Source organism: Neofelis nebulosa, chromosome 5 (genome assembly GCF_028018385.1).
Source record: "Neofelis nebulosa isolate mNeoNeb1 chromosome 5, mNeoNeb1.pri, whole genome shotgun sequence".
Classification (NCBI taxonomy): Eukaryota; Metazoa; Chordata; class Mammalia; order Carnivora; family Felidae; genus Neofelis; species Neofelis nebulosa.
The window spans coordinates 25,413,207-25,556,283 of NC_080786.1; the positions used below are offsets into that span (position 1 = coordinate 25,413,207).

The 143,077-nt window shown below is 45.3% G+C and overlaps 3 protein-coding genes and 1 long non-coding RNA gene across 12 annotated transcripts; 1 reads left to right on the forward strand and 3 right to left on the reverse strand.

The window, feature by feature from the left end:
* Positions 1–2,946: 2,946 nt before the first annotated feature.
* OXNAD1 (oxidoreductase NAD binding domain containing 1) lies at positions 2,947–44,949 on the reverse strand. 7 transcript variants are annotated; one of them, XM_058729818.1, is made up of 9 exons: positions 44,597–44,949; positions 39,018–39,173; positions 37,099–37,225; positions 36,759–36,822; positions 20,356–20,462; positions 11,732–11,873; positions 5,130–5,372; positions 4,235–4,343; positions 2,947–3,550 (listed from the first exon to the last, which is right to left on the reverse strand). In XM_058729818.1, the coding sequence occupies exons 3-9, from the start codon at positions 37,215–37,217 to the stop codon at positions 3,396–3,398; spliced, it is 939 nt and encodes a 312-aa protein (XP_058585801.1). In that variant the 5' UTR covers positions 37,218–37,225; positions 39,018–39,173; positions 44,597–44,949; the 3' UTR covers positions 2,947–3,395. The 7 variants fall into 7 exon arrangements, with proteins under 7 accessions (XP_058585801.1, XP_058585802.1, XP_058585803.1 ...); XM_058729819.1 differs by lacking the exon at positions 39,018–39,173 and having other exon boundaries at positions 44,597–44,948; XM_058729820.1 differs by lacking the exons at positions 39,018–39,173; positions 44,597–44,949 and adding an exon at positions 35,350–35,552 and having other exon boundaries at positions 37,099–37,114.
* Positions 44,950–45,158: 209 nt separating this feature from the next.
* On the forward strand, positions 45,159–52,551 carry DPH3 (diphthamide biosynthesis 3). Of its 2 annotated transcripts, XM_058729825.1 has the most exons (3): positions 45,159–45,403; positions 45,939–46,013; positions 50,104–52,551. In XM_058729825.1, the coding sequence occupies exons 1-3, from the start codon at positions 45,296–45,298 to the stop codon at positions 50,167–50,169; spliced, it is 249 nt and encodes an 82-aa protein (XP_058585808.1). In that variant the 5' UTR covers positions 45,159–45,295; the 3' UTR covers positions 50,170–52,551. The 2 variants fall into 2 exon arrangements, with proteins under 2 accessions (XP_058585808.1, XP_058585809.1); XM_058729826.1 differs by lacking the exon at positions 45,939–46,013.
* Positions 52,552–53,049: 498 nt separating this feature from the next.
* On the reverse strand, positions 53,050–58,974 carry LOC131511796 (uncharacterized). The gene is made up of 4 exons (XR_009261740.1): positions 58,483–58,974; positions 55,831–56,126; positions 54,179–54,261; positions 53,050–53,330 (listed from the first exon to the last, which is right to left on the reverse strand). It is a non-coding gene; the product is annotated as an uncharacterized LOC131511796 (long non-coding RNA).
* A 29,000-nt stretch (positions 58,975–87,974) lies between these two features.
* Positions 87,975–135,331, reverse strand: GALNT15 (polypeptide N-acetylgalactosaminyltransferase 15). 2 transcript variants are annotated; one of them, XM_058729816.1, is made up of 10 exons: positions 133,994–135,331; positions 115,416–115,582; positions 112,596–112,800; positions 104,679–104,846; positions 102,800–102,917; positions 100,923–101,117; positions 98,291–98,422; positions 97,802–97,906; positions 92,483–92,626; positions 87,975–90,021 (listed from the first exon to the last, which is right to left on the reverse strand). In XM_058729816.1, the coding sequence occupies exons 1-10, from the start codon at positions 134,536–134,538 to the stop codon at positions 89,875–89,877; spliced, it is 1,926 nt and encodes a 641-aa protein (XP_058585799.1). In that variant the 5' UTR covers positions 134,539–135,331; the 3' UTR covers positions 87,975–89,874. The 2 variants fall into 2 exon arrangements, with proteins under 2 accessions (XP_058585799.1, XP_058585800.1); XM_058729817.1 differs by having other exon boundaries at positions 134,008–134,103.
* Between the last annotated feature and the right edge of the window lie 7,746 nt (positions 135,332–143,077).

Below are 143,077 nucleotides of genomic sequence, written 5' to 3' on the forward strand. Positions count from 1 at the left end.
GTTGCTAGGGCACCAACTCCTATTAGACTAACTGATAAATACAGGGCAAGAATCAAGCATCTGTTCTGTCTTTCATAATTTTTACAATACGATTTTCAAAGTGGGGGCTACCGACCAGAACCAGGGCTCCAGGGAACATCTTTATCTCAGAGCTCCATGCCCACCTGCACACACCTACTGGTGAGGGACAGCAGACCATTTGGGAAAGACCAAGTATTTGATCCATTTTCTGGTAACTGCTGGTGCTCAGACCAACACTTCAAATTTGAGAAAGACTCCTACATCAGCTTCACCTCTCTCTGGTATAGACTGTAGAAGGGTCTCATATCACTAAAAGCAACATCTTTTCACAAACTAGGCTCGAATGATCTTTAAGAATCCCTGTAGGGGCGGCCGGGGGCCCAGTCGGTTCCGCATCTGACTCTTGATTTCAGCTCAGGTCATGATCTCACGGTTTGTGGGACTGAGCCCCACATCAGGCTCTGTGCTGACAGCACGGAGCCTGCTTGGGATTCTTTCTCTCTCCTTCTCTCTCTCTCAAAATAAATAAATAAATAAACATTAAAAAAAAAAATTCCTTTAACACAGCTCATCAGCTTGGGCACTCCCTTTCACCCATGGAAGAAATATTTACTAAGCACCTGTTATGTGCCAAGCATAGTGCGGAACGAGACAGGGCCCTACCCGCACGTAGGTTAAAGGTTAGTGGACTAAACCTAAGCCATCCAGCCTCTTGAAATCCTTTTGGAATAAGACAAGGAGTAGCAAATTACTAACACACTCAAGCAGTGCTCTGCCAAGCACTTTATACGTATTATCACATTTAATCCCCGTGACAGTCCTGGGAGGTACGTAGGATTCTACTTTACATGTAGTAGCAAATGTGTGCACACGTGTGTGTAATTACAAACTGAGGCGTGACACACTTGAGTGACTCACTCAAGGTCATCCATCTAGCAAGCAGTGGGACTCCAGGGCTCTCTCCAGTCTACACTCTCAGCCTCCACACTATAAATTCAAGCCCCCCCTGGCTTAGTTCAGTCTGAGTACCAAAGAGATCTTGACTAGCCTGGCAAACGAGGGCAACAGGCCATTCTTGGCCAGCAGACCAGAAATACTGTCCGGCACTCAGCACCAGAAACGACAGAGCTGGGAGGGACTACGGTCCAGGCAGAGGTCATGACCTCGCCTGTCTAGAGAGGTTACGGATGGTGACGTCGACTGGCAGGGTGGTGGGCAGGACAGGTGGCCCTTGCTCTGTCACAACAGCAGGCAGACAGGCTGTGGCGGCGGGTGGACAGAGGTGGTGGGAGGCACCACCCTCCGCGCACATCTCGCGCTGTGAAGAGGCTTGCCCTGCGCCTCCACTCCCAACGCAGAAAAGCCTGGGGCGGCCACTTTCTCTGTACCTTTGTGTCCCCGTCCCTGCCAGCTGCCTTTGCCAGTCGGCACAAGAGCCCACTGCTGCTCCCACATCCCTGAATCTCAGTGCGCCGCGCTCCTGTGCCTCTTGAGTACTCAGCCCTAAAGCCCAGCCCGTGGGCCTGGGCACTTGGGGACCAATTGAGGAGTCAGGGCTCCTTACTGCGGCCAGAGCGTCTCATATTCCCTCCCCTCACCTATGAAATGCGGGGATAATCACTGCCTTGAGCAGACTTTGAAATTCCCATCAAGTCAACAGCCTCCCTTTCTTCCTGCTGAACTTGAATGTGGGATTGAAATAGCTGACAGATGATCTTTGCTTAAAACGTGACAAAATTCAGGGCACTTGGGTGACTCAGTCGGTTAAGCATCTAGCTCTTGATTTCGGCCCAGGTCACGGTCTCGTGGTTCGTGGGTTCGGGCCCCGCATTGGACTCAGCACTGACGGTGTGAGGCCTGCTTGGGATTCTCTCTCTCCTCCTCTCTCCGCCCCTTCCCTGCTCTCACTCTCAGAAAATAAATAAAAACTAAAAAAAATTTAAAAACTTGACAAAATTCAAAACAGAGAAGAGTCCACAATAACGATGCCAGCCATCATCAGGCCCCATAAATCAATGATGTGTTTAAGCCCAAATTCCCCGTGAGGCCTGTAGCCACAGAGATGACAAAGAGCAAGATGTCTTTCCCCATCAGCTGTTCCATCAGCTCAGGAACAGAATTCCAGCTGGAACTCCTGTGTCTCCAGAACTGATCTTCCTTCCTTCCCAGACCCCTTTTACCCTCACACTATTCTCCAAGCTGGTAGCCTTAGGCCCAACACTGTGTGTCACAGGAGGAATGGCCTGGCCTCAACCTATGGACTTCTTTTGGCCTTTTAAAGATCTAAATGAAGATACAAAGAGCAGTCTGCTTTCTAGCAGTTTCATTAGAGCAGCCTTGCGATGAGGCTCCACCATTCTCTCCATCCGTCCTGGGGACTGCCTCCCAACCCAGGCTTAGCAAGGAGCTAAGTGTTAGCTGCTTTCTTTCAGTCATTCAACAAGTATGTATTGTGGAGCTATTATTGGTGCCAAGAACAACCCTGGCAAAGAAATTAAATAAAAGGCAGAAAAGCAGGATTTGGAAATGGCTCTATACTCCCTAATCAATCCTCAGCACGTTTTTACAGCCAGCCAGCCTGGCCGTTGAAGGTAAGATTCAACATGGAATCCAGCAGTCACCGACGCCTTTGTCCCAAACAAGAAGCCGCCTCCTACATGTAGTGTTAAGGCAGGCGGCCAAGACGCAGAGCACAGAAAAGGATTTAATTTGAGGAGAAACTAACAATTAGTCAGGATACATACTTAGGACGTTCATTAACACTAAGCGAACATGCCAGATATTCAATTCCCTAAAGAAGTTTTCCTAATAATTTTCCATTTCCAACCCCAATTTTGATGGTCTGAAGAAACAAGGCTTCAGGCTTGTAGTAAGGTGAACTAAGACCTTAAATATAAAGAATTTTCAAGGTAAGATTAATAAGAATGTGTTTAAATTATAAGTTTATTGGACATAAGATATATAGGTTGCTACCAAATAAGGACAACCTATATCTTACACACAGAACATTTTTATATGATTAAGTTTAAGGACAGTCTCTTTTTTCCCTAAAAGGAAAGAACATCTATATTGACCGATTCAAGATGCATCATGAGATAATCAAACAGTTATTAATAAAAGAAACTCAATATAGCAAAAATAATTTAATCAATGAAGTCTTGGCAAAAAGCTTATCATTGAAGTCTGTCGGCTGGTTTTTCTTTGATGCTCCAGCTGGTCACTTACTTAGTTCAGCCTTGAAAAAAAAAAAAAGAAAAAAGAAAACAAAAAAAAAAACCGCTGAGGAGAGGTCAATTCATGGTGCCACAAATCATGTCTCTGTTATTGTCCTGAGAAGATTTCACAGCTTTCTCTCTTGTACCTTTGCCTGCTCCCTACCACCACTTCTCAAAGCAAATGTGTTCTTTGGGAACATGGGTGTTTTCCAGTTGCTTGGAGAAAAAGTCTGTCATTGGAGGTGGGCCACAAATATAGAACAAAGTCTCTTTTGAAATATGATCTCTTATCTCCTTCTCCGTTATTCTTCCTTCTACCAAAAAAAAAAAAACAAAACAACCAGAATCAACAGCAAATAAGCCAGACATGCTTGTACTGAAATGAGGAAGGACTAACTACCACTCAGCAACTGTGTCTGTTTCCAGGAACTCCAGCTCAGGGAGTCTAGTGCTGAGGCCCTCACACAACGGCTCCTGGCGGTAGCACCAGGCGCCAGACCCAAGCAGAGAGTGCATCTCTAGGTTTCCGGCAGGCAAAGCGGGAAGCTCGTCATAATGCACTCTTCAGACAGGGCCAGTTAGCTTACTAATCTTTGGTAGAGATTCAGAGCTCACTTCGGCAAAGTAAATAAACTGGTGAAAAATCTTTCCAAGCAGGGGAAACCACGAGTAGTTTAAATGACCGTGAATGGCAAATGGCATCGATTCAGTCAAAGCTGGAATATAAATTCTTTGTAGGCATACTACAGCGATGACGCAAAGGTCCCCTTAAAAAATGTGGAAAATACATTTTTAACATGGGCAGTAAGAAACCTGTATATAGTAAGTAAATCTCACTGAATCTGTCCTTACTTTTCCAAGAGGAGTCACCCCCCAGCTCCCCAGGTAGTGACATTCCTAGGCAGCAACTCCCAACGGTAAAGCATCCACACTCGACCGACTGGCATGTCCTCCAAACAACCACGTGGAGATAGTCAAAATATCTTCAGGGGACTCACCCGTGATGTATGGCTGCAGTTCTGCACTGATTTGTGTAGTCTGTTTGGTAACATGCAAACTGCAAGCAATCTTCTCAGGAAATTCATTTACTAAATCGAGGATATTTTGCTGGAATGTCAAACATATTTGGTCACGCTACAATTTTAAAAAATCAAAACAGATGTGCACAACCCCTGCTGCTGAACCTCGACTCCCATTCTGCACACGTCTGCCACTCTTCCTCTCTACTTAGAGAGGTATTGTCTGCAGCCTAGCAGGCCAGAGCATTCAGAGTACAGAGGGCTATTTGGCTTTAATTGAAATCTGAATATGCTAACAAGCATATTACTAACTCTCCGGGAGTTTTTTCTTCTTCCTTTTTCTCAAGCATTGGCAATTAAGCAGCAGTTTCACTGACCACAGTTGTGTCTTTTAACTGTTTCTGTTCTTTTGTTCATCCCACAGCTGCAAAGCAATCCAGAGTGAAAGCCTTCTCCTGTCAAACGTACTTAGTTTCAACAGATGCAACCGACGGGGGTTTCATTTACCCAGCGGGTCCAAACTCTGTGCCTCTCACCTACTCCTGTAACACACGAGCCCACTTGTCGGTCTCCTGACTCGACGGAATCTCAGGGATGTGGCGACTTTTCTGTTCATCCGCCTCCAGATTCAAGCCCACAAACCTGCCCTAGGCCTGTCACTTCAGTGGGCGCGTCCTCAACACTAGCTGTTTCACTGTCCAGCATAAAAAGTGTTGGTTAATTCCCATCTGAACATGATAAAGCCTTGTCAAGCCTTTTGGTGGAACAACGGTTGCAGAGAAGACAGAACTAACGGAAGAAAGTTCCATGGACAACTAATACCATGACACGAGTTTGCTCACGGCAAGCGACGAGACATATGTTTCTTCCTTACCTTAAAGAGGAGTTCACTGGTATTTTTTGCACTGTAGAAGAGCTTTATCGTTCCAACCTCATAGCCGCTTCCTTTGTTCACCCGGTCTCTGTGGAGGTCTGCCGCGTGCCGCAGGATGGACAGCAGAGGGTTAATTCCGACTCCTCCTGCAATCAACACCAGGTTTCTAGAGGCATCTGCAGGCTGAGGGTCAAAGAAGAACTCTCCACCCACTCTCACGGCCACTTCAGAGTCAAGGGTACACTAGGACAGGAAAGAAAAGATCCGTTAGTCCTTTGTGGCACAGGCCTTAAATCTAATGCTCTCCTTTAATAACACAGACTGTGTCTACCTTCTGCATGTTTATCAGTGTTTAGGACTATTTTCACAGCCAGCTCTCAATTGTGCCAGGGCCCTGTGAACTGATTCCACTTGTCCATTATACAGGCCATTTGCTACTCTGCCTCTGTGATCCACACTGCACAGCCACTCCAGTACGGACAAAAGAAGACTCGCGTCAGTAATTGTGCCATTTGTTAACTTCTTAGGTGAAGAGCTGGGTTGTGGAAAAAGGCACTGGGCTCAGGGGACGGCTCTGAAGCACGAGTCCCCTTTTCTCTGCGGCGCTCCTGTTTTCTGATCCAAGTCATGGAGCTGACACAGGCAGGATGGAGCAAGTGTCACTATGCTGCGGCTGCCCTGGGCTCATAAGAGAAGACCCTGGGGACCGGGGGGCTTCCTCCGGGTCACCAGCAGGGCACAGCCAGAGCTGTTGCACAGGCTCGAGGCCAGCCCTGAGATGCTGGTCAGTACTGTCCGCTCTTCCCTGGAGAGGTAAGAATAGACAGCAGAGGATTCACACTAGGAGGGGAGCACCACAGACACCCACCCCACCCGGGTAGAGCGCCTATTTGGTGAGGCCACTTAGACCAGAAATACGATCAGAGCTGAATGTACTGGTTCTCCATGGAGGTGATCCTGCCCCTGACGGGGTGTTATGGAAACACGTGGTGACACTTTCTTATCGTCACCATGGTTTGGAAAACCCAACTGGCAGTCAGAGGGCAGGGCCAAAGGTGCGAGATGTCTTGTGAAGTTAGCAATGTCCTCGAGCCGGCTTCTGTTCAGCTGATGGTTAAATTTTGAGGAATTTCATGGACTAGTTTCTACTGGTTGTTTGAAATCGGCCATTGAGGGAGTATCTGCAGCACAGAAATCAGCAAATGCTGCAAATGAGGGCTTTTGTACTCAGAGAGCCGATCTAGCAGCACATCATTATCTCCAATGCCCAGGACTGCCGTGCGGAAACTTCTGAATGGCCCATGGGACGTACATGTAGGTGAAAACTGGTTCGTAATAATCTGAGACTAGATCCTAACTCATTTTACAAAAAACACAAAGCATTTTTTGCACGTGTCTAGTGGCGTCTGAATTTTCCAGAATGTAACCATCATGTGGATTGTACTCTGCTATACCCAGAACTTTACCAAGTATGTTCACTGTTCTGGAAAACCACATCCCAGTTGGTAACATGCATGTGTGATGCTTCTGTCACCATAAAGAATCTTACAATCTGCATCTGTAGAGGGTGTACTCATGGTGATTCCACACTGAGGAATAACCATCTGCCTACTTTGTTCTTCTAGTTAAGATATGCCCAACCATTCATACACTTAAACACACAGGGGCACCTGGGTGGCTCAGTTGATTAAGCATCTGACTTCAGCTCAGGTCATGATCTTGTGGTTTGTGAGTTCCAGCCCCGCTTGGGCTCTCTGCTCTCAGCACAGAGCCCGCTTCAGATCCTCCGTCCCCTCTCTCTCTGCCCCTACCCCACTTGTGCTTGCTCGTGCTCTCTCTCTCTCACTCTCTCTCAAAATAAAAAAAAATATAAAGAAACATATAGGCTCTGATTGTGAATCACTTTTCTTTTTCTTTAAGTAGGCTTCATACCCAGCATGGAGCCCAATGCAGGGCTTGAACTCATGACCCTGAGATCAAGACCTGAGCTGAGATCGAGAGTCAGATGTTTAACCAACTGAGGCACCCAGGCACCCCCTGAATCACTTTTATTTCTCCTTGGCATTACACTTAGAGAATTATGCCACCCCAAAATTTTTCATGTGTTGATTACACTAACTTTGAATTTCATCTCAGGATAGTTCTACAAAGAGGGCATTGGATCTGACAGGGTTGAGACCTCTAGTTTGGAGAAAATGCACTCATCTAGGAGCCGGAAGACGGAATTTTAATCACAGTCTATGAAGTCCATCAAGTTCCTTAATTTTTCTGAGCCTCTGCTACCGCGTCTGTTAAATGGGTACCAGCACCTCTCCTACTCACTTCACAGGGCTGTGGTGGCCATCATATGACACACTACGGGGAAGAGCTTGCTGGCATCAGGTTCTATTATGAGAGGGTGTTTTAGTCATTGCAGCTGTCACAGAAGAGAAAGCACTGAGGGTGCCTGCTTCCTTCTTCCCTAAAAACGAGAGTCTAGAACTAAAGAAATTTATATCAAAAGCAAAGCTTCGCTCCATTACATGCTCCTGATGCAGATCAACTGAATGAACACCCTCCTAAGAAGCCGTAAGTTATCATGTGCTTTTAAAAGACCAAACCCTCAGCATTCACTCCTTGGCACCTTACATGGCAGGTAGGCAGCTAAGTACTTTTTGACATGAATTGAATTTGGGGCTTTACAACGGAAAGATGTTAAATCTTAAGAGTTAATCTTTGAGAAATCTAAGAAAAAATGAAAATTATTTTAATTCACTAAAGAGGTCCTTTCTGGAAAGTAAAGAATGATTAAATGAAGGGAAATCCCTTCTCAGAAAAAACATGTGAACTGAACAATTTTAAATATATAGGCCATTTTTACATGAAGAACGGTAAGTGGGTTTTCATTTTTGACAAAAGAAATTAGCAGCAAGGGAGCATTCTGTTAGGAATAAGTACAATCTAGGAATCACTACAGTGGCCACCAAAGTGCTTTAAAACGCCCCTTCTTTCCAAGTCTCAAAAAGAGAAGCTGTGATACGAGAGGCTCTGGCTAATGACAGATTTAATCTCTTTGTACCCTCCCTCCCCATCCTGCTTGCCTGTACACGCTTCTCTTTATTTCCAAGAATATAAGAGAGACTAAGAAATGAGACAGAAATCATTTTCTCCAATGGTCATCTTCGGTAGGACTAGTAATGACAGCAAAGCCTTTAGGGTACTGTTTTTAGAAACCAGAGTATTTTCAAAACCCTAAAGTTGGCAACAACAACAAAACAATGTGCATGCCATCTCCTTAGTGACAAAATAATCTTAAATAGATCTATCTTCTAATTTGCTAGCATCTGGAAAGAATGAAAAGCCATCTTTGTCTTTTATTGATCAATAAAAACTGCCAAGGTAGCATGAACACAAGACTCAAAGTGCTACCCGGTATAATATGCAAGCGAGTAAAAGGACATTACCCTCAATTACAGAGCCATGTATCTAATTTGGGTATAGATTTTTCTACTTGCGAAATAAACAACTTTTCCACAGCAACTGGAGCCCAGCACACAATAGCTGTCTAGAACCCTCTACCCTGCCAGGAGCCTGAGCCAAAGCAGATAAAATAAAGGAAGACATTTATGGCACTTTATCCCCTGTCCCCACAGAGCAGCCTGCTGCCACCCAGACACTCACGTGCCTCCATTGTCCACTCTAATAGCTTCGTAAGACAAACCCTCAGGAGGAAAACAGCCACCTGAGAATGGTTCCAAGAAAAATCTGACTTCGTAAAGGCTGTTTGCAACTCCCACCGGGCAGAGTGGAGCAGGCACTACAATTAAAATGTGCATTCAAGCAATGCCACCGGAGATTTTCTACCGCCTTTAAGAATAAGTTCCTTCATTGAAATGTCAATGAGGCATGAAACCAAGCAGGGAGCTGTGGACCAGGACCAGGTCAGGTCACGTGGGAGGCTGATCACTGGAGGGGACTCATGGAACTAGGAGCCAGGATGGCTAAGCTCATTTTAACACTGAGTGTGGGATACATGGAAACCTTGCTGGTTCCACCCCCATGGCATCTTTTAGAGACTCAGGATGCAGCCTACAGACAGCCATGGGTGGAAAATCCAAAGCGAATCTAAAAAGGAATGCAGCAGCTGAGGACACATGGAAGGAGTGACTCAGAAGGTCAGAGGGTAAAAATGTGACAGGATACACTTAGAATGGAAATGCTAAGGCAAGCAGCTGCCTTACTCTGAACAGATACAACTTAACATGCAGACCCTAATTAGAACAGCTATTTTTTATGCCCCTATATCTTTTTCTTTTTAATTACCTTACAGTAATACATTTTTTTTTGGGTGGGGGGAGTACAGTTCTATGAATTTTAACACATACATAGATCTACGTAACTACCACCAAAACTGAGATACAGAACAGCTCCATCACCTTCAAAACCTCCCTGTGCTCTCTATGCTCACACCTTTCCCTACCCCTCACCCCTGTTAACCCCTCATCTGTTTTCCATCATTGTATCTTTGTCTTCCAGAGTGTGACAAAAATGGGATTATGGAGTATGTAACCTTTGAGAACTGGCTCTTTTCACTTTACATGTGGCCTTTGAGCCTCACCCAAGGGGAGAGCATCAATAGTTCATCCACTTTTATTGCTGAATAACAATACATTGTTATGAATGGATCACAGTTCGTTTATTCACTCACCTGCTGAGAAACATTTAGGTTGTTTCCAGATTTTGATAATTATGAATAGAACAACGATAGATGTTCCTATACAGGCTTTTAAATGAACAGAGCTTTCATTTCTCTAGAATAAACACCCAGGAGCAGTATTACTAGGACTTATGATAAGTGCATATTTAATTCCATACAAAACTACCAAATGTTTTCCAGATTGGCTGTATTACCTTGCATTCCTGCTAGCAATCTAAGCAATACAAGGGACTTCCAGTCACTCCACATCCTTACCAGCACTTGGTATTGTCAGAATTTTTAACTTTCGTCATTCTACGAGGTGTGTAGAGACACCGTGCTATATACGGTTTTAATCTGCATTTCCCTAATGATGGTGAACATCTGGTCATTGCTTATTTGCTATCTTACATCCTTTTAGAGAAGTACCTTTCAATCTTCTGCCTATTTTTAAATTATGCTTGTTTTCTTTTTGCTGACTTTTGAGAGTTCTTTATGTATTCTGGATATTACAGATCCTTTCTTGGATATCTAACGTGCAGATAACTTTCTCTGAGTCTGTAGCTTGTTTTTGTTTTTGTTTTTTTTTAATTCTGTTAACAGTATCTTTTGCAGAAAAATGTTTTTAGTTTTGATTAAGTCCTATACATCAACCTCTTCTTTTATGGCTCTTGCTTTTGGTGTCCTGCCTAAGAACACTTTGTCCACCCTCAAGTTCAGAATATTTCCTAAGTTTTCCCCCGAAATTCTTATAGTTTTGTGTTTTCCACTTAGATCTACAACCTATTTTGGGTGAATTTTCAACATAAAGTATGACATTTAGGTCAAAGTTCTTTTTCTTTTTTTTGCATACGGATAAACAACAGTCCCGTCTCTACATGTTGAAAAGGTTACTCTTTTGCCACTGAATTTCTTCAGCACTTTTGTCAAAACTCAAATGGCCATATGTATGTTGGTCTATTTCTGAACTCTTTATTCTGTTCCATCAATTTATGTGTCTATCCCTTCACCAATACCACACTGTTTTCATTACTGTAGCTTTATTTTCACCTTAAATTTGAGCAATGTGATTCTTCCCACTTTATTCTTTTTCAAAACTGTTTTAGCTCTTCTGGTCCCTCTGCCCTTCCAATAACTGCTAAAATCAGTTTATCTACAGCTACAATATTTATACTGGTACATTCCTTTTTGGAAAAGGTGATAAGAAAAGGCCTGGGATGGGATGGAGGTTGTTGGTAAATATAGAAGGCACAGTCCAGAAACAAAAGGGATGGTGGTAAAAAGGAGAGAAGGGTCAAAAACTAAGAAGACAACTAATCTGTGCTGAGCTCATTCTTTGTTACCAGAGTTCTAGAAGGTAATGAACAGGCAGCTTCTGTAGGATTGTGCTGAGTCCCATGGTAAAACAGCAGTTATTAGCAGCAAATGTGGATTCCCTCTCAGAATCACGTGTGAAGAACTCTCCAGAAAGGCAGTAACACCACAGATTCAGCAGCACTCAGCTCTGGGCACGAGCGGGATGCAATCAGAAATTGTTTCCTTTCCAAATGAGAGAGTGATGGTTTAATTCCCTTTGTTTAGGACAGTTAGGAAAAAATAATCTGACTTACAGATGTACCATTTACGAGACATATATACAGAGGCAACTTTCAAAAACTTACATAAGACATAAAATATTTCAGTACTAAAGAGTGTTCAACTCAACACTGGTAACCCAGAAGATATTATCAGTCTTCTTCCTTAATGCATCAAAAGGATTCTGCTTCTTTGACCATTATGGAGTCTGAATTGTGGATATAGGGGCTCTTTGTGAGCATGTACCCTTTTCACTCAAGCCTAGGTTTCTTAAGTGCATGAAGTGAGCTGAACACCAACTTTGTGGGAGGCAGTGATGCCCAGATCTCCAAGTTTAAACAGGTTTGCTCACCTGATTGTGAATCCAGAGAGCAGGGGGGTGGTTCGCATATTTCACTGCCAATTCTATCATCCTCTCTTGTTTTAGCAGTCTGGGGCTGGAGCATATTGAGAACCCACCAACCACAGAGACTCCTGGGATAAAGAAATCAACCCTAAAAAAAAAGAAAAAGGCAATAAACTCTTTCTGTTGAAGCAATTTTAAAAGTGGGCAATAGGTAAGTAAAACTGACAAACTTTTAGCTAATTAAGAAAAAAAAAAGAGAAAAGAGAAAATGAATAAAACCAAGAATGGAAAAAAGGACATCATCACCAACCTTATAAAAATAAAAAAGATTATAAAGGAACTCTATGAACAACTGGATGACAAAAATTTAGATAGCTTAGGTGAAATGGGTATAGTCCTAGAAAGACAGAAACTACCAAACTGGACTCAAGAAGAAACAGGAAATCTGAACAGACCCTTAACAAGAAAATAAATTGAATTAGTAATTTCAAAACTTCCTAGAAAGAAAAGGATAGGTCCAGATGGCACAATGGGTAAATTCTACCAAACATTTAAAGAACACTAATCTTTCACAAACTCTTCCAAAGAACGGAAAAGAACACTTCCAAGTTCATTCTATAAGGCTAATATTACCCTGCTACCCAAATCAGACAAAGCTATATAACAAGAAAAGAAACTACAGATCAATATCCCTTGTGAATATGGACACAAAAATCCCAGGAATACTATGTTGGTTTAACATCTGAAAAACCCAGGTACCATCTTAATAGATGCAGAAAAGGAATTTGACAATATTCAAGAGACTTACATAATAAAAATATTCAACAAACTGGGAATAAATGGGAACTTCCTCAGTCTAATAAAGGACATCTACAAAATATCCAACATTTCACATTGAAAAGCTGAAAGTTTCTCCTCTAAAAACAGAAACAAGACAAGGATGTTTGCTTTTACCACTTCTTTTCAACATTGTACTAGAGGTTCTAGCCAAGGCAATTAAGCAAGAAAATGAAATAAAGAAGCTACAGATGACATGATGTTGCATATAAAAAATCCTAAGGAACCTACTATAAAGATACTATAATAAGTAACTTCAAATAATGTTGCAGGATACAAGACTAGCAAAAATCAATTGTAGGGGTGCCTGGGTGGCTCAGTCTGTTAAGCATCTGAATCTTAATTTTGGCTCAGCTCATGATCTCATAGTTCGTGAGATGGAGCCCTGCATCAGGCTCTGCGCTGACAACCTGGAGACTACTTGGGATTCTCTCTCTCTCTCTCTCTCTCTCTCTCTGTCCCTACCCTGTGCATGCTCTCTCTCTCAAAAATAAGCATTAAAAAAAAAATCAATTGTATTTCCATACACTAGCAGTTAGCAATCTAAATGTGAAATTAAGAAAAATAATTCTGGGGTGCCTGGGGAGCTCATTTGGTTAAGTGTCCGACTTCGGCTCAAGTCATGATTTCATGGTTCGTGAGTTCAAGCCCCACATCGGGCTCTGTGCTGACAGCTCAGAGTCTGGAGCCTATTTCAGATTCTGTGTCTCCCTCTCTCTCTGTCCCTACCCCGCTCACGCTCTCTCTTTTCTCAAAAATAAATAAACATTAAAAAATTTTTTTAAGAAAAATAATTCTATTTATAATAGCATAAAAAAGAATAAAACAACTGGGAATAAATTTAACAAAAAAAGTGTAAGCATTGCACACCATTGCACTACAAAACATTATGGGGAAAATTCAAAGAATATATAAATATAAGAAGACATCTAACATTCATGGATTGGAAGACTCGATAATGTTAGGATGGCAATACTCTCCAAATTGATCTACAGATTCAGTGTGTGCAATACCTATCAAAAACCCCAGCTGGTTTCTTTGCAGAAATTGGCAAGTTAATCATAAAATGAATGTGGAAATTCAAGGAATCCAGAATCATCAAAACAATCTGGAAAGAGAAATACAAATTTGGAGGACTCACACCTTCTGATTTCAAAATTTACTATTAAGTTACAGAAATGAAGATACTGTAGTACCGGCATAAGGACAGGTACATAGATCAATGGTAAAGAATTGAAAGTCTAGAAGTGAACTCTTAAATATACGGTCAACTCACTTTTGACAAGAGATCAACACAATTCAATGGCAAAAGAATCGTCTTTTTAATGACTGGTGCTGGAACAACTGGATATCCACATGTAAAGAGAAGAAGCTGGACCCCTACCTCACACCATATACAAAAATTAACTCAAAATGGGTCACAGGCTTAAAGGTAAGAGCAAAAATTATAAACTCTTAGAAGACTTACATAGGAATAACTCTTTGTGGCAATGGTTACTAAGATACGATACCAAACATTTTAAAGAAAAAATGATGAAACTAGACTGCAACAAAATTAAATACTTTGTGCTACAAATGATACTATCAAGTTAAAGGACAACACACAGAATGGGAGAAAATATTTTTAAATCATATGTCTGATAAGGGACTTTGACAGAGAACACATAAAGAACTCTTAAAAATGGGCAAAGGATTGGTATAACATTTCTCCAAAGAAAATACATAAATGGGAAATAAGCACATAAAAAGATGCTCAGCATCATTAGTTATTAGGAAAATGCAAACCAAAATCACAAGAGCTATCACTTCACACTCACTAGGATCGATGGCTAATCAGAAAGACAATAGTATTAGAGAGGATCCTGAGAAACTGGGACCCTTACACACTACTGGTGGGGACGTAATATGGTGCAGCCACTTTGGAAAACACTTTGGCAGTGACTCAAAATGTCTGAGTTACCATATGACCAACAACTCCACTCTTAAATACCCACAAGAAATGAAAATATATGCCCAATCAAAAACATGCACACGAATATGCATGGCAGCATTACTGGTAATAGCCTAAAAGGGAAAACAATCTGAATTTTCATCAATTGATGAATGTATAAACAAAATGAGGTACATCCACAAGAGAATGAAGCACTGAGACATGCCACAACATAGATGAACATTAAAATCGTGTTAAGAGAAAGAAGCCAGCCACCAAAAAGACCACCTATTGTATAATTCCATTGATATGAAATACCCAGACTGGCAAATCCATAAAGACAGAAAGTAGAGCGGTTAAGCAGGTGAGGATATAAGCAGTATGGGGTTTCTTTGGGGATGATGAGAATGTTGTAAAATTTTGTTGTGTTGATGGCTGCACAGTTCTGTGAATGTAGTACAAACCACCGAATTGTACACTTTAAAGAGTACTTTTTTTAAGTTTATTCATTTATCTTGAGAGAGAGAGAGAGAGAGAGAGAGAGCTAGCATGTGCACATGCAAGCGGCAGGAGAGAAGAGACAGAATCCTAAGCAGGCTCCGCACTGTCAACGCCAAACCCAAAGTGGAGCTCGATCTCACAAACCATGAGATTATGATCTGAGCCAAAATCAAGAGTCGGACATTTAACCAACTGAACCACCCAGGCACCTCTGAATTGTATACTTTAAATGGGTGAATTTTATGATATGTAGAGTATATCCCAATAAGCCAGTTTTTTAAAAGTGTAAAAAAAAAAAAGAGCAACAAAAATTCTTTCACTGGCATTTGACAAATTAAAATGCTGATGTGACCTTCTAAGTTCCAAAAATCTTATGTTGTCTTTTCTTCTAACCATACTGCTATAGTCTAGAACTCTTCCAAGTTTTAAGCCTTAGATACTTCTATGCCATAGAAAACCTTTTTTGGTGGGGCTTCTAGGCAATACAACAAAGCTAGTTACATAACAAGGAAAGAAAAATTTCTTAGAACCTGGAACCACAAAAAAATTCGCATCCCAATGTCTAGAAAACAAACATCTAATCTAGAAGTTTCTCAGCCCTCAAAGAGCAAAAGTATCATTATTCCCCCAGTTATTTCCCTACCAGTAGGCTTACATGAAAGGTACACTATGTTCTCTACTGATATGATCTATGACCTTAAAATATGTTCTCTTCTGATCTCTGGCCTTAAATATCCGGACATTTTTTATAATCTTTAAAAACCAGTTCTGGATTGGAAGTGCTCCAGAAAAAGTCCCTAGGCTATTTTTTTCTCTATTTACTTGATTCTTTCCCATCAATACTTTTATTTCCTCTTCATTTCAGGCAAGATATAAATCTAAAGATTGTAGTTAATATTTATTAATACAGTTGTTGCTTGCTTTCAGAGAAGAGGTTTAATAGTTATCTCCACAACTTCCATGTTCAAAACAATAAATAAATCAATGAGCTAGGTTTGCTGCTTCATCTCCTGAACTACAGCGCCCTCTGCTGCTCGATGTTGATACAGACCGTTCTCTCAGGTGAATGACAGGGAATCCTCTAGTAACTTTGGAAACCAATCTTTTTAAAAAGGGACTCCTTCATTAAATGCTATAGAATTCAAATGACATAAAAACTTTATCTGAATGGATTTAAGAGAATATGCACAATACATTATTTCATAAAACACGCCCTTTCCAAGATTAGCATTCTTGAAGCCAAGAGTTGAGGCACCTACTCTACTCTATATGAGTGAGTATAGAAGAACTGGGAGAAAGAGCCTAATTCTTTATGTAGTGAAGCCACATGTCCATATCCAACTGTGCACACCAGGCAGCCCTGTCCTGCCCACAGATGCAGCCCCAGTGCCCCGCACATACCTGGCATGCAAATTGTGACCAAATGGCAATGCTTCACCATGAGGTCCTAAAACTCTTTAGTCCTCAGCTTGAGTACTTGGAGCCCCTCCCTCATCCCTTGTGCAAACACCACAGACAGCACCTGCTTACCATGTACAGGCACTGTGGCCAGTGTTGGGTGTAAAGATGCAAGTATGTCTTGATTCCTGCCCTCAATAAACTCACCCTAATGGGAGGAAAATCAACAGATAAACATAATTACATGGGCTATGAGAAAATCTGCTTGGGAGAGAGAAAATGCTCGTCATTTAAGGCCTGTCTGGAAGTACCTGCACTTAGCATAGATTTCTTCTTAGCTCCAACATACGTGATCTTGTTTTTATCAGGAAAATACTAATAAAGCCACTATTTTATTTTTTAAAACTCTGTTTGGCGGGAGGTGGGGGTGGGGGCGCGTAATGGAAGAAGCAGTCAATTCTACCAGGGGTGGACGGATTAACAAAGACTTCAGAGGGGTCTTAAAAGACACACAGCACTCACCAGACAAGCGTGGGCAAAGACACAGTCTGAACAATGACACCAAGGAGTGGAGCACTTTCTATGTGTGGTCATGTAAGAGTCAGGGCTGCCGAACACTGCCATTTAGGTTCTATACTGTCTACAAGGCAGCAGCCCTGCTAGAGGGGTGGGGTGTAGTCTTATTTCTCTAACTTCACTCCTCTCATCTGTTTCTTCTTGGTGTCCGTGTCCTTCACTTAGTCACTTTCAAGCATGAAAACTTTTGTTACCTTATATGAAGTCACAGACACGTTTCTCTTTCCTAAAATGCTTTGGCCTTGCTTTCCCTTGGTCCTTGCAAGCCCACGCGTGGAACGAGTACTGACTGTGGCAGGAGGGGCATCATCATAGTGGAGATGCACACATACCTACTCCTACTTGGCCTGCTGCTCTGTCGAACAACAGCAGGGAAACCAGCCAGGGAACAAAGAATTGGAATCTGTCCCCTGGGCCTCACCAACACAGATAGACAATCTAACTGACTGAGTGAAACACTGGCTATAACAAAAAGCAAAAACAAACTAATAAAGTTAAACATTAGGCATTGTATTAAACACCTGACATCCCAAGACATAGGAATATTACTATTCCCTCTTTAAAGACATGGAAACTGAAGCCCAGAGAAAGAAGAAACACCCACATCACAGAGCTAGAAAAGCCAGCATGTGAATCACGTGGTCTCCAGAGCAGTAGGCATGTGACGCTTCGATACAGCCTCCCTCAGAGGACGGACCCGGCCCACAGCAGTGAGTGCCACAAGGAACACTGACTCTGCCAACTTCAGGCACTCACACATGATATGGAGACCGTTGGTGGCACACTCCAGCCCCAAGAGAGAATCCCCATCTTTCTACCATCAGGAAGGAGGACTTTTGAGAAGGTCAAGAATGGGACTCACCTAGCTACTAGGCAGTAGATCTACTAGTGACAGAAGCCTAAAAGGTTTAGTCCTGCTCCGGTGAGCAATGGTTTTGAGGGAGTGCCCTCTTTTGGCCTTTCTCTTTAGATTGGATTACTTGAGTTCTTGGAACTGGTTTCCCAAAAGGAATTAGTCCCCTCTGGAAGGTCCAACAGGAACACAGTGTAACACAGAAGAGCCCCAGAGGCTGATCTCTGGCCTACATTAAAGTGTCTACCTGGAGACCTGTGCCCAAAGCTCCAGAGCATTCATTTATTTATTTAAAGGCAGGTCTAGAGCGTCCCTGTTTGGCAGGTATCAGAGGAGGCCAGTGGTCAAGAATTCAGAGACGTGGGATCGATCGTGACCCAATCTCTGGCCCCAAAGATAAGCCCAGGGGCAATCCTCTACCTTATCTCTAGCAGTACTCCACTCTGATAATCCTAACTACACAGACTGCATGGCAGCCACGCCCACACTCCCTCTCTCCTAGATCCTTGCCCTCTTCCCCAAAATGCCACATGGAGGTTACTACCGAGCTGCTGATCTAAGAGGGCACAGAGCATGTGCCATCCCAGCAATAGCACCGAAGACACAGGCATCACCAACCTAAGCAAATGGCCCTTCTGTAACCAAGAAATAAAATACCCAAAGAAACTTACAACCTCCAGAACCATACAATAAGTCAGTAGTAAGGGAGAAATGTTTTATTTTATTTTTTAATTGTTTTTAATGTTTGTTTATTTTTGAGAGAGAGAGTGCAAGCCGGGGAGGGGCAGAGAGAGAGGGAGACACAGAATCCAAAGCAGGCTCCAGGGTCTGAGCTATCAGCCCAGAGCCTGACACGGGGCTCGAACTCACAAACTAGAAGATCATGACCTGGGCCGAAGTCGGACGCTCAACCGACTGAGCCACCCAGATGCCCCAAGGGAGCAATCTAAGGTTCAGATGATGCGAATGAGTGCTGATGGCCCCGTGACAGGGAAAGATCAATACTAAATAGTCGGAGATGACCACCCCTATGTCTGTCCTCTGAAACAGGAGTCTGTCTGGGCACATTCTAAAACCAATTCTGACATCAGTGAGATTACCAAATCCATTCATTGGACACAGAACCCCAAACTTGAAAGATTTTATCTTGAGGATCACAAGGGAATCCTATTTCTACACATATCACTAGGGAATGATGGTATTTTTCTTATCAGGTGACTACAGTTGCAAGTGCTAATACATGTGCAGGTCCGTCAAGGTCGCAGCATTACAAACCAACGTACAGGCTTCTCTAATCGGGAGTCTTGGTGCAATTCGGTGTTGAAGACACAGAGACAATGCTGTGCGCAGGACCCAAACACTTCCACGGAAAGGGGAATATGGAAAGACAGATCATCACAATTAAAGTCTCCACTTTTCAATGTAATAACTGCTTAACTATTTTTGAAGGGTAAAAATGTTGCCCGCCCCCCTAAACCAGCCCAAATGCATTTAATATGCATCACCGAACATGTGCTAAGATTGCAGTAAATTGCCTCACAAACGCAAATTATGGCAATCAGCATCTTGTTTTCTAGTTCTAAATTCAAAGGCAAACTATGAACACAAGACTGCTAACTCTTGCTATTAGCACACTTGCTATTATCACACATCCTCCTTCTAACAAAACCACATTTCCAGATGGACTGCCAAAATTAGTCAAGTGACTCCTAAGAAAGACTACCAAGATTGACATGCCAGAAATTCACTTGGAAATGAATGCTTTATTTAAATAAAGGAAACATACACCCAAACACACCTTTCCTAAGGAAATACAAGTTGCTTCATTTACAATTCAACTTGAATTGCAACTCAGGGAGGCCATTCACAGGAACGGTGGGACAACTGGGCTGTCCACCTTGTCTGTATTCTGACTGGTCCTTGGTGTCAAATCGGACAGAATCAGGAGTGTGATGCAGGCTGGGCCTGGTTGGGGGATCCTGGTAATAAATTCAGCAAAATACTTAAACTCAACTCAGACAAGTGATACGGGAATTCAGTCAAGAAGGTGGTCAGCTCTGTGACATAACTGGGTATTCTCCTTTTCAGACTGCTATGTATACTCTGTATTTGACACAAAGGCTAATTTTTTAAAATGTATCAATCTCCAGCAACAAATAACTCAAGCAGATTAGATTATTCCAGTGCATTCTATTATAGCGACCATTCCTGAAGAGCATAATTATCAGAGATGTCAGGTCCCTGGCTCAGAACTAACTGCTTTGTTTCAATCTACAAAACTCAAGGCAGCAATTTTCATACATGACTGAGAAGGTCAAGGGCTCAAAACCAAGGTGAGCTCCGAGGCAAGGAAATGAATCAGATTCTCTCTCCGTGCCCAAAGGAGGCTCTCCCTGAATGGGGATGGTCTAGAATTCCTACTCCTCAGGAGAAACAGCCAGCCAATGTAGTCCTTTCCAGAAGAAAAACTAAGCCCTGCTATTTGATGGCAACTCCTTGAACACAAAACACCAAGGAAAGAGAGAAGCCACTTACCACTGGCCAGCTTTAAAAGAAAAATCTTTATCAGCAACAAGCAGGTGGAGCCTTTTCACTGATGGCGACTCAGCAGCAGCCCCACAAACCTTAGCGGCCGACATGACCTAGAGACAAAAGATGAACTGTGGCTGAGGTTAGTGTGTACACATGTGAGGAACAAACTATGGCTTTCTAGTAACTAAGGTTTCTTGAAATCTACAAAGATGTGGTTTTTGTAAACTGCAAAACAAGGGAAAGAGCACTTTGCTTTAAAATGCTGCCTACCACCAGGTCAACAAATTTTAGTTATCTTATTTTTGAGAGACTTGCATTCAAACTATTCAAATTTTATTCTGCATATAAAAATCATCTCTCTTTCTTTTTTTTTAAAGTTTATTATTTTGAGACAGAGAGAGGACACAGTGGGGGAGGAGCAGAGAGAGAGGGGGAGAGAGAGAGAATCCCAAGCAGGTTCCACACTCCAAGCTGAGCCTGACACAGGGCTCGATCTCACAACCCTGAGATCATGACCTGAGCCGAAATCAAGAGGTGGGAGCTTGACCGACTGAGCCACCCAGGGGCCCCACAAATTCAGCAGAATACAGATCTCGTGGTCCGTGGGTTCGAGCCCCGCGTCGGGCTCTGTGCTGACAGCTCAGAGCCTGGAGCCTGTTTCAGATTCTGTGTCTCCCTCTTTCTCTGACCCTCCCTTGTTCATGCTCTCTCTCTCTCTGTCTCAAGAATAAATAAATGTTAAAAAAAATTTTTTTAAATGTTTATTTTTGAGAGAGAGTGGGGGAGAGGCAAAGAGAGAGGGAGACAGATGATCCGAAGCAGGCTCCGTGCTAATAACACAGAGGCCAATGCAGGGCTTGAACCTGCAAACTGCGAGATCATGACCTGAACTGAAGTCAGGTGCTTAACCGACTGAGCCACCCACACATTTCAAAATCATCTCTTAAAGGGGCTGTTTAACAAGTGTTTACTTGTTGAGTGTCTAGTATATTCCATGCACCAGGCTGGATAATCTGGAAAGAGCTTGGGGAACTGGAACCCTGTGAACCATCTGCCTGGTGTCTAAATTCTCGGTCAGACAACATACACAAAGTGAAACCCACTGTCAGCTACGAGCCTATGTTTGTTCTGAGCCTGTAAGAAGTCCACGACAAGCTAATTTCAGAAATTACAAGCACTTAGCAACTTATTTTTAGCAATTTCACAGAGTCTGTTGAATCTAATAATAGACAACAAATTGGGTTTGTATTCCCTATGATTTGTAATTTATTTTTTCTAATTCACTGTTGATATTTGCCAAAATATAAACAGTCCACAGCCTTAGAACAATATCAAAAATAGCTCCTCGCTACAGATAGTTTGAGAAGCACTATCCTAAACAACGTATCTGGTTTCTAGAAAATTCTAAGGTCTGAGCCAGGCACTCCTCAGTGTCATCCACACCTCAGCAGCTCTCGAGTTCAAAATGCCTCTGCTTCCTTCATTCTTTGTTTCTTCCACCTTTGGGTTTTTCTTCCTCCTGAAATCTGAGACATCTTCACATGACATCTTCAGAACATCTTGTCACAAAAAAGACAACATGACTCTTTCCTCAACCTCCTACTGCCATTCAACTCCACTTCTGGAAGCAAATCAAAGCAGTAGCAGGTGACCAAAATACAGTCATTCTCCTTGGATGGTGTTAGTTTCACAGCTCCACTAAAGGGTGCCTTGGAAAGCTGTCAAGGTCAATGAACCTCACACCCTAACACTGCTCCCCCTCAACCCCTTTCTCCCATAGGACTAGGTTTAATCAAATTACCAGTGGGAAGCAATTCTTAAAAACCCACTGCAAAATTCTCCAGATGGATGGTGGTCTCCCTCACCGACTCAAAATATCTCTAAAAATGTCTTATCTTTCTCCTGCTCCCATAAAATCTCTTGCCTCTCTTCCTCTGGATTTTTGCCAGTCCTCCTTCTCCCCTCCTTGAGAGCAAGTAGGTCAGTTTCCACACTGACCATCTCCCCGAGTTTCTGATCCTAGTCTTGCGCATCCTCTCCGAACCTGTGCTCCCCCACTCCCACAAGCCCCTTCCTTCAGGGCCACAGTTCCTCTCTCTAGACCTCCTGTTCATCAGGCAGGACACCCAACGCCATCTGCCTTCCAAAATAAAAGGAAGCAGCATAGTGTGGCTGCTAACAGCACATGTTCTGTAACCACACTGCCGGGTATATAATCCCGGCCCAGCACGCACTTACAAACCGTGTGACCCTGCGCACATTACCCAGCCCCTCTTGGTTATAAAATAAGGTCAGCAACACCTGTACCTCAGAGCTGCTGGTGATTAAATGAGATCATACGTGCAAAGCACTTATAATGCTGCTGGTTCATAATAAGTACTCATTAAGTGTCTGTTACAACGTATCTCACGGCATTCATTATAATTAGCTTACTAGTATTTATTTATTACATTATACATTACATTTTATTCTCTCATTATTGTTAAATATGCCACCATACCAGTGCTTTCCATGTACGACCTTGCAGAACGAGCACTACACACCCCCAGGGGGCCTATTCTCATAGAGGACGAGAAGAACCTGTAAAGTACAGTGGCCTTTGTACCCTGTCCTATCTATTTGCTAGAACAAACTTAAAAAGCCATAGTGGGGGCACTTGGGTAGCTAAGTCAGTTAAGCATCCAACTCTTGATTTCAGAGTGGGTCATGATCTCATGGTTTGTGGGTTCAGGCCCCATAGCTCGCTGTCTCTCTCTCTCTCTCTCTCAAAATAAATAAGCTTTAAAAAAGCCATATTGTCTTCAAGCAACTTTAGAAATTTGGCCTTTAATCTCTGCCTCTGATACTTCCTTATCTGACAGAATCTTCTGAGGCGCTCGGTAAACACAGGTAACTCAGCTTCTGTTCTCTAGCAACAGGTTCTAATGATGTCTGCCTGAACAAATGAACTCAAATGTCCAGGCTCAGTTCTTGCCCTCTCTGAGCTCTATGATTTTGACACTTTTAAAATTTTTTTTTTTTAATGTGCTACTTATTTTTGAGAGAGAGAGGGAGAGAGACAGAGTATGAGTGGGGGAGGGACAGAGAGAGAGAGAGACACAGAGTGTGAGGCAGGCTCCAGCCTCAGAGCTGTCAGCAGAGAGCCCGATGCGGGGCTCGAACTGGTGAACCACGAGATCATGACCTGAGCCACCCAGACACCCCTGATTTTGATACTTTTTACTTCCCTTCCATCCTGAAACATTCTTCTGCCTGGGATAGCTGACATTGAACTCTTCTACAGGGTCCCCTCCTGCCTCTCCAACCCGGTCCTTGCTCCTTTACCTTTCTTCCTTGCCCTTCCCCACTGGGCACTCTGTCTAAACTGCCTCACTCCCACCCCTCTCCTATCTCTCGGCCAAGGCTGTCAGGCATTCCCAAAGCTACTAACCCCCACCCCAACTCCTCATTACTTTGCTGGCAATCAGGCCCACATCTACACTCCCCTGTGAGTAACAGCAGCCAATGTCTGAGGGGCATTTATCTCAGATGTATTCCAGGTACAGGCTTAGATGTCTCATGTACACCAATTCATTCAGTCAATATGAATAATCATATTATATCCCAACAGATGGTGTTCTTACCCTCTATTCCGTACATAAGGAAACAGAAAGGTGTAGCAGCTTGCTCAGGATCAGTCAGGAGTGGCCGAGTCTGGCTTCAAACCTAGCTGTGCTTGGCCCTTCATCACTTGTTAGTCCCATCCCAAGCGTAAACTCACTTATGTGTCCAACTAAATCTACAATATTCATCCCTTCTACAGGCATTTCTTGAGCATGTGCTGCCTGGCACTGAAGAGGCAGATGGAGAAAGAGGCTTCTGCCCTCGGGGCACCCTACAGAATGGCTGCTTTCCATCATCAGGATTTCTAGTCAGGGCTCATCTTGGATGCAAGAGAGTCAAATCCATTTTCAACTGGTACACACATATGCGCGCGCACACACACACACACACACACACACACACAGAATCTTTGACTCTCTTCTAGGCGTTCTGTCCCTACCATGAACAAGTTCCATGAATTCAGCTCATGTCTTTTCCTCCCTGTGCTCACTCACCAGCATCCTCAGCCAAGAATTTCTTCTCACGTGAACTGCTGCCTTAGACTCCTTCCTGTCTCTCTCAAAGCAGCCAACAGATAAATACTGCTAATATTCTGACCTCACCAAGTTATTCTCCACCTCAAAAACCTTCAGGGGCTAATACTCAACTCAAAAAAAAAAAAAAAAAATGCTAAAAGGCCTTTGTAGCTTAAGCCCTCCTCTATCCCTATGCTAGTGTTTACCAGCCAAACTGGATAATTCGCTGGTCCCCAAAGGCACCTGACATTTGCCTGCCTCCCCAAAGCCTGCCTGAGTCATTGGGCAGGCACCTCTCAGTTCTGTCAACCTCCTGCCCACCTTTCCAGGCCCTGCTCAAAGCCTAACCCCTGTCTGAGGTTTTCCTGCTTTTCCCCAGCCTCTCAACTCTACCAATAAAATGTTTCCATCTTCTTATCACACTTTGCACATATTGATGTAACTGTAAGAACTCATGAACACGTCTCTTCCATCACACAAGACCACAAGCCTCCTGAGGTCAGGTGTAGGGTAGAATCTATACCTGATACTCCCTAGATCAAGCACAGGGACCAACACATAGTAAGACTCAGCAACTATTTGCAGAATACATGAAAACTCTAACTTAAAGTCACTTAAAATTGGTTTCCTGAACAAAAACGAGTAGAAGTTCAGGGGCCTTTTGTTGTTTAAAAAGAAAAGGGACGAAGGGGGCAGGGGTAACCACTATAGAAAAATCGAGATTCATGTTTAAAACTGTGAGAGAGGTAAGGGAAGACAGGGATTTCTTCACTAGAACAAGGACTCTTCCTTTGTTTGCCACACAATTTCAAATATCTTACTACAAAAACAACTATTAGGAATCACCACAGGACTCCCCATTACAGTATTATGCTCATTTTTTTTCAGATTTACCAAAAAAATGTTTATTTTATAAACATTATTTTCTTTTAATATTATAATCTGTAAAAACATAGCCAAGAGCTAGATTCCTTCCGTTTAACTGGCATCTATCAGATTCACTGATAAAACTAGACATGTATAAGCTTGAAACACACCCTGAAGAGTCACCTGGTGGCAGGGAAACCAACATTCATAGTCACGGGCGGAGGCAGGGGTGAGTGTACTGAATTTCAGCTGCAAGGTAAGCATGCCTCACAGTCAAATGCTAGAATGTACAAAATGAAATCACCACTAACTTGCTAATGTTCAAATATAAAATTCAGTGAAGAAAGGAAAGAAGTTATACTTTCTACTGAAAGGTCCTGTTTTCATGTAGATAGTCTCTATGACCAAAAATGTTCCCAGATGCTTTATGTCTGTTGCAATTAATACAAACAGTAATACACCTGTTGCTATTAGTCCTAATAATCTGGGCAAAACTGCTGTATCTGGTCACACAGAATACGTTGCACGATTCGTGATTTTTTAAAGATGTGCCTTCCTATTAACACTTTATTTTTTTCAACTAATGCGAATCCACATACTTTATAAAGATTTCTAGTAATGCAGATTAAAAACATTAGCAATATCTTTTTGAAAGCCACATCTTTATTTTACTCTGAAGCTAGTTTCATATAATTAAGGACTATAATCATGGCCTGTGTTATATACAGCTTTCTCTACTTTTATGAGTAAGCAAAACATGATGGGGAAACTATATGTTTTAACATTTGTACTTGTTCTCATGCTTAATGGATCAAAAGGTTTCACAACTAACGGCTCAACTAGCCATGTCCTAAGTTAAAACACATGGCAGGAAATGAAGTTTTCCATAAAATAATATTTAGACTCTTCTACTGTTCAATAAAATAACAATGCATTTGCCAACTTTTACTAGCACACATTTCTAATGGTTTGACGGGGTCAGCATCTAAAAGGAAATTCCATCATACTGATTTTAAAAACTGGTTTTATGTAGGATATTTTAATGTTATTGCTGCTGCAAAAGTCTCTGCGCAGGAAATAGGTCTTTCTGTGGGAAACCTGACTGGCTTCCTCTGTTTTTCTCCCATTCATTCGTTTGCTGGCTTAAAAATTTAGACAAAGCCAGGATTAGAGATAACTTTAAACAAAAATACAGTTAGGGCATAGAGAATTTCAGAGTCAAAGGAAAATTCAGTCATTATTCAAAATAGAACATCATTTTGGAGTGTCTGGGTGGCTCAGTTGGTTAAGCGTCCGACTCTTGATTTCAGCTCAGGTCATGATCTCACAGGTTCATGAGACTGAGCCCCATGTCAGGCCTTGTCCTGACAGCATGCAGCCTGCTTGGGATTCTCTCTTTTTCTTTCTCAAAATAAATAAACATGAAAAAAATAGTACATCACTTCACACATGAGGAGATCAAGGTCCAGAGAAATTACTTAAATTGTGGCAGAAAACCAATCTGATGAATAGGAATCTAACTAGAAGAAAGCGGTTTTACTGAAGTGATTTGCTGAAAAGGAAAGATCACAAATTTCTGTCAAGTGACAACTTCTGTCAACACCAGGTCCTGGCATGACAAATGGACTCTCCCTGCTCCCACCAAAGGCTACCCTGTCCACTTGGGCTGAGTTCCCTCTCTGCCTTCTCCAGCATACATCACCCCCTTTGGCCCTCTCTGTTAGACACACGTGAGCACTCGCATCTTCCACCTCACATCACCTGCAAACACCTGTGTGTAACTTACCATCTGCCAGGCACTTCACATACACTCATTCATTCATTCTTCACAACAACCCTAGTAAGCAGGTATTATTATCATCATTCCCATTTTACATATGAGAAAACTGAGGTCCCAGGGCTCATAAGTGGCAAAACAGAGATTCAAATCCAGACACCTGGCCACTGTGCTTTGCTGCTTCTCAAAATATAAACAAAACAATCCTCTCCCTTAATCATTGATCTGTTCCTATTCACATAAAACATTTTCAAAAATTATATATGGCCCTGGCTCCAATTTCTTATCACCCATTCTCTCTTCAGCACAGTCTAGTCAGGCTTTCACTCTCAGCAATGTATTACCAGTCATTCTGGTCACCAACCATCCATTTTGCTAAATCCAGTGACATCTCTCAGCAGAGTTCAACACAGTTGGCCACTCCGCCTTTGAAACACTTTCTCCTGGGTTCACCAACACCCTGCTGATTTCCCTCAGGCCTCGCTGGCCCTTTCCTCTTCTGCTTCACCTCTAAATGTTGACACACCCCAGGGCTGAGTTCCAGGCCTTCTTCCCCCACTCTCTACGTGGCTTACAACCTATTATTTCCAGCAGTGAACTCCAAACTCACATACCCAACTGCTGATTTCAATTTCCATTTCAAACAACACATCCAACACAAAACTCTTTTATCTCCCCAAGTTTCTTCCTTTGTATTATTATGGAAAACTTAAACATATACAAAACTAATAGAAATAGTACAATGAATCTCCATTATAAACATGACCCACATTCAACAGTTGATAGGTGATAAAACTCAAGGCTAATCTTGTCTTATCTGTAACTCTACCCACATTCCACCCTCCCACCTCAGATTATTCCAAAATCAAGCACTTTATTTCCCTTCCTGCAACTTGTCCTTCTCCATCATTATCTACCTGGATTATTCAAATCCCAAAGCTAGATATCTCTTGGTTTCTTCTCCTCTTACTAACTGCACCCAGCCCCCAACGCAAATCTGTGAATGCCATCAGCCCTACCCCTGTTAGATCCGCCCACTGTTCTCCATCCCTATCACCCTACTCTAAGCCACCATCACCTCTCCTGGGACTGTGTCAATAGCTTCCAACTGGTGTCAAACCACAACAAAAGCCCAGTGTCCTACCAGGCAAATAGATGGCCCATTTAAAATGTAAATCATATGTCATTTCCCTGCTTAAAACCTTCCATTCCCCACCCCCACACCCCCCACCCCCCACCCCGCCCCGGGGCATCTGAGTGGCTCAGTCAGCTGAACATCTGACTCTTCATTTCTGCTCAGGTCATGATCCCAGGGTCCTGGGATCGAGCCCCAAGTTGGGCTCCACACTGAGCGTAGTGCCTACTTAAGATTTTCTCTCTCCCTCTGCCTCTCTCCCCAACTTGTACTCTCTCTCTCCCTCTAAAATAAATAAAATAAAATTTCCATCCCCTTTAGAATAAAATCCCAACTCCCTGCACAAGGCCATAATAGTTTATACAACCTGGGCCCTGCCTACCTCTCATCCTACTACCTTCCTCTGAACATCTCAAGCTAGTCCTGCCTCAAGGCCTGGCTCGTGTCTGTTCCTCTGCCAGAGATGCTGTGCACGTGGCTGGCTCTTTTCCTCTTGTCTTGGTTCCAATGTTACACACCAATTTAAAACAGCACCCCTGTCCCCAGCCATTCTTGCCTCCCATGACACAATTACCCTGTTTTATTACTTTAAGGATATATCACATCCGACATTCTCTGGCTTATCTGCACCAGAATGAAGCTCCACAGACAGCAGGGGCTTTGCCTGCTTCATGCACTGTTTATTTCCTGCCCCTAGAACAGGGCTGGGCACACAGCAGGCACTCAAAACATGTCTGCTGGACCTAAAATAAAATCTATTTCAGCTGATTGGATAATAACAATGGCATAATGGAATAACGGAAATAATGGCGAGTAATGGAAAAGAGCCTTGCCTTTTAGATGACTTAATTTATTGAGCAGAAGGGTGTCAGTGAAGAGCACCGACACTGTACATTTTAGACATTAACCAGCTCTAGGCATAGCTAAAAAGTAGCAATACAGGCAGTGCCTACAGAACACATTGCATCGCCACTTCATCTCTTGAGGTGGAGTGCGTCACTGTCCCGACTTGACAAAGTGACCCATCCAGGGCAGTGCAGGTAATCGACCACAGAGGTGGGATTCACACTTGTTTGCTCTACTCAACAAATGTGTAATGAGTGCCTATTCCATCAGCGCTGTGCTGGATACTGTGGCTCCAACACTGCTAAGCTGGGCCTTCCTCCAAGGAGCCTCTGTCTTTGCAGGTTTCCACTCACAGAGTGCGTCGTGCACCCTGACGAGCCACAGGCCTACTGCCGGGGCCATCAGACTAGAGCTCCCTGGGAGTTTCACCAAAAGACTAGAGCCCAGGTCCCCTATAAGCCACACAGCTACCTCTCAGCTGCGGATGCCTGAGGTTTCACCCCACCATGCTCTGCCATCAGAACTGACAGCGTGGTAGGGCTGGAAAGCCAACTACTGCTCATCCTAGGCTGGATAATCTGTACGAGAGTCTCTATCAGACTCTGACAAGCACAGCAAATTAGGTGCCCAATGGTTAGAAACACTGCATATTAAAGAGATGCGGGGGCGCCTGGGTGGCTCAGTCGGTTAAGCGGCCGACTTCGACTCAGGTCACGATCTCGCGGTCCGTGAGTTCGAGCCCTGCGTCGGGCTCTGGGCTGACTGCTCAGAGCCTGGAGCCTGTTTCAGATTCTGTGTCTCCCTCTCTCTCTGCCCCTCCCCTGTTCATGCTCTGTCTGTCTCTGTCTCAAAAATAAATAAACGTTAAAAAAAAAAATTAAAGAAAAAAAAAAAAAAAAGAGATGCCTACTCCCATGCCCCCAAGTTGAAGAAGGCCATTCCACCAGACGCTCTTCCCAAAACGTAGCTGATGACTAGCAGAGAATTGGAAGGGTTAAACTCAGGACACGGTCCAGATCTTCAGCTAAGCAGCCCATCGCACCCAAACCCAACCCTCAGCAAAATCACAAGTCAAGCAGACTATCAACGCTCAGTAATCAACACAGGGACCATAGGACCCCCAAAGGTCTCTGTGCCAGGAGCCCAGCCATTTGGCTTTATTAACTAACCACTGTGTCAGCCCCAATCTCTCCTTTCTTATATCCAGTAACACTTAAGTCAAGTTTTAATTTGGAACAGAGATGAGGAGATGTGAAATTTATCTTCCATTGTGTGGCTCAGTCAAACTTTGTCTGAACCAAGTGCCACATTTTTTTGCTGTCGTAGAAAGAAAAAACAGTTTGATTATCAAAGGTCTGAGTTCAGAGACTGAGTCCTTCATTTACTTAAGCCAGTCCTTTAAATGTAGGCCTACAATGTCATTCTCATCCAAAACGGGGCAGTTGTGAGAGTGAAACAGCATGCTGGCCCAGGCAAATCAAGAATCAGGGTCATCACATCGAAGTCTCTGAAGTCTTAATTTCCTCACCTGTGCAGGTAATGGGGGCAAGGATCCCTTCACCTCCCTCCCGGGGTGGTTGGTGAGAATCAAGCAGCAACCTGATATAATCGAGTGCTTTGTCAACAAAAGGGTAATGACACACATAAGCATTTTTGGATAAGGCTTACACTTCTAAAAGAAGCAAACTAGTACAATTACAAAAGGATTCGTGGTTTTTCCACAATTAGGTGCATAGAATCAGTCTCTTCTGAGCACAGTCCCACTAAGAATCTGAGGTGAAGGGCTTTATGTGTCGTGCTCAGGGCCACAACCCCAAAACCTAGTCTAGTGTCTTGCATATTACCAAATAAGTGCATAAGAATTCGTGATTTTAAAAATTCTTTCCTTACCAAACTCTCCCATCAAATTGATAGACAGAGTCCCTCTTGCTCAGTGAGCCAGCCTTCTAGAGGCCAAGCAGGGAGTGACCCTCCAGTGAAATCTTAGTCACGCCTCTACAATGCTTACTACATTACAAAATCTTACTCTTATCTCCTTGACATTTCCAAGGTTACCCAGGCTGCTTATTCTTTGATCCTTAAGAAAAGACTGTGCACTTGAACACAAACAGTCAAATGTCATCTAATTCAGACCTCAGCTTCCTGCATCAGCATGACCTCAGGCTGGTTACATTTACGGCCTTAGATAAGAAGCATTAACATCATAATACGGTCATTCAATAAGTTCTCCGCAGGGAACTCAAGGCCCAAGAAGGAAAAAACATTTCTGGGTGGGTGAGTGCTCCATTCTTTGCCCACTCCAGGAGGGGCAGCAGGGTCCTTTGGCCCAGGAGTCAGAGACGGGGCTCAATTCCCCTCTGGTCCAGGGAGCCGCCCCTAGCGTAGCTCCTAGGCTCCACTTCCTCTTTCATCCAATGCAGATGCTATCCTGTTCTGAGACTACTTCACAGACTTGAAGTGAAGAGCAAGTGGCATGCTGCGAGCTCTTTCTATAAAGTGTACTTGCAGTACAAATTAAAGGCAAAAGTGGTATGAGACGGTGGTCCCGTTCCATTTTGACCCAGCCTGAGGTACTGTTCATTCTGGCAAGTCCAACGTCAGGCTCCTGCTTCTACCGCTAGCAGCCATCCTCTGGAGGGATCGGGGTGAGCCCTTGCTGACCTATACCCACTGAAGTTGTACCTCAGCCACCATCTAGCTTTATCCAGCTCCTCCCAGCTCCTCCATTCTGTTCAGGAGAGGAGAGGAAATCAGAAAAAAACGAAAAAAGGGCTGCAACTGGACAGTTCTTCTGTCAAGGTAATACCATGGTTGCAATGACCCCTGTTCATTTTCTGACTTCTGGGCATGAAAATTCTTAACTTTGCAATCATTCTATTAGAGCTTACATTAACTTTCTGTGTGGTTTTCTTAAACTTCACTCAAAATAACCCCTGACAGCCTCAGTAACTTTGTCCTGTAAAATTCTGAAATGCTACTCTACTTCAGGGATTGGCAAACTATGATCCACAGGCCAAATTTGGGTATTTTGGTAAATACTGTTTTATTGGAATACAGCCACTCAGATTTGTTTATATGTCGTATATGGCTATTTCACACAACAAAGGCAGAGTTTTGTAGTGGTAACTAAGACAACATTGCCCATGAAGCCTAACATACTATCTGGCCCTTTACAGATAAAGTATACCAAGCCACGTTCTAATTCTATCTGCCTCAAAATACAACAGAAAAGAGTGCAGTCCAAGCGTGTTAAATAAACTGCTTTTTCTTCAAAACTGGCAAGATCTCACTTTAAAAAAAAAAAAAAATGAATGTTTTATTTATTTTGGGGAGAGCACAAACAGGGGTGGGGCAGAGAGAGAGGGGGACAGAGGAGCCAATGCAGGCTCTGCACTGACAGCAGCAAGCCCGACGTGGGGCTCAAACTCACAAACTGGAAGATCATGACCTGAGCCGAAGTCAGACGCTAACCAACTGAGCCACCCAGGTGCCCCCAAGATTTCGCTTTTTAAACAGAAATCCTAACAAATCACACATTTACAAAATGAGCATTTTTGTGTGTTAAGTGAGCCAAAAAGAAAAAAGTATTTTCATATTTTTATTTATTTATTTATTTTTTTTTAATTTTAATTTTTTTTTTCAACGTTTTTTATTTATTTTTGGGACAGAGAGAGACAGAGCATGAACGGGGGAGGGGCAGAGAGAGAGGGAGACACAGAATCGGAAACAGGCTCCAGGCTCCGAGCCATCGGCCCAGAGCCTGACGCGGGGCTCGAACTCACGGACCGCGAGATCGTGACCTGGCTGAAGTCGGACGCTTAACCGACTGCGCCACCCAGGCGCCCCTAAAAGTATTTTCATATTTATCATCAGTGGGAAAAGTTCATTTTTACAGATCCATAAATCTATCATGCTGAACTAATTTTACACGGACTTTTTTTTTTTTTCAACGTTTTTTTTTTTTTTTATTTATTTTTGGGACAGAGAGAGACAGAGCATGAACGGGGGAGGGGCAGAGAGAGAGGGAGACACAGAATTGGAAACAGGCTCCAGGCTCCGAGCCATCAGCCCAGAGCCCGACGCGGGGCTCGAACTCACGGACCGCGAGATCGTGACCTGGCTGAAGTCGGACGCTTAACCGACTGCGCCACCCAGGCGCCCCTTACACGGACTTTTCAAAAAAACACATCAGCCTAAAGCTGAATCCACAAACATACTACATACACTTGGTCCCAAAGCAATTTTCTTTAGAATTAGCTTGAAAAGCAGGGCCTAAACAATTGTCTTTTAAAGTGTATCCTACTTTTTTATAGGAAATTTTATTGTCCGGAGGGCCTGGGAGGCTCAGTTGGTTAAGCATCCGAGTTCAGCTCAAGTCATGATCTCATGGTTCCTGAGTTCGAGCCCTGCCTCGGCTCTGTGCCGACAGCTTGGAGCCTGGAGCCTGCTTTGGATTCTGTGTCTTCCTCTCCCTCTGCCCCTCCCCTGCTCATGCTCTGTCTCCTTCTCTCTCTCTCTCTCCTCTCTCAAAAATAAATAAAGATTATGGGGCGCCTGGGTGGCGCAGTCGGTTAAGCGTCCGACTTCAGCCAGGTCACGATCTCGCGGTCCGTGGGTTCGAGCCCCGCGTCGGGCTCTGGGCCGATGGCTCAGAGCCTGGAGCCTGTTTCTGATTCTGTGTCTCCCTCTCTCTCTGCCCCTCCCCCGTTCATGCTCTGTCTCTCTCTGTCCCAAAAATAAATAAAAAACGTTGGAAAAAAAAAATTAAAAAATAAATAAATAAATAAATAAATAAAGATTAAAAAAATTTTTTTATTGATCCTCTTTGAGCTATTCAGTTTTATATTTAACTGGACAGCATGACAATATTCAAAACAACTTTGTAAATAACAGATGAATTTATTATTTAAAAATACCTAGTTTTTCCAGATGCATGGGATTTCACAAAGCATAAATATGTAAATATTTCATTGTAAAATACCATACATTGTTTTTTATAAGTGTTTTGGCAGTCTAATAAGTAATTAATAATTGTTCTCTTAGGGTTATAGAACATTTTGGTGTTTGTTAAATGGGTTTTTGGGGAGAGGGATAGACAGAGCACCTTCCTTTTCTTCAGATTGTTACATTCTCATAAATATAAGAAATGATTAGATTTTATACATACAACAAACAAAAATACCCCAGGATGATTTTTATCTTTAGAGAGAAGGAAGACATGAGAAGGAAACTGTCATTTTAAATCACAGATATATTCGTAGAGGATTCTCATATTGCCAAGTAATTGTTACTTTGCTATGCTATATAAATCTACTCTTTGCAAATTTATATGTGTATATGCATATACATACATATTATAAATGTTAATATATGTGTGCACATGTTAAATTAGTTTTAGGAGTGTAAATCTGATAGCACTCTCCTTTTTTTTCTCCTTTTATTAGCTTATTGCTTTGCATTTTATCTTTTTGAAAATTATGGAAATATTCAAGTCTAAACTTAAATATTTCTAGAATCCCGCTTCATGTTATATCTATGGGTATGTTATTATTTTTTTTATTTTTCTAATGTTTATTTATTTTTGAGACAGAGAGAGAGACAGAGCGCCAGCAGGGGAGGGGCAGAGAGAGAGGGAGACACAGAATCCAAAACAGGCTGCAGGCTCTAAGCTGTCAGCACTGAGCCTGATATGGGGCTCAAAAGTCACAAATGGCGAGATCATGACCTGAGCCAAAGTCGGACACTTAACGGACTGAATCACCCAGGCACCCCCTAAGTGTATGTTATTTTTAATATAAAATGAGTAACTCCAAAACAAAAGTATCCTACTATTAATACCAAAAATGTAAATTCTTACAACAATGCAATTTCTGACCATGTTGGGTTTTTTTTAATGTTTTATTTATTTTTAAGACAGAGAGAGACAGACCATGAGTGGGAATGGGGCAGAGAGAGAGGGAGACACAGAATCTGAAGCAGGCTCCAGGCTCTGAGCTATCAGCACAGAGCCCATTGCGGGGCTCGAACTCACAAACCGTGAGATCCTGATCCGAGCGGAAGTCAGACGCTCAACTGACTGAGCCACCCAGGCGCCCCTCTGACAATGTTTAGAGAAGTATATAAGGTTTTTTTTTTACTGCTAGCTTAAATACACTACAACACTAAGATAAATATATCTAAATATGTGAAGATTCACTCAAAAAGCAAAATCAAATATCCAATTTATGTTTTTAAAAGAAAATGGGGTTACTCACTGAGGTAAAGGGTGAGGATCCTTTATTTCCCAGCCCTTGACACCCCTTCAGGTGGTAGATTAGTTTTTTAGAGTCTGAATATGGTGGGGAAAAAATCTGCACATGGCAAGGGTAACAAGAACTCATCCACCTTCCTTTCTCAGATGTTAGTACTGTCTCCTTTCATGAAATAAGTTGTTCTAAAGTGGGGATAAGTACAAGGACTTTGAGGGGCGCCTGGGTGGCGCAGTCGGTTAAGCGTCCGACTTCAGCCAGGTCACGATCTCGCGGTCCGTGAGTTCGAGCCCCGCGTCAGGCTCTGGGCTGATGGCTCGGAGCCTGGAGCCTGTTTCCGATTCTGTGTCTCCCTCTCTCTCTGCCCCTCCCCCGTTCATGCTCTGTCTCTCTCTGTCCCAAAAATAAAAAAAAAAAAAAAAAAAAAAAAAAAAGTACAAGGACTTTGAGACACGGTGCCGAAAGAAACAACAACAACAAAGAACAGGAAGAAGAAAAAAAAAGAAGTAAGCTACTCATAAACTGTAGGCTATTAAAGTTCTATCCCTAAAATATAACCCTAAACATTACACCTGTGAGGGTAGGTCCCTCAATTGCTGCCATACTCCCTTAATCAAAAATTAATCCATTCAGGATAAAGTAGATGCGGTTTATATATACAGTGGGATACAACTTGGCGATGAGAAAGAATGATATCCTGCCATTTGCAGCAACGTGGATGGAACTGGAGAGTGTTATGCTAAGTGACATAAGTCAGTCAGAGAAAGACAGATACCATATGTTTTCACTCATATGTGGATCTTGAGAAACTTAACAGAAGACCATGGGGGAAGGGAAAGGGAAAAAAAATAGTTACAAAGAGGGAGGGAGACAAATCATAGAGACTCTTAAATACAGAGAACAAACTGAGGGTTGATGGGGGGGCAGGGGAGAGGGGAAAATGGGCGATGGGCATTGAGGAGGGCACTCGGGATGAGCACTGGGTGTCGTACGTAAGCGATGAATCACAGGAATCTACCCCCCAAACCAAGAGCATACTGTATTCACTGTATGTTAGCCAATTTGGCAATAAATTGTATTTAAAAAATAAAATAAATCACTGCATTATACACCTTAAACTAATGTAACACTGTATGTTAACTATACTTGAATTAAAATTTGAAAACTTAATAAAAAAAGTGAAATCCAAAAAAAATTAATCCATTCATTCTAAGCTTTAAATGAAAAATTTGAGTATCTGGCTGTCATCTTTTCAAATCAGTTGTCGTATGTCCTATCAGAAAAGGTTCTGAACAAAAAAATAACAAACTCTCCTGGATTGTCCTTCAAAGGGATTGAGGGGTTCCCTGTGAGCCAGTTGTAACCGGGTGCACTGCCAAGCCTCGAAAAACTTGCCGTCACCCAAGGATACAAACCTCCCGTCGAATGACATTTGCAGTTCTCTCCAAGTGATCAGTTTTCCTTTTGGATTTCATTATGCTTTAATAGAAAGTAAAATTAGATTATTAAGTATTATCTTCACAAAAATAATTAAATTAGTTTCCCCTGTAACATCATGACTGTTCAAAACGCACTGTAACATTATGGATCCTAGAAAGTGGTCGGTGAAAAGCTGCACATCTAACTGAAGCTTAACGGTCTACCACAGGCATGCATATATGCGCCAGATGTTCTGATGTGCCTTCAGGAGTCCCACGGCCATCCACAGGTCAGGGCTTTGAATCACCTCAAACGACACCAGGGCCAAAAACTCACCTTGTGAGAGTAAGGTGGCGCAAAGCACCGGACGTCAATCTCAGCGAAGCAGCCTGAGCGCAGATGGTGCCAACAGAGCTTCGCAACAACCCAGGAACCATGACAGCAGCACACGCCATGGTGCTTCCTGGGTAAACATGAAAGTTAAACCATTTTGAGAAAGCAGGGAAATATTAGACTATCTTAGGGGCCAATGAAGAAGAGTTTGGGTTTTTGCTGGTACTTTTATGTGCTGATCTAACAACACAGCACACATGTTAAAGGCCTAACTCTACTCTGACATAGTTTCTGCCACTATTTAGAGCTGATTCAACTGATCTCCACCATACGAACATATGTAATTAGCGGTGCCATCGAATATTCATGCTATCAGTTTCCACAATCACTAACCAACCTCACGGGACTCATCTTATGCTATTATGGGAGACTAGATTTTATAACTGCCTAATAATTGTATTCCTCTCAAAGAGCATCACATAAGTCTTTAACATTTCTTGCTAGATAAAGTACAAGGAGCAAATTTTCTGAGGTTCACAGAGACGAAAATAAACAAACCGCACCTACGTGCAGTAACATAGATGAGTATCATTAATATCACGCTGAACGAAAAGAATGAAAACCAAACTCCGAAAAACATATTCTGTGAGTCCAGTCATATAAAGTACAAAAACAGACTAAATTAATCTATCAAGTCAGAAATCAAGTTAGCAGTTATCCTTGGGGAAGTAATAATCACCATGCTATTTCTTAATCTGAACGCTGGCTGCATGGGTATTTTCATTTTGTAAAAAGTCATCAAACCCCAGAAGATTTCTAGGGTATTAAAGATACTCTGCACGATACCATAGTGGTAGTGATAGACACCATTTGTCTAAATCCACAAAACACACAATACCAAGAGTGAGCTGTAAACTACAGCCTCTGGGGGGATTATGATGTGTCAATGCAGGTTCATCAACTCTAACAAATGTGCTGCTCTGGTGGGGGATACTGATGATGGGGAAAGCTACACATGTGTGAAGGGAGGGAGTACGTGGGAAATCTCTGTACTGACTCCTCAATTTTGCTGCAAACTTAGAACTGCTCTTAAAAAAACAAAAAGCATTGAAAATTAATCAAGCTATCTTCCTAGGATTTAAGTACTTCTGTTTGTATATTTCAATAAAACACAAAAAAACCAGAAAGATTATCCAACATTGCAATTAAAAAACCTATAGGCTTATCAAAAAAACAGCACGGATCAGGAGTCAGATGATCTATTTTTTTGGTTCCTACCATTCTGTTATCCTCTGCAAATTTCTGAATATTTCTTTGCCTCTGATGGTCCCTTTTAACATGTTATATTGCAATATATATTTGTCCTATGTTAGTTAGAGAATATACAAAAATGTATGTAAACACTTTTTTCTGAGCTCTTTGGAAGGTACTATATATAAATTGTAATAAATTTTGGGTTAGAAAAATTCAAGCTGTGTGTGCTTACATTCCTACTCCACATTTGTTAAGTTAGTCCTTCATCTGACAAATACTTATTAAGAGTCCATTATGTGGCAGGCACTGGGGATACAGACATAAACAAAACAAAGACTTTCTTAGAGAACTTACATTTCAGAAAATAGAGACAGAAAAGAAATAACAGTAAATAATCAAGGGATGATATAAGTCAGTTAAAACCAAGTCATATCAAAACGCACTGCTTTCTAACTAGTCTTTAAAAAACCTAAAAGACCAACTTCCTGCCACAGTACCTTGTGGCATCACTGTGGATATAAACATGCTACTCACCATTTTTCTCTCTAGTAAATGAAAGAAGCATAAGGCCTTTCATCTCATGTAAGACTACTAAATGTAGTCTCTCTCCTCTGAATGTGCTAAACCTAAAATGCATTCATTGTTGAAAGAAAGAAGGTGAAACTTACTTTAGAAGTCCATGAGATTTTAGAAGTCATTAAGTATGTGGCTGGCTGACTGACTGACATGTAACACTTTGGTCCTGGTATTATACTGAGACCTTTGGATATACACCAGTTGGAACAAGGATGGTGTTTCCATATACTGAAATTCTCACAAAGTTCCTGCAATGGCAGAGACAACATGTAAGAACCAAGTGCTGGCAAACTGTTAAAAGGCAGTCTTAGCTGCAAAAGGAAAGGCTCATTATAATCAGCAAGCATCATCTCACAGCAAGTCTGCGCTCAACTACCTCCTATCCATCAATTCTTCCTCCTTGGGTTTCCACTTTTCTGATTTTTTTCTCTTATTGCTTCCTTTTTTCAGCTTCCTTGGCCTGTCTTTAACTCTTGCTACTTAGGATATCCACCCCATGAAAGACCAGACCAAAGGCTGGTTACATGTCAGTTCATGTAACATGTAACTTCAGTTACGTGTCAGTGAAGGCCAAGTCCCCTGATAAAATTTAACTGATACATAGTTAATATGGTAACACTGTTCTGTTCTGGCTCAGTGCTTTAGACAACTATTGCTAAAATAAATTGTCCTCAATTAAGATATGCCTTTTGGTGATTATGCTGTTTAAAGGGTCTACTGCTCAACTGAACTTGAAAATAAGAAAATGGGGGCACCTGGATGGCTCAGTCAGTTAAGCATCCATCCAACTCTGGATTTCGGCTCAGGTCATGGTCTCATGGTTTGTGAGATCGAGCCAGGAATCAGGCTCCATGCTGTCAGGGCAGAGCCTGCTTGGGATTCTCTCTCTCTCTGCCCCTCCCCTACTTGCGCTCTCAAAATAAATAAACTTAAAAAAAAGAAAATAAAGGAATGTTAATTTTTAAAAGTTGTTCCCTCTAAAATTCTAAAATCTTATTTTTTAATGCTAGTAACCATGACCAAGGGTGCCATCTACTGACATATAAAGGGTATTTTTTATCAATTGTGTTCAAAAAGCTTCCCAAAGCAGTAAGGTAATAAAAATAAAAACCAAAACCTACCCACTTTTTTTTTTTTTTAATTTTTTTTTCAATGTTTTTTTATTTATTTTTGGGACAGAGAGAGACAGAGCATGAACGGGGGAGGGGCAGAGAGAGAGGGAGACACAGAATCGGAAACAGGCTCCAGGCTCCAAGCCATCAGCCCAGAGCCTGACACGGGGCTCGAACTCACGGACCGCAAGATCGTGACCTGGCTGAAGTCGGACGCTTAACCAACTGCGCCACCCAGGCGCCCCCCTACCCACTTTTTGACATACATCCAATGGTTTCATATACTCAATGTAAATATTTAATTACCTCTTGAAAATTAACATACATTAAGGATTTTCTAAAATGATACAAAGAAATACTTCATCAATGTTTCTATTCTCATAGGCCTTACCTCAACCAAAAAATTCTTAATCAACTCTATTTCTGAAACAGAAAATTCTCATCAATGCCAAATAAAACATAACCACTTACACAGTAAAAAAAAAAATTACTGCAGGCAACAGATTAAGCTTACGATTTAAAATGAACTATACTGGTTCAGTAAGTACACTCTGTTTAAGAATTGCCAGGATGTCAGACACTATTCTACACCGTGGAGACACAATAAAGAACGAGACACAGGGTGCCTGGGTGGCTCAGTCAGTTAAGCGTCAGACTTCAGCTCAGGTCATGATCTTGTGGTTCTTGAGTTTGGGCCCCTCATCGGGCTCTCTGCTGTTAGCAGAGCCCACTTGGGATCCTCTGCCCTCCTTTCTCTCTGCCCCTCCCCCACTCATTCCCCCCTCAAAATAAATAAATAAACTTAAAAAAAAAAAAAAAGAACCAGACACAAAGCCCTTCTCGTCATGAAGTTTTATTAGTGTGTCCAATCAATAATAATAAACAGATAATTAATGAGACAAATATAGACTACAATGAGTATGATAAAGGAAATAAGTGGGGGAGTATCAGGAAAGGTCCCTCTCGAGAGACATGTGAGCTGAGACCCGACTGATGAGGAAGAGACAGCTGAGCAGACAGCAAGGGCAGAGCCATCAAGCAGAGGCCTGATCACAGAAACAAGCCTACTATGTTACAGGAACCACAGCCAGTGTGACTGGAGAGCAGGGAGCTAGGTGACAGTGACAAGAGAGGAAGTCCAGCAGGTAGACACTTGCCAGGTGACATCAGACCATGGAAAGAGTATGACCTTTATTCCAAGGACAACGGGAAGCAACTGAAGGGTCTGAATAAGCCAGGAAAGGTTTACATTAAAGGATCTAATTTACATTGACTGAATGACCTAATTTGCATTTATAGTAAAGGACCATTCAAACTACTATGTAAAGAATGGATCACAGAAGGCCAAGAGTCCCCAGTTTTAAGGCTCCAGTCTAAGATGAGAGCAGGATAAAGCTATGAGATGGCAGAAGTAGAAAAACAGAGAGCCTATTTTGGAAATAGAGCCCTATGACTTGCTAACAGATTGGATGAGGTCTGAGAGTAGTTAAAAAAGAGAGGAAAAAAAAAAAAGAACAACTCTAAGAGCATTCATACACTGAAATAAAGTAAATTCACAGAACTATCATAGCACCCGTTGATTCAGAATCCTAAGTGTCACTAAGGAATCAAAGCGGCTCCCAGCATTTGGCATTTGGTAAGGGAACTCTAGTGGTTCACGAGTTACGAGAGTGCTTGACCTGAAATCGGTGGAACTGCGTTCAGGCCTGACTCCTTCCTACTTTTTCATCTAGGGCCAGTCACATCTTAACATTTTAAAATCAAATGCCAATAGCACTTCACTGGATTGCTGGAAGGAACAAATGTCTATGCAAGTACCTGGCAAGCAAGAGGTACTAAAAATCAACTCAATTCCATTAACCCCTGGCCTCTCCTCCCTGCCGAACAACCTAAAGAGGTTATCGGTTTGATACGGCCAATAAACTCGCCTCAGCCTGATGCACAACACCCAGTTGCTATTCAGAATTATAAACTAGTTCTAAATTCGATCATATGCTGAGAATTTTGGTCAATATTATTTTCCAGGCCAGCAGTGTTAACATTTTATGATTTAAACACCTTTTTTAATTTCTAAGTTTGTGATTGCAAATGATCCTACAGCAACTAGTAAGTCTGCTTTTGTCACACTCTCAAGGTCCAAAAATGTCTCATTACAGAACATTTCCATTCCCTTTCAGGAATAAAAGTTTAGTAGTCATTGTAATGTTTTCTTGAAAAATGCTGGGTGGGGTTAAAAAAAAACAACAACTGCATTACACGTGTGGTTATGGTTTTACCTTCTCCAGCACAGTATGAACTCAAAACTGGGCAGAACCATACAGGGAACTGCTGCTGGCCAGACAAGGCATATGGCCAACAGCTGGCAGGATGAAAACAGTATAGGAAGCCAAGGAGACTCCCAAATCTAGGTCTCAAGGAAACCAGCACCGCTCTGGCAGAAAATCTCTGAGCTCCAGGGCTGTAGGTTTCATCCAGCTCTGCTTCAATGCCGTCCTATCACAGACAACATCAAAGTTCATTAAGAGCCTAGGTTCTGGAGTCTGACAGATGGGAGTTCTCACCACAATTTACCGCCACTTACCAGCTTTGCCTCCTTAGGCAAGCTCTTCAGCCCCTAAACAAGTTTCCCAGTGTTGATAATGGGATTAATATACCTACACCTCACTGGGCTTCTTTAATGACCTCATGCACACAAACCATTTGTTAACAGTGCCTGACAAATAGTGTTCATTATAATTAATAAGTAGTGGGGCGCCTGGGTGGCGCAGTCGGTTAAGCGTCCGACTTCAGCCAGGTCACGATCTCGCGGTCCGTGAGTTCGAGCCCCGCGTCAGGCTCTGGGCTGATGGCTCGGAGCCTGGAGCCTGTTTCCGATTCTGTGTCTTCCTCTCTCTCTGCCCCTCCCCCGTTCATGCTCTGTCTCTCTCTGTCCCAAAAATAAATAAAAAATGTTGAAAAAAAAAAATTAAAAAAAAAAAAAATTAATAAGTAGTTCACTAGTTTTTCTTTTTCCATTTTAGGTAATACAAACTCAAAGTTGGAAAGTTACAAAGAAATTATACATTATATATATATATATATATATATATATATATATATATTACCCAACAACTCCTGTAACTGCTAGGCTCTGAGCTCAGATTTTAAAATTCCCCAGCAAATTGTTTTTGCTAGGTCCAAATTGCTTTCTAAAAGGCCTACCAATTTAGACTTCCAAAAACCAAATATGAACGCACCCATTTCTGCACATTCAAAAATGGCTCATCTTTACTTTGTAGGTACTTATGCTGAGAAGCACTGAAGAACTAAAGATGGTTCCCAACCTCAAAATGATCACTGGGACGAGTGAACAGACCCTGGAAGACTGTCCCTTGTCCTCCTGTCTCCAAGATACTACGTGGGAAGTATATGTGTCTACAGAGATACAAGGAGCAGCCATGGAGCTGGGTGGGCTTTGCTGGGATTTCTCCTTTGCCCAGTCACTCCAGAATCATCCCACTTAATTTAACAAGTGTTTCCTAACTGCTGGGTAGGTCTCCAATTATGCTAATATGAGGCCTTCGAGATAACCTTCTACCAACTTTTATGTAACTTACTGATTTTCTCCCAGGCTCCTCTTTTCAAGACTTAAAAGAGCTAAACCATGTGGAGCTACACCTCAGTGTGCACAAAATTGGTAACTTCATGCAAACCTTGGAGTATGTGTATATAAATAAGCATAGGAATGTGTGTGTGTGCAAGTGTTGCCCTCAACATACCATGTAAATATAAATGAAATATGGTATAAATAATTGCTAACCAAGTAAAACGGGTAACTTCCGTGCAAAAGTGGAATGTGAGATTTGAATGCAGTCTTGTAAATCATCTCTAACCCAACCCCTTTTTAGTCAGAAGGCAAAATAAGGCTCAATGAATGTAAATATCCAGCTCCCAGAGCAAGTTCCCAACAGTCAGATCCTGACCCCACATCTATTTCTCAAAGTGCCATTTTCACTGCATTGCATTCCTAAGTTTGAATAAATGTGGAGTGATGGAGCGATACCTCCCATGCAATCTCCTTGCACTAAAACAGGCACTAGCACTGCCTTCAAGACAAAGCACCTTTTATTTGCATTTCACTTTAATGTATACAGAGGTCTCAGGGTGATAACTCTGTCTGCAAATACCATTCCTTTGACAAAAAAGAAACCTGGTTCAAATAAATTAAGTACTTTGTTCGGAGGCTTTGTGGACTGACAGGGCCTTCATTTCCTAGACAGGTGGTTTTGGTCAAGATATCCAACTCTGTTATCTTAGTCTGAACATCAATAATACGGAGTAACATCTAAACTCCCAGGGTTGATATAAAAATCATACTCAGTGCAATACTTGGTATATAGCACACTCCCAATAATAAAGGTGGTGTTATCGCTATTATTACAAGTCATTGTCATTAATAATGATACATGCTTGGCAAACACAGGACTAGAACTCAGCCTGCCTTCCCGGCCGTGGTCCTCTCAACACAATTTAGGGCATTTGAAGATAATCTGGAATAAGGGAGAGAGGCGGGGATGTACCTGAATGGCCGAGCGCAGCCAGGAACTACAAAGTAGGCGTCGCCCTGAGCTCAAGGTCACTCGGTGAATCAAAATTCCAAGTGGACTTTTCGTCCGTCACCGGGGAGGCAGGAAGGGAGGTCCAGGAGGCAGAGCTGCTCCTGCCGCCGCCTGAGACCTAGCAGAGGAGCGCCCTCCTCTCCCCAAGGGCGTTGAAGGCCGGGGGGATGCCACCGATTCCGCAGACTAAGGTCCAGGCCTCTCTAAACCCGGCGGACTTGAGCTAGGACGGCAGCCGCAGTAAAGGGCCTCCGCGCCTCCGGCGCCGCGGGGACTTCGCTCGAAGACCTGCCGGAGCTCCACCACCCGTGCGAGACAACTTCCGGTGTCCCAGACGACACGTCAGAGCGGCGCAAGCGATCCCCACATTTTATTGGTCGGTGCCTCCGACAGCCGGCGCGGTGAGCACACCACCTAGCAGCTGGCGCCCTCATCCAGGGTCTCCGCCCCCTAGCTCAGCCATCTCCATGGTGACCGCTACCGGGTCACCCATTTGGCCTCGAAAGCCGGCGTTGCGTCTTTGTGTATGCGCCGGAAGCGATAGTTCCTGAGCCGGTGCCCGCTGAAAACGCCCGGCTAGGGCCCGCGCGGGAGAAATTAGACCGTCCCGGGGCAGTGTCCGCTGGCGGGGACGACAGGCATCTGCCGACCCCAGTGACAATGGCCGTGTTTCACGACGAGGTGGAGATCGAGGACTTCCAATATGATGAAGACTCGGAGACGTATTTCTACCCCTGCCCGTGTGGGGATAACTTCTGCATTACCAAGGTAACTTCAGGGCCCCTCCCGGCGACTCGTCGGAGCAGGCGCGTTTTCGCTCTTGCTACGTTCTTTCCGCGGTCCTGTCACCTTGCAGCTCACAATTTTCCACGCCCTTTTTGCCCTGTCTATGAGTCGCCGTAAAGTTGATACCCTGATTTGACCGTGGCACATCGTTCTGGCCTTTAGGCAGGCGGGGGGCTGGAAGGTGCAGGTGGGAAAGGTCGGATGGCGGGCAGCTGCTATCTTGCCATCCTCCTCCATTTAGGATCTCAATTCTTTTGGGAGGAAGGGACGCGTTTTTTTTTTAAGTCTTCCCAGGGGTTTGGAGGCGACTGAATCTTGGCTAACCTTCCCGGGTATTTTCAAGTAGCGCTTCGCGGGAGAAATAGAGTTGATATCTCTCTCGGCAGGCCTTTTTGGCCCTCACATACCTTGTCGGGAGACGAGCCACAAAGGAGCTTGACCGTAAGGGTGGAAAGAGTTTGGGAGGAGGAGATCGCAAAGGGAAGACAATACCGTACGGTGTTTGATTTTGTTATAGGAAGATTTGGAGAATGGGGAAGACGTGGCAACGTGTCCTAGCTGCTCTCTCGTTATAAAAGTAATTTATGACAAGGTAAGTCGTCGAATTTTAAAAGGTGCGGGGGTGGGGGGAAGTGGTTGGAAGGCAAGGACCTAGAGCAGTCTGTGATATGTAAGTGCAGGTAACTCATTTTAGCTTTGGAGAAGGCAATAAAGAAAACTGCGTAGCTAATGAAAATTATTGATTACACATTAAATAGAATAATAATCATAAAGATTGACAACCTGTATTCCTCCTTTATTTACTAAGTAATTAAAATTGTTGAGAGCTCCTAGACTTATTTTGGAGGGAACAGTTGTATAGTGTTTCTTACCTGGCTTATACGTATAAAACTCTGCATTATCATGTCATAGCTGCAATTTTACAGTTTCATTTTGGTCTTTGTCTTACTGTTTTTCACTCAAGGATATTGACAATAGAAAATAAAAGTTCTGGGGCGCCTGGGTAGCTCAGTTGGTTAAGCGTCCATCTTGGGCTCAGGTCATGATCTCATGGTTCGTGAGCTGGAGCCCCGCGTTGGTCTCTGTGCTGACAGCTCAGAGACTGGAGCCTGCTTCAGATTCTGTGTCTCCCTCTCTCTCTCTGCTCCTCCCCTGCTTGCTCTCTGTCTCTCTCGCTCTTTCTCAAAAATAAATAAACATTAAAAAAAATTTAAAAAAAAAAAGAAAAGAAATGTTCTTATTGCCCACCCCTACCCCAACTTTGGTCTGTACTTGGAATGGAGTCTTAAGTAAGAAGTTTGACATTGTTTCATTTTTCCTTTTTTTTTTTTTTTTTGGTGGTGGTGGGAGGGAGATATAATTGACATATAACAGCTTAACATTCTTAAGAATAAACTCTAAAATGAGTATAGGGAAGTTGAGAACAAGGCACTTAGTCTCATGAGAGAAGCAGGCTATAATTTTGAAGCTTACAGATTTATTCCTGTATTAAAATGTGTTCTGGAACAAAAAGAGAACAGAGTCAGGGAGAGAAGGAAGTGCTTGTATGAGAGGAGGTTGCAATTTTAAATAGGGTGGTCAGGGCAGACCTTCCTGAGAGAGGCCTTATTGAGCACAGCTTGAAAGAGGTGAGGGATTGAGCCCTGGGGGATAACAGCAGTCCAGCAAAGGGAGCTTTCAGTGGACAGGCGTAAGGCAGGAACAGGTCTGTTTTTATTGAGGAACAGCAAGTGTGACTAGAGCAGAGTAGATGAGGGTGAGAGAGTAGCCCAAGATGAAATTAGTGGAGTGGGGCGATCGCAAAGGTGTTTATGGGCTACTTTAAGGACTTTTGCTTTTGCTGTGAATGACACAGGGGACCAATGGAGGATTCTCAGACAAAGGAGCGCTGTGATACAGCTTAAGTGAAAATAGAGTGATTCTGGCTGTTGTGTTCAGAGTAGACTGGGAGGCAGCAAGGATAGGCGTTAGGATATAGCAAGGGTAACAGTTAGGAGGCTGGTAGACGAACCTAGAGGAGAAGATGGATGGCTCGGACCAGGCTGTGGCAGAGGAGATCATGAGAGGTGGTTGGATTCTGGATACACTTTAAAGGATAACGATTCTTTTTTTACTGATTGGGTATAGGATATGAGAGGAATCAAAGATGATTTCCACATTTGTGGCCTTCGTAACTAGAAGGTTGGATTTACCGCCAACTGATGGGGAGGTGTCTGGAGGTACTAAGTTTAGGAGGTCTACTTTTGATCCAAGTGGAGAGCAAGTGAAAATGCAATTTGATGTGCAAGTCTGGAGTTCAAAGAGAGAGAGAGAGAGATCAGCTGGTGCTGTAAATTTGGGAGTTACCAGCACACAGATAGCATTTAGAGCCTTGAGACTAGATGAGATGACCAGGGCTGTGAATATAGATAGAGATGGACAAAAGAAAGGACTCAGCTCAGACCCCTCCCAACGTTAAAAGGTCAGGACGGGAAGCAAAGAAACAGCAGAGCTGCCTGAAGAAGGAGGAAGAAAACTACCGGTCTCATATCCTGGAAGCCAGATGAGAAAAGGTGGAGGAAGGGAACACCCTTGTCAGATGCCACTGAGAGCGAACTGACAGTCAACCATTGGCTTTAACAGGGAGGCCATTTGTGACGGTGGTGAGAGCAGTTTTGATGGAGTAATGGAGACAGAGCCCGATTGGTGGAAAACTTCTTGGAGAGAATGAGAAGAATAGGAAGCAGCAAGAGTAGACTTTTCTTTCAACGATTTGCTGCAAAGGGGAGCAGAGACATGGGGCAGTAACTGGTGGTGATAGAGGATCAGGAGAGGGTTTAGGGTGGTAGACATTCAGCTACATGGGTGAATGTAGACACAGGAAGTTAGATTTAACCATGGTTGTGGTTTTGTCAAGTAGGTAGGAGGGAGTGAGGGAACAGGGATTGTGATAATTGTGGACTTTGAAGTAGGTCCAGAAAACAGAGAGGAGCAGCGATGATGCATCGTGTGACTTAAGAGTCAAAGTTGGTGGGTTGTAGAGAGGGAAGGAGAGCAGTGGAAGAAAGAGCAACCAGCCCCTCCTCCAGTTTCTGTGGTACCGGCGCTCTGAGGGAACACAGCACCACCACTTGAGAGGCTATGGGGAGACGGTGCCCTTAGGGGATGGCCTGTTCTCGAACCCAGCATTAGGGTCATTTGGAGCTGAATAACCGTTGTACAGAGCTGTAGGGTGTTTAGTAGCATCCCTGGCCTCTGCTCATTTGATGCCAGGAGCACGTCCCCCGAATGTCTCCCAAATATTGCCAAATGCCCCCTGGAGACAAAATCAGCATGCCCTTCCTACCACCTCTTGAGAACCACTGTATTAGAGCAGGAAGACGTGGTTATGTTTTAAAGAAGGGGTTGAGAATACGGAGCAATGTGCTGGTGACAGACCATAAATTTCAAACAGCAAGCTGGGGTCGGAGAGGAGGTGCTAGGTGCTGGGCAGGAGTGAGAGAGCAATGACACGATACAGGCTGACCCTGCTGGGGATCAGACTACAGGAGATGAGGGGTAACCTGGAAGGCAGAGGTTTCTCGTTGCTGACATAAGCCAGGATAACTAATCAGAGATTGAAATGCATTTACAACATAGCTGACACTGCAGATTATCTGTGTGGGGAAATGCATAAAGAGCGATCTCTTTTAGCTGGAAGAAGTAATTACCTTGGGGTGCCTGGGTGGCTCAGTCGGTTGTGCGTTTGACTTCCACTCAGGTTATGATCTCACGGTTCCTGGGTTTGAGCCCCGCGGCGGGCTATGTGCTGACAGCTCAGAGCCTGGATTCTGCTTCGGATTCTGTGTCTCCCTTTCTCTCTTTGCCCCTCCCCCACTTGTGTGTGTGCTCCCTCCCTATGTCTCTCAAAAATTAATAAATAGACTTAAAAAGTGGCACCTGGGTGGCTCAGTCTGTTAAGTGTCTGACTTCAGCTCGGGTCATGATCTCACCGTCCATGGGTTCGAGCCCCGCGTTGGGCTCTGTGCTGATGGCTGAGAGCCTGGAGCCTGCTTTGGATTCTGTATCTCCCTCTTTCTGCCCATTCCCTGCTCATGCTCTGTCTCTGTCTCTCAAAAATAAATAAACATTGAAAAAAAAATTTTTTTAATAAATAAATAGACTTAAAAAAGAAAAGAAGTAATTACCTTGAAGAGGATAGGCATTTGAATGACCAAATATTGAATTTGGGAAGTTATCGTGTAGTAATTAATACAGAAACTTAAAAGGTGTGACATGTCTTTATAAATGTGATTTCTGACAAGTGGATGCTCTGTGGTGAAGGGGGTGGGCATGCTTGTTTCTAAGATAAGCTGCTTTGAATTAAGTGTGAGTTCAGGACTAAAAACTGAAGCACCTTTAAGATGATAATTTTGGTGCCGACATTGACTCTGAACAAGGATGAAGTGACACAGCAATGAAAAACTAACAGCTGTGGGGTGCCTCGCTGACTCAAGTCAAAAGAGTGTGTAACTCTTGATCTTGAGGTTGTGAGTCCAAGCCCCACGTTAGGTGTGGACATTACTAAAAAATAAATAAATAGACTTTAAAACAAATCAAAATAAAAACGAACAGCTGGATTGATTCTGCAACAAAACGAAAGTCTAATATTGATGCATTTGTGACACACTCGATGATTAATGTAATTACTTGTTCTGTCTTAGGATCAGTTTATGTGTGGAGAAACAGTCCCAGCCCCTTCCACTCACAAAGAATTAGTTAAATGCTGAAGAAGACTTTAGGATTCCAAATGCTGAACATTTGGGAATGAGCCAGGCTGGAAAAATCAAATGCAAAGTTACTGGCTTCTTCCTGAGGACAACCATTCTGTAGTCGGCTCTTCCATTAGAGTGTGGATCCTTGCCTTTGGCTGCCAAGTTCATCTCCAATTAAAGAAGCAAGTGCACAACATGACATGCCTGGATTTTGTGCTTAGAACTTTGAATTGGATGTGTTGTTAATTTTCCATGTGAATTTTGTGTCTCACACCTGTTTTCTTCCTTATCCTATCACAGCATCATCTTCCTCAAAGTCATTAGGATTCCTTAATAAAAGGGGGGATTATATTTTGGGTTTAGTTATTAAGATGATTAAAATTAGCCCTTTCTTTGAAATCGGACATCACCTTTGCTGTTCTAAACTCCAATTAGCTGCTTTGTCCACATGCACTTTCAGTTCCCACTTCTCAGTCTTGCATTCATTAGAACGTTCATGTTCTGTTCAGCATGCCACTTCCATTATACTTCCTACATGGAGTTCTGCTCGTGGAAGTAGAGAGAAAATATACTGAGCTCACCCTTTTTCCAGAGCAAAAAGTTAGAAAGAAAGAAAAGTCAAAAAGTGAAATGGTCAAAGAATCTGGCGTTTCCTTATCAATCTTCCGCATGTTCCTCGAACACTGGGACAAGACAAAAAGAAAAGCAGCCGAAGGAATGAAATTGGTTGCAGAACGAGAGGAGGAAAACTTGCCAACTTATAAATTAAACGCTTGAATGGTTTTGCCAGGTCAGAGCAGGTAATAACTGCGTATCTGGGTCTTGTTTGTCTGTTTTTAGATCAGGCTAATGAAAGTGCTTTCGAGGTAGGGTTCGTGTCAAGGCCTTGCAGCTGGCAACGGTGCTTTCAGCGTTACCTCAAAATCGACTCACTGCCCCTAAAAGGCAAAGCTTCTACAGCAACTCTCGGTTTGCCGAGGATGAACTTGAAGATGAGATGCCGACTCTAAATAAATACGTCCCTGGGGATGCATCTAACAAGTAGTTATAAGCTGTACCTGAACCAGACGTGCATTCTTCGAAGTGTAAAAAGAATTTATAAAGACAGACTATCAGACTTTCTTTGCTACAGTGTAGTAGCAAGAAATCAGAATCGCTTACACGAAAATTCAAGATTTTCTTTTATATACACAATTTTCCTATGTGTTTATAAAATTTAAAAATTCACTGATGTCCGGCAGGTTGTTTTGGATGGGAACGTTTCCCGTAATTGGAAAAAAAAAGCTTGCCAAAACATGACCAGTCTGTCGCTGGTTGATAAGTGTGCCTCACGCACTCGCCAAGGGTTTAAATTAAAACAACTAAGTCGCCTTTTTAAAAAACAAAACAAAAACAAAACCCACAAAAAAAACACCTTGCAAAAGCACGGTTATGTGCAGCTGTTATGTTAAATCACCAAACATTGTATGCCAGAAGTGCATAGTACGTTATATGGTATTATGTAGCATATTCACGGAATGAGAAGTCTCACTGCTGTTCAGGGACACACTGATGCCCCAGAAGAATCGGCCAGTGAATTTGAGCCAATGGCAACTTAGATGAGAGCATGTTATATGCTGACTGCTGGGAATTAACTGCAAAGAGAAATGAACTGTCCCATGCTCGGATTTGATGGTTTTGTAAATCCCAATATTAACTCCTTCAGCTGATGATGAATTTCAGACAGGAACAGTCACCCCTGATGTAGGTCTACTGTGAACATAGAAGGAATAAAAGTCCCCAAGTCCAAACATCCCAGGAGAGAAAAAGTGCACTGGCAGTCGGTGATCAATGATAATCTGCAGTGATGGGAGTGATTCTGTTTCCAGAATTTGTTAACTGCAAAAGAACAAGGTTTAATCCTATGTTAAGCAGAAAGTAACACAAGGGCCTTTGGGGTATGACTAGAGTTCTTTGTGATGCTATGTGCCTTGTGTACTTTACCAGACCTTTCAGACCACTTCTGAGAACTGATTTGTAATCCAGGCTGTCTCTTAGTAGCTTTGTAGTCTTTGCAGTGGATTTGTCACTTCTACAATTAGGAGACCAGATCAGGTGATTTCTAAACTGTCAGTACTAGAACTTCAGCCTTCATAGCCTGCGGGAGCTGAAATGGTCATTGAAACCTTTATAAACTCAGAACTAAATCATGAACTATTAGAGGAGACCCCATGCTTCTTTAGTGACTTAATGTTACCACACTTCAGAGTTTGAAAATAAAGTCGACTATTTAAAGGATTCTGCATATATCTTCGTGTACACCTCCAGAACCACTTTAGGGAAAGCGCCCAATGCTTTTGATTGCTGTGCATATTAATTTATTATCAGGATACTAAATAAAGTCACAATTCAAATCCATTTGTTTTCATGTAGCTTTCTTCCCCTAAACACCAACATTTTGTATTAAAAGGTTTTGATACCATTTTCTGAGGTAGAAAGAAGCCTTCACCTGCTTCGGGAAATTTTAAGTAAGTTTCTCGTATGGACGATAGTTTTTATTTTTTATTATTTTTTTTTAATTTTTTTTAACGTTTATTTATTTTTGAGACAGAGAGAGACAGAGCATGAATGGGGGAGGGTCAGAGAGAGGGAGACACAGAATTGAAACAGGCTCCGGGCTCTGAGCTGTCAGCACAGGGGCCCGATGCGGGGCTCGAACTCACAGACCGCGAGGTCGTGACCTGAGCCGAAGTCGGCGCTCAACCGACTGAGCCACCCAGGCGCCCCTGGACGATAGTTTTTAAATGGGAAAGAAATTGTCACTGTTTTTTTAGTTTGGCCACATGGGTTTTGGTTGTGGATTTTTATTTTTCCTGGGGGAAAAAATAGCTGTGAATCAACTGGCAGTCAGGCAAAGACAGTTGAAGGTTGATATTTTATTTTAAGGCTGATGATCAACTCTTGCAGTTGTTTGAGAGCCCAGCTCTGGTCAAGACACGGTTTGAACCTCAGTTCATCCACTATAATCTTGGACAAATTACTGAATCTTTCTGTATCTCTATGTCCTGGTGTGTGAAATGCAGACCATCATGCTACCTCTTTCCTGTGGTTGATCTGTGGATTCATTCATTCAGAAAGTGTGTGTGGAGCACCTGCCACATGTTAGGCACTCGGTAGGGTCTCTGCCATCATGGAGCCTGCAGGCGAGTGGAAGAGGGGAAGTAAGATTACAGACTGTGGTTACGGCCCAGGAGGAAACAAACTGATGTGACAGCTTCGGTAGTTGTATCGATAAAGGGCAGACACAAGGCATCGCAGGTGGGGCACTTCTGAGACTTGAAGGGTAAGGATGAAACAGTCCTTGTGAAAATAATTAAACGAACTAATGACTAAAACATTTAGTACAATACCTATCATATGTGCAAAACAAAGGTTAACCATTGTGATTCCAAAAGGAATTCAACATTGTTTTGAGCATTGATAGCATTCTTAGAATATGAGAAGTGCAAATTATTGGACACCCTTCCCCCGCACTTACTGAATCTGGGGGCGAGTGTTAACAAGCTCTCCGAGTGATTCTGATGCAGCTAACATTTGAGAACCACTGATCTAGAACCTGTGTTCAAACTTGGCAGCACATTGGAATTATCTGAGGAGCTATAAACCGATGCCTTAGAGAAGCTGATTTAATTGGCCTGGGTGCAGCTTGGACACCAGGATTCTTAAAGCATCTCCCTGGTGATTCTAATGTGCAACCAAAGCTGAGAACCACTGGACTAGAAAAACAGGAAATTCATAATCGCAAAGTACAGAGGGTCCAATTTTTTTAAGTGGTCACACCTGCTTTGTGGAGAAAGGCATGTGGACTCAGTTGACCCCACACCTTGTATTCAGGCATGAAATCAGCCTTAGCAAGTGACCCAAGAGCCCAGGCTGGGCTAATGAACAGAGTTGGAGAGCGCCAAACTGGGCAGTCTGGCCTGCGTCCCCTGTTCAAACACAATCCCATCATTTCTAGCACACACTCTGGCTGCTAATTACATACCTTACAAAAGTGACAGCTTCTGCAGGTGTGAGCAATTAGGATTTCTCTAACTCCATTGGAGGATGCCTGCCACTCCCTGCTTCCTACAAATTGCTCATGATTACATATTTGACTGGGAAACCATTTTACAAATTATTCCTTGTTAAGGGCTTGAAACAAAGGACAAATGAATAGGGAATCACAGTTAAAAATACTATCCCCTAGCTCACAAAATGCTTACATGGGGGAGGTGTATCTAAGGAAGTCAAATGAGGGGCATTTGACAGGGGAAGGGGTTCAGTAAGAGGTGGCTCCCAAATAGAGGTAAATGTCTAGTAAGGGATGAGGCATCCCAATAAGTGGCACAGAGCCACAGGTGCTATTCAGTGGGTCAACACTTGGGACCGAGGCAAGTAGTTCCCATCTGAGACCTGATCATGGTAGCAGGGTCCAGTCACTAAGCAAAGATTTGGGGGCAGATTTCATTCTTAGAGGGGAACTGAGTTCTTGGATAGGGTCAAATGTTGAACCTTTGGACAAAGATGAATGCCAAGATTGAGAGTGGAGAAGGGGGGGGGGGGCGGAAACAAACTGTTAATGGGCACTATCTGTGAAGGCAGCACAGGCCATCCAGGGTCACCCCAGAGGGCACTGGGTCCCAGTCTGCAATCCCAAGTGACAGAATTTGGAATATCACTTCCAATCTTTCTCTGGTGGCCAATGCTAACTTAGGACCACACAGGGGAGGGGATTCTGGAAATGTAGTTGTGTAGTCCCAGTTTAACCAAATTGGCACCACATACAATGTTGGGAAGCCAAGGTGAGAGTGGGGCACTTCATTTGTTCTTAAGCAGGTAGAATGATAGTAGCACGATGTCATTTGGATTACATGTGATGTTGATACCATTATCCCAGTGTTAACTGGAACCAAGTTTTTGTTAATGTGTCGAGTATTGTGCTACAAACCACACAAAACTTAAAACAGTAGTCGTTTGTTCTCTCGTGTCTAGGGATCAGCAGGAGTTGGCTGGTGACTGTAAACAGCAGGCTGCAGCTGGTTCTGGTCCCATGCCACCCTTCTTCCTCAGACCCGGGGACTTGCCAGGACAGCAGTGCAAGAGCCATGTCTGCCAGTTTTCCATTGGCCAAAACAAGTCACGTGGCCAGGCCCAAAGTCAAGGTGCAGGGAAATACAATTCTCCCATGGAGGAGGTGGGTAGGGAAGGGGTGGCTATTTTTGGAAAGTAATCTAAGTGTCAGGCTTGGCATTTCAATCCAATACTTTTGACTCCAAATCTCATGTTCTCTCTTCTGTGGCCGTGTTGGAATAATTGAAAAATTTTCCAAGTGATAAAATGGAAGCAGTTTGAAACATTAAAATAAGTCAGCCACTCTCATGTTGCTGGCCAGACATCAGACAGCAAGCCCATGGGACTAATTTTTTGCTAATTTTTTGTGTTTTGAAATGAGCGAGTCTTTGGCTGTGTTTTCCATATTCAAATTCAGAGCAATGTAACTCTAGTAATAACAGATTAATATTTCCAAAGTCTGCCATAAATATCCACTTGAAGATATTGAATTATTAGCCCTAATTATAGAGAGAAATGGAACATAGGCTCATATGATGTCATTAAAGGTGAGATGTAATACTCATGGGAACCTTCACTACCCACCTTACTGACATGTCTGTTTCCTGCTTGCTGGCACTTTGGGATGTTCATTTTGAATGTTTTTATGACAACTAATTCCCTGATACATTTCAGCAGTACCCAATGGTTTGTTATCCAAACTGTTTCAAATCAGGCGAGCGGCTCTTGCTTCAAGTCTCAGGTGACTGTGGTGCCATATCTGAAACCTTGAACTTTAGACCTTTGACACAGTCCACCAGATACAGCTTATATGTTTCCAGCCAAATGTGGCCTAATCATGACTTGTCCATCTGGCATGGCTAAGCACTCGACACACCATGCTGAGGGGGAAAAAATCAGTGAAGTTAGAATTGAAGCAGGACTTTCTGCTTATAAAAGTGTTAGGATTGTTAGTAGTTAGCCCCCAAATGGATAAGTACTCTTATTCAATCAGTAAATATGCTCCAAGGTATTTTTGTTTATGAGAATTGGGCCTCATCTCTTCAAAGGGCGATTAAAGAAATAGAATTATATTACGGAGACTCTTTAAGAACAGGATGGAAATGTTTTGCTCCTGTAAGTGACCCAAAGGCATGCATTGATAGTTAAGGATTAGAAACTTGGTTCTCTTTGCCAGACTTAACCCTTATTCACCATCACTTTTTTTTTTAACTTTATTTTTTATTTTTTAAAATTTACATCCAAATTAGTTAGCATATAGTGAAGCAATGATTTCAAGAGTAGATTCCTTAATGCCCCTTACCCATTTAGCCCATCCCACCCTCCCACCACCCCTCCCATAACCCTCAGGTTTGTTCTCCATATTTATGAGTCTCTTCTATTTTGTCCCCTCCCTGTTTTTATATTATTTTTGTTTCCCTTCCCTTATGTTCATCTGTTTTGTCTCTTAAAGTCCTCATATGAGTGAAGTCATATGATTTTTGTCTTTCTCTGACTGACTAATTTCACTTAGCATAATACCCTCCAGTTCCATCCACGTAGTTGCAAATGGCAAGATTTCATTCTTTTTGATAGCCGAGTCATACTCGATTATATATATACACCACATTTTCTTTATCCATTCATCCATCGATGGACATTTGGGCTCTTTCCATACTTTGGCTATTGTTGATAGTGCTGCTATAAACATGGGAGTGCAAGTGTCCCTTCGAAACAGCACACCTGTATCCCGTGGATAAATGCCTAGTAGTGCAATTTCTGGGTTGTAGGGTAGTTCTATTTTTAGTTTTCTGAGGAACCTCCATACTGTTTTCCAGAGTGGCTGCACCAGCTTGTATCCCTCCAACAATGCAAAAGAGATCTCTTTCTCCGCATGTTTGCCAACATCTGTTGTTGCCTGAGTTGTTAATGTTAGCCATTCTGACAGGTGTGAGGTGGCATCTCATTGTGATTTTGATTTGTATTTCCCTGATAATGAGTGATGTGGAGCATTTTTTCATGTGTCGGTTGGCCATCTGGATGTCTTCTTTGAAGAAGTGTCTATTCATGTATTTTGCCCATTTCTTCACTGGATTATTTGGTTTTTGGGTGTTGAGTTTGATAAGTTCTTTGTAGATTTTGGATACTAACCCTTTATCTGATATGTCATTTGCAAATATCTTCTCCCATTCTGTCAGTTGCCTTTTAGTTTTGCTAATTGCTTCCTTTGCTGTGCAGAAGCTTTTTATTTTGATGAGGTCCCAGTAGTTCATTTTTGCTTTTGTTTCCCTTGCCTCTGGAGACATGGTGAGTAAGAAGTTGCTGCGGCCAAGATCAAAGAGGTTTTTGCCTGCTTTCTCCTCAAGGATTGTGATGGCTTCCTGTCTTACATTGAGGTCTTTCATCCATTTTGAGTTTATTTTTGTGTATGGTGTAAGAAAGGGGTCCAGGTTCATTCTTCTGCATGTGGCTGTCCAGTTTTCCCAGCACCACTTGCTGAAGAGACTGTCTTTATTCCACTGGATATTCTTTCCTGCTTTGTCAAAGATTAGTTGGCCATACGTTTGTGGGTTCATTTCTGGGTTCTCTATTCTATTCCATTGATCTGAATGTCTGTTCTTGTGCCACACCATCACTTTTAAGGGAATCACTGCATGGACGTAACCAGGAAAGAGGAATGCCTGACCATGGCCAGATGGCTCCTGTTTTCTTGCTTACACACGCGTTCTGCCCCATCTGTGAGCTCAGTGGGTCAGGGCCCTAGGCAAAGAGGCTAAGGACGTTACTGGTCACCTCTCCAGGCCTTGTCTTAACTGTGAAACAGGGTGGGTGTGAAGAAAGAATTCTGAAGGTCTCTCTCAGCTGTGTTCTGATATGACTTTTAAGCAGGTGAACAATTATTTCTATTCTCTGATGAAGTTGTCCTGTCCTGATTTCTATTCTCTGATGAAGTTGTCCTGATTTGCCTGAAGGAGCAACCTGGGGATGAGTGCCGTGCTCTGGGCTGGGAGAGGGGACAGAGGAAGAGAAGGAGAGGGGAGCTGACAGGGGCCAGGCCCTGTTGGGGGAGCCAGAGCCCCACTGGACAGGAATGTTGACAGCCCAAGCCATGTCAGCAGCTGAAACCTCTCTGGGCCCACATGTTCTTCTTCCCAAGGGGCAGCCTACTTAATGTGAATAACATCTGTGGAAGCTTCACTCCAAGGCCTGAGGCAAACACAGCCCACTGGTTACCAGGCAAGGGGACATCTTACCCACCTAGCAGGGCTTTTGCATTCTGGAGCTGTGCTGTCCAACATGGTAGCCACTGACTATGTGTGTTTTTTTTAATTTACATTTCAATTAAGATGAAATAAAATTAAGAAGTCAGTTCTTAATTTCAAGTACCCATGTACACATGTGGCTGTGGCTTGTGGCTACCATATTGGATGGTTCAAGTAAAGAACATTTCCATCATCACAGAGAGTTCTATTGAGTGGCCCTGTTCTAGAATGCAGCACAGTGCTCAACTGAAGAAATATAAAATGCCTCTCCCTACTTCCTCTTCTTATATGACCTTTCTTTCTTTGCTTGCATTAGAATGGCCCAGCAACTTATTCTGGGGGGCTGAAAAAGATGAGCTCTTTGATATCAAAAATCTGAGTTCACATCTCAGCTCCCTTAAGTCAAGTTTACGATAGTCACTTTGTTTCTATGTCAGTAAAATGATGAGTTTTGAAGATCAGATGGGATAATGAACATGAAATTACTGATAAGACCAATGAACTGTACAGATTCATACCAAATGATGCACCAAGAGAAAAAGGAGGGGAGATTGTCAGAGTTCTATCAAAAAAGGGGTGAGTTTTGGAATAATATTGGTGGCTTTTCCAAGGGGACTGTAAAGGTAAAATAAGGATACTGTCTTTGAGGGAGAAAGCACCTATCTCCCATTTCTCCATCCTTAGGGAGTCTTCATGCAAACCAAATGGGCCTAAGAAGAGGCACAAACTTTAGATTTTATAATGCAAGGTTGAGGGGCACGTGGGTGGTTCAGTTGGTTAAGTGTCTGACTCTTGATCTTGGCTCAGGTCATGATCTCACAGTTTGTGAGTTCAAGCCCCTCATCCGGTTCTGCAGTGATGGCAAGGAGCCTGCTTGGGATTTTGTCTCTTCTCTCTGTCCCTCCCCTGCTCGTGCGTATGTGTGTGCGTGCGCGTGCACGCACGCGTGTGCTCTCACTCTCAAAATAAATAAACTTTAAAAAAATAAGATAATGCAAGGTTGAGGTCCTTCTGACCCCTGGAACTACAAACACACACCATGAAAAATGAACTCAGGAGTCTCTGTATAATAGGGAAAGATAGGATAAAATAAGCAGAGAGGGAAAGGTTAGGACCTGAGGTTCCTGGGTGGGGAAAAACACATGTTTTGGAACAATGCTTGGAGCATCTGACTATAGCAAACCCCCTCAGATAGAAGATTCCTCTTAAGAATGTAACAAATACCACCTACTTCCCCTTAGGAATTTGACAAAAGACCTAACTGAAAAAACATGGTAGACCATAAAACATATGACCCACAAGGAACATTATGGCCATAGACCACACCCTCATACTTGGAATCCAGCCAATCAGGAGTGGACAACCCAGCATCTAGAGTTATCAAGCCAATAAGGGTAGAACCTGAGAAGGAACGAGGGGACAGGGAAGGGGACAACCAGAACCTGATAAAACAAGGACCCCTTGCCTATAGAAGGCATTCACCTTCGAATGCCTCCTCTCTGTAAAGAGAGCTTTCCTGCTGTTCTTCCTTTCTGAGCTTATACTCTCATAAACTTCTGTCTGCTGCTCGTTCTGTGTCCACCTCTTCATTCTTTGAAGCGGTGAGCAACGAACTCCGGGTTTTGAGGTAAAAATTCTTACAACATCTGGAGGTACTCAGGAGATCCTCACAAGGCCTACTCCTTAGCCTCTCAAGGAGATGAGAGATGAGAAGTTGTCCTTATTCCTTCTTCCACTTTACTGCAGAAATTCATGTGCAATCATGTCGACTCCAGTCACTTCTGAGTTACCTCACATGTGAGTCTGTTGGTTCTTATGTAACAATAAATTGTGTTTGCTCTCTTCTGTACACACATGAAGAGGTCTTTTTGTTGGCAGGATTGTTTTAGGGCCCCAACAGAACCAGCGAACACTTGGGTTTCTGATGTGGAAAGGAGGTGCCTAAGGGAAGGCCTCCTTCTGAAGGAGATGGGCTCAGAGGAGGGCAGGGCTGGGTTTCAGGCTGACTCGCAGTCCAGGGATGCTGCATTTGAGACCCAGGCCAGTCTACGGCCATACCACCCTGAACGCGCCCGATCTCGTCTGATCTCGGAAGCTAAGCAGGGTTGGGCCTGGTTAGTACTTGGATGGGAGAGACGCAGGCCAGAGGAGAGCAGCAGCTCTGGTGTCCTGAGGCCCAGCAGTGGTGTAGGCCAGGAAGGGAGAGGAGTAGTATAGGCCAGTCCTGAGACTGCCTGGTAGTAGGGCGGCTTTCCACCTCCAGCATGGCAGACTCCCTGATAACTCCAGAAAAGTCCTTGAAGTGAAATTTCTGTTTTAAGTGCTACAGGGCTTTTTTGCCTTACATGAGATTTCAAGTCACTGAGCTTTCAACAACAAAAGTCCTCATAGTTTCCTAGACGCTGGGAAGGAGTCCCAGGTCATACTGTAACTTAGTGGTGGAAGCAGGTGGAAGATTTGGGAGCCTATGTGCCCTTGGCTGAATGGTGGTGAGTGATCACACACTAGTACAGTGCTACACAGGGGCAGGGCGAGGGCAGCCCAATGGCTGTAAGAACTAAGGGACTGAGGGACAAACGAGGGAGGGAACCACCTCGTCCTACCAAACCTGGCGTTGCAGGATTTTCTGTACATCAATACCCAGGCTTCGTTGTCTCGCCGCTTCGACGAATGAAGAGGTGGACACGGAATGAGCAGCAGGCAGAAGTTTATTAGAGTATAAGGTCAGAAAGGAAGAATAGCAGGAAAGCTCTCTTTACAGAGAGGGGGCATTTGAAGGTGAATACCCACAACCATAGGCAGGGGTCTTTGTTTTATAAGAATCTGGTCACCCCTTCCCTGTCCCCTCGTTCCTTGTCAGGTTCTACCCTTACTGGCTGCACAACTCTAGGCGCAGGCGCTGGGTTATTCATTCCTGACTGGCTCGACTCCATTGTGTGAGGAGTCAAACTGGTCAATACTGTCCCTCGGTTAAGATACGTTTTATGGTTTAGTTATTTCAGTCAGGTATTTTGATTGTCAAATTCCTGAGGGAAACCTGAGGGGGAGTAGGTGGTGTCTTACATTCTTAAGAGGGTCCTTATGCCTGAGGGGGTTTGGCGTAGTCAGATGCTCCCAGCATTGTTTCAAAATATGTGTTTTTCTCCACACAGGGACCTCAGGTCCTAACCTTTCCCTCTCTGCCTATTTTATCCTATCTCTCCCTATTATAATCCCCACTCTGAACACATGACTCCTAACTGCTATTATGAACCAGGACGACGACCGATCTAAACTGCTTCCTGCTGAAGGGGGACGATGACAGGGGAACCGCGCAGTCAGGGCAGGTTCAGAAGTCGATCCAGAGATCCGATCTAATGAGAGGGTGTTTGTTACATCTTGGTTTGCAAAATTACCTTGGATGTCTTATTCTTCTGGCGTATACAACAGCGTCTATGAATGACACACAAAAAGAATATCAGACCAACAAGCAATATTCCAAAGGCAACGCCCCCTAGGGAGGAAGCCACAACATAGGAAGGAAAGCTGCATTGTAGCCATCTTAAAAATCCCTGGCATGTCTGGTCATAATTTTTTACCAATTTAACTATAGCTTTTCCTCCCTCTTCCATACTTATTTGGATCTGGTGATATTGTTGATTAGAATAATTAAGCACCTGAACTAGCTCGTGGTCCTCAATCCTCAATTCTTCCTTTGGCCATCCAGTTTCCATAGGAACAATTCCATGAGGCATATTTAATTCTACCTCAAGGAAAGATTGATCTTCAATATCCAGATTACTGTAAGTCTTGTTAATCTTCTGTAAATGTATTCGACCAACGGTTCCAGTGTTGCACCATACTCCAGTATGATTTAGTACATGGTACATATGCTCACAGGTAAAACTCTCTGTGTCAGCTATTTCTCCTTGTTTACTTTCCCAGCAAAATTTCCCTCTACCCATGTACCAAATGCTATTGGTTATCGGGGCAGAGACGAGTGGCCAGACCTGAGCGAAATCAGGGTTCCAGCTTTGTTGAGGGCACAGCCAGATTTTATTTCTCTCTTCGCAGTTAGAAAGAGATATGGGAGCCCAAGCTGATTCATTTGACATTATGGCCCATCGACTCCCCATTGGCAAAATCCTTGTCTGATTTAATATAATCCCTATGCCTGCAAGCTGAACTATTGGATATGAATTAGCATGGTCCATCCGAGGCACATGTGCCCTTAAGATGCAACGCCTCGAGTTACAGCCCCCAGTAATAATCTTCCATAACTTGGGGCTTCCATATATAGGCCATAATTTTTGAGTTTCCAATTCAGCATTCATTAGAGTAGGCCATTGTCCCATGGCCACCTCAGATTCCATCTGCATTAACATGGTGAGCAATCCTTCCTGGGTGAGAATACATGCCCTTTCCCAGGTTTGAGTTTGGAAATGCCTTTGTACGGTTTCTCTGGTCTTACTTATCCACCTTACTAAGACCTCGTTTTCTTTTGAAAGAGTTTCCCATCCTTTGCCTTCTTCTTGAAACAAAGTGCCTTGAATATGGCCTATTTTGGATAAGGAATCCTTTTCCAAATTGTGTCGTTCCTCAGCAGCAGCAAATTCTGCCTGCCCCAATATGCCTAATCCTGTTCCTATCCCTCCTATAAGATCTCTTTTCATTATCTTGTTATTTTGGGGCCAGTAATGTTGTATCCACCATAGGTGTTGTTTCCATTGTAAATCTACGGAGTGGGAGCAATTAGGATAGTAAGTATCAACCCAAAACCTCTTGGTGTCCCAAGTTAGAGTCAACAAAATCGAGGAGACTCCCAGGTAGGCGGTGGTTTGGCTTTGCCACAAAGGTTCCCAAAGCCTTCCGGGTCTAACCGTGATGTTTCCCGTAGGCACTTGGGTCCACCATTGGACCTTTAAGAATAATGCGTGATTAGCCTTCCAGCCGCATTGGCAGGGCAGGAGACTATCTGGACAAGCAATACTATGGCACATCACACATCCAGCCGCAATATCTTGGTCTTCATAACCTGGGACCTTTTTAATTTTTCGATCATCTATATCTATGGCAATACAATGTGTCTTTTTAGTTGAGTTATATAATTCCCTTCCAGTTTCATTGCTGGGCAAAATTTCAGCCCAATATTTATGACTTTGTTCTAATTTTACAAATAAGTAACCTGTAAAAGGTTTGCCCTTAGGTAAGTTAAGGATATGGCTATTATCCCAATGCCAAATTGTAAAATTGCCATATTCCAGGTCATATTTTAAAACACGGTCTCCCTCTATAAAAGTTAGGTTAGCTGCCTCAACCAAAGGGGTCCTATCATTCACCCCTAATAGTGGTGGGGTTGGTGGAATACATACAGGAAGTGTTTCTGAACCCCATAGGCATATTATTATTATATTCCAATATATTGTGTTACTTATCTTCATTCTGTGCTGTCCTTTTCTTGAATACCAATTTAAGGCCTTCTCCTGTTTCACAACTTAACTCAGGCTCCGTGTTGTCCTGTTCTGATGGAAACCACGGCTTAACTCAGGAGCGATGAATCAAGGAGTCAAATTCCAGTATTTTGACAGCAGTAGGATTTGCCAAGATGACCATGTGTGGACCCTTCCACACTGGTCCTAAAGATGGGGACAAAGAAGGAGGGGTTTTCATGAGTACCTGATCTCCTGGGTTATACAGGGGACGCTGGTCATCCCAGAGTTAAGAGACAGATAATTCCTGAAGAGTCTGATGGAATTTAGCCAAAGGAATTACATAGTTTACCAAATCAAATACCTCTTTACCTGCCATCAAGTCATTAACAAGAAAGGGTCTTCCATAAAGAACTTCAGAAGGGCTTAGGCCCTTTTTCATGGGGATAGTTCTAATCTGAAACAAAGCAATTGGAGGTAGGAGTATCCAGTTCTGACTTGTTTTTTAGGCCATCTTTCTAAGATGTCTCTTAATGGTTTCTTTGGTCTTTTCCACTTTCCCTGAGGTTTGTGGCCTCCAGGCACAGTGCAGATGATAATCAATGCCCAGAGCCCTAGATACCCCTTCGGTTACTGAAGACTTAAAGGAGGGACCATTAGAGCTTTGAAGGGATCTAGGGAGTCCGAAACAGAGGAACGATCTTGTTTAATAGTGCTTAACCACCTCTGAGGCTTTTTTAGTCCTGTGAGGAAAGGCTTCAACCCAAAGTGTTGAAGGGTGGAATACCCATACCAAAAGATGTTTATATCCTTGTGTTTTTGACATATGTGTGAAATCTATTTGCCAATCATCCCTGGGATAATTTCCAGTTCTTTGTAACCCTATTGGAGCCTGCGGGTGAGAGAGTGGGTTATTTCTTTGGCAGATACCGCAGGTTTTTAGAATATATTCAATAGTCTCATCTAAATTCCTTCCTGTAGAAAGTTTTTGAGCCATTTGCAGGGTTTTACCCTACATTTACGTAGGTAAAACCCTGCACATGTAGATGGAAGGTGTAATGTAGAGTTTTTAAGCCTTCCACTGGCTAGCGGCCGGTAAATGAAGTCTGCCGTCATCCATCTACAACTACCCTGTAGGCTGGGGTGTGGAACCCCGTTCTGATGCCCATTGTTTTTTCTTCTGTCGAGTAGTGAGGCTTTTCTTGAGTTATACAGCCATCCCAGATAAGGGAGGCAATGGTAGGAGTAACTTAAGATCTGGCTGCCGATTGTTGTGGCTACAGCCAGCTTGTCTCCCTCTGCTATCTCATCCATTCCTTTTTGGTGTCCTTTGCAGTGTTCTATCTCTAAGGGCTGGTGAACAGCCTGTAAAAGCTGTAATTTCCTGGTAATACTTGATAGGAGACCCTGAAGCTGTTAAAAAAAAATGTCTTTTGTATCATGAGCATGTAAGACTAGGAAAGCGTACTTAGAGTCAGTATAAATGTTAACTGTCTTTGCTTAATTCTAGGGCTCTAGTAAGGGCAACTGATGCGGCCAGCTGAGCACTAGTTCCTGATGGTAGGGTGCCACTTTCCAGAGTTTTATGAAGAGTCACCACTGCATACCCAGCTTTTTGGGAGCCCTGCTCAACAAAAGAACTCCCATCTGTGTAGAGGGTCCATTCTGGGGTTTCCAAAGGAGTTTCCCTTAATTCCTCTCGAGCAGCATAAATTTGGGCTAACATTTGTTGTGTTAGCTCCTTACCTTCCTCTGGCAGGAAGGCTGCTGGGTTCAGAGAGGAGCAGGTCTTTACGTACACAGCAGGCCCCTTTGGCAGGAGTGCCTGAGGCTGCAGAAGGCGGCTGTGAACTAATGGCTGCCGTCCACCAGTAGGAGCCCCTGCATATTATGTGGGGCCTAGACTGTAAGGTCTTGCCCAAGGGTTAGTTTTGTAGCTTCAGGAATTAAAAGGGCAACATCTGTGTCGGCCCGAAGACATGCAGGCCATCACAAGCTACCAGATCAAGTTCTTTGCCAAGATACCCCACTGGTTGCTGTATTGGGCCTCATTTCTGAGTCAGAATGCCCAACGCTACCCCCTTTCTCTCTGTAACATATAAGTTAAAAGAACTTCCAATGGGAAGGCTCAAGGCTGGGGCGCCCAACAACGTGAGCTTAAGGTTTCTAAAAGCTTGTTCTGACTCAGTGTCCCATACCAGTAAGTGAGTATTTCTGGCCTGTGTGTCCGTGATCAGAGGGAGCGAGTTACCTCTCCATATCCTGATATCCATAAGCGACAATGGCTGGTAGTGCCTAAAAACTCTCAGTTGTCTAAGAAGTTTCTTCCGGAAGGGGGTACGAGACAATAGGCTGAATTCTGTCTTTTCCTAGTCTTCTTGTGCCTTCCAAAAGGATTAATCCTAATATTTAACAGAAGTCTCAGACAGTTGGGCCGGTTGGAAGACTTTATATCTTCTTTCTGCTAGAAGATTGAAGAGGGCCTTGGTACCAGCCTGTATAGTTGGTTCAGAAGGGGCACACAGCAAGAGGTCATCTACATATTGCAGCAAAGCGCAATTATCGGCTGAAAATTCCAAAAGATCACGTGTGTTAAGATAGATGTGGACTATCTCAAAAGCCCTGAGGCAACACTGTCCAAGTTAATTGTGAAGCTCGAAGCCGGAAGGACGGGATCCTCAAAGGCAAACAAGAATTGAGAATCTGGATGTACTGGAAAACAGAAGAAAGCGTCTTTTAAATCTAAGACTAAACCATTTCATATCTGGTGGAATCTAGGCCAGCAAGGTATAGGGGTTTGGAACCACAGGGTGGATGGGGACAACCACTTCATTAATGATGTGTAGATCCTGCACTAGCCTCCATCCCCCATTAGGGTTCTGTACTCCCAATATCGGAGTATTACAGGGGCTGTTACATTCCTTTAAAAGCCCGTGTTCTTCAGAGTTTCTTTAATTTTTACTAGCTCTGTTTTAACCTCTGGTTTTAGAGAATACTGCTTCTGGCATGGAAGAGAAGTGGGATCCTTAAGATGTATTTGCACAGGTATTGAGGTTAAGGCTCTGCCCAGTTCTCCCTGTATCGCCCATACTGGTGAATCATTATCAGTTTCCATCAGAGGGAGGCAGTTGTTTATTTGGCCTAGAGCCAGGAGCACTGTAGTCCCTAATTCAGTCATAATGTCCCTTCCCAGCAAGGGAGTGGGGCTCTCTGGCATTATCAAAAAAAGAATGTGAGAATGAGAGCCTCACTGGGGTTTCTTCCTGTGTCTGTAAAATAGTGGCCAGTTTAGCGTAATTTGAGGGCTTAACCTTAGTTCTTTTTTTTTTAAGTTCATTTATTTATTTGGAGAGAGAGCAAGCAGGGAGGAGCAGAAAGAGAGAGAAAATCCCAAGCAGGCTCTGCACTGCCAGCACAGAGCCCAGTGTGGGGCTGAAACTCAGAAATCATGAGATCATGACCTGAGCCAAAGTCAGATGCTCAACCGACTGAGCCACCCAGGCGCCCCTCCTTTTATCTGTCTTAAGTCTTACAATGAAAAAGGTGCTTGTGATCTTATCATAGTGCTCCCTCCGTGCGGCCCTCCTCCTGGCACTCCAGCTTCTCTTAGGGAAAACATGCCTGTTTCATTATGGGGAAGGCCTGGCTAAGGTGGGCAGCAGGGAGCAGAAGTGCACGTTTTTAAGTCTGGATCTATGGATGGAGGACCCGAGGAGGAGATGGAGGTGGGAGACTTTGCTTCCTCCTTCTCTAGGTCCTTCTTTGGGCACAGCCAAAGGGCCCTTGATTGTCTCCCCTCCTGATTGCTGGAGCTTGGAAAGGGCTGCCAATAAGCCAGGGTCGACCTTGCGTTGCATACACATGTCCTGATTTTCTCTTAAAGCCCAAAAACATTGAACAGGGGGACTTCTCCCCATTTCCCCTCACATTTACAAAACAAGTCCTATTGTAGGATAGTATTATATTTGATACTTCCCTCTGGTGGCCAGGTTTCCTCCTCCAATTTGTATTGAGGCCAAGCCTTGGTGCAAAAGAAAATGAGTTGCTTTTTCTTCAGGGTTTGTGGATCAAAATCATCCCAGTTTTCCAGAATGTATCCCAAAGGAGTATTGGCCTTGGTTGGGAAATTTCCCATCTATAGGAAAAAGGAGGAAAAGGCGTCCCTTATCTCAATTTCCTATAGCTGGCCAGGAGATGCCTTACCTCTTGATCCCGATTGTTGGCCAGGAGAAGCCTCATCTCCTGGCCCCGAGTTTTGACTGGCCATGCGACTGGCAGCCAAAAGCCCTGCCGGTCTCATGAGGTGTTGGGAGTAGTTCTCTTACTCAGGCTTGACCCTACCTCTGAGAACTGATCTTGTCTTCCCCGATTTCTCCTACCCCTCCATTTCCCCTCCGTGGGATTTTGGGGGTATGGACTGTGACCAAGCAAGACTGCCCTGGTTGTAGAAAGATGCCCTAATTTTATTTTGGCCCAACAGTAATTTATATATCGATCGTTGGCCATTGAGGGGGTTGCTAAAAGGGCCAAAGTCAAGGTCTATTCCCCTGCCTTGTTCAGCAATGCCCACATAAATATCTTCCAGCCATGTGGACGTCCATTTTAGAGTATCTAGTTTGTTCCAAATCAGCATACACTGGGCTAAGTGTAGCAAAATGGCTCCCATGTAAAGGCCCTTCCTATATTATCCATTCTTTACATGGTACAGGCATCTATTCCTAAAGAGAAACAACACAAGTGTGGAACATTTGGAGGCTACTAGCAAGGTCATCGCCATCGTTTTCTCAGCCTTTGGATCAAAGGAGGGGCAATTTTAATGAGGCCTCGAGCAAAACAACTCAAAGTCATGCTGTCCTGATCTTTTGGGTAAAAATCACAGTTCTTTCCATCTTTCTTTCCAAACACCATTAAGTACAAGGAGTACTGTATGTTCTCTCCTGTATATATCTCTCAGACATATAGTAAATCTAGCATCCTGCAGTTGAAGTTAAAACACAAATTAGAGACAGAAAGAGGAGAATTCGCCAGACACCCAAACAGGCAGTCAGCGATCAGGTTCTACCGACAGCCTTCAGGCATCCACCAAAGAGTAGCCTTTGTCAGGACCCTTCACAATTGCTGTTCGGCCTCCCCTGAATCCAGCACATCTGGGGGTTCTTCTCAAAAGGCAGTTGGGGCTCCATCACACCGACAGTGCCCACTATGTTGGGGGATCAGATGGGAGGAGACCCAGCTCTGCTATTTATTCTTAACTGGCTAACGGGTGCCCATTATTTGGATTTGAGAGTTTTATTTAGGATAGAAAGGAAACGCTGGGTGCCGGCTGCTCTTTACTTACAGTTAGAGGACATTGATATCCCGGGATGAGCCCCTAAAGAAAAGTTGCAGGATTTTTTTTTACCTCAATACCCGGCGGGTTCGTTGTCTCGCCGCTTCGAAGAACGAAGAGGTGGACACGGAACGAGCAGCAGGCAGAAGTTTATCAGAGTATAAGCTCAGAAAGGAAGAATGGTAGGAAAGCTCTCTTTACAGAGAGGGGGCATTCGAAGGTGAATACCCGTGACTGTAGGCAAGGAACTTTGTTTTACTGGCTTTTGGTCAGCCCTCCTCCCTTCCCCCTCGTTCCTTCTCAGGTTCTGCCCTTACTGGCCGGCCAACTCTAGGCGCTGCGTTGTCCACTCCTCATTGGCCCAACTCCATCGTGTGAGGAGTCAGACTGGTCGTACTGTCCCTCCGTTAACATAAGATTTATGGTTTAGTTATTTTAGTCAGGTATTTTGATTGTCAAATTCCTGAGGGGAAGCCAAGGGGGAGCAGGTGCTGTCTTACATTCTTAAGAGGGACCTTACACCTGAGGGACCTTACACCAGAGTGGGTCAGAGGCTCTGGCATTGTTCCAAAATACGTGTTTTTTCCCCACGCAGGGACCTCTCTGCCTATTTTATCCTATCTTTCCCTATTATACTAGAGCTTACGCTGGGGTCCAAAAGGAAGGCAGCTGGAAATTTCAAAGAAGAATTTGGTCAAAACCATTATATACATACATTCCAGTCAAAATTCTTTCAAGGATTCCTAACTTTGTGACAGTATAGAATATTTGGCAACTGCTTTGCACATGTACACACTTTTGGAGAACTTTCCCCTCACTCTGTCTCATCACATAAGCATTTTGTCATCTCACGTTATCACAAAAAGGAGAGTGAGTACAATACAGTAAGATATTTTGAATGAGAGAGACTACATTCACATAACCTTTATTACAGTGTATTGTTGTAATTGCTCTATTTTATTACTAGCTATTGTTGTTAATCTCTTACTGCGCTTAATTTATAAATGAAAGTTGATCACAGGTGATGAGGGAGCTTAAGGCAAGCTGACATCCCACAAACCGCCCCCTCTTCTAAGTGGGATATGTATGACATCCCTCAGGCACTCCTGGCTGCCCAGGAACAAAGGAGAGGGGAAAACTGTGATAAAGATCACAGTCCTGCAGGACGTGAGTCTCCATCAGTTTACAAATGTTTTAGTAAATTACAAGAAAAAGGCAATCTTATCAATAGCCTAATCTCCAGAAACCTATAGACTCAGTTTCCTGGAGAACTAACGTCACCCTCCCCTCCATAGTGACCTGGGGAACAAAGGCAAGAAGGATACGGTAGGTAAAATTTTAAAAAAATTTTTTTTGAGAGGGAGAGAGAGACAGAGCACAAGCAAGGGAGAGCAGAGAGAGAGAGAGAGAGGGAGACACAGAATCCAAAGCACGCTCCAGGCTCTGAGCTGCCAGTAGAGAGCCTGACGCAGGTCTTGAACTCACAAACGATGAGCTCATGACCTGGGCTGAAACCAAGAGTTGTTGCCTAACTGACTAAGCCACCCAGGCGCCCCTCTTCTGAGTCCTGTTTAGTATATGAAAGTCCTTTTGGAAACCTCCCTTTTGCCTTTACCTTCCCCAGCTCCACAGTATATAACCTTTCACTCATCACGACCCCAGTGCAGCTCTTTCTGCCCATGGGTCCTGTCCCTTGGCACCGTAATAAAAATCACCTCTTTTTTTTTTTAACCAAAAGCATCCCAAGAATTCTTTCTTGGCTGTCAGCTCCGGACCCCCTCCATTCCAAAACCTCATCAATAGCTGTGTATGCATGGAGAAAAACGATATATGTAGGGTTCAGTACTATTCGCAGGGTCAGGCATCCACTGGGGGTGTTGGAATGTATCCCCCATGGTTAAGGGGGTCTATTGTCATGAAAACAGGAAAGATAGTGATGTGACATTGGCCAGGAGTAAACAGTCAAGAAAGAATACTTGAGACATTTTTGGTGCAAAAAAAGTGTTTTTATTGAAGCAGGGAGACAGAACCTGTGGGCAATGTGATTGTGGGGAGGGATTGACAGTATACTTTTCTTTAGGGTGAGGGGCTGGGTAGAAATAAAGGAAGTTTCCAAAAGGATTTGCATATGTTAAAGAAGACATACAGGATCCTGGAGGTCTGGCTATTGTCAAACTAAGGTTGTTTTTTGCCTCTAGTGAAACATTAACCTGAAGATAGTAGTGGGTTCCTCGACGAACCTCACACTAGTCCTGTCTCAGGTATTTCTCAATGGGCTGCAAAATAAGGACGTTTAATTTTATCTACATTTCTTTTGCCTTTATTCTCCTCATCAATAGGACTACAGCAGGGTGGGGAATGGAGCAGTGGGTGGGCAGATAGTTAATGACTGGGTTGGAGAGTTATAATTACCCAAATAACCCCCCACCCCCACCCCCGCTGCTCACAGATGAGCTGGAGGCCTCACTGCTACACACACAGGCCACATGGTTCCCAGGAGCACTCCCCCGTACTGTGGGAGGTGTCCCCCCTCGAGCTGGGTCTTGTGGGCACAAGGTACATCTTCAGTATTAAAACAGTGCTTGTTCAGGATGGGGACGGGGGCAGCAGATTCGGGTCAAGGGAAGCCTTGGAAATTCGGAGGGGCCAGGGAGATGGTAAGGGGCTTCTATATTCCTGGTGTAGAGAAAACATTTTATTTCAATAGAAAACTGCTTTGTCTAGAGGCCACCCTTACAGGTCTCCTGAGTCTAGCCTCTCACTGTCTTTGAGCTATTTTGCAACTCTGAACTACAGCCACCAGATCGCTCTTGCCTGCAGGCATGCAGGTTCTGTGCTACCCAGTAAAGTTTCAATTGTCTGCCCTCCCACCATATAAAAAAACAGGTTTTCCCCTCATTTACATACTCATTGAAATACTCCTCATCTATAAACATGCCTTTTCCTTGGATTCTCTTTTGAACTGGCTATAACGTCTCCTAGTCTCCCATTAGTTAAATAAAATAGTTCCCTCATTAGTTAAATAAAATCTTTAACATATTCATTTTTTACATCTGTATGAGGGTCATGATTTTACCCTTTTGTCTTTTGACAGTTTCGGCAGGACTGAGGAGAGGGCAGCTGGAAGGTGAAAGAGGCTATGAGCTACCTGGACACCCCTGGGGGTATAGGGAAGTCGGTGATGGGACCAGAGTGATGCAGTTTTGGAGTGATGGTGGGATTCGGAGCTGACGGCCAAAAAGAATGCTTGAAGACGCCTTTGGTGCAAAAAGGTGATTTTATTAAAGCACGGGGACAGAACCCGTGGGCAGAAAGAGCTGCACTGGGGTTGTGCAGAATGAATGCTTACATTCTGTGGAGTTTGGGGGGGGGGGGTAAAGTCAAGAGGAAGTTTCTTAAAGGGATTTCCATATGCTAAAGAGAATTTACAGGTTACTGGAGGCATAGCTGTTGTCAAGCTGAGGTTGTTTCGCCCTCTAGCAAAGCATTAATCCTTAAGAGAGTAAAGAGTTCTGGAGATGAGTCTATTGAGGAGATATTTGTAAACTGATGGAGACTATCGTTTACCCATTTGTTTTCTGTCCTTTCCTTTGTTCTTGGGCAGCCAGGAGTGCCTGAGGAATATCACACAGATCCTCCCCCTCCCCTGATGGAGGGAGGGGTGTCCTCATTTGTGCTTGACCCTCAGCTTGCCTTATGGCCCCTTATCAGAGGCACCAGGTGTGTGTGGAGGGGCAGAGAATGAGGGAGGGCAGGTTAGGGTTGTCAAATGACATTGAGGGGGACATTTCTGGAAGTCTGCAAGGGTTGGATATCTGGGAGCCCCAGGGAACCCACAGCCCTGTGTGAGGAAGAGGAGCTCTAGACTGGACTCCCCTAGCACAGCACCAGTTCTCTGGCGACAGATCTTCTTATCCTCAAATTCCTCATCTACAAAATTGAAGGTGTTACGTGCTTTCTGAGAATCCCTGCAGCATGAGGATTCCACATTGTTCTGGAAACATCTCAGGAGCAGTCCAACAGTTCTGCTGAGAGATCATCTAAAACCTGTAAATAAGGCAAAAGGATGGCTGTATGTCCTTCCAGTACCACCCTGGGGCGTTATCCAACAAGACCTACTCAAGAATAATCTAAATGTCTATAGAAACGTGCCTCTGGCTTACTATTTATTATTGATCAGGGCTCAGAGTCCATGAGATTGGATGTTAATTTGTGAAAGAGTGGTCACTCCTAAATGGTTTTTTTTTTCCTCGTACAGATGCAAAATAAATTCTATCCACCAGAAAATAGAACTCCCAAAGGTTTCATTGTCCTGTAAGACTTAATCTAATTTAGCGTTTCGTTTCAATATCCTTTCTTCCTCTGATTATGCCAGCCTCTGCTATTCTTTGACCCAAGTTTATCATTCTGCTGATTCCCTCATTAATGAGTTAAATAAACCTTTGGCACATGCTTACTCTAATTTGAATGAGGGTCATATTTTTCTTTTTTAACTTTTTGAAACTTACACATTGACAGTATGGTTGCCAGCCTGTGGTAGAGTCTGCATGATCCTGCCCCAAGGTCTCCTCACAGAATAGTGTGATCTGCACTTTCTCATTATTCAACACGCTAGGCGCTGAAGTTGGTTGTGACGGGAGAGGGGGGGAGCTTGGGGGTGGACAGGGGTGGGGATAGAATTCACACTTGTGGCCAAAGAAAAGTTGTTTATTTGTTTCTCAAATCTGCAATTACAATGAAATGTGCTAAGTCCCATAATAGAGGTTTCCAAATTAAAGATTAGATACTTACAGCAACCCTTGGCTGATGCTTGTGTTCATGTCATCTTTCCCATAATGGGCACTTAAAAATGGATGTTTAAAATGGTAGCTGGATGTAAAAGAAGAATGAAATCTATGGAGCACCCGGGTGGCTCCGTCGGTTAAGTGTCCAACTCTTGATTTCGACCCACGTCATGATCTCACAGTTCATGGGTTCGAGCACTGTGTTGGGCTCTGTGTTGACAGCGTGGAACCTGCTTGGGATTCTCTCTCTCCCTCTCTCTCTCTGCCCCTCCCCTGCTCATGTTCTCTCTCTCAAAATAATTAAACTTTTTTTTTTTTAAAGAGAATGAAATCTTACCATTTGCAACAACATGGATAGATCTAAAGGGTATAATGGTAAGTGAAATTGGTCAGAGAAAGACAAATACCGTATGATTCCACTCATATGTGGAATTTAAGAAACAAATGAACAAAGAAAAAGAGAGACAAATCGAGAAACAGACTCTTAACTAAAGAGAACAAACATGGTTACTAGAGGGGAGGTGGGTGGGGAAATGGGTGAAATAGATGATGAAGAATAAGAGTATCCCAAAAAAAGAAAAGAAAAATAAATAAAATGGTAGCTGGAATCTTCAGTGGGTGAACGACTTTTGAGCTACTCAAAAGTGTGGTGATGCTTAAAAGGAAATAGGAGTTTCCTCTCTCTGAATCACTTCACCCCATCAGGGCACGCTCAGCAGCCCAGGGGTTTTTAACTTTCCTGAAATCTCCTGGCACTATTTGTTCTTTTTTGGTATTAAGCTGGCATTGGATTTTGCTGACTTTTTTTTTTTGGCCATGAGGTTGGGGTGAGGGTGGGACACAGATGAACCTGTTTGCTTCACCAGGTTTCACAAACTGTTTTAGGGACAGGTAGCTTGCAGCTTCAATAGCTTGATGTCCACTGACCTGGTGCCTATTCTAATCCTGCCACCAGATGGCGCAAGTTCCCTTGTCAGGACTGCCACAGCCCAACCCAGAAGAAAGCGAGGGCATTGAGATCTGGTGTTTCTGGATTTGAATCCTTTGTTAGTTTTGTGATCTTCGGCAAGCCAGTTTCTCCCTCTGTAAACTTGGAATGATGAAAATCACCAGCCAGTGATGCTGGCTCAGGACAACTCGCTCAGGATGGGGTTTGTAGGCCAGTGTGCCCTGAGTGGAGGGTGTGTGAGAGAGAGGTGGTTAGGGCTGGGCTGTGGGCAAATAGCATGGAATATTAAGCAGGTCAGTTTTTTGTCATAGGCAATGGGGAGCCAGAGCAGCCTTCTGAGCGGAGTTCCGCTGGGACAATATCACTAGTCAGGACCCCTGGAAAGAGCAGGGACTGTCCAAAGCTGGGAACTAGGTAATTTCATCCTCATTTCCTCCCAAAGCTCCTTCCTTCATCTCTACCTCCTCTCTTTCCCACCTTCTCTTCATTCATTCATTCACTCACTCATCCATTCAATAAATACCTAGTAACCACATACCATATTGAAGATATGTTTTGGTACTTGAATTAATCAGTGAACAACTTTTTCCTGAAGCTTACAGGAACCCATTCACATTATGATATTTGTATATGCGTTTGTCTTCTTTAATATGGGCCTTCTGAGTCTTGGGGGGCCATCTTCTCCAGCCAGGTAAAGAAGCCAGGGTCATGGGGAGCCTGAGTGCCTTAGTCAGTTAAGCATTCGACTCCTGATTTTGGCTCAGGTTATGATCTCACAGTTTGTGAGTTTGGGCCCCGTGGGGGCTCTGTGCTGACAGTGCAGAGGCTGCTTGGCATTCTGCCACTCTCCTGTGCTCCCCCTCCACCTTGCTCCCCGTCTGGGCACGTTCTCTCTCTCCCTCCCTCTCTCCCTCCCTCTCTCTCTCTCAAAATAAACAAACAAACAAACAAACAAACAAACAAAAAAAGAAGCCAGTGTCATGCTTCCCTGTGTTATCCAGCCCTTCCTTCAATTACATGAGATACTTCAATATTCTCCTACTAATCTCCCTGCCTTTGTAAGACTAAGCTCATTTAAGTGCATTTATGTCACTTGCCATTAAAGGTTCCTGCTAGAAAGGCTGACCCACCCAAAAAAAAAAAAAAAAAAAGGAAAAGAATTTCTTGATTACATTAAGATGTAGGACCAGCCCTATAGTGGGGCCTAGGGCCCTGAGGTAGGATTCTCAGAGGTATCTGGATGTCTGGGCTCTGTTCTAATTCTGCAGCCCTGAGTTGGAGAACAAATGTACTTGGCACCAGCTGTGTTTGTCTGGAAAACCCCTGTAATAAAGGAAGACTGTGTTCGTGCATGGTTTCGTGAGGATTCTTCTGAAAGCAGAGCCTGGGACAAGGATTGGGTGCAGTTGGTTGATGTGGGAGATGAAACTGGGAAGTAGGCCTGGGGAAATGAGGAAGTGAGACGGGGAAGAAGGAAAAGCCAATATAAGGGCATGTTCTCAAAGTTGCAGGTTGATTCTGCTAGACCCTTCTGAGAAGTATACAGAATGCCTCCTAGAATTATCTGCTGAAAAAGTAGAGACTGGAGCTTCTACCCACTGGTTCCTATCCCTGCAATGACTAAGCATTGCTTTGGGAGTGTTAACTTTCCCAGCAGGTCAAGGGGCTTGCTCCCTGGCTCTGTGAACAACTCTGTTTTCATAGAAGATCCGGTGGGGGCGGGGGGTGGGGGGGCGGTGCAGAAGACCCTTAGCATGGGGTTAAGGGAATCAGAGCTGCATAGAGCTGTCCAGCAGCCGTGGCTGAAAGCAGAAGTGGTCTGACGGCATGTGAAGCTGGCACCAGAGGTATCTCCAACAGCACCTTACTGAACTTTGTAGTCAGAAGTTGCATAACCCCAAGTTGGGTGAGGTGCTGCTGGCCAGATGAGGTTGTCTCTGGCTCATGCTAGCCTCTGTGCAGAACCCCAGTTTTAAGCATGGGAAGAAAAATGTTGAGCTTCCAGAAATTCTGATGAGGTCCTTCTTTGACTTCGCATAGTTTAAGTGGCAATGGTGAGGCTGATTTGGGGATCAAGGAGTCTGATCCTCTTTTGGAACATGTAATTTTCCCTACCGGGTACCCCAACTGTGCTGACTTCCTTAAACCTTGGATTTGCCCAAGGGCATTAAAATGCCTGGCTGTCCTCCAGCCTGGGCCACTATTGTCATTGGTCAAAATAGTGGTCATGCACAAACCTTGCTTCAGAAACTGCCCTACAGGCTCCAAGTCCCATTTAAAGCACTCCTGTGATGGTTTCAGCCAACAGCAGTCTGCAACATGCAATGCCTGTCACTCTCCTCCGTGACAGCCTGGCTCCATTTAGATTAAGTATTATGTGGCCGGGAAGGTTATCTGAGCTGTCACCATCATGTTTTGTCACCTGCAAACAAATGGCAGGAAATGGATCGGTGGGCCCTCCCTACTTCTGAGGTTCAACCATGGACATCACGGTTGTGAGTCACTGAAGAGGTAGAGAAAATCTACTCATACATCTCCAGGCACCCTTAGAGCTTTTCAAGAGACAGAAGAGCCCTCCTGATCTGTGCCTACTCTTCTGAGCCATGTACTTCATGAGCTGATTCTGCTTACAGCCATGCACTGGGCTAACGAGGGCACCTGTCACTTTCATGAGGGCAACACAGCCTGTATCATATGAGACCCAAGAAAGAAAAAGGCACCAGCCGCTTGGCCTGGTACCCATACCTGGGCTGCAGAGTTCCCTCCCTACTTAACACAGCATTTCACAGAACACCAGCATTAGACAAAGATACTTGTGACCACAATGGAGTGAGACAGAACAAAGCCACGCTGTCATCATGTGAAAAGACAAAAGCACAAACACTGGGCAAACTACAAAAATGACCAAATAGCTTCCTCTCCCTGGAAAGCATGAATGGTTGTTGATCAACTACAGCTTTAGCCCCACTCTGTGCCTCCCATCTCCTTCTATATAAAAGATGCTCAACCATAAAATTGCCCCATTTGCTGACAGCATCCAGTCTAGAGCAAGACCATACATCCTGGAACTTCCTCAAACCACCTAATCCAAGATCTGATCTCATAAGCCTCTTTGGACAACCTCCTACACGGTTCCTTACGGTGGTTGGTCTCCCTTGTTGCAACGAGTGCCAGGGAACCCACCTTCGATTGGCCACAGGTGTGTTCTTGTGGTGTTGGCTGGTGCCACTGACAGGCCTAAAGGGAAGATGTCCTGCACTGATCTGCTACACAGGAGGGGCTCCCTGGATGCCCAGCACATCAGCTGCAGAAGTGCTCCTTGGAGCCATTTGGCAAAGTGACTTTGGCTCTGACCCTGCGGGAGCCATTTGTTGGTTGGCTCCTATGACAGATATTTTTGGTACCTAGAGTCACATCCCTGGCCCTCTGGATTTCAGCATCAGCTCTGGGAACACGTTTCCATACAGGCTAGACTCATCTTGCACCATGAGAAGGTCAAGCTCACATCCTTTTCTGCCTTGGGGCCTTCTCTGAAGCCTTGGGAGCCTGCTCTGCTCCTGCAAGTTCAGTCTGCAAGGTGCATTTGGAGATGCCCCCCGGAGCAGCCTTTAACCAGTAAAGAAAGGGAACTGGTGGAACAATGTCCCAGCCTCCTGTCCTTCAGGTGGTCAGGTTTGGAACATGTTCTGTGGGCATCTCAGAGTAGGAAGAATCAAGCCTCATTGCTCACAACGCTCTTACATTGGCTTTTCCTCCCTCTTGTCTCCTTCCCACTACTCCCTCACTCTTGCTCCCTGGGGTTACTTCCCAAATAAAGCACCTGCATCCAAGACCTTGTTCAGGTCTGCTCCTTAGGTTACTCCAAACTAACATTCCTGCCCAGGACCCATGCACCACCATTCCCTCCCTATAGGATTTCTTAGCCATAATATTGGCTAAAATTATTTCTGCACCCAGCTCCAATCAAAATTTCCCACGCTCCTTGTCAGAGAGATTGGTTCAGGCATGGGTGCGTTCCCCAAGCCAGTTTGACCACAGATTAATCTCAGGGCTTTTGCTAGGGGTTCTGGAACGTAGATTCAGTCTTTGCCACTGGGCCTGTAGGGATGGTGGTTTAAAGACACCCCATACATTTTTTGTTATTCCTTCCTTTGTTAGGTAGGATTTGTTTCCCCTCTTCTTGAATCTGAGATGACATGTGATGGTTTTGCAATGGAGAACAGTGCAAGGGGTGCCATATCCATTCCAGGTCTGGCCTTGAAGAGGACTACCAGCTTCTGTGTTGCTCTCTGGGTGTGCGGAGCCACTTTACAAGACACCTGACAGTCCTGCTGGAGAGACCGTGAAAGGGGCCCTGAGACTACCGGAGAGGGGAGGGCCCAGGTGAGCCCAGCCTGCCACATGCTCCTGCTCAAGGGCCCAGCATGTGAGCGCAATTCTAGAGTAGACAAGCCACCAATTGAATGCCACCAAGTGACACCCGTTGGAGTCCCATGAAGAGAGGAACTGCCTAGCCGAGCTATTCCTAAACACCTAACCTACAAAATTTTGAGCTATAATAGACTAGTTGGTTTAAGCCATTAAGTTTAGGGATAATTTGTTATGTGGCAATTGAGCACTAGAACGGTGTAGTGGGAGGACATGTGGTCTGGAATTATTGTGGCCTGAAGAGAAGTCTAAATCCCTCAGGTGGCCATTTTGGGCAGCCAGGTAATAGAGCTAAACCAGAGGAAGTGATGGATCCCTGTGACCTCTTTTGAGTCCTGGATCAAGCCAGATCTGAAGGCAAACCATCCCAGATTTGCCAATTACATGAGTTTATTATTTCCCCTTTTTGCTTAAATCAGTTTGGGTCAGGTTTTCTTTTGCTTATAAACCAAAATATCCCAAATGAGCCAACCCTGAGTTTTCCTTTATGTTGTAAAGAATATAAAGTTTAGTTTTGTTCTGGCCTCTGCAATTGTTGAAGGGCAGTTACCTGATAAGGGTACATTTCAAGGACATCAGAAACCCCTGAACCTAGCGACATGTCAGAATCATCTAGACATCGTTTAGAAATATGGATGTTCAGGCCTCACCAGGTATGTAGCATTTACTGCCTCGGGGGAAATATTAAAATTCAGAGAAAAGATGTGTGAGTGTGAAAGTCTAGGTTCTGAGGGGAAGTGGGGTATATCCACATAGCCTGAAGCTCTCCTGAGGAACCAAAGTGAAACTTCCATACAAGCCCCCACTCCGTTGTCTGGGATATTGGATATGCCCGGATGGCGCCCCGGCCGACTTGGGAGAAGAGTAGGGGTTAGCTGCTGATATGTGCCTTGGGAAGGGTGCTGGGCTAGTCCCCACTCCAGACTGCCATCAGGGGTTGTCAAGTGCAGGGCAAACCTATGACTCCACAGGAGGACCCCACCTCCCTGGCTTGCTCTGGGACCCACAGGCTCCAGGTAGAATGCCAAGCCTTCTGTAGGGGAGGTGGGTGCTCACTTCCTGCCCTCAGCATGGCTATCTTTCATGTCTACCACTTCCAGCCCCTTTCAAGTTGTTCTCCTTAGTCTCCTTAGTTAGAACAATGAGTTGTGCTCAGTCCATTTCCAGTCAGCACACTTGGCTTTTCTGATTTGTGTCCCTGGGTGCACTATTTGGGAAAAAAAAAAAAAAAGAAAAAAGATGCTTCTGCTTTTTCAAAAAGGTTCCTTTTGATCTCAATGAACTAGATTTATGCATTCTTTAAATTTTTTTTTTTTTTTTTTTTTTTTTTTAGCTTATTGAGGATCTTTGTCTCCTAGTCCATAGACTCTGGAAGACTGAAAAGTGATCAGGACAAAATTCTCTTAATAGCACATAAGAGTTCTTGGGAGTCTGAATTTAGGTTCTATAGCTTTTCTTCTCTTGCTTTCACTCTACCTGACTCAGGGTACACATACACGCACAAAAGGTGCTGTTACCACTTGAGTTCAAGTTCAACAGGCATGTATTATGTGTCTAACGAAAGTCAGAAAGTGTGAAGAACTTGGGGCAAAAATATGTGCAAAATTTGATTAGTCTAGTGGAGGAATGTGTGTGCTCATTGTAATACTGAGTGGTCGTGTTCAGACAGAGCTACATATTTATTGCCCCTGAAGACGGGCACTTAGCCCAGCCTGGGAGCATGGAGAGATGGTGCATGAACAGATCCTGCATGATGGACAAGAACAAGCTGGTGAAAGGACAGAAGGGCGCTCTGGGCAGAGAGAACAGTGTGGCAGAGGCAGAGAAGAGAAAGTGTTGTACTGGAGACTCCATGTTAAGAGATGGTGTGCTAAGTCCAGAAAGTCAAGGCCAGGCTAGGAATGACCTTGTAGCCAGGTTGCGTTGGGGAGGCAGAGCATTGTTTTGAAGGTGGTGGGGAGCCATGGGAGGATTTCCAGCAGGGGAGAACTTAAGGTTCATCACTTGGGTTCTAGTGTCAGTTGAAGTTGCCTGAATGAGTGGATCTGAGGTTCCAGGATGAGTCAAGGCTGGAGAAATACCTGGAAATTATCTGAACATAGGTGGATTATATTTTAAGGGTCACTGAATGCTAGGATGTCCCTACAGCGATTTTGGGAAAATAATTGTTATTTACAAATTTAGGTCTGTTTTGTGTCCCACTTGGCTAACGTATCAAAGGACACATTTGCTTCCTTTCCTGGAATTGTTTTTGAAATCTCTCTGCCTTCCCAGAAACTGAAGAGTACATATCCAACTCTGCCTGAGCCTGTGCTGACATAATATGCAGTGAAGATGATATTTTGCAATTTTCTGATTCACGGGTGATTCATCAAGATCATCAGAGCTAACAGTTCAGAAAACACATGGGTCAAGGACCTGGAAACGTTCTTGGCACATAGTAGGTATTCAAGAAATATGTATAGTTTTTTAACTTGGAAAGCGACCCTAAGAGTCTAGAATTCACTCTGGAAAGAGCATTATAATTTGGGTTTATAACAGTAAACATATCACCCAGACACTTAACTTTGTCTGGGTGCAAATCTAAAGCCCAGCCATTGAAATTTCTGGATTTTTCATTGCATTGCATTGCTTTCAGAGCACAGAAAGATTTAAACTTTTCCAACTCAGCACTCATGGGTATCGGCCAGATGCTCTTACCTTCTGTGGTTACTGACTGGCCTAAGAGGGAGCAGATTAGAACCAAGGGGTTGGAGGATTTTGTCGTAAGCCCCCCGCCTTATGGAAAAGCCTTGAGAAAATCCAGAGCCCCCTTGACATGATCACATAATAGCTTTCCTGCTCATGGGAAGCAGATGGGGTTAATAGGCTGTAACTTGTTTTCAGCAAAATTCCCAAGCATCTTCCTGTATCATATACTCCCATATGATCTACAACAAAGGAAGGAAATCATTATGAATCCCATGAGAAGATGCCCCCTCTCATTTTTATAAGCCATGCTTACTTGCTTTTTATGTCTCTTTTTAAAAAGCAAATAGAAACCTGCTTCTCAGAGACAGAAATAAAGGAAAAGAGCTTTGTTGGATGGTACTCTGGGGCCACATTTTCCCCTAAAATGTGTGTAATAAGAGAGATCAGAACACTTTTGCTTCATAGAATATCTGACCAATTGTGGTAGTAGAGGGTAAGATCCAGATGGCAGGTACCCTTATGCCTTCCTTTTAGCCAAAAATGAGTAAACTGAGCTGGGTCTGGGGCAATTAAAGACTACCACTTTGGACAGGAAGCAAAGAGACCTGACCAGCTGGGAGGGCCGTTGCTCAAACAAATATGTGAAGGGATGTTGTTGCTGGGCAAAGAGCTGGAACCTCAAGGAGACAGTAGTGGCTCTGTGCAAACCAGCCCACCACCTAGAGCTATGTGCAAGGCCCTCCCATGGAGAGTGGTCAAGGATATTCTCAGGGGCGCCTGGGTGGTTCAGTCGGTTGAGCATCCAGCTCTTGATTTCAGCACAGGTCATGATCCCAAGATTGTGGGATCGAGCTCCACATGGGCTCTGTGCTGAGTGTGGAACCTGCTTAAGATTCCCTCTCTCTCTCTGTCTCTCTGTCTCTGTCTCTGTCTCTCTCTGTCTACCCCTCTCCCCTTCTTGTGCTCTTGTGCTCTCTCTCAAAAAGAAAAAAAAAAGGTATTCTCCAAGAGTTGACTAAAGAAATAATGACATTCCCAATGAATAGTAAGAACGGGGGCTTCTCATCCTTCTATTACTTTAAGCATCTGAGCAACAGGGGGGAAGAAACAGGATCTCTCCAAAATAGAAGTCAACAGGCCTCAACTGTGGCTTCCATCTGGGTACTCAGCTCTATGGAGCTACGTGTCCCTTGTGCGTTGGTGAAGGCTCACTGGACAATGACACGTAGGCTCAGCAGTGTGGAGAGCAGAACACTAGGTTATAAGGTAGAGATGGGGTTGGACAGCTCTAGCCCTGTCCTTGAGGGTGGGGAGGAGGGAGGCACCCCAGGATCTTTGTTTTATCTGGAGTCAGCCTTGGATATGCCAACACTGACACTTGAAGGGGCATGATGGGCTGGCAGCCCCAAACATAGGTTATAACAGGCAGGAGGCATCACTGGGCCTGGCCTTTAAACCTGCATTATGGACCTGTGCTGGCCTCGGAGCACAAGGAGTGAGGTTTGCTGGCCTGGTGCACCCCCGGGGCTCAGGCCAAGCTTTTGGAAATCACTTTACTCTGCTTGCCTTTTGCTGTTTGTGTTTTGAAGTCTGGTGAACTTGGATGTGAGGGAAGAGAGTTTATAGAAATACCCAAAGGTTATTGTTCTTGCCCGTGTAAGAGCTTGTATCTGATTGTCTCCAAATCCCAGCTGCAAGAGAATTGTGTCAGGGAAGGGAGGGAGTGTGTGCATTGCCCTTTGTGAGTGTCTTCATCACAATAATGAAAACTACAGTAACAAATTTCATCTGTTAGCACAATTTAATCCTGTTTGCTCAGCTAAAATGCGGAGAGTTGCTCTTTGTTTCTTAGCAGCCTCCCACATTGCTGTTCTTGCACCCTGTGTGCTCGTTAAGAAAGCGTGTTCTGCCTAACCTCTGGGGACAACGAAGGCCCCTGGAATCTGTAGGTCCCCGGAAGAAAGAAGGCTATGGGCTGAATGTCAATGTTTTATGTTTTTATTAAGAAAAAAAAAAAAGATTTATTTGTTCCTATTTCTTTCTAAAAAGGATTGAGGTCTGCTTACAGTGGGAACATATGCTGTATATTGTTTTCCCCTTTTGTTTTTCTTTGCTCTTTTGTTATTTATAGTACAGAAATATTTTACTTTTACATTTTTCAAGCATACTCACAATTTCTTTGGTAATATTTTTCTGTTTTTTGAAATCTATAATTTATCTCCTTCTGCAGCTGGGTCAAAAACTCTTTTCCAGGGGGGTGGCAGAGTATGGTTATGCACCAAGTCTGGTTTTCTTTTTTTTTTTTTATTTATTTATTTATTTTTGACAGAGAGTGAAGGAGAGAATGAGTGGGGAAGGGGCAGAAAGAGAGGGAGACACAGAATCCGAAGCAGGCTCCAGGCTCTGAGCTGTCAGCACAGAGCCCAATGCTGAGCTCAAACTCATGAACCTCGAGATCATGACCTGAGCTGAAGTCAGACGCTCAACCAACTGAACCACCCAGGCGCCCTGAGCCAAGTCTGTGTTTGTAAGTAAAATTTGATTGGGACACAGCCATACTCACGTGTTTATTGTTGTCTGTGGCTGCTTTTGTGCTACAGTGGCGGATGTGAGTAGTTGTGATAGACCGTAGGCCCCGCAACGCCAAAAATATACTGTCTAGCCCTGTAGAGGCAAAGTTTGCTGACCCCTACTCTAGTTCACAATCTAATATAATTTTAACACGTTATCTTGTCTCATTGAATTTATCCTTATTGACACGGTGTGGTGGCCAGACTTATATTGGTTCTTCTCTATACTGATGTTTCCCCACTTCCCCTGAGCGTCCAGTCTCACTGGTATCTATCCAACCTGCAAAGGCCGCTGTCTTTCCTCTCTGTCCCAGACGGGTTTCTCAGCCCTGTTCCTTCCCATCCTCCAACACGGCACACATGTCAGTATGTAAGTCTTGGCTAAAAGTTTCAGGTGAAAATAAGGAAACATGTTTATATTGAGGACTAATCACCTAACTCCGAAAATCCCTCTGGCAACCCCTCCTGCCCCCACTGGAAATCCCTCCTGGATCATCTTGCTCTTCAGGACTTTACCATATCATTTGGCCCATCTCTTCCTCAATACCCCCTCGTATCTGGATCCCCCTCATTTTATCATGGAGAACAATCACGCTCTCCACTCCTATCTTACTAGTATGCCTGCACATCCTCTAACGCTGGTATGCACCAGTTATTGGAAAATAACTAGAATATGAAAGAGAGCATTTTGTGTGTATGTGTGAGATTCAGGAGGAACCTGGGCCTCCCTAGGCTTTAGGCTCCTACAAGGAGGAATACCAGTTAGTGGAATACTTGTGGCCTCTCTCTATGCCTCAGTCATTTTCCCCTAGGGATGAAGGATGTCTACCATTATTGATATGTTTGGGATAAGGACTGAGAATGTTGCCCCTTCCTCAGTCCCTCCCTCCTGAGACACAGCTGCCTAGAGGTCCATACCCCGGTCTTGCAGCTCAGTGGGATAAGCTCAGCTCAAGGGAGTGGGGCATCTGGTACATGGGGTAAGATTACTAAAAAAGAGTGGAATTGATGAAGGGCACCTGGGTTGCTCAGCTGGTTAAGCATCCGACTCTTGGTTTTAGCTCAGGTCATGATCTCACAGTTCTTGAGATCGAGCCCCATGTCGGGCCCTGTGCTGGCAAAGCAGAGCCTGCTTGGCATTCTCTCTCCCTCTCTGGGCCCCTCCCCACTTGTGCTCTCTCTCTCTCTCTGTCTCTCAAAATAAATTAATTAACTTTTTAAAAAAGAGTGGAATTGATAAACAGAGTAACTCCTGCAGATGGAAGCTTTTGGAGGGTCAGGCCATGTATCTTAAGGTGGGTTTTCCCATTAAGAGACACTGAAATAAGGATTTGAGTGTAAGCAGTCTACCTGCACCAGTAGGGAGTGGGAAGGAGATGTGGCCCATTAAAGATGTATTATAAAGCCAGCTACCACTGTGGGTGATTAGAGTAATCCCACAGTAAGCTCTAGGAAATGGTATGGAATTTACACCTCAGAGTTATCCTACTGTAGAGGATGAGGGAGCTGAGGCATCTATACTCCCAGCAGTCATTGATTGAGGACCGGTCCCTGGGGATGACTTTCTGGCCTGCCCCACATCATAAAGCAGCCTTCTTCAGCTTTTAGGAAAAACCCTCAGGCAAAGAAATGCAGATACTGACAGTTGGAAGTTCTTCAGGGGCTCCCTGAAGCTGTAAGGCCAGAGGGAGGTGGGAGGGACCAGAATACTCTATGTCACTACCAGAGACTCTGATGTTGAAGGGTGGATTTGGCATCTCATCTCCTTAGTTGTGCTTTATCTTTATTGTGCAACTCAAGGATTGAGGGAATCAAATTTCGGGCTTTGGCAGAATTTGTTTACTGATCATCTAATCTTATGACTATTAGATGTGGCTAGTTTTCAGAGGTCACAGGTCCCGGCCCATCTCCCAAGGGTCCCCTACAGCTGCCTGTCTGTAGGTCTTCTGTAGATAGGGCTACCTGCCTGCCAGACCGCAGCTGTCTCCTCAAGACAAGGGCTGTATTCCCATGACTAGCAGCCACACTTCCAGCAGCACCAATCATCCCATGTCCACGTGAAGTGGCATTTCTACTCCTTCCTATCCTGGAGTCTTCCAGGAGAGAAGTGAGGGCTGAGAAGAGCTGAAAAACGGAGCAACTAATTGATGTGATCCGTGCTCCAAAAATCCTTTGGAGAAACCAATAGTGTTCATTCCATCAAGATTAGTCAGTTGTACTTGGTAATGGAAGGGCATAGAGGGCCAGATGGAGGAAAGGGAGAGTCAGAGAAAAGCTGCCACAGGAGCATGGATGCTGTAAAAACAGCTTTGATCAGAGATGAGAAAAAGAGAAGCTGAAGGCAAGATAAGGAAAGCAAGGAAATCACAACATAACCATGGACCAAACAGCAAGAACAACAAAAAAAGTAAAGAACTCTCCTGGTCAAAAGAGCAGAACTAGTAGACAGAATGAGAAGGAGGAAAAGTATCGAGGGGAGAAAGGAAAAGGAATTACATTGAACAAGGTGTATTGTCCTACATCATATAGGATCAAACCATCCTGCCATGTGGATTCAAAAAAAGATCTGTGAGAAATAAAGAATAGTTCAAGAACTGGTCCAATGAGGACTCTCCTAGTTCCAAGTAACAACAGAAGACTACTGGAAATGTTTAAATGTTTGCTACTCAGAGAGTGGTCCACAGATCAGCATCAGCATCCCCTGGGAGCTCATTAGGAATATAGAATCTCAGGCCCCACCCTAGACCTACCAAATCAGAATCTGCATACAATCCCTAGCTGATTTGTGAGCACAGTGAAATTTGAGGCCTGCTGGATTAAATCAAAATATTAAGAGATGTCTCATGGACTCTGAGGACAAGGATCTAGCAAGACCCTGAGAACAAACTGGAACCAGCAACTTGGATACTATCAAGATATTCCATCTATCTCTTGCTTCTCCTTCTGAACAATAAAGTCCAATCATAAAAGTGAAGATCAAACTCTTGGGAATCAAATCTTCCAATTGTCAGTTTTCTCTACTTTTAAAATGATCATTGTGGATAAAATCAAACCAGAATCCACAGAGAACAGAATTTGAACACTTGGTTACACTGTGTGGAGAAGGTTGAATTTCTATTAGAACTAAATAGAGACATCTGTTTTGTTTAAATTAAGGATCTGTAAGTATCAGCCAGGGACCAAGTTGACAGCCATTTCTATAATAAAGCAATAAATCATGGGGATGGTTAAGGAAGCAAGGAACCCCACATTCTCACTTTGTTCAACCAATTAAGCAATAAGCCATCTGGGTCCTTTTGTTAATTACTGTCAAACACAACTCACACAATTGAATTCTGCCTTTTATTTAATTATATTAATTTATTCCAGCAACTTCAAACACAATGCCAATAATTAAGTTCATTTAAAAAAATAGAGGTCTTGTTTAATTTTTATTTTGCAACTATTAGTACCATTTACAAGGTTGACATCTGAGAATGTTTAGCTCCATCTCAGTCTCAGGATGTTAGGGGAATTTGCTTTAAATATAATCATGTCTGAAGGAAGAAGACAGTGTCCAAAATCTCTTCTCTCAATGGGATGATGAATCTATCCAGATCAGCACTATCCAAATAAAACTTTGCAGTGATAGAATGTTCTATATCTGTGCTCTCCAATACAGTAGCCACTAGGCACAGGAAGCTATTGAGCACTAGAGATGTGACCAATACAACTGAGGAACTGAGTTTTAATTTTTTTTTTAATTCTAATGAACTTACATTTAAACAGCCACGTGCAGCTAATGGCTACCGTAGACAGCACAGGTCTGGAGCGTATTCTAAGGAGGGAGAAGTGCAGCAGGCCATTGACTTAAGCTGGTAGAAAAAAATATGTTAATTATGATAGGCCTTGTTTAGAAACCCTCACTTCCTACCTACTTTTTCTTATTTGAAATGCACTGAGTTCTGAGACAGCCCAGAGGAGATCAGTATCTTCAAAGGGAGGTTTCCTAGCTGACCATGTGAAGAGTAAACTCCACCTGGAGGAGAAATGGGCATAAATGGTGTCTTCTTAACAGCAGAACCAACCCCACTCCACAGCTCTTTATGGACAAACTAGGTAGGCCAGGTCACAGCCAGGAGAGCCTTTCAGCTCTTGCTAGCACTGGCTCTGCTCTAGCAGACGCACGCTCTTCCCACAGTTGTGGACATTCAACCTGCAGGCACATTTGGGGGACTGAGGCTCAGAGATGGCCACATCAGCCCTAACGAACATTAACTCCCAACTCTGGTTCCTCTCATGTGAATTTGGGCTCAGATGCTGGCATTCCCCTACTGTGGAGGTTTGCCTCTTTGCAGAGGTTGCTATTTCTGATCCAGTCCATGCAAACCCTGTAACAGGGCATCAGGAGAGCTTCTCCACTGTATACACCTTGTTATTGGGAATGCTTAGTCTGAGCTGACCCAACGCCAATGACTAATGAGAAATACATTGCATGAGATTCTGGTTGGGGTTAACCAAGCTAGAGAAGGGCTAGGGCAGGGTGAATGGAGGTAGAAAGTCAGGAGGAAATTCTCATTTACATGAAAACCTCCTATTCCAGGTGTGCTGACTCTTTCCAGCTGCCAGGCTGAGCTGGAGAATTGGGTCAAAGCTTTTCCATCTTCTCTTCAACCCCGTTCTTTGCTCAGTGGCTTCCCTTCCTTCTTCTGAGCTATGGCTCAACCAGTGAACATGGAATTTGTCCTAATGAACTTAATCCAAAGTTTTGGGGATGTCAGGCCTTTACACCCTTCTCACACTTTAACTTTCATGGTTGGCTACACAGATAGTTCAAGGTAAGGCCATTTGCAAAAATATTATCAACCGGATGTATGTATCCTGGAGGTGTTGCCCAAGACGGTCCATGCCTCTCCTTTGTCAGAGATAAAAGCAATTCTCAAGTGCACGATGGAAAACAAAATAAAACAAACATCAATCTTCTGTACTACGTAATGACCATCATCCAGTGATAAAGACAATGAGACAATGAATCCTTTTTTTTTTTTTTTTTCTAAAACAGCCAACAGTCAATGCAATAAGGGGCGAGAAGGAAAGACTTTCTATACTCATTCATGGAGTTTTCTTCTCTACTATCACCAGGAGCGCAAACACAAAAGGGTCAGCTTCATGAAATATATATGCTCTTTTAGTTCCCTTGGGGATGAACTGTAATGGCTAAACTTCTCTTTTCCCTTTGACACAGGCATTCATCGTTCATCCACAGTGTAGACGTTGTCAAATCGCCACAGCTGGCTGGCTTTTCCATCACACTGGCGCAGGTACAAATCTTTGCTGTTTTCCTGCACCACAGCTTCCATGCATTTCCCAGAAAGAATGTGAACAATCATTCCATTCTGAAAAAACAGAAAAGACAAGGGAAAAAAGTCATTTCCCTGTAATCAGTAGGCAAAGAAGGATATTTCTAAGATTTGTGTTAATCATTACGAGAATTACAGAGGTGGTGTGAACTCGCCTAGTAAAGAACTGCATTATGTTGGTTAGTGTAAAAATAATTTAGGTAAATATATATAATATAAATATATTATGAATATAAATATCATTTGAAACCTTGAGATCATTAATTCAATTACTTTATTGAGATTGTATAATTGTGCCATTTCTTAGTTCTGTTTAGTAACATGCCAGTGTATAGAGCATGTTCAGTCTTTATACCATATTGGTGAAATTCATTGTTATCACTGTGCTTGTACCTTTCTGCTTTCAAAATGATTTAGTTTGATCTCTGCCCACTGTGACTCCTGCAATTTAGTACTGTTGCCACCACGTCGCAGTAGAGAGTAAAAGCTCAAGGATACACTGAGGGCCCAAGGCAGCCATGTTTCAAAGACTATAGCTGCCTCCTGCTCAAAGTCCACCAGACTTAATACTGAATCTAGCCATCCCTTCTTCAACAAAAAATTGATTTCTTTATGAAAAGTTAAACATTTTAACCAACAATGCCGATAATGTCCATTTGTTTATGTACTTTTGAGATAGAATTCACATACCATAATATTTACTCCTTTAAAGTATACAACTTGATGGCTTTTAGTATATTCACAGAGTATATGCAACCATCACTGTAAAAAGAAACCCACTATCATTAGCAATCACTTCCTGTCCCTCCCTTCCAGCCACTGGAAATCACTAATTTGCTTTCTATATTTATGAATTTGTTTATTCTGGACATTTCCTAGAAAGGTAGTCATATAATAGATAGCCTTTTGTGATTGACTTCTTTCACTTTGTATGATATCTTCAAGGGTCATCCATGTTGTAGCATACATGTTACCTAATTTTTTTTCTTTGTATTGTAGTAAAAATAGATAAGATAAAACTTACCATTGTAACCGTTTTTTTTTTTTTTTTTTTTAACATTTATTTATTTTTGAGACAGAGAGAGACAGAGCATGAATGGGGGAGGGGCAGAGAGAGAGGGAGACACAGAATCCAAAACAGGCTCCAGGCTCTGAGCTGTCAGCACAGAGCCCAATGCGGGGCTTGAACTCACAGACTGTGAGATCATGACCTGAGCTGAAGTCGGACGCTTAACCGACTGAGCCACCCAGGCGCCCCCATTGTAACCATTTTAAAGGGTAAAGTTCAGTAGTATTAAGTATATTCGCATTGTTGTGAAACATATATTCAGGACTTTTTCATCTTTCAAAACTGAAAGTCTATTATTTATTAACCAACTCTCCTCTCCCCCCATTCCCTGGTCAACACTATTTACTTTCTGTTTCTATGAATTTGACTATTTTAGATACCTTATTTAGGTGGAATCTTTCAGAATTTGTCCTTTTGTGACACATTTATTTCACTTAGTGTGATGTCCTCAAGGTTCATCCATGTTGTAGCATGTGAACCTTTTAAGGCTGAATAGTATTCCATTATACACACACACACACACACACACACATACATACATACACATACATATACATACATACATACCACATTTTATTTATCTATTCACCCATCGCTGAATGTTTGGGTTGCTTCTACCTCTTGGCTATTGTAAATAGTGCTACTATGAACAGTAGCTGAATGATAATACTTTTTTAATGTTTACTTATTCTTAGAGAGAGAGAGAGAGAGCACGAGCGGGGTAGGGGCAGAGAGAGAAGGAGACAGAGGACCCAAAGCAGACTCTGCACTGACAGCACAGACCCTGATGTGGGGCTTTAACTCATGAGCCATGAGATCATGACCTGAGCAGAAATCGGATGCTTAGCCGACTGAGCCACCCATGTGCCCCATAATACTTTTTTAAAGTCTTAGGTTTTAATGCCTGAAATATATTGGGTATATCTTACTCACTAATCTTGTACTTATTATTTTAACATGCTGTTTCTAAGATGTATCTTATCCACAGGACTTGGTTAGAATGATCCAAGACGTCTTTGAGCATGTATGGGCCCTAAGTCTTAGGTTCACTTGTCACCAAGTAGAGAAGGAAGGGCCTTTCTGTTGCTCCTAAACCACACCACTGAGGTAGTTGGCTGCTTCTGTAACATGCTCCCTGGTCTTACTGGTGACCTGAGCTAATAAACTTCAAAAAGGGACCGTCTCTTCTCTCTGCCACGATCATGGTCAGAGCTTTACAGAGACATGGCAAATGAGTACACTTTAAGATGCTTGTGGTCCAACTTTGCTACAGTGTTGGCTTTACTTCCTCCTGAGGCCTTAATGCCAGGTCACTAAGTTCAACAATAGGGGCTCTGACCTGTATGGTACTATCTGACCCCTTAGAAGACCCTGGGCCACAGTCCCAGCTAGAGGCACTGCTGAGCCCTTCCTGGACAGATTACTTACCTCTTGGAAGTCCCAGTGCTGTTGATGGATAGCAGGCCCTTCCTCGGTGCAGTTCTGAAGAGTCACCTGCTCTTGCCTGATGTCAAGACACAGGTGCTGTGGGCTGCCAAAGTGTATCTCCTTCCTGCCGGTGTGCTTCAGGTGCTGGGACAGAGGGGATGTTTGTTAACACAGCTAGGAGACCTTCTCCAAAGCTGGAGATGAAAGAAGGGGAGTTCACAATGGGGCTGACGTCAAGTGGCAATCTTTAGATTCTCTTAGGGTCAGCCAACACCGTATCTCATAGCCGAATCCACACGTGCAATGCCAGACTGGACCAAGCCTCTGAAATCTGCACGTGCCAGCTGCTGTCGCATTCATATTTCTACACTGTGGCATGTTTCTCCATTAGCGTCTCTTACTGCATCATGGTGAGGCCATAAAAGAGTGCCGTGTGTTGTGTGAGTGCACTACCGCAAGAGCAGATGAGGAGCACTTCTGAGGCCCAAGGGATCTCTTTCTGGAGAGAGCTGACCTGGCCTGTCACCTGGCCCAAAACAAATTGTCTGTTGCATCTGATGACTCTCACTCATGGTCATTTTTTTCCTCCAGTGTTTTATACGATTCGATTGTGCATATCTTTGCAGGGGGGCTCTCACTGTAGGAAGCCTGTGTGCCCTGGCCGGAGAGCACGCTCTGACAAAACCAATTTCTGTTTATTCCTGCCAAGTGCAACCTGAGTGGATCTTATATTAATTTTGCGGTTGGGAGGCAGTGTTGGCCTCAGTGATCTGCGCATTCACATGGGGCCTCGTGCTTAGAAGGGGTTAGTGTTCTTGGTTTAATGTATTTGGTTTAATGCTCTCCTGTTACTATCTTGAAATCCTTTTTGTTTTTGGTTTTGGTTTTGTTTTGTTTTGTTTTTTGAGATAAGGCACAAGTGAAAGAAGGGCAGAGAGAGAGGAAAAAGAGAGAGAGAGAAAGGCAGGGCTCACCTGATGTGGGGCTCAAACCCACGAACTGTGAAATCATAACCTGAGCCAAAGTTAGATGCTTAACCAATTGAGCCACCCAGGCGCCCTATCTTGAAATTCTTTTTTTTTTTTTTTTAATGTTTATTATATTTGAGAGAGAGTGTGAGCAAGGGAGGGGCAGAGAGAGAGACGACACAGAATCCGAGGCAGGCTCCAGGCTCTGAGCTGTCAGCACAGAGCCCCACGTGGGCCTCTGACTAATGAACTGTGAGATCATGACCTGAGCCAAAGTCAGATGCTTAACCAACTGAGCCACCCAGGTGCCCCAAGATGTTACACAGTTTTGAAATTCTTAATAATTGTTGAACTGTGGGCTCCACATTTTCACTTTGCGCTGGGCCCCAAAATTAGATAGCCATTCCCGCTTGAGGATTCTCACACCACACAATTCATATAAATTTGAATCCTACACCCATATTAGATGCAGACTTGTGGTTAAAAAAATTTTTAAGAGTGATTTTTTCCTATACAAAGACCCTGTGGAGACAGACAAGCTTCCTTGTCACCTTCCTGTGGCAGTGGGTGGATTTTTCTAGTCAAACTTTTCACAGGTAAGTTACTCTTTGAAGGTCAAAGCTGGCTTTCTATGGCATCTCATTTCCAACTTCTCATCTGTCAAAGGCTGCAAGTAGGCTCTCACTGACTACTGCATGTAGCTAATGGCTCATGTATCCTGAGGCAGGATAGGTTGGCCAATGCCCTGTGGCTCTATTTTCAGATGCCTCTTGATTTGTGGCCCCTGGAGATTTCCCTTTGTTACAAATTCACTTACTTATGTGTTTCTTCTTAATTTTTTATCTGGCATATCTAGGTGCTTTTAGGAAAAGGGCTTTCAGCTTATCCAGCTCACAATTTTGCTAGATATAGAGGTCCTTGCTAGTCCCCTCCTCCCCACCAAGAATCAGAAAACCCACAAAGGCGAACATTCTGTTCGCATGCCTGAGACTGCATTATTCCCGGTTGCAGAGGAGGAAACCAAGACTTGGAGGGTTTAAGAAGCCTCTGATGTCATACAGCTAGAAAGTGGTGAGCTCTTGCCACCATATTACACTGCTTCCTCACTTAGCACTTTATATCTGTATCCTTCTCCCCTGTGCCAGGTGTGAGTGCCTTTTGCTGTGTTCCGGAACACTGGTAAAGGGCAAAGTGGAAAGAGGCCACATGGGTCCTAAGAACCTGCTTCCCCATATGCCCTCCAGATGCAGGACTCCCTGCCCCCAGCCCAGCCCCCTCCCCACCCCCCACCTCCAGGATCCCAGAACCTGCTTTGCCAAGCCTGGCCTCACCGGTCCTCCCTCCAAGACATATTCTGGCATTTGCCCCCAGGCTCTCAGGGCCTCATCTGACTCATTTGATCAATATCTCTAGCAACTCGTACTTTGTTGCTTATTTTTAACACAGGCCTTTGGGATATGACACCTTAATGCAAAGGCCCCTGTCACAGGCTAAAAGAGATTTGGGGGCGGACTAGGCCTTTCTAGGTTCACCCAAGTTGTGAAAAGAAGTGGACCCACCGACCCTCAGCCAGCATCTCTGAGCCTTCCCACCACCTCGGGGAGTTATTCTGTGATGGCAAATTTGAAGAGAAGCTTAGCCTAAGATACAAAGAGATCTTCCTGATAAACAAGGGGTCTTCATGGATGCTGGAATGACCCTGCTGCATCGAGAGCCTTTCTCTGACTCAATTACCTTCTTCTCTTCTCAGACACTTGAGGGCGTAAAATATACCAATCCCTGGGGTGCTGCAGGAGGAAATATGGTTCTATCCTTTCACTCATTCCTTTAGCTTCTGGGAATTATGAACTAGGGATTTTAGAGCACCAGGGACCATAGGGGGCTTCATGGGAATCTATTCACCCTGGAAATTGTTAAAATTTTGTGCAGCTGTGCTTATATGTGGGTTTTTTGTTTGTTTGTTTGTTTGTTTGTTTGTTTTTTTCTGGGAAAGGGTCCTTAGAATTTATTACCTTCTTAAATGAACGATGTGACCTGTAATAAAGAGTCTAACTCCTTGTCTAATGTCTGGTCTCTTAGCATTCAAGCTCCACTCCTTCACCTTATATCCTTGCTCTACTTCTGGGCAAGCTCTTAAGAAAGCCCCGTGCTTTCTTCTTTGGTGCTGGTGGGAAGTTCAATCCAGGTAAGCCCAGCCAGAGCTTGGGAACCCTCACCTGACCAACCGCCCCCCAACCACATAAGAGCCAAAGTCAGCCGCCCCTTCTTGCTGTCTTGCTGCCTTGCTTGTCTTGCTCGCTTGGGAGCCTGTCCTGCTCCACTAGGAAGTCTCATTAGGTGAATAATGATGCTTTCCATTCTCTGTTGTTGCATGTGGGGAGTCATCAGTTTCAATATCTGAACCAAATTTGGGGTCAGGGGTTGATCTTGCCCCCACAAGGCAACCACTAGATACAACCTAAAAAGATGAGGGGCGCCTGGGTGGCGCAGTCGGTTAAGCGTCCGACTTCAGCCAGGTCACGATCTCGCGGTCCGTGAGTTCGAGCCCCGCGTCAGGCTCTGGGCTGATGGCTCGGAGCCTGGAGCCTGTTTCCGATTCTGTGTCTCCCTCTCTCTCTGCCCCTCCCCCGTTCATGCTGTGTCTCTCTCTGTCCAAAAATAAATAAAAAACGTTGAAAAAAAAAAATTAAAAAAAAAATAAAAAGATGAGGAAGCACAGGGAGGGATGGAGGGCCCTACTAGGCCTTCCTAGGCCTACACTTTAACCAGGTGCCACCTGGATTTCTTGATGTCAGTTTCAAATAGTCTGTCCTGTGGTGAACCATCTATATCCAAGAACAGGAACCTTGGCTCAAGGAAGGGCCTCCCCCTGTGGGCAGGGTGCCTGTCAGGCATGTTCAGCATCTCTCTTCGGCTGCCCTTTGGGCCATTAGCTTTTTCTGTCACCAGGGCAGCCCCATCCATCTTGGGTACTGACAGGTCTGGCCACACTGCAGAGTGGGGCCTCGGGGAAAGTCGTGCAGTTTGTCTTCATTGCTGCATCTCGGTCCTTCCCCAGCAGTCATCAGAGCCCTTTCTCCTGGGGAGAGGCCCCATCAGCCCTGGCATCCCAGTACAGCTTATGTGCTGTTCCCCAGAGGTATTTGTACTCTCCGCTTTCCATCTGACTGTGGAATGAAAGACTTTCTCCTTGTGGAAGGAATCCCATGGACCAAATTGCTCTGTGCCTGGGAAATCTTCTGAATGACGCCAGTGCTCTGCAGCTTGGAGGCAGGGACCCCATCTGTGTGGAAGCCCTACTCTAGCAAGTGCAGCAGATGGTTGGCCAAGGCCACGAGGCCTATCTGCTCCAAATCCAGCCCTCCTTCTCTGCTTCACACACACACACACACACACACACACACACACACACACACGCGTGCATATGCAGAGACACCCACACAGACAGACAGATATATGCACAGAGACACAGATAGACATGCACACACCAGGCCTCTGTTGTGCAGTAAAGATCCCCCTCTGTGAACTCTGGCTCCCATAGAGCCCCGTTAAATCCTGGAAAGCCACAACATATCTGCGTGGGAGGACTCGGAATCAGAGGACAGAGACAAGACTGTAACCACAAGTTGTGGGTTGGAGGCACCACTGTAAGTGGGGAACACACTCTGGGGTCCCCTTCCCTCCTCAGTGCTTCTGTGCCTACAGCGCCCACTTGGATGACCCATATTACCCCATCTCTGGTTCTAGCTGGCTGAGGATCTCTGGCTGGTCCAGATGTTTCAAGTGGTGCCCTGATAGAAATGTGTGTCAATTTCTTTGACCTCTGATTAGAGATTTTTAATTTAAATAGGGAGGTTTTCCACAAACTCCGGATTTCCAATGTCTTTTAAATTTGGGGGCTAATCTCATAATACTGGACCCACTTACAAAAGAGAAAACATGTGTTGAGGCTGGGGGACGGGCATAGCTGTCCTTTCTGATGGGCACGTGCTCCTCAGGCATAGCAGCCTCCACCCAGCTCACTGTGCTCATCCCTGCCTGACCCTGGGGATATCTGAGTTTGCAACCCCTGGGTCAGTCACTCTCTGAGCCTCAGTTTCCTCATCTGTTAGATGAAAGCATTGGCTAGATAGTCTCTATTTGCTTCAGGCTCAGATGCTTGTATTCTCTGATGATGGCCCATGTCTGTGATTGTGCCTGGGGGCGGCGTGGGCAGAGCTGGGATGGGTCATTGTGGTGGGGGACATGGCACCACTGAAAGGAGGTGCCCCAAAGGGAAGTGAGGAGCATCCCAGGAAAAACCATTCTTAGGTCTTGCCCGGATGTTACCCTGAGAACTCTGACTACCCACCTGTTGCTGCCGGCTGTCACTGCAAGGAGCTAGCATCATGGTGCAGCCCAGGATGTCCCCTTCTTCCTGGCAGTCAACACAGAAGCCAAGTCCGGTGTTGTGGAGCTGAAAGTGGACATCCATATGGAAGTGAATCCCGCCCTCCCCTGTTAAGACACCCTCCATCAGGCGCTAGTCCTCCTCTCCTCCTTCCCTGCAGTGTAGCTCACGGTTCCAGGTTCAGGCCACAGAAATAAGCAAGGTCAAGCTAAAGCCTCTAATCCCAATGGACAGGAGGCAGGCCACATCTGTCATGATGAAAGGACCTGAAACAGGTTTTGGGGCAACCCAGTCACCTCCCTCAGGGTAGGCATGGAAGCCTCCGAGGCTCCCCTGACCTCTGGACTGTGTGGCCAGGGTCATGGACAAACATCTGAGTATCCAGTTTCTGTATTGGGAGGCTGCCCATCCCCTCCCCTTCCTCCTCATCTTCCCGGGGGCATGCCTTGCCTTTCCAGAGAACCTGGGCCTGCACTCAGATGGGTAAAGCTCAGGGTAGATGTTGGCCAGAAACCAGTGGAACGTCCGACAACCCAGTCTCCTTTGCAGCTGCAGGCGTTCTGTGCAGTCTGGCTTCTCAGCCTGATGGAGGAGAAAGACACGGGCACTGAGATGGGGGAAGGCCAACTGTTCACCACAATTCACACGTGGGGGAGGGACAGAGGTAGCTGGGAAGAAGCTGAAGGATTGGGACAGGGTGAGGGGACCAAGGCCACAGTTCCCTAGGGCTGTAGCCAGGTGGGGAAAGTCATGTGTTGGGGAAAGAAGTTTAGAAGGGAAAGAGTAGGATGGTCCTCCCTACAGAGAGCTGTGGAACCAGCAGTGTGGTTGTGAGAGCACTCCCTCCCCAATCCTTCACATCTTCAGTCTACAAAGACCATTATACCTGTGCTTTAAGGACTTTTTGTGGAAGCTGGCAAAATGGCAGGGCTTTGCACCTAGGCTGGTGTGCTGCAGCACCATAATGAGCCATATGGAGGCAGGAACTGACCCAAAGGCAACTGAGATGAAATAAGCTAGGAAATTGTGGGGTGGGATGGGGGCAAGGCAAGTTTACTTTTCTTCTCCTCCTAGTGCCCAATTTCCTCCATTACCATTAATAAATCATTCCTTTGGGCTACTCTATCCCCTTTCCTTGAGATTCTCCTTTATAATACAATTGTCCTGGGATGGATATCAGGTAAGTCCTTAACACTCGAGTATAAATTTATACATTTGGCTATATTGATAAGATACAAGGAAACCTACCTATACATTTAGTATTAAATCCTGGATATCCTGAGGGAAGACAGTGGTGCTAAGGAGGGGTAGGAAGGGCCAAAAATAAAAACAAAAAAGAGAGATCATATTTCCTGGGGTAAGGAGAGGAAAGGAGAGGGGGCTGGAACAAGAAGTCCATGTCAGAGTTCCAGTTTGATGGCCTTTAGTCTGGCAATTAAACACTGGGCTAACAGGCTGAATGAAGTGATTTCGCTTTTTCCATCTTTTACTCCTCAGATATAAATGGTGTGGATCTGCCATACTGACATGCTCTCGGTGTGCTTCCCAGACTATGATCCCCTGAGCACCTGGCTCAGAAATGCCCACGGAACTTGTTAAAAATGCAGGTTCCTAGGCCCTATACCAGAGTGATTCAGTAGGTTGGGCCAGCAACCCTGGAAGCTGCATTTTGACCATTTCTCCTGCTGAGTTTTCTCCACAGAAAGTTTGGGATCAACTTCTCTAAGGCAGGGATGTCTTGTTTATTCAGCACACCTGCCTACCATTAAACCAAAGACATCTATTACTCTTTAAGGAAATTAGTGTAAGATTTTTATGGTTTCTTGGCTTTCTTAGTGTTCGTTTGAGACCTCACCAGTCATTCTGCAGGGCTGGACTTTGCTACCAAAGCAGGAACATTCCTTCATGAATTTTCCATCACCTTCACCTTTCTCAGTGGTCAAACAAAGTGGCAAATCTCTTCAGCCTTTTGTTTGATCTCAAATGAGGGGCATATGCTGACAATGAACTTTCCCTTCTGTACAACCAAACTTGACAGGGGAAAAACAAGAGAATGTTAACTCCTCCAACAGTGAAACCCTGACCTTGTCTTTTGGGTGCCTATAATTTCTGTATCTCAAAATCCATGTGAGGGTTTGGATAGAAGGATAGAAATTGTAGAGCAAAATTAATTTTTAGCTACTTAAATTTAAACTAAGAGCATAAAGTTAACGTCTCCAACCTTCAGGGAGGCAGTGATATTATTAAAATCTTAACATCGATGTCAGCCATAGGACATTTCCAAAACATGAATTAAGAGGAATGTCCCCCCCCACCCAAAAAAAAGCCAGAAAAACAAATGTCTTCTCATTTACCAGTAGGAGGTGCCATTGTCCTTGTGAAAGTGATCAGATGACCAGATGACGGGGAGATTTGTGGATCAGAGAATGGAGCACACCCAGCAGTGTGGGCAGGCTGGTGAGGGACTTATGGGAGTTGTCCCAAGACCTTTGTGGGTCACGGAAATCTTATCTTCGGAGCCCCCACTCCCAGCCTAGGAAACAGTAATGGGAACCCACGTCTCATGCTGAATAGTATTTATGTGCCAGTTCCACGAGAATTGGGCTACGTGGCAGTTGAAGATGTGCTGTTTGTGGACATTAATGAAATGTTTAAAATTTTAAAATTTTTGTGGCTTGTTTTGGATCTTTTATGTTTATATTTATATTTCTATTTGTTTCATGTCTTGGATAATTCCACAGTTTGAGTGCTTTGCTCAGGAGGAAAGGGCGCTCTGAGACCCGTCACTGCTTATTCCCTGCCCAGTCTGCCCTCTGGCCCCACGATAAAGGATCGCAGCCCATAGATGTCCCACAGACCTCAGGGGGCTCCAGGCCAAGACCAGCCGTGACGCTGTGTGGAGATGCTTGGGACAGACAGGCAGCTCTGCCAGGGGGCCACTTGAGAAGGGGCAACTTAAGGGAAGCACAAGCCAGAAGCTTTTGTTTTCCCCACCAGGTTGGACAGAGAGGCACTCCTTGGCCCAGCCTCCTGCTGGTGGCCTGTGCTGGGCCCAGAGACCCCTGCCAGGATCTCTCCTTACCTGGCTCAAGGAGAAGGCCTCTGGGCTGTGCCTGTAGAAGGTTTCTTTGAATGAGCCCAGCCAGGTCTCGGCGATGCGAACTTTGTTCCGCAGAGTGGCCTCCTGATCACGGGGGGACTGGGCTTCCTGGTTTTGATAGATGTGCCCCACCCGAGAACAGGGAAGGATTTCAACAGAGCCACCACAGAGCCAGGCCTGCCATAAAAGGAGAAAATAAACATCTGAACACAACTCCAAGGACATGGAGTTAGGGATCCTGACAGGGGCTGGAAAAATGCACAGGAAATCACGAACACAAAATGGTGAAGAGAACGATAGTCCTCGGGGTGCCTCAGAGTTTCCAGATCTGGTAGTTCCGGGCAGGCGAGTGACAGTGCGGGAAGAATGGGTGCGGTTGTCCCGGGACAGAGCCAGTGGAGTAAGGGAGCCGCATCCATGCAATACTGGAACGGGCCCTTTCCCAAAAGCACATGGACACATTTGGCACCTTTAGAGATATAGCTGTGTGGATTAGCACCCCTGTTCCCCAAAGCTGCTTCCTCAGGGAAAAGGGGTCCCTGGTGGTCAGAGAGTTCTCCAGTAAAATTCATTTGAAAGGAAGCCTTTCATTTCATCCTGGGGATCAAGAGGAAAGCGAAAACATTTCTAGCAAAAGGCAGCATGTGGACTGAAACACACCAAAAACAGAGTTCCCAAACTCTGGGCCATGGTACCCCTGGGGGTGCCCCATCAACCTCAAAGGGCCGTGCGGGATATTTTAAATGCTTGAGAAAAACACGGTGACATCTATTGGGTGTTCTGCAAACTACAAGCTTGAGATAATTCATGATTTCCACATTAGATGGCTGTATTTTCGATAATGTACACCTTTACGGGGTTGAGTTTTCAGTGGTTGCTGTGATGAAAAAGCCAGTCTCGTGTTCAAATCGACATGGAACAGGAAATGAAGGTGATGGTGTCTGGTCTGATTCCAAGGCTTGAGAAGTTGTGCAGTGCCCAACACTAAATTTAGGCACTAAATTTTTAGTGCAAATACTTATTTTTTGGAACTATAGTAGTTCCCCCTTATCCATGGGGGACATGTTTCAAGACCCCCGGCAGATGCCTGAAATCACGGATAGTTCTGGACCCTATATACACTATGTTTTTTCTTATACCATACATACATACATACCCGTGATAAAGTTTAATAAATAAATGAAGCACAGTAAGAGATTAACAATAACTAATAATACAATAGAACAATATCATGATATACTGTAATAAAAGTTATGTGAATGTGGTTTCTCTCTCTCTCAAAATATCATCTTATATTGTACCCACTCTTCTTCATGTGGTGATGGGAGATAATAAAATGCCTACGTGATGAGATGGAGTAAGGGAATGACAAGGCATTGTGACCTAGGGTTAGGCTACTACCCGTCTGATGATACCTCAGAAGGAGGATCATCTGCTTCTGGACCAAGGTGGACCATGGGCAACTGAATCTGTGGACGAGGCAGGACCAGTGAGCTCAATGCACAGAACTGTTTGGCATTTGTTTTGGCCTATGGGTGCCATGAATAACGCCTGAGATGCCAAGGGTGCTGTGAACACAGAATGTACGGGAACCCCTGTGCTACAGTGTAGACGGCTGATATGATGCCCTTTCCTATGCACAGGTTGGATAGCTGGTTTCAAGAGGGAGGCTGGGGGCACAATCAGAATAGGGCATGAGAGACGTGGGAAGGGAAAGAAACACACTACATTTCATGACTCGATACATTGCCTGCAGCTTTATCCCTGACCAGGGGCATTTCTAATGGCTGCGTCTCAGCTGGGACCTCACATACTACTCCACAGAACCCATCTGGCTCCTCCCTTGGTCCAGAACATACCTTGAGAGACAGTTCGAGGTTTTCACCACCCCGCAGTGACATGAGAGGGTCATATGCACCAGTATTTTGGAAGTAATGTCTGTCCATGGCCACAACACCACTGGGCACCACAGGGCTCCTAGGCAGAGAGAAGACAGGAACAGACTGCAGTTCAGAACCTCAAGTATATTGGGAAGTCTTACCATGTGGGAGCTCCAGTGGCCGAGAGAGTGGACTCTGGGCCCAGATAGACCTCAGTGCTTTTAATTGCAAGACTAGAGCCAAGCAACCAGGTCAAAAATCCCAGTATTCTTTTTTTTTTTTTAAGATTCATTTGTTCTTGAGAGAGAGTGTGTGAGCAGGGGAGGTGCAGAGAGAGGCAGGGAGAGAAGATCTGAAGCAGGTTCTGTGCTGACAGCAGCAAGCCCAATGCGGGGCTCAAACTGCAGATGGAGGGCGACTGCCCGGGGGTAAACACCACATGATCCCTTGTCCCACGGGCCCTTCTTACAATGTGACATTGATATTGCTTCCCCCTGAGAGGTGGGATCTAGTCTTCTTCCTTCCCATGAACCTGGATGGGCCTGCGATTATGTTGGAAGTGACCCTGGGTGACTTCTGAGGTTTGGTTATAGAACGGGATACATACTCTGAAACATTATACTGACTGAAAGAAGCCAGACACAAAAGGTCACATATCCTATGATTCCATTTATATGAAACATCCAGAACAGATCAATCCATAGAGACAGACAGTGGCTTGATGGTTGCCAGGCACTGGGGGGAGGAGAGGGTGGGAAACACCACTTAATAGGTATGGGATTTTACTGTAAAGTGATGGAGATGTTTTGGAACTAGATAGAGGTGGTGGTCGCACAACATTGTGAATGTGCTACCCGCTGCTGAATTGTTCATTTTTAAACGGCTCATTTGTGTTACGTGAAATTCACGGCAGTAAATTGTTCTTTTAAAGGGGGAGAGGGATACAGCTTGTTTCACCTGGGCCTCTTGAGTGGGATACTTAGTCTTAGAACCCAGTGCCATGGTGTGGCCAGCCCCACGTGCAGTGACCTCAGGGAGAGCGGGTGAAGTTCCCACTGAGGTCCCCCTCATAGCCAGCATGAACCTTCAGACATTCAAGGAGCCTCACGGGGATTCCAGCCCCACCCCCATGGCCCCTTGAGCCATTTCCTGCTATTCTAGTCTAGTGCATGGTCCTGCTGAGGCCCCAGATACCACGGAGCAGAGACACCCAACCCTGATGCTTCCTTTCATAATTCATGACACACAGAATCTGTGAGCTTAAAAAAACGGTTGTTGTTTTACAGTGAAGTTTGGGTGGTTTGTTACAGAACAGAAGATATCTAGAACATCTTCTTAAATAGAATAATTGTCCCAAACCCAAACACACCCAAAAACCAAAGCAAGCAAGCGACCATAAAATTTGATATATTTTGAGAGTTACGGTGTCTTAGCATTCACCTGGCTGAATTCTTCCTTTTTAGCAAGAAACTACTTGAGGTCAGGGAAATTCCAGTGTTACCTGGAGAAGTAGAGTTAGCTCAAGATCCCAGCTCAGGTTCTCTCACTGCCCCACACAGAGGCATCCACTGACGCTCCCTGGAGGAACTTAAGCTGGACCCCATTCCCATAAGAATATAACACTAATAACACCAAGTGTTGCGCTCGGCACTCACTCCATGGTTTTCATGCAGGAACTCTTTTATTTAGCCTTCCCAACAACCCCTTTGCCCTCAATTCACTGATAAGGAAACTGAGGCACAGAGTAAGCAACTTGCTAGGAAACTGGTGGGGCTGGGATTAGATCCCAGGCAGTTTGGCTGCTGAGTCCACCCTGAGGAAGCAGAGGTATAAAGCAGGCTATGTGACAGAACCTCACCTGATGGGGCTGATGGGGGACCGGAGGGCCTTCCTGTCTCGCTCTGGCAAAGGCTCCCAGTGGAAATCCAGCTTCCAGTCCAACACCCCACGCTGCAGGTCCTTGGAAGGGTAATACTGCAAAGTCTTCCAGTCAATCACGTCTATGACTGGAGACACCACCCGGCTCCTGGAAAGCATTGTGGAATCAAATAAGGGATACAAACCATTCACTTACTGGAGGTTAGAAAGATGATCTACACTTGCACTGCCCAGTATGGGAGCCAGTGGCCACAATATGGTCTGGGTTGAGGTGTGGTGTAAGGGTCAAATACACACTGGATTTAGAAGACTTAGTATGAAAAAAAGATGTAAAAATCTCAGTAATTTTTCCATTCATCGCATGTTGAAATAATAACATTTTGGATATATTGGGTTTGCTAAAATGTATTATTAAAATTAACTTCATCTGTTTCTTTTTGTTTTGTAATGTGACTATTAGAAATGTTTAAATTAGGGGCGCCTGGGTGGCGCAGTCGGTTAAGCGTCCGACTTCAGCCAGGTCACGATCTCGCGGTCCGTGAGTTCGAGCCCCGCGTCAGGCTCTGGGCTGATGGCTCGGAGCCTGGAGCCTGTTTCCGATTCTGTGTCTCCCTCTCTCTCTGCCCCTCCCCCGTTCATGCTTTGTCTCTCTCTGTCCCAAAAATAAATAAAAAACGTTGAAAAAAAAAATTAAAAAAAAAAAAAAAAAAAGAAATGTTTAAATTATATACATGGCTCATTATATTTCTGTTAGTACTGTTCTAGAAAATATGTTTTTGCATGAGGAGCTGGGAGCTCATTTCATTAAATAGCATGCCTGCCTCTTTTTTTTATTTAAAAACATTTTTTTAAATGTTTATTTATTTTTGAAGGAGAGAGAGACAGAGTGTGAGTAGGGGAGGGGCAGAGAGAGAGAGAGAGAGAGAGAGAGAGAGAGAATCTAAAGCAGGCTCCAGGCCCTGAGCTGTCAGCACAGAGCCTGAAGTGGGGCTTGAATTCACAAACCGCGAGATCGTGACCTGAGCCGAAGTTGGATGCTCAACCGACAAAGCCACCCAGGCGCCCCCCTGCCTCTTTCTTTTTTCACAAACCTCTGTTGATAACACCGAAAGACAGGAGAATGGGGTTCTAGGCTCAGCTCTGCCACTAATGGGCTGTGTGATCTTGAGACAGCTGCCATACCTCTCCGGGCCTTGGTTTCCTCCTTTGTAAAGTGGGAGGTTGAACCACGTCCCACAAATACCTTTCTCAGCAGTAACACTCTAGGACTATGGCTATTGACTTCTTTTGGGGTCTTTTTCCCTTTGAAAAGTGTAGACTCCTCTTCAGAAAAATAATCATAGGCACATATCCAAAGTATTATGCATAATTTCAGAAGGTTCATGGGCCCCTGCTCTAGGGTCTGTTTCTTGTTCCTGTATTATACAACTTGATTGGCTTGAGGAATCAGGTTTGCCAAGCCCCAGACGTGTCCCTGATGTTAATGCAAGTGTATGTGGGCACATGGTGTCTACAAGCAAATGGCGGTCCTGCGTCTAGACTTATTTGCTTGTTCATTTACTGATGGCTGTTGGTGACGGTATTTTATCCTTTTGTGTGATTGTTGTTTGTTTTGTTCTGCTTGCAACAGCCTGGGATATGACCTCAGGGAGGGTAATGTGGGAAACTGGTACAGGTCAGAAGCTTGTTTTTTTATCTCAAATATAATTTATTGCCAAGTTGGCTAACATACAGTGTATACAGAGTGCTGTTGCTTTTGGGGGTAGGTTCTGTGGTTCATCGCTTACATACAACTTCACATTGTAACTAGACAGGTGACCACTCCGGTGGTGTGCCAGGAGCTGATCTCCACCTAGCCAATATCTCAGTCGCATTGTTTTCTGTTTTGTCACAGGTTTTCTCTCATGGCTGTTACTTTTTTTTTTTTTTAATTTGAGACAAAGAGAGAGAGCATGAGTGGGGAGAGGGCCAGAGGGAGAAAGAGAAAACCTTAAGCAGGCTCCACATTCAGCGTGGAACCTGATGTGGGGCTTGATCTCATAACCTTGGGATCATACAAAATCAAGAGTCGCGTTCAACTGACTAAGTCACCCAGGTGCCCCCAATGACTATCAGTTCTAAAATCTATGCCAGGAAATAGATCAGTCCTGAACTCGGGGGTGGCTGGGAGGTGCCACTCTAAGAGAAGAGAGATTCCTGGCAGGAGAGATGCCAGCCACGCTGTGTTTTACACTTCTATTGATGTCCATCTCTGTTCCTTCCATCTTGGAGACGGCCAGGACTAGGGTAGCCCAGGCTACATGGAGAGGGCCAGGCTGGTCTTGGGACTCAATTATCTGTCCTCAAGTGACTGACATTGGCATAAGAAGTCATGGGGTTTATATTTAGAGCAAGGACTCTGATATGGTTTTCCTGCCCTTTTCACATTGTTGCCTCTGGAAGGGAAGGGAAACTTAATCCCTCTGGGTCTCCACTATTTCTGGCATCCTGAATTGACCAAAGAAAACTGAGAGGCAAGATCAAGGAAGAAAGGAGGACACCCAACCCCCCCCCCCCACCCCAAGTCCCCACTTAGGGCGGAGTGAACTGAGCAGATGGAATGGATTTGGCTCCGGGCAAAGCATTTTGTGGAATTTCAGAATCGAGAGCCCGGGAAGCCGTGTGGCTGAATCCTGAAGAATCCCCTCAAATTTGTGCCGTCTTAGTAATCATAACAGGACAAGAAAGGAAATTGCATCCGAGCATCCATACAGCTTGCTGGTCCTAGATCTTCGAGCTGTGTCCTTCCTGACAAAGGTGTACATTACTTTTGACCAGAAAATGGGAACTCTGGAATTTATCGAATTTCTCTTTTTGCTCTGTCTTGCTGGAACCTCAGAGTCTATGCGAAGCTCGCTGTTAATAACCGTATCACCCCTCATATCCAACGCTACCTTTTCCTGTCTGAAATCTCCTTTTGCTTCTATCTTGACCAGACACTTAGGTGATTATTCACGAACCTCTCTAAGTGCCTTTTGGGTAGAGATTAAGAGGATAGCAGCTGCTTGACCACGGCTGAATTAGGGAGTGACTGTAGTCTAGTGACTCAAAACTGGTGATTTAAAAAACCCAAACAGTCTTATATTTAGCTTTGGGTTTTGCACCTACAGATGTGTCTGGTGTTCTTGGAATACGCTCAACGCAACATGGCAGAGCTGCCTTGTTTGACTTGGAAGGAGCTCAAAGTGTCTGCTTATGCCATCATTCTCTCTTTCAAATTGAGCTTTAACTCTCAGGCAAGTGCAAGGCTGATTCTCTCGTAAGCCTCTCTAAGTTCCAGGTCAGGCGATTGGGTTTCACAAGACACACAGAGGTAGGAGAGCTATCAGCCAACACTGGTTGACTGTTGACTGTAATACATGAGGTCGGCTTAACTGGGGTTTCAACCTTACCAACCAAACCTAGTTTATTTGTAAGCCCTAGTTTATCTCATCCTTCTGTATTATTCCTGTGCTTCAGTGTCCCTCTGGGTCTATGACAACTACAGTCATTTTGGAAGTTCACCCAGATTCTCGGTGTTGGGGAAATTATCAAGGCTCTAAATTCTCTCGCCCCAGAGCTCTTGCTTCTCAAGGGTGACCCCAGGACTGCCGCGGCTGGCTTTTTCAGACTCTGTCATGCTGAGGGGTGTGGAGTAGGATGAGGGCTGGAGAATTTCCCAGGGGCGTGAGACCAAAAGGAGGCTGATCCCTTTGTGGGCTGGAGGCATCTTGGGCCCCTGCTGCTCCTCAGCGTGCACGCGCATGCGCGCGCACACACACACACACACCACTTTTACACAGGATTCCTCAGACTGCTTTCCATCATTTCACCTCTTGCAGGGCAGAGTGGTTCTTGCTTCTCCCCACTGAGCAGGCCCAGCCCTGGCTAAGCACTAGGTGACCTTAAGAACTAGGTATCTCGGGGCGCCTGGGTGGCTCAGTCGGTTAAGCGTCTGACTTCAGCTCAGGTCATGATCTCACAGTCCATGAGTTCGAGACCCGCGTCAGGCTCTGTGCTGACAGCTCGGAGCCTGGTGTCTGCTTCAGATTCTCTGTCTCCCTCTCTCTGACCCTCCTCCGTTCATGTTCTGTCTCTGTCTTGAAAATGAAAAAATATCAAAAAAAAAATTTTTTTTAAATAATAAAAAAAAAAGAACTAGGTGTCTCTAAGATAGAGGACCAGACCCAATTTAAGTGGAAAACAACTTAACCTCTGGAGCCAGCATCGCCCCTCAGGGGGTGTTGTCTTTGAGCACTTCACTAAGGACTGCCCCCTTCCCACTGGAAACCTTCATTTGTCTAGGGCCATGACTCTCACTCCATGGCTTGGGTACTAGAGCTGGCAGTTAGCACATGGCAGTTGACCGCTACCCTTGATCTTCACCTTTGTTGCTTTACATGGAAACCAACCACCAATCAGCACCTTTAATTCTGCTCTACAAAAACTGCTCTTTGAGTAACTCCGTCTGGGGCTGCTATGTACAGTTATGTGGGCTGTGCACTGCCCAAACTTAGAGAATGCCTCAAATACTGACGTTGGAAATTTGCATACCTATTTCTAAAATTTCTGGCAGTTATCATTAAGGTATGTTGTTCTACAAAATGAATGTATTATGACACATGTTCTGAGGAATGGGAGTAAAGGGTAATGAAGAAAGGAATCCTGTTACCAGTTCATACAAAGTTGCCATATGGCTCTCCATAGACCTGTTCTGTGGGCAGGGACAGAGAACCAGGGCTAGGAACCAGGCCTTGAACCCTCTGACCAGGTTGATGAGGAAGTTATGGCTCTTTGAAATAGTTGATTTATGGCTTGTTACACTGTTACTCATCATCCCACTCCACCTTTTCTTTTTTTTTAATTTTTTTTTTCAATGTTTTTTATTTATTTTTGGGACAGAGAGAGACAGAGCATGAACGGGGGAGGGGCAGAGAGAGAGGGAGACACAGAATCGGAAACAGGCTCCAGGCTCCGAGCCATCAGCCCAGAGCCTGACGCGGGGCTCGAACTCACGGACCACGAGATCGTGACCTGGCTGAAGTCGGACGCTTAACAGACTGCGCCACCCAGGCGCCCCACCACTCCACCTTTTTAATGAAAGTTCTTAAAGACCTTTTCTTACCTTCTGCACAGTGGGTCCTCACCTGGTGACAGAATGCCTCTTGCCATGAACCTCAGCTGGGGACCTTTCCTCTCTCAAAGAGCAGCAGCTATTAGGAACTGTGCCCACTGGCTTCTATGGCTTTGCTTTACACGAGGTCAGTGGCCGCAGGAGGCCAGAAGAACACTTGAGCAAAGTTGCCATGGGAGTAAAACAAACCTTAAAAGGGGACCCAGCTGCAGGTTTCAGAGTATCACTGTGTGCAGTGGAGAGAGATGAGAAATCAGACCCAAGAGAGGTAGCTTTTCTTTCAGACCCTCACCTGCAAAGGCCTTCAAGGTGAACACTAGGTCCCAGAGCAAATAGGGTGCACAGGAAGCTGTGAATGAGGTGGGGGGTCACAAAAAGATGGTCAAACCACAGAAGGGAGGGGACATGATGAGGAAGCCAAGCCAGAATGGGTCCGGGACCAGAGGCTGTGTGTGTGTGTGTGTGTGTGTGTACACACGTGTGCAAGAGAGAGAGAGAGAGAGAGAGAAACAGACAGAGAGAAGGAGGGAGAATGAGAGAATGAGAGAGAAGGAGATGGGGAGAAGTTTGATAAAGAGAAGAAGGGAAGAGCCCAGGAAATTAAAATTTCATGGACCCACCTCTTCACTGTGGAAGGTTTCTCAGGGAGACCCATTTTATTTCTAGCTGAGGACACTGAGGTATTGCCAAGTCTTCCTCACTCAGCCTAGAGTGAGAAATCTCCAGATCTGTGAAAATGGCACCAATGTGAGAAGCAGACATGAGGGGCTTGTTCTAATCAATGTTTTAACACGTGTCTCACAACCAGGGTGGGGGTGGGTATGACCAAATGTTACTCCCTGATCAGCTTCTCCAATTCTTTTTTTTTTTTAATAGAGTTTATTTATTTATTTATTTTGAGAGAGAGAGCAAGAAAAGGAGGGGGAGAGAGAGAGGGAGAGAGAGAGAATCCCAAGCAGACTCTGCACTGTCAGCACAGAGCCCGATATGGGGCTCAAACTCACACACCATGAGATCACAAACCAGAGTCAGACGCTTAACTGACTGAGTCATCAGGTACCGCTCTCCAATTCTTAAAATAATTCCTAGACAACAAAAAGAGCAGTGGACCCAGAGTTGGAACACCTGGCTCACCTGCAGAGTCTCTGTGTGCCCTTGCAGATCATTTCACCCCAGGGAGCCCCAACATCCCTCTCTGTGAAACGGGAGCAGAATTAGCCGCCTGAGACATCTCACGAGGAGGGCAGGTCAATGAAGAATTATACGAAAGCGATCTGTTAGGGTTATGCATACATATGGCTTAATAATATATGACCAGGCTCCTAAATGTCTGCATAAAAGAAAACAGCCCAGCTATTGAGTGCCTGTATGACCCTGAGGGGTCTCCTTGCCCTCCTAGGAACTCGGTTTTTTTCAGCAGTGCAATCCTGAGGTAGGACTAGATGGTTTTACAGGTCCCTCCGAAAGCCATCTGTCTATGCAGGGAATAGGCAGGACCAACTTTAGGTCCTGCTCCAAAGATACACGGTCCTTGTGATTTTGAGAGGAGAATCCAAGATGGCAGAGTTGCAGGCTTCGCGTGTTTGCTTGCCTTGGTCTTGGTGCTGGATTTATGCACGTTTCCTTTTCTTCTGAGATAATAGCCAGGGATGGGCGGTAATCTGCGTCATGGTCCTGCATAATTAATCCTTCTTGATTTCGCTTGAGCTCTGATGGTTCTTTATTAAAAAGGAATTGCTGGACTATTAACAATTTGCATTGTGCTGCTTGAAAGCTCCTCCGTCTAGTGGAATATGCTAATTCCTCTACCTCCTCGTCCAGTAATGACTTTTTTTTATATGTGGTCATCCCCAACTTCAAAGGAGACAGCGAACATTTACCAGGGGAAGGAATGCAAGAATAGAAGTCATAAGGCTTGGTTCTAGCATCAGCCCTGTCTGGCGGGGCATCGTCAGAAGCAATCATTTGTTGAACCCCTACTGTGTAATAGGCCTCTGCAAACCCCACGGGCTGGTCCAAGGTGGGCTAGCCACCAGGTTTTGCTTTTCCTTAGTGGGATATTCAGGTTGAAGAAAATGGTCGACAAGACATGTTTAGAAACTGTATAAGGAGAGCAGGAAGTGGGGGAGTAAATGACAGTAAGATGGGGAAAGAAGAATGGAAAATGGTCAAAGAAGAAATTTTAAATGTTTGGCTAATGCAATTGTCTCTGACTGCACATTCCTGAGGCCTTGGTTAGAACATTAGAGACCCCTCATCCAGAAAAGCAATGCTGGTTCTTGATAGAAGTTTAGCAATCACCGGGTCTAATGCTTTCTTTTTAGGGATAAGTACCTATGAGCAAAGTATAAAGACTTTTTCTCAGGTTATATTACAATCTTGATTAAAATTGCTCACTTTTCATCAAACAGAGTGATAACCATGGTAAGATGTTACCCTATCCAGGAGTATTTGCAACTTAATAGAAGCTGTTCTCCAGGCCTCAGTCTTTGTGTCTAGAAGGCAGCAAACAAGGCAGATGGACTGGAGAACCTCTAACTTCCCTTCCAACGTTACCTCCTTGTGCTTTTGAAAAGGCTCAAACTCAAACATCAGAAAAAAAACAATGACACATGCTGCTGTCTAATGGCGGAGGAGACTTGGGGACTCTTTCAGTGGTGGATAGATGCTCTGTGAGTGGCTGAGGCTGCCGATAATTTCTCCCAATCCCACCTCTTCCTCCCCAGACCTCAGGGGCGAAGTTACCTGTCACCAGCTATTCTGCTGAGGAGGGGCTCCAGCCAGCCCGGGTGACACTCACAGTGGGAATCCATGAAGACCAGCACATCCCCGGTGGCCCTGGTGGCCCCCAGCATCCGAGCCCCGATGGCCCCCAGCCTCTTGTTGCTCCTGAGCAACTTCACCCCCTCCAGCCTGGCCACGTATTCGCTGAGAGAAGACTTGAGTTGTCCTGGAATTGACAGAGTCATGGTCAGTGGGGTCACAGACACCACAGCCGGTGAAATTGTGACGACTGTCACTAGGATCACTATCAGCAATTCTCTTGGGAGCTGGGGTGAGCATAACGTCCTGAGACTGAGATACATTCCACTGTGGCTGTTGCTAGGATGTAAGTTGCTTAGTTAGTTTGGGGTGGGTCAGTATTCTCTCTGGTAAAAACCAGCAGAGATGGTCATAAAACCAGGAGAGGAGAGAAGTGGCTAACCTTCTCTAACTGCAGCAGTGAGGGTATGCAGATACTGTTGGTGCCCTACGCAGATGCCCTAGGGTCCCTTTTACTGGTTTGGTTTTGGTTTTCATGTAGCTGTGGGTTTACTACTAATTGTAGTCTGCATCCTTCTCTGGAGACAGGCCCTTGGATATGGACCTGCCTCTCCTGTGAGTGCCAGAGAGTCATGCAGAACACCACCCTTGGCCCCACGTGCCCAGGGCCAATGACCAAACAGTGCAGGGTTACCAAAACCCGCTTTCTTGCCCCAAGGCAGGACAGATCCTGAGGTGCAGCTTGCACTGCAGAGCTGTCTGTGGGATCGGGCTGTGGCTGGACTTCATCTGAAACCTCATCTTGGTTTAGCTCCTTCCTCTCCTTCTCCTACTTCCCCCACTCTTCTATGGGGTTCCCCTGAGAGTGCAGTGCCCCCCAAATCACGAGCACATGAATCTCATCTCAGGCTCCACTTCTAAGAAATCTGACCTAAGACAGTGGTTCAAGACAGAGGGTCCGTGAAATGTGGCTGCTGGCGGGCCATTGGTGGTGCTGGCCAAAGTGGTCTCCTTGTAGTGGTAGGGGTGGGTGGGCAGCACAGTGGGTCGAAGAGAATGAGCCAAGAATCTAGACTTTCTTTAGGAACAATGATTCCATAGGGGATAAAGAATGAGGGAGGCTTCTTAGGTTTTTCATGTAAGATAAGAAAAGCTGTGTGTGTGTGTGTGTGTGTGTGTGTGTGTGTGTGTGCGTGCACACATACGCCAAGATGAACAAGCCAGTGGAGACCAAAGGAATAATGTATTCAGAAAGAAGTAGCGTCCTCCATGAAGTCGTGGAAATGGGGCGCCCCTAATCACTGAACTAAGACGTTCTCAAGGGCAGGGATCGTACCTCACCCATTTCCACTGCTCTGAGCCCTAGCACAGGGCTGGCCTATGGTAGGCATTCAGTGCGTGTGTGTTGAACAGAACTAAGCCAAAGAGCAAGGATTTCCTCAGTTCCTCAGCCCAGAGACAGTCTTGACAGGGATACACGCAGCCCTGCTGCTTTGGTGACTGGGTCTCCGGTGAGGGGAGGCTCAGGCAGTCTTTTTAAAGCTCCACCTTTTAAACAGCATGTGGCTCCCCAAGGAGACTTTTCTGCAGAGGAAACTGTCGAGCAGTGGATGGATTTCCAGTCACTTGGCTGTTGAATTTCTTGGTGGTAAAATTTTTTGCCTATTTATTACTTTATAATTATTTTTCTGGTAAGCTTATTAGCCCCAGGTCCATTCCCTAGAGAAGGACATCTATTAGCAAAGCTATTAAAATTTCTGAACTTGGATATGTGAAAAACAGCCCGATGGTGACTCCACTGTATTGAACACTGCTGGTTGTCTTATCCAACATTCATTCCCCACCCCCCACCCTACTAGAAGAAGCTTGACTTTGTTCAGTGCAGCTAAAATCACTCACTTACCCCAAGACTCCCTTGCTACTAGTAATAGACTTTTGATCCAACACTGGTAGAAATATACAGACATATGGGCCTGAAGCCCCCCAAAGAAAAGCAGTGTTTCTCAAAGTGCAGTACATAAACCAGCAGCATCCCCATCACCTGAAATATCGTTAGAAATGCATATTCTTGGGCCCAATACCAGAATTGGGGGCTCTCTGGGGGAAAAGCTAGCAATCAGTGTTTTAGCAAGCCCGGTGATTCTGATGTACATTCAAGCTTGAGAACCGCTGAACCTTCTTCTGTCTCCATCATCTTTTAGTGACTCAGTCATGCAATGGGCTGGTCCCTAGTAGTGAGTTTCCCGTCAGTGTAAACATCTGAGCAGATTCTGCGAGTCTAGGCTCTGGGCCCGACTCTGCTGCGCTTGGCCTGACTCAGTCCTGGTCAAGTCTCATCTCTAGGCCTCAGCTTCCTCATCTGAAAAATGAATGGATTAGGCTAACCAAGAGTGATTTAATGACTAATCCGCTCAAGTGCATCACCCAGTGTCTAGGAGGCAGTGAGCACATATGAATGGCTACCCTGCTGTGATTCTAGAGTGTCTTGGGAAGAAGCGTATTAGGATGTGTGGAGGTTGGGACTGGGAGATACCTCCCTGGGATCAGGCTGGAGTTACTTCCCCGGACTCTGGCTCAGACCTCTTTGCCTTGCTTGGTGGCTGTGCTCTCTATGCCTTCTCCCCCTATTTCCTTACTGGTTGCCCCTGGGGCTCTTCACTCATGAGTTACCTGCACCTGAATCCTCATCTGGAGGTATGCTTCTGGGAACCTGGCCTCCAGGGGTTCCAAACCCCAGTCTTTGCATGGGAACCCCCCCAGGGTCCAGGCCCACCCAAAGAGCTGAGAGGAGCCCATAGCCACCTTGCTGGCTGAGGTCGTCCACCAGGATGATCTCCTTCAGGAAGGCCCTGGGCACCGTGTCAAGGATACTGTGCACGGTTCTCAGGAGGGTGGACCAGGCCTCGTCGTGGAAACAGAGGATGATGCTGGCTGTGGGCAGGCTCTCCTCGGGGTGCTGTTGCAGACACCTGAAGGGCAGAGAACCAGAAGAACAAAATAAACATTGGACGGCCTCTAACTCCCTCCCTAGGGCCTGACTGGAGCTGCTTTAACCAGACGGCTCACCCCCTCCCCCAACTTAGTAGCTGTCTCTCTGGGTTTGCTTGAAACTTCCGTGTAAAGAGAACCCATCACACCCTCGCAGTGGTGCTATGATCTCCCAGTCCTCATATCCCAGGAGCATCTTGACAGTGTTTAATCCACGTCTCTCTCATAGCAGTTGAGAGGTGTTTCCACCACTCCCAGGAGACGGCTGTCCTAATCTGTAAAATGGGAATAAAGGACATCACCCACCTCACGGAGCTGTTGTTAGGCTTGAATAGGACGAGGTACACAGTGCGTGTCTTATGAACACAAATTATCATTCATTGAAGGGCAGAAACACTATTCTCTTTGTGTCTGCTTCCATACAGTCTAGCATAGCACCTGGCACATAATAAATGTTAAGTATTATTCTTATTCTTGCGGAAGGACAAGGATTGAACATGTGCGAGGGCCAACAAAATGCCAGACCCTTTACACATATTACTGCTTGTTTACACTAAAATACGTCTTTGGTTTGGGCTTTTACCCCCAATTTGGGGGATAAGGAAACCGAGGCTCAGAGAATGGGCAAGACTTATCAAATGTCACAGTACCAGTAAGTGGCAGAGAGCTTCAAAGCTGTCGTGCCCTTTCCCCTCTGCTGGTTCGTGGCTGGACAGATGGGAGTGTGAGGAGCTCCCTCCTCCAGGCCATTTGCAGGCCTGTCCGGTTCCCTCCTTCCTTTGCAGATGAGCACGATGCTTTGGATTTGCTTTGCCCTGCCTCTGCTGAGGGTTCCGACTGAGACCACAGTGGAATGAATTATAACAACAACGGGATGCGTAGAGCAGTGCGTGACTCACAACTATTCACGGAGGCACTTGTTTTCCTAGGTAGCTTCTAAATGTCCCTCCGTGGAGGAGTATTTGCTTTTGAGTAGGGGTTATCTCAGGGACCTCAAACTTCCGACACCTAAAGGCAATTGTGATGGTCAAAGTGCATGCGGTTCTTAGTCTGACAGCCGGACTAAGGCTGGCCCCGCCTGAGAGAATACCAGTCTGCCCCATTGGCTCACCATCCCTCTGCCTGGCACCGTGCTAACCAAGGCTGAAACCCTCCGTGTGCAGGACACCCGCATGTGACTCGGGAAAAATCCTATCGCAGGCGGTGAAGGGAATTGATAGTCAGGAAGAGCTTTAAGGTAACAGTAAAACAGAAATCCTAGATTTCAAAAAAAAAAAAATGAACATCTCATAAACTAGCTGTGCCGGTTACTTTATTAGGTTCTGTATGTATGCACTCTTTCTTTCCATAAAGGATTTGAAGTCACTCAAAAGGAATACGTACAATCAAATAATGGTAATATAAAAGTAAGGATGAAAATCAGGAGTAGGGAAATACAAGCAAGAGTAGAAAGTCAACATTTGGAGAAAGAACATAAATATATAGGCCATAAGGGCCTGGGTGTTTCCAGAAAGAATTTTAAGTGTGAGCTTCCTAGTAGCCAAAGGAAAACAGGAGGTTTATTCTGCAACGGAATTGACACCATCGGAGAGGTTACATCCCAGATTTTTTAAGGGAAAGTGATGTTCTTTCTAATACTTCTTTTAAAAATAACTTTTATTTTGAAATAGTTTAAGACTCAAGAAGTTGCAAAGATAGTACAGAGAGTTCCTGTGTTATCATCACCCAGCTTCCCCCAGTGATGATATGTTACGTAACCATCCACCAGGAGCAAAATCAGGAATTTCACACGGTTCAGATACTATTAGCTCAAATACAGACCTTATCTGAACTTCACCAGTTGTTACATCCAGCACTAGTTTTTAAGAGAAATTCCTATGGACTTTAGAGAGAAGTCCCTAAATGGGTGACAGCGTGCTTAGCAGCATGCCTGTGACAAATGAAATAATGAATTTTATATGCACTTTTACAGTCTGCTTTCAGGGCTGTTCAGATAACAGGTCCAAAGGGGAACCCATTCCCGTAAGGTTTTTGGAAGATAAAGGGGTCCCCAGCGCATATTGTGGGCTATGCGGAGGTATTTTACCCCTTCATCTCCTCCCCCCATTCCCCCCTCCTTTCTCCCCAAACCCCGGTGGAACTTTTCTCCCCCACCCCACTGACTTTGAGAATTTCCACTCTGCCCTCAGAATTGCTCTAGACCTGTTCACAAACAGATTCAAAATTTCCTTTGTGTCCTCTCTATTTCCTTTGTGGTTGAGAGTGTAGGCAAATCCCGGAGTCCTAGGACGGGGGCATCTGGTGGCTGTGAAAAGAAATCATGCCTCCTTCGTGAATCCAGTAGGTACTGAAAACATCACTAGGGCAATGGCTTGGGGTCATGCTTGGGGACAGAGAGGCCTGCATATGGCATTCTTGAGGCTGCAGTTTTTTCATTTGTTTGTTTTTAATGTTTATTTATTTTTGAGAGAGAGGCAGACAGAGCGAGAGCAGAGGAGGGGCAGAGAGAGAGGGAGACCCAGAATCCGAAGCAGGCTCCAGGCTCCGAGCTGTCAGCACAGAGCCCGATGCGGGGCTCAAACTCACAAACCATAGGATCATGACCTGAGCTGAAGTCAGACACTTAACAGGACTGAGCCACCCAGGTGCCCCGGGGGCTGCAGTTTTACTGGGACTGAAGTCTGTCACCTTGGTGCAGAACATGGCCTTGTCTTTTCTGTCCCCAGTCCATAGAATGCGAGCATTGGAAACAGCAGTGTGTGGTGCGTGTGTCCTTGAAGAAAGGTGCTTAAAGAGCTTATACTTTAGGATCATATTTAGATTTGAATCTTCACCTTGCTGCTTCCTAACCCCTTGGGTAATATACCCGATATTTATAAGCCTTCATTTCCTCATCTGAACACTGGATGATATTTACCCCTTGGGTCTGTTGTGAGAACGTAAGCCTTTTTTTGAGCATGTCATAGGCTTAACCTCAGTTTTCTCATCTGTAAAATGGGGTTGTTGGGAGGGCCAAATGAGTTAATACATATAAAGTACTCATAGTAAGAGTTCAATAAATGTTCATTTTTATTATTTCTTACAAGCCTTCTGTGTGCCAGGATACCTCACTACCTGAATTTGTTTGTCTATAAAATGAGGATAACACATAGATTTACTTTACGGGGCTATGTAAAGATTATATAAACAAAGATGTGTGTTGTGTGCTTTGTCCATACAAGCTTTCAATAAATGGAAGCTGTTGCCATTACTCAGGTTAGTGTTGTGTGCGGGCTGGTTTCCGGTGTTGCTTTCTATCGTGGTAGAAGACTGGTCAGGTGTTCTAAAAATAAGGACTGCTGGTACTTGTAGGATTTTCCCACGTGCTATGTCATTTAATGCTCACTCCCATCGCGGGGCTTTTGCATTGCCCAACTCCAGTGGGTGCCACACTCATAGAATGCCACGTGATGGTGCCCCTTGGAGTTGTGCAGCATGACGGTAGCATCCACCACAGAGGATTCCAGGCAAAGAAAGCCATATGAGTGATTGGAGTTCATCCAGATCCCCTGCCGGACCCACTCTCTGTAGAACACCAGCCTACAATCGCCCAGGCAGCCATTGGGAACAAGGGCCTCCCAGCCCCTTTGTTCATCCAAGTGGCTTAGGTGGCTTCCATTTTGTTTTGTAAAAATACAGGATGAACTCTCCTCAAGAGAGTAAGGCTTGTGATAGCAAGTATCCACTCACTCCTTAACTGACGTGAGTGTGAGAGGCTTGGGAGATTCTGATGGAACAGTAAGGAATGGTCCGGATCATGGGGCCCTGATCACCTGTGTCTGGGAACCCTGGGCCCCTGATGTCACCACGGGGATACTAGGTCCCTAAGGAGAGAGAGGGCACAAAGAAGGAGGTGGGAAATGGGGAAAGGAAGGCAGTTGGCACTAAAAGCCTGCCGTATGCTTCACAATATACCCATGCTTCCTCCCCACCTCCCACCAATCTTACAGAGCTTTGGAGGGTGGAGAGCGAGGGGTGTGGTAGGCCAGAACTAGGGAGAGAGCTTGAGCAGTGATTCAGAGAAGTTGCTGGAAGCCTCTAAAAAAGCAAGCAAGCAAACAAAACAAACCCTCTAAAATCCAGCCAACAAAGATTGTTAAAGGGGGGCCTTAAAGTTTATCTAGGCCACCTCCTCCTTGCAAGTGCTCCTTGGTCGGGTACAGAGTGAGCACACACTCAAACGTCCGCAGAGACTGGCATACATCCAGAGGACAGCAACCTGGCCCCGTGGGGGCTGCGCAGTGAGCTGAAGATCACATGCCTCACCCGCCACCCCCCACCCGCCACCCTCCCCAAGAGCAGCCAATGTTACTAGGAGGAAATTCAGTCCAGTGTTGCTGGATCTTTCTGATTTTCAGAAAGAGCCATAAACCTGAATTATTTATGGGAAATCTCTTGGTTTGATTAAAAAAAAATTTTTTTTGAGGGGTACCTGCGTGGCTCAGTCGGTTGAGTGTCCGACTTCGGCTCAGGTCATGATCTTGCAGTCATGAGTTTGAGCCCCGCGTCTGGCTCTGTGCTGACAGTTCAGAGCCTGGAGCCTGTTTTGGATTCTGTGTCTCCCTCTCTCTCTGTCCCTCCCCTGCTTGTGCTCTGTCTCTGTCTCAAGTAAATAAATGTTAAAATTTTTTTTTTTTAATTTTTGAGAGAAGGAGAGAGAGAGCAAGAGGAGGAGAGGGGAAGAGGGAGAGAGAAAGAATCCCAAGCAGGCTCCATGATCAGCGTGGAGCCCGACACAGAGCTCAATCCCATGACACTGGGATCATGACCTGAGCTGAAATCAAGAGTTAGACACTCAACCGACTGAGCCACCCAGGTGCCCCAAATCTGTCAATTTTTAAATATTGGTCACTCTTCCAATATTAAAAAAAAAAAGACTATGGCCTAGCTGGCTCAGTCAGTAGAGTATATGACTCTTGATCTCAGAGCTGTGGGTTCAAGCCCCATGTTGGGTATAGAGATTACTTACAAATAAAATCTTAAACAAAAACAACTGTGGCCAAACCACATGTCTGTGACAACTTGCGAACTGTCATTTGGTGACATCTGAGTTACCCCTGACTCCTGTGACTCCTGTCTTTCATCCCAGGCAAAAATTTGCCTTCTGTGCTTCTTTTCCCTCTAAGACCCTCGTGCTTGGAGCCAGCAAGTGCTATGATTAGAGCCCGAGCCGGGGTACTGGTCTGGAGGGAAGAGTGTGAGACGAGGTGTCAGAGAGCATGTGCCGTGTGCACTGAAGAAGACCTACGTCGTGCTCAGACTTCTGAATCCCCTGTGAGGAAGGGAAATAAGGGACTTTGAGCAGGTCTGTCTCTTCTCTGGGGCCCAGTTTCCATATCTGATGAGGGAGGAGTTCACTCACTGCACAGTGTCTAAAGACATTTCCAGCTTTGTCGTCTACACTCTGTTCTCTCATTGTCTACAATGGGGGACTGGGGAAATTAGGGTGGACCGTGTGATATTGTAGAGTCTTATTAATATTCCTTAAAGCCACCACTTAATGAGTTTTCTCTTCCTGTGTACCAGGTGCTGTGCTAAATACATGCATTATCACATCTAATCCTCCCAAGTGCATTTTGAAATAGGTCTTTTCACGTGTGCAGAGATGGTCACCATAATTCTGTCCACCCTCACATGCATGTTCCTTTGAGACGTGACTGTGACGCTTTTCTCACTGAGAAGTGCAACCTATTTCTCCACCCCCCGAACCTAGCTGGTCTTGTGATTTTTTCTGATGGATAGAATGTACTGGAAGTGATGTTCTCTCAAGATTAGGTTCCCAGGGGCCTTGCCGCTTCCACTGGCTGCCATAAACTGCAATGCCAGGAAGGCTATCTACTCTAACAGAGGGTGAGAGGCCACTTGGAGAAAAGCTGAGGTTCCCCAGAAGACAACCAGCATCGGCTGCCAGGTACGTGAGTGAGGCCATCTTGGATCGCTCAGTCCCAGTTAGCCTCCAGAGGACAGCAGCCACAGGAAGGACCCCAGGTGGGGCTGGCAGAAGAAATGCCCAGCTCAGTCCAGCCTAATTATAGAATCATGGGTAAATGGTTATCGTTTTAAGCTACTAGTGTTTTGAAGTAATGATTGCATTGAGACGTAATTCACACCTCATAAAATCCACCCTTAAAAAAGTATACAATTCAGTGGTTTCTAGTATCTTCACAAACCTGTTCATCTACTACTGCTATCTAATTTCAGAATATTTTCTTTTTAGATTTTTAAAAATATTTCTTTCTTATTTTTGAGAGAGAGAGAGGAAAAAAACATGAGTGGGGAGGGGCAGAAGGACAGGGGGGTGCAGAGGGTCTGAAACAGGCTCAATGTTGACAGCAGAGAGCCAGATGCAGGGCTCAAACTCATGAACCGCGAGATCATGGCCCGAACTGAAGTTGGACGCTTAACCAACTGATCCACCCAGGTGCCCCCCCAGAATATTTTCATCACCCCAAAAGAAACCCATTACCCATTAGCAGTTACTCCCCATCCCTCTGTCATCCACGCCAGCCCCAGGCAAACACTAATGTACTTTCTGTCTGTATAGACTTCCCTACTCTGGACACTTTATACGTATGAATGGAATCACACAGTACGTGGCCTTTTGTGACTGGCTTCTTTCACTTAGCATAATGTTCTCAAGGTTCATCATGTTGTAGCGTGTATTAGTACGTCACTCTTTTTTACTGCCAAATAATATTCGTTGTTTGAATACACCACGTTTTATTTATCTGTTTGTCAGCTGATGGGCATTTGTTTCCATTTTCGGTTGTTTTGAATAACGCTGCAATGAAAATTCATGCACAAGTTGTTATGAACTCATCAAACAAGTTTTTGGGAACATATGAACTATGTTTTCAGTTCTCTTGGTTGTATACCCAGGATTGGCATTTCCAAGTCATGTGGTAACCGTTAAGCGTTTTGAGGAGCTGCCAGACTATTTTCCAAAGCAGCTGCACCACTTTGCAACCCCACCAGCAATGTGTGAGGATTTCAACCTCTTCACATCCTTGTCAGCACTTGTCATTGTCTGTCTTTTTTATTATAGCCATTCTAGTGGGGGGTGAAGTGGTATCTACTGTGGTTTTCATTTGTGTTTCCCTGCTAACTAATGGCTTGAACATCTTTTCATGTGTTTTTTGGCCATTTCCATGTATTCCTTGGAGTAATACCTATTCAAATCTTTGCCTATTTTTTAAATATAAATTTTTATTTATATTTGAGAGAGAGAGAGAGAGAGATAATTGACAGTGTGTGAGTGGGGAAGAGGCAGATATAGATGGAGACAGAATCTGAAGCAGGCTCCAAGCTCCCAGCTGTCAACACAGAGCCCGATGTGGGTTCAAACTCACAAGTCGTGAGATCATGACCTGAGCCAAAGTCAGATGCTTAACTGACTGAGCCACCCAGGCTTCTGGAAATCTTTGCCTATTTCTAAATTAGGTGTCATTTTGCTGAGTTGTAAGGGTTCTTTATGTATTCTGAAACAAACCCCTTATTAGATTTGTAAATATTTTCTCCCATTCTTGGGTTGTATTTTCGCTGTCTTGAAGCACAACACTTTTAATTTTCATGAAGTTCAGTTTATCTGTTTTTTTAAGCCATGGAATTTTGAGGTGGTGTGTGTGCAGCACTAAATAATGGGTTCATATTCCCATTTTAAAGATGAGGAAACTAGAGCCCAGAGAGCCTAAGTTACACAGCAGATAGCAGATGGCCAGTCTGACTCTACACCTAATGCTCTTAACCAGTATAGATATCGCTATTTTTGACGAAAGTGCTGACAGAATGTTCTGGATTCAGAGTCATGAGGCTTGGGTCCCACTGTCCGGATCAAAGTGACAATGATGGAGGGTTATCTGAAGAATACGCAATCCATTGATTCCTTCACATGTTCTGGGCTGTCTACACTGATTCGTTAAGGTCCTCAGAAAGCACTGTCTTGGCTGCCTTAGAAATGTGCTTATGTGGAGTCATGCTTGGCATCACTCTCTCAGCTTTCATCAGGTTTATGAAACCTGCTTTGCATTACAGAGGGAAACTGTTGAGGCTGTCGTGTCCTCTATCACTGACTATTCCCTCTACTCAGCTTTGAAGGCAAATTCCTTTCAGGCAGAAGTGTCGGGAAAAGGCACTTTTCTTCCTCTGAGGACTTGGTATGTTTTCTCCTCATGAGCAATAAGGATCATGATATATCTAAGGTGTTTCCTTTCTCAGTTTGGCTGCCAGGAAGCTCAGAGTAAGGAAATAGGATATTCAGTCACCAAGACGGTTCTACGGGTTGTCTGTCTTCATTTTAATTTTCTCTTTGATCCTGACCTTCCATCGTCCAACTGGTTGTTTAACAGATATTTACTGACAAGCTTATATGCATGAGGACTAAAATAGATAAGATCATTGCAGCAGAATCGTGATGCCCCAGCCATATCCCCTTCGGCCCTATCAATGTAGTACAGAACAGCCTGCCTTCCAATCGTGTGAGGGCTTTCTCTGACTGCTGGAGATGCTCTCTTCAAGCAGGCCCGAAGAGCTGGAGAATTAACCTCCCACCCACCCCTGACAGCTGTCCTCAGCCAGCGATGAGAAAGAGGTGGCATATTAATACCCAGCAACCCCTGACCCTAAGGAGGTCTAACACATGGAGCTGCGTGTGCCACAGCCTCTCCCAGATTCCCCCACAGGCCGAGCTCTAGCTCTAGTTAACCACCGAGGTAACTGCCTTGAAAACACACCTTTCGTTGCTGTCCTATTTTCTGCTCCACATTGCCAGTCCCCTACCGGTGCTCCCTGACATCATCTGCAAAACAAATGCTTGTCTCAGGGTTTGTTTTGGAGGAACCCAAGTTCAGATAGTCTCTGGTGTCATGGAGCTTACGTCCTATTAAGCGGATGACCAAATAATTATTTAACCACTGTAGCAAGTGCTCCAAGGAGATCCTCAGGGAGTGGGGCAGCAGTGATATGACAGGCAAGACCTGAAGGGTGGGTAGGAGGCAGTTGAAGGAAGGTGTGTGGGTGGGGAACAGTGTTCCTGACAGGTGTCATAGCGTCTGCTAAGGCCTAGAGGTAAAAAGGAGCTTGGTGTATACCAGTAACTGAAGGAAGGTGTTCCAAAGTATACTTCCCCTTATCTTGATTAACATCATATTAATAGCGATTTTCTATTTTATGATGTATTTTTAAATCCTTTGAGGGATGAAGGTAGGTAGGTAAACAAACAAGTGAGCAAAAGGTAAATGGTCCATGCAAGTGGCCCCGGGCAAGTCACTTCACCTGCCCACGTCTCGCATCCTTTCTGTCGAGTGGGGATGCACATTCTTCCTGCTCTATCTGTGCCATGGCTCTGTTGGGGGGAATCAGTGGGGCGGTGCTTTCGGACATTGCAGAGCAGTGTCCAAATGTGACAGGTAGTTGTGAAAAGGACCCATGAAGAAATGCACATTCTTCTTATTAGCTAATAGGGTTACGTTCTTTGTTCTTCAACCATATATCTGGTGGATATTTTACTATCTCAGTTCGTATACATGAAAAGCTCACCTGACCTCATGTGTCCATCTTCTGAGTGGCAGCAGTGGGGAAGGAAAGACCAAGGGCTTTGGAATCCAATCAACTCGGCTTTGAATCCTGGTTCTGCTATTTACATCCCCTAATTAGTCAACACAAGGATGCTGTTACTTTTCGATAGCCCAGGGGAACTTCTTGGATTAAAGGGATCGTCCTGGCTCTAGAGAGCTGCTGAATACAAGTTAGTTTCATATCTTCACACTCCAAGATCAGGGGAGTCCGGGTCTGGCTTTATACATAGATGCATGCCCTCTCTGCATGCAGCTCCAGGGTCCCCTGTGAACTCAGAGAATGCATTTGGATGATGATTCTGGAGAGGATGAGTCACAGCTTTGCGCCAGATGGCCTGGCTGTGGCACAAACACCGCCCCCACCCTTTCCTCACCTGGCCAGGGTAGAAAGCTTTCTGCTGGGTTTTCTGTCTTGGGGTTACTGACCTCCAGCTTCTGCCAAATCAGCAGAAGTCCCCCACGCAGACGAGTTTCCATATCGCTGCCCTGAGCCCAGCGATGTAACAACCTGGTTGCTTATCTGTATCCCTCAACTCACCCCAAGCTCCTTGGGTTTGGGGCGGGGTCCTGCTCACCTTCTCACCTTTGATAGTTGCTAAATAATTATTTGTTCAGTGAATGAAGGTAGACACTGTTCTTGCTCACAAGGAGCATATAGACTGGTTGTCTATATAAATGGGAGGGTAATAACCGTAGACTCAGTTCTCCACAATCTGTGAAAATCCCAATGTTTAGTACATTTTGTCTGTAGTTAATGGGGCTCATCTTGGGAACACCAATTTCCAGGCCATGCCTGGAGACACAAGGGCTGGGACATGGCCTGGGGATGATCCTGTGAGGGATGGACAGTGTTCCTATGAATGAGAGGGAAGTATGTTCAGGCTGGAGCCTGTGGGTAAGGCTAATGCTGCCAGCCTATCATTCCCCAGAGTTAGAGAGAAGTCATACGAGGGGCACACAGTCTCTTTGTAGGGTCCTCAGAAGCCTCACAGCCTCCTTCTAGGGGCTCCAGGCATCCTTAGCTTTGCTCTGATTCTGGCTCCTCAGCCCTGGACTAAAAGTGGGCACTGACAGGTAGTCGCTGGTCTGAACACTGACCAGAGCCTATGAAGCATCCTGGCACAGTAGTTTCCCCTAACAGGCATAGCCTCCCCCAAATAATGGCCAAGTGAAACTTCCAGATCCTTTGTCTCAAGGAGTTTGATATTCAGACGTACAGAGAGGATCAGCAGTTGGTAGCAGGTCACAGGACAGGCAGTAAGTCAAAGGTGAGGCAGCAGAAGCCAAGAGGTAGCCCAGTGCCTCTCACACGTTAACCTGTACCTGTACCACCGGGGCATCTCCATAAATGCAGATTTGGATCTAGGAGGTCTGGGTGGAGCCTGAGGTTCTGCATCTCAGGTGATCCCGATGCTGCTGGGCCTCCAGACCAGAGCTTGAGTAGAGGACAATGGTTGTTAGTGACGAGACACCAGCAAGTAAGTGGCCATGAGGGCGATATGAGCAGGCTCCAGGGACGCCAACTGCTGGAGGACATCAGGAAGGCTGAGCCCTAGAAGTACCATGGCTTGTGAGTGTCTTTCCTGTCCTCCTCCTATACCCCCTGCAGTCCTCCCTGGACTGTCCCTGTTCCTCACTTCCTGTGCAAACTACAGGAACCCCACCACCTGCAGTAACACCAGTGTTTCTGCTCCTTTTCACCTAAAAGGGCCTTGGCAGGAGTTCTCAGCCTGGCTGCACATTAGAATCACTTAGGAGAGTCCCCTCGAACTGTATCTAATTGGTTGGTCTGGGGTGGAGCCTGGGTGTGATGATTTATAAAATTCTGCAGCTGATTCCAATGTGCAGGCAGGGCGGTGAACCATTGGCCTCATCAGCATTTCTCAAGCTCTGACATGAATATAAATCAGCTAGAGATCTTGTTAAAAATAGAGATTTTCATCTAGTAGGTCTGAGTGGGGCTTGAAAGTCTGCATTTTTGATGCTGCAGGTCTGAGGACCATACTTTCAGCGGAAATAGCAGTTTCCTTAAGAATTAAACAAGATAAGATGCAGGTTGACCACCTCTGATCTAATCCCCAAGCCTAACCCGAAGCGCAAAGCAAGACTCTACTGTATTGGCTACCACGGGCACATTTGATCTCAAGGGGTTACATTTTTTTTTTAATGTTTATTTATTTTTGAGAGAGAGGGAGACAGAGTGTGAGCATGGGAGGGGCAGAGAGAGAGGGAGACACAGAATTCGAAGCAGGCTCCAGGCTCCCAAGCTGTCAGCACAGAGCCCGACCGGGGCTTGAACTCATGAGTCTCAAACCGTGAGGCCATGACCTAAGCCGAAGTCGGACGCTCAACTGACTGAGCCACCCAGGCGCCCCGTGATCTCAAAGGGTTATACTCAGCCTTGTCTACACCACAGGCACTGAGGATGGGTGGAGATCTGGGGACGCACGGCTCCCAGCCCTGGCTACACTGGGCTTGAGGGCTGAAAGCTTGGTACTTGTGAGTTCCCCTTGTGACCTGGCTGGCCGGGCGCCAGAACAAGCACGCCTACTCACCACACTGGGTTGTCTTCCCTCCTTTCCTGAGTGGGAGGGTAGATAAGCTGAGTTCCAGCACCAGGTGTTTGCCCCAGCCTGCTCCTTCCTGCTCTCCCCTGCGAGCCCCCACTGCAGGGCCGCACCTACTCACTCCGATTTATTGGTGCCCTGCCAGCCGTCTTCTCTGACTTTTGTAGCCCAGGTGTCAGGGCCAACATAGGGGTGGGGAGACATGCTGGAGTGGCTCCCTGCCTGCCTGGAACTCGACTGACCTGACCGGAAGGTAGACTGCACCACCACCTTCTCCTTGACAATATAGAGCTGCTGCCAAAGCGGCCTCTGGGCGGGAGGGAGGGAACGAAGCGGAGGATACCCCTTCCTATGTCTTCCCACTGCCTGTGAAATGCCATTGCCCACCTGGTGCCCCACAGCGTTGCTTCTCAGCCCCGGCTGCGCATCAGAACTACCTGGGGAGGCCCAGGCCCCTCCCCAGACCAACTAAATAAGAATCCCTGGTAGTGGGACCCCAGTATGGGTCGTTTGTAACACTTACCAGGGGCTTCCAGTGTGCCACCAAGTGAGTGATGATTTAGCAGCCCACGGGGTAGAAAATAACTCTTTGATCAGAGAAAGGACAATGACGTGATGTCCACAGCTGCCTGCTCTGGCTTTTCTCCATCTTTCAATTCACTCCTAGACCCTATACTCCAGAATATGATAAGGACAACTTCCGTTTGGACTTGAGTTCCGGGGCGGGGGTGGGGGGAGAGCATCAACATTTTATCTCATTTAACCTACAACCCCACGCAAGGGTGTTATTTTATCTACATTTTACAGTTGAGGAAACTGAGGCTTAGAGAGGCTGAGAGATTATGCAAGGTCACACAGTAAGAGATGGGGCCGGGTTTCGGCCCCAGGTTTCCTGTTCTTTGGGCATGTGAGTTAGTCACAGTTGCCGGTATATAAACCAGGCTAACACGGGCCAAAATATGAACCCAAGTTATAAACTGATGCGAGTAGGTAGGTAGCACAGAGCCAGCAATAGCCGAGCTGACATTTATATTTAAGTACAAAACTCCAGGTCATGAAGGGGACTGTGTGGCTCACTACTTCTCTTTTCTATTTTCCAATCCCGCGACTCCCTTCTCTGTGGAATCTTGCAGAGCTCTACTACCTCTCTGCTCATTGTCTGTATCAGTGGTTCCCCAAACTAACATCAGCTTTTTAAAATTCAGATCACTGCATTCCAAATCAGAACTATGGGGAGTCTCTAGAAAAGTGGTCTGAAAATCTACATTTTTAACAAGCAATGTGGGGGAATCCACAAGTACATACTTGGCAAACCAGCGATAAAGCCCCTTGCTGCTCAAAAACGTGGCCTGTGGACCAACAACACCGGTACTGACTGGGAGCTTGATAGAAGTGTAGCATCTTGGGTGGAACCCCTAGCCTACTACATTAGACTGTGCATTTTAATGAGATTCCCCGGGGCAAGGGGTTTGCATACACTTGAAAGTCTGAGAAGCGTGGCTCTGTCCAACCTGTTAGATACAAAGAGTGCCCACACATCAGCAGCATGAACGTCTCCCAGGAAACTTGTCGAAACAAAATTCTCGGGCCCCACCCTTGACCCTTGAGTCAGGTACTGTAGGAGAGGAGGCCAGGAAGCTGCATTATAGCAAGCCCTCTCGGTGGTCCCATGTGAACTCAGGTTTGAGAGCCACTGCCTAGATCAGATTACAGAGCCCTTTCTCAGTGGGGAGCCTCTTTGATGCAGGCAATCTTTGCCCTACGCTAGGCCCCAGGATGATCAAGGAGAGCTGGGCTCGGAAGAGCCTTGAAAGCTGTTGTGCCACAGGAGGCTGAAGGGCAAGGCCTGCTCCTCCCCGACCCCCTCTGTGAGAGCAGCTTTGAGGCGCCGAGTCAGTCCTAGTCTTCAGTCTGGGGCTCCCATGTGGGCCCCTCTTTACTTCCTCTATATATTCATTCGCTATTCCCGCACCTGCCCCAGGACCCAGCCCTCCACACAACACAGCCACTCCCCGGAGCTTCCTCTGTTCTTGTAAAGAATGCATTGGTCAGCACGCATGGAGTTCACATTTCCCCAGTGATGTCATGCTATGGACCCCTTTTCTGCGCCTTACTTGTGTCACTCAGCATGGTACTTGAAGGTCTCCCTCCACCGGGTATTGTGCACCGAGTCTGTTGCTTCTACGTCCCGCCGTGTCTCTGGGCTGTGCCCAGCTTCCCTGGTGCCCACTCATGACGTGTCCAGGTGGTTTCCAACTCTTCAGTGCCACCAAGGATGCTGTGACAGACATCCTCCTCCGTGTCTCCCTGAGGACCAGTGTGAGCTCTCCCTAATTTATAGGTGGAAAAACTTGAAATTCTTCTAGCCTAAGTGACTTGCCCAGAAAGTACAACGTGGTGGTTAAGAACATGGCTTTGCAGCCAGAGAAAGACAGATATCATATGATTTCACTCAGATGTGGAATTTGAGAAACTTAGCAGATGATCATAGAGGAAGGAAAGGAAAAATAAGATAAAAACAGAGAAGGAGGCAAGCCATAAGAGACTCCGAAATACAGAGAACAGGGCACCTGTGTGGCTCAGTCAGTTAAGCGTCCGACTTTGGCTCAGGTCATGATCTCATGGCTTGTGGGTTTGAGCCCCGCATAGGGCTCTGTGCTGACAGCTCAGAGCCCGGAGCCTGTTTCAGATTCTGTCTCCCTCTCTCTCTGACCACCCGCCCCCATTCACACTTTGTCTCTCTCCCTCCCTCAAGTATAAATAAACATTAAAAAAATTTTAATACAAAGAACAGAGGGTTGACGGGGTGGGAGGGTGGGGAAAATGGGTGATGGGCATTAAGAAGGGCACTTGTAATGAGCACTGGGTGTTGTATGTAAATGATGAATCATTGGATTCTACTCCTAAAGCCAAGGCCACACTGTATCACACTGTATGTTATCTAACTTGAGAATAACAAAACAAAACAAACAAACAGAAAGAACATGACTTTGGTGTCAGACACACCTGGTCAGATAACCTGGCCCCAGTCCCTTCACCTTTCTGTTTCTCAGTTTACACATCTGTAAAATGGAAATATTAATGGTATCCAGCTTATGGGTTCATTAGGAAGATTAAGTGAATGAAAACCACTTAGCAGGGTTCCTAGCACATAGTAAGTGCTCAGATAAAAGTTCACCGTAATTTTACCTTTCTTTCCAGAGTTTGCCTTTTGACCTTTTACACTGACTTTTTTCTCTGTCTTGGTCTTGCATTATTACTAACTTCCTGGCATGCTCCTTTTCAAAATGACCTCCAGCAGTGACCCCGGAGGTACTCAGAAAAAAGCCTGTGGCCTGGATGGGGGTGATGAGCAAAGGCCAGGGCTGGTCTAGAGGTTTCGGTGCACAAAGGGCGCGCGGGACTAGCCCAAGTTGGGACAGGCTTGCGCAAAGCCCTGGGGTGGGTGGTGCTTGGCACACTCCAGCAGAAGGCAGAGGGACTGGGGTCTCCAGAGTTCTCCCAACCCTGGTGGGAAAGCAGAGCAGGACTCGCACAGAGTAGGTGCTTAACATATGGCCGTTCTTTTATAAGCTGAATTTTGGCCTGGTTTTAAAGCGCTGACAGTAGGAGAGTTCTGTCACCCTGGGGGGACAGTGGGGGCTTGTTGCCTCAGTTTGCAGAGGATCCCTTGTATGTCCTGAGAGGGGCCAGAAGAGACACCCAGCACCTAAACTGCAGAGGGTAGAGGAGAGGCTGGGGGCCAAGGCCCAGACCGCACAGGCTGCAGGGAGCAGCTGCGACCAGCAGAGGGCGCCACACACCTCTAGACAGAACCGATGGCTGTGGTTAGAACCGGGGCAAGGGGAGGGAAGTATGGGGCGGGGAGACCAACCGTCCAGGTTTGCCAGGGACCGGGAGGCGTCCCAGTCCGGGGAGACCGAGACAAACTGAGCCGAGGTGGTCACCCTGGCTTGAAGCAGTGACCACTGAAGTGGTGCGCACGCGATGTCAGTGCACGTCGCACACGTGACACAAAATGTGCCCACATTCACAGCGCAGGCGCGCAACACCTACCAGGCACTTCACACCAGAAGCATAACACACACAACACACTTGCACACACACACGTACAACGCTCCCAACGCCTTTCTAACCTACGTGCACCACACGCACACACAACGCCTGTGTGCTTCGCACTGCACGAAGAGCACACACAGCACACCTACCCGTGTACAACTCTAACAAGGCGTTTATACCACACATGCGAGTCGCACACTCACACAGGCACATCAAACACACGTAGCCCGGGCACAACACAACATACATGCACACACGTCCCGCAAAAACGCATACACAACAAAAGCCAAATCACAACACACGTGCGCGCGTCACACCAGGGCGAAACATACGCAATCACGCGTGTACCACACACGCCACTGCACCTATCAATGTGCACACGCGCATAAGGACACGGACACATCCACACACACGTGCACGTGTGATTACACGTGCACAACTCACACCGCAACGCACGCGGGTACTAGGCACGCGGGCACCACGTAATCCACTACGCGCACGTACTACACGCAGCACACGTACGTTCGCCACACACGATACAGTGCGTGTACGACACACTCACGCACAACTATATGCAACGTACCCACAGAACTTCATAGTCACAACGCACTTGCATAATGCAGAGACACACATACACGCCTCTGGGTGGCCAGAGACCCTCTTGCTTGAGGCAATGCTTCTTATCAGCAAAATGAAGATACTCATTTTTGTCTTAGGCCAAAGAGAAAGATGTATCCAAAGACTTTGAGAACAGTACGTTCACTCATTCGGCAATCACTCGCTTCCTGTGTGCGTGGCAGGGACCCCGGCATCGATCAAACCAATATGTCAGCGACCGTTTGGCTTTGGTTGTAGTGAGCGTTATGAATTAAAACTGCCGAGAGCACAAAATTGCAATGGGGTGGGCCTGGCTGGGTCTGCAAGTTTCCTGAAAACAGCTGTTGAAGCCAAGACCTGAAGTTGGAGCAGCAGGGTTGGGGTGGGTATGAGAGAGGCGCCCACGCACACCATCTGAGAAGCCGGTCTCGGGTGCTGACCTGCATTTGCGTGACCCCGAGGGTGACTGCCAAGTGGCCAGACCGACAGGAACCCCACCAGGGATCAGAGGAGTACACTGTCTTGCTCTTGACCGCGGCTCTAGATGGATCCACTCACTCGGAAGGTCTGAACGTGGGTTTGCTTCGTGAGAAGCACTCTGGGCTCTAGGAAGAGCAGTGGCTTACAGGGAAGGGTTTTTTCCCAGAGCTAACCAGTCGCACCGGCCCCGGATGCCCGACTGGGGCCCTCCTCTGCAGCCAGCCACAGTAAGGGAGGGGGAGGACAGGGGATGCACAAGGGGAGCTCAGCATCTCCTGGGTATAGCCTGGATGCACTCTCCAGCTTGGCTTCTGGGGGTGGGGCTACCCCGCCAGGTCAGGCTGCAGCACCACGGCATTCTAGCTCCTGCGCACTGGTACTGTCCCCTTAAGTCTAATGGGGTGGCAGTTCAGGCACACTGGAGCTTCTTCCTTCCTGGATTCAAATCCCTGCCTTGGCACCTGCTAGCTGTGTGATGGTGGGCAAGTTACTCAGCCTCTCTGTGCCTTGTTTTCATACCTGTAAAATAAGCCTGATGGTAATAATAGCACTCATCTTGTAAGGACTGATAGACGAACAGCTCTTAGATTAAAATCAGGCACATGGAAGGAGTCACGTAAATGTTAGCTGCGATTGTTACTTTGACCCAAAATGAAAGCAAACCCTAACAACAATCATAATATCAAAACGTCCTGGAGGCGGGGTGTTAGAACTGGAAGGTGGGTTGGAGAACATCTGCCCCAAGCTCCTGTGTGGTGTATGGATAAAGCTGTTTGACCTGATAGTCCTGAGACAGAAGGACTAGAACCAGGATGGGGAAGGGAAGAACCAGTAAGAGCTCCCCTTTTCCTCACCTGCAGGGCTGGGTAAATCAGAGTTTCCCACTCAGTGGGTCTGGGATGCGGTCTGAGACTCTGCGTTTCTAACAAGTCCCCAGGTTACGCTGCTGCGGCTGGTCCAGGGACCACACCTTGGGAACTGCTGCCCTAAGGACAGCCGGTGGCAGAAAGTTGGCATTCCTGGGTCTGTTGATGATGCCTCAGTACCTGGGGGAAGGGGAAGCCAGGGCCTTACTTACAGTGGATGCCGTACCTCGGGCAGCGCCCTCTGCAGGGGGATGCGGGCACTGAGCACCTCCTCCAGGCTGAGTGGGGTCAGCTCATCTTCAGATACCTCCCCATCTTCCTCCTCGGCCCCCCGGTCCCTCTCTGGGGCCTCCTCATCCTGCCTTCTGCTGGGCTGTCTGATGAGCCGGTAGCTGCCACCTTTCCTGCCCTGGGTCTTGTTCCTTCTGGCCCTGGGTGAGGCCACGGCCACCAGGAGCTGATCCTCCCGCAGTGAGATAAAGGGGGGCAGGCCCTCCAGGGGGCTGTACTCTTGGCCCTCATCCTCGGCCTCCAGCACCCATTCCTGGGATTCCCCGAAGTCCAGGCGATACCCAGCACCTGGGCTGTGTTGGGTGGCCAGGACTGTGACCGCGTGGTGCGGGGCGTGCGGGGGAGGGTGCAGCATGGCCACCATCAGCAGCACGCATCCCAGCATCAGTAAGAGCAGCAGGAATTGCAGTCTGCACGGCCCATGCCTGCATCGCTTCCTTAGGAGCATGTTGCTGGAACTTGCCATATGCAACAGGTCATATTCAAGTTCGTGTCCTCCTCCTGCTCCAGGTTCCTTCGGGCTTGCAGGAGAACCTGGCTTCCTAGTTCCACCTGGAAGTTTTTTGCTGGTCACTTAACCTGCTCCTTTTTTTCCCATCTGACATTTGCCAACAGCATGTGTAAGACTGACTTCCACTTATAATCAGAAAGCCACGGGACCTCTCTGAGTGGATTTCTGTATTGCCTTCTGAGAGCCCATTCACAGGGACTTCAAATTGAATTGTTTGGCCCCTTTTACCCCCTTTTTCTCCTAAGGAAAAAAAAAGATTATTCCATTCTGCTCAGGTGTTTAGTCCCACGTGTTTCGTCTCCCCCCTTGCATGAATGGTCAGGTTGCTAGGCGATGTCTGGAGAGGCAGCTGGTGGGTCCTCAGTCCAGCAGCGCTGACAGTGGTCCTCCTTTGGACGCTTCAAGTCAGGTCAGATCAACAGATGTGAAGCCGGCAGGCAGCGCCTGATTTCCTTTCACACATAGCTCTGCGCTCAGCTGAGAGCCCTCTGCCAGACACAGCCCCAGCCAAGCCAAGCCTCGCTCCTGGTCCTAATGCCCTCACTGTTCCCGGGGCTTTGCACAATCCCGCAGCGCACAGCTCCAGGGCAAAATATAAACCGTCACTGCTAGGACCAAACCCAAACAGGAACATCCCAGAAGTTCAGATCTGAATCTCGTTCATAGTTCATAGGAAGACTTCTTTCCCCCACCCACAGGGGAAGGAAATAGTACTCCCTCCTGGTTTCAGAAAGCCTGTGCCTGTGGCATAGATGCAAACAGCTGTCTGTTTGTACCCTCAGCCTCCCACAAGCGATGTGTGAAGTTAGGCTAGACTCTCCCTCCTTGCTGGGGACCACTGTCCTTGTCCCTCTGAAAATGACGGAAGCTGGGGGGGGGGGGAGACGCTCCTGTATGCCCCTCCTGCCACCAAAGCATCTGAAGGCACTGGCCACTAAGCAGGGGCATCCGGTGAGGAGTGTTCCTTCAGTTGTAAAACCTCCTTCATCCAACCAACAGATGTTGACGCGCACCTACTATGTGCCAAAACTATTCCGGGACTGGGAGTCCAGCAATGAATAAAGCACCAAAATTTGTGCTTCATGGAGTTTACCTTCTAGTGGGAGAGGCAGACAGAGAATTAATTCAGAAAGGCAGTGGGTCAGGGGTGATACGGGCGAAGGAGAAAAGTAAAGCAGGGAAAGGGGCTGGAGAGCATGAGCTGGGGACTGACAGGGGACACTGAGTGGTGAGGGGAGGCTTCACAGAAGAGCTAGCATCTGTGTGAGAAGGAGGGGCAGGCAGTGATGTGAGGATGAGCATTTGGGGCAGGGGGCATAGCAAATGTGAAGGTCCTGTGGCAAGCACGTGCCAGGCCTTTGGAGGAGCAGAGAGAACCAGTGTGGCAGGAGCAGAATGAGGAGGGCAGAGTGGGATGGAAAACAGGACGAAAGAGGTAAGGTGGGGGCAGGAGGTGAGGGGGGATCCTACGGGACATCGGAGTGCATCGTAGGAATTTTGGCTTCTCTTCTTTCCTCTGAGTAAGATGTGAGCCCTTGGAGGGCTGTGAGCGGAGGACAGACACAATTGACTCAGATTTAAATGGGATCGCTCTGGCTGCTGTGTTGGAATCAGACTGGGGGAGCAAAGGGCAGAAGCAGGGAGTCAAGTCAGGCTAACATTATTGCAGCGAGAAACGATGAGGGTGTGGACCAAAGTGGCATCAGTGGAGGAGGTGTGGAGTAGGCAACTACTGGACATATTTTTTTAATGTTTATTTATTTGTTTATTTTGAGAGAGAGAGAGGGAGGGGGAGTGGGAGAGGGGCAGAGAGAGGGGGAGGGGGGGAGGGGCAGAGAGACAGAGAGAGAGAGAGAGAGAGAGAGAGAGTGGGAGAGGGGCAGAGAGAGAGAGAATCCCAAGCAGGCTCTGAACCGTCAGCACAGAGCCTGACCCGGGGCTTGATCCTGCAAATCAAGAGATCATGACGTGATTTGAAATCGAGTCAGATGCTCAACCAACTGGGCCACCCAGGCGCCCTGGCTTCTGGGTATATTTTCAGGAAGAACCTACAGCAAGTGCTGATGAACTGATACCCAGTGTCAGAGAAAGAAAGGAGTCAAGGATGATTTTCAAGCTTTCAAGTCTGGTAGTTGGAAGAGTAGAGTTGCCATCGGCCGAGATGTGGGAGACCAGGAGTTGGTAGAAGGGGATGAATGGCAGTGGCTCCTTGGGCCATGTGAAGTTTGAGATGTCTTCTAGACAGTCAAGGGGACATGGAGAGTAGGCAGTGGGACATGCAATAGCTGGAGGTGAAGGGGGAGGTCTGGCTCGCAGGTGGTAAAACTTCACAGGGATGATGTCTGAAGCCATGAGATCCAAGGTCACGGAGCGCAAGACGTAGATGGGAGACAGAATGGACGCCAGCATGCTCAGAGTTCCTGAGCTTCTGGCCCGAATAGCTGATCAAGGGTGACTAACTCTGCATTTCTTCTGATGACTGCAGAACGGCCCAGCCTTCCCAGTAATCAGGAGTGGAGTGGGGGGAGGAACGCCACTGGGGAATTCCTGAAATGAATTGCTCGTTGTTTCTGTTTTGATTTTGATCTTGGAATGTGAGCTTAAACATCTCATGGAAAAAAAATGCTTTTCCTTTTGATTCTGTTGCTTCTTCTAGAGTGTGTGTGAGTGTGTGTGAGTGTGTGTGTGTGTGTGTGTGTGTGTGTTTCCCCTGAAGCCTTTCAGAGTCAGAGGTGACATGGTGGGTTATATGTGATTGTTCCTAATAGGCTAGCATAGTGTCCCGATGGACGGCAGTTAGGAATTGCTGGATTGGACCGTGCTTTCCGAATCCCACATCAGGGTAGGCTGGGGTGAGAGTTGTATGGCTTTCAGGTTCAAGACACAGGCACTCTGGAAGACGTAATTTAGAATTTCTGGTACATTTTGAGGCTCACAAGGATGATTCCAGGGGACTTTCAGAGAACAAGGTATGCGCAGTCTCCAGCCTCAGGGCAGAACACCCTCCCCTACCCTCTCCGGCAACATTGGTTTCAAACTCATCAGCCACAACACGCCTCCTCAGGGCCTTTACCTGGCCCGTCCTTTGCTTGACTGCTTTTTCCCCAGAAACCAGCCATAAGTCTCATTTACTCGCTTTTGTGTTTTTTTCCGCACCGTTTCACAGCGGAAGCCCTCCATCTTACCCATGGTGTTCTCTGTCCTCTTGCCTCGCTTTCTTTGAGAGTCTCTGGAGCTCTTCCCAACAATTGATAAGTAAGACACTTGGCTCTTTGTTGTCTATGCCCCCATCCCACCTCCATAAGAGGTGGGCTCCACAAGGAGAGCTGTTCTATCAGTTTGTTCACTGCTGTTTCCCCAGAGACTGCACCTGTATCTGGCAGAGCGTAAGCACTTAATAAATATTTGTCGAATGAATATAGGGACGATGCTGTAGCTATTCTGATTCAACTCAAGTGAGGTCTGTGTGTCCTCTGAGACTCCGGGATATGGATCAGCCCTAAAAGAGTTCCACACAGCCCGTAATCATGGGGTGATACTTTCAGTCTGCCCAGAAGGAAATAAAATTCCCATGTACATCCCCCTGTGGACAGAGCCACCCCAAGCAGAGGGAGCAGCAGGCCTTCCTGGCCCATCCCAGCCCCTGGCTCACAGGGGTATTACTTTGCTGCTTGCACCAGCTAAAGGAGCCCCCCTTTAGCACCCAGATATCAGCCATGCATCTTCAGTCTACAACCCTGGCACTTAGCTTCTGTCTTCATGCAGCTGGAATTTTCTTCTCTGTGTCTTCCACTCAAAACAAAAGCAAGCAAGCCATGGATCTCCAAACACAACATAAAGTCCTTTTAGTCTCCACCTTATTCCTCTCAGCCTGGTTGGCTTGGTCGGAAAAGCATGTGACTCTTGATCTGGGGGTCATGTGTTCAAGCCTCCACTGGGTGTGGTGATTACTAAAATAATAAATAGGGATGCCTGGGTGGTTCTGTTGGTTGAGTGTCCGACTTTGGCTCAGCTCATGATCTCACAGCTCACAGGTTCAAGCCCTATGTCAGGCTCTGTGCTGACAGCTCAGAGCCTGGAGCCTGCTTCGGATTCTGTGTCTCCCTCTCTCTCTCTGCCCCTCCCCCGCTTATGCTCTGTCTCTCAAAGATAAGTAAAATAAAACATTAAAAATTGAAATAATAAATAAATAAACTTAAAAAAAAAAGAGAAAGAAATGGGACTTCCCTGAGGGACATCCCTTCTGTCACTTCCCAGAGCCTCAGGGGCTACCCTGCCCCTGTCCAGGTCTAGTTAGAGGAGGAAGGGCTGGACACAGTCCCATAGGCCCTGTCCCCCATTATCTCTCTCTTCTCTTTCTCACCTGTATTCCTATTAGGGGTTGAACTGTGTCCCCTCAAAAGAGGTTGAAGTCCTATACATGGGTACCTGGGAATACGACCTTATTTGGAAACAGGGTCTTTGCAGATGATCAAGTACGATGAGGTCATGAAGGTGAACCCCAATTCACCATTACTGATGTCCTTATGCAAGGAGAGGTTTGGACAGAGGCGCACACAGGGTGGAGATGTGAAGAGGAAGGCAGAGATCAGAGTGATGCACCGAGGGACACCAAAGATTGCAGGCGAGCCACCAGCAGCTGGGGGAGGGGCATGGGACAGGGTCCCCCTCACAGCCCCAGAGAGAACCAAGTGTCCGACGCCTCGATTTCCGACTTCAGCCTCCAGACTGTGAGAAAATGGATGTCTGTCGTTTAAGCACCACCCGGTCTGCGGTGCTTTGCAATACCAGCTCCGGAAACTAATATAGTTCCTTTTGCCCGCCCACCTTTTCCTTCCCTCAGCTCTCCCTCTCCCTGGCTTTTCTCATAGGACACAGCGCCTTTAGTGTAGAAAAGACTGCTATTTGCCTAGAAAAAAGTTGAGTTTTCAGTTCAGTTTCGTAGCAGGTTAAAGTGCCTGAACAAGTCAGAGACTGAGAGATTCACAGTGGGCATCCGCTAGTAAATAAACACTGTGCCTTGTAACAGGGGACCTGGCCCAGGTGATTCAAGATGTCGTCAACAGGGGTATGTCTGGTCACCATTCGGATTCCCATCTGAACCTGAGGTGAAGAGAAGAGCAAGAAACAGGATGAGAAGATAGTTCCCCAAGGTGCGTCCTCTGCTTTACTTCGTTATCACACATGGTGATGGCTGTTTGCTTTTCTGGCCCCCCTGTTACCGGTCCCTCCATCTTCGTCTCTCCCACAAGCAGCACGGTGCCCGCTCAGCAACACGTGTCAAGTTCATGGCTCTTGAAGATGAGACCTGATGTACACTGAACGCAGCATTGAGAACAAGGTGACAGCCTGGGACGGGTCCCAATGTTCAGCCTAAGAGAGGGGAGAAAAGAAGTGGGAGGCCATGCCAGCCCCACCTCCCCCCTTCCCTCAGACCACCTGACGGAACCAGGCCTGAGGTGGCCAACCCCACCGCACTCCTGGTTCTCTGCTGTAACCCATTTGGCTTGGCTTTCCTTGTGCATGGATTGTACTGGAAAAGAGCATCACCAGTGGTTAGGTTGTGTGTCAATGCCACCATGACAAGCACTGACAGAGAGCAGGTTTACACAGGGCTACCTCAAGGGAGGAGTGGCATCCTTGATGCCTGTAAGCCACGCCTCTGTGCCCAACCACCACCAACAGGGTCATCTTCAAACGCAAGAGTGACCAAGAATACAGACCCCTCTTAGGCCCTTCTCAGACACACTGAGCTAGAGTTGATGTGGGTGGGCCCAGGCATCTGTGTTTTAACAGGCCTTCCAGATGCTTCTGATGTCAGCTAAGGATGGAGAGTTCTCTCACAAAGAATGTATCTCCCTCAGGACACCTGGGAAGCTTGGTGAGTTAAGCATCCAACTCTTGACTTCGGCTCAGGTCATGATCTCACGGTGTGAGTTTGAGCCCCACGTCAGGCTCTGCGCTCTCAGCTTGGGATTCTGTCTCCCTCCCTTGCTGCCCCCCAATCCCACTTGCTTGCTCTCTCTCTCAAAAAAAAGTTTCTTCCTCAATGTATATAATTGTCAAAGCACTATGCTGTTTACCTAAAATGAATATAATATTGTGTCATTCTACTTCAATTCAAATAAAAAAATTTTAAAAATAAAGAATACATCTCCCTTAACATGACAAAGAAGAAATCCAAACTCAGGTTGCTTCTCTCTTTCTCCCTGGCCTGGGACATATGCTTCTTGGGCATGAAGGGGAAGTAAGGGAGCTCAGTTTTGTGTGTACAAATCCCGGGTCACAGACTCAGATGTGCGAGGACACATTCTCCTCAGTGTGGGTTCATGAGTTTATTTACAACAAAAATGAAAACACCCATCCAGCCTTTACACGTAAACCAGTCTCAGAAAGTTCACATTTTTTTCATCCCCTTCCTCTCCCCAGGGCAGAGTCTAGGTTGTGGGTGCTACACAGGGCCCAGGCATTGAGAGGGAACACGCCTGTCCTCGTCATTGTCATTTATCTATGCCAGAGTCCCCTGAAAGGGCCCCGTTCCCATCTGGCCTCTAGAAACTTCCCTACAGAGGTTCTGCTGAATCCACTTGTTCTCCAAACACAAGGCTTCCTTGGGTCACAGTCTTCCCAAGGCCCAGCCACACCACTCTTTTTGGGGGGCTCGGGGAACTCTCTGAGACTGCCTCACACCCACCAGCCTAAACCTATGTAAGAATTTTCTCCTGCTCTGTGCTGGTCGAAGAGGATTCTGGGAAATTACCATCACCCTGGACAGTACCTGAGCATGGGGACACTGGTCCTCTCTATGTGGGGCTTCTGTCATTTACCTCCGCATGTACTTTCTGCCTTGAGAATTGGCTTAGAGGAGGGGCTTAGGGCACTTTTTAGGAACCCATCAGGATCCAAGGTCTCTTTGCTTTCCCTTCCCTTCAATATTTCCTTTCCTGGCCTAGTGGATTCAAACAAACAAACAAACAAACAACAACAACAAATATATATATATATATAATTTTATTTTTAATTCCCCAAGAGATTTTAGCAGCCATGGTTGATTGACTACACTAGACCCACTTGGCCTTGCTCTGAGTTCAACCACAGCTGCAGATGGACACTAGCTGTTCGTGCAGAGAGCTTACCACAGTGCCCACATCTCCCTGCCCATCTGAGAGTCTCTCCAACATCAGGGAGCTTGCTCACCCTTCATGCAGAGTGAGGCAGGAAAGTTAGGGATTTAACTACCAGAGCAATTTTCGTCATTAAGGAAAGGAAATTGGTGGATAATACTGAATAAGCTCAGAGAAACTATTCTGAGATATGACTTCCACAATTCATTAGAGAATTCCTAGCAGGATTGAGGTCCCAGTTGTCCCCAGTGGCAGTCTGCTTATCAATACGCCCTTTGTCCATGTTCTCCCTTCTTTGTCTCATTCTCGCCATCCCCTTGCTTGGACTTCCTGTTTCTCTCCCCACATAAATTACCTACATCCAAGTTCTTTTAGTGGAATCCAAACTAAGAAAGAGATGCCAACCAGCATAAAGACTTTATTTCTTTTCTTCCTGGTTGTAGAGGAAAGTAATTGCTGAAAGAAACAACTTCCTATAGTATTCTGCAAGATTATTTCTGTTCATTTTATGTAAGTCTAACTATGATACATTTCCTGATCTGAAGTCTGTGCAATAAAATGGATACCTGTGTAATCAGCACTTTATTAGATCTGAAGTCCTTAAAGGAGTGAAACATTCTTCAGCATATTCTATATTATGCCTGGAAAAATATGTTGAAGGGTAAAGGCCATGCCTGATATTGTAAAGTCAGACTGTCTTAAAAAAAAAAACAACTAATTTTTTAGTTTAGATATACTAATTAGATTAACTAATCCCAGTGACCCTAACAGTACTTTGGAATTCATTCTAATCACCCAATTCCACTAAAAAAAAATTTTTTAAAAAGATCCCATTGTTTTGTTTTCAGGTCATGATTATGTATTTCTTTTAAGGCAACAGCTGTTCTCCTAAGTATTCAGAAAATTCCCCCTGCTGCTCGGCAGGCTGCTCAGTGATACCAGCCAGGGGCAGACAGGGAGGGAGATCACGAACACTAAGCTTATCCCCTGTGGATCCATCCGGATAGGTGGGGGAGTGACAGCACTGACTCTGCCTGCCTGGGGAAGCCTAGACTTGGGCAATGGCCATGACCCAAATCAACATCGTGCTGAGCCCAGAAACAAGACTTCAGACGGCTCCTGCCAGCTCCCAGCAGCAATGTACCAGGCAAGTGACTCCATACAAATTCATTTGGTGTGCATTTTGGCCTCATGTTGTGAGAACACTCCAGAAGAGTCTCTTCTTATTTTTTCCATCTTTTCAGCTGCCGATGACTCTCCTGTCCTTCTGAATAGGGACCAAGATTCTTGTAACCACCCTCAGACCTGCCACGTGAGCCCTCTCTGGGTGAAATCAGTCGCTACTGATGCCACAATCTACTCTCAGCAGA

What these genes read in the sequence shown, in the direction of transcription:
- OXNAD1 (XM_058729818.1), bottom strand. Translation starts at nt 37,217, where the DNA reads ATGGCGTGTGCTGCTGTCATGGTTCCTGGGTTGTTGCGAAGCTCTGTT. An exon ending in CGCCACCTTACTCTCACAAG is followed by an intron (nt 36,823 to 37,098) that starts GTGAGTTTTTGG and finishes TTTCTATTAAAG; the next exon opens with CATAATGAAATCCAAAAGGA. An exon ending in CAAATGTCATTCGACGGGAG is followed by an intron (nt 20,463 to 36,758) that starts GTTTGTATCCTT and finishes TTTTGTCTCTAG; the next exon opens with GTCATGTCGGCCGCTAAGGT.
- DPH3 (XM_058729825.1), top strand. Translation starts at nt 45,296, where the DNA reads ATGGCCGTGTTTCACGACGAGGTGGAGATCGAGGACTTCCAATATGAT. An exon ending in ATAACTTCTGCATTACCAAG is followed by an intron (nt 45,404 to 45,938) that starts GTAACTTCAGGG and finishes ATTTTGTTATAG; the next exon opens with GAAGATTTGGAGAATGGGGA. An exon ending in TAAAAGTAATTTATGACAAG is followed by an intron (nt 46,014 to 50,103) that starts GTAAGTCGTCGA and finishes GTTCTGTCTTAG; the next exon opens with GATCAGTTTATGTGTGGAGA.
- GALNT15 (XM_058729816.1), bottom strand. Translation starts at nt 134,538, where the DNA reads ATGGCAAGTTCCAGCAACATGCTCCTAAGGAAGCGATGCAGGCATGGG. An exon ending in AGCAGAATAGCTGGTGACAG is followed by an intron (nt 104,847 to 112,595) that starts GTAACTTCGCCC and finishes AATGCTTTCCAG; the next exon opens with GAGCCGGGTGGTGTCTCCAG. An exon ending in AGCACTGGGACTTCCAAGAG is followed by an intron (nt 90,022 to 92,482) that starts GTAAGTAATCTG and finishes CTGTTTTTTCAG; the next exon opens with AATGGAATGATTGTTCACAT.